General features: G+C 44.7%; 1 protein-coding gene across 5 annotated transcripts; it reads left to right on the top strand.

Moving 5' to 3' along the window:
* Window positions 1-39,838: 39,838 nt before the first annotated feature.
* Window positions 39,839-106,808, top strand: LY86 (lymphocyte antigen 86). Of its 5 annotated transcripts, none has more exons than XM_084796984.1 (5): window positions 39,846-40,149; window positions 65,940-66,026; window positions 67,209-67,337; window positions 94,752-94,804; window positions 106,690-106,808. In XM_084796984.1, the coding sequence occupies exons 1-5, from the start codon at window positions 40,014-40,016 to the stop codon at window positions 106,771-106,773; spliced, it is 489 nt and encodes a 162-aa protein (XP_084653110.1). In that variant the 5' UTR covers window positions 39,846-40,013; the 3' UTR covers window positions 106,774-106,808. The 5 variants fall into 5 exon arrangements, with proteins under 5 accessions (XP_084653111.1, XP_084653110.1, XP_084653112.1 ...); XM_084796987.1 differs by lacking the exon at window positions 106,690-106,808 and adding an exon at window positions 100,941-101,236 and having other exon boundaries at window positions 39,852-40,149; XM_084796983.1 differs by lacking the exon at window positions 106,690-106,808 and adding an exon at window positions 100,937-101,236 and having other exon boundaries at window positions 39,874-40,149.
* The last annotated feature ends 37,371 nt before the right edge of the window (window positions 106,809-144,179 follow it).

The raw sequence follows: 144,179 nt of genomic DNA, 5'->3' as shown, positions 1-144,179 counted from the left end.
GGGTTATGTGTAATTGGAATGATGTCATGGGAATTTAGAGAGGCTTGCAGAGTGATGCTCTGACCTGAATGGTTTATGTCTGTTTTGGGGAGGTGACTGGGAGCCCTTTGGCAAACACTGGTCATAATAGCTCACTGCTAGGTCATACTGTTATGTTTGCTTACAAACATGATCACAATTTAGAAACCTTTGGGCTTCTTTTCACCACAGCTTGCCAACTACTTCCTTTGGCCCCTCCCAGATCTAGGCGGAGAAGAGACGATTGGGGGGGCGGGGTCTATTACCCAGGCACCAAGGCTATCTCTATGCCAGAAATACAGTTGGACCCTTCCTCTTCTTGTGAGCATTTCTCAAGTACTTCAGAGATCTGGGAAATCTCTGGTTGGGTTTTTCCAACTGATGAGCCATGGACAAAAATTAAAAAAAAAAAAAAAGCACTTCAGATTCATAGGAAATTTGAAAGGAAGTCATAGATACAACATTCAATTCAAGAAGCCAAGGAGGTGGTTCCTCTATGTCTATCCCCTTGCACCTTAATGTCCCCACCACAGTGGGATATCAATGCACCTATAGACGTCAGCTCAGTGCTGTGTATTCTATGCACTTGGACATGACTTGGCCCCAGCAGCACATCACAGGCTAAGTGCAATGCCCTGAAAAATTCTCTGGGCTTCACAAATTTACCCCTCACTCTCTTTTAACCCCAGGTAACCTCTGTTTTTTACTCTGTACCCACATTTTTGCCTTGGCCAGAATCATGTGGTATGTGTGGAGGCCTCCTGGAGGGGCTTCTTTCTCTCATTTAAGTTTTCATTATGTCTTCGCCTGACTTCTTAGCTCATTTCCTCTCACCGCTGAGTGATGCCATTGCCTTTATTTAACCACATTTTATCCAGTCGCTTCTTGGTGGACAGCTTAGCTGCTTCCAATTTTGAGCAAATAAGAATAAAGATGTTGATAATACCCACAGCCTGATGTTTGTTTATTATATGAACTTAAGGTTTTACCTTCTTTGGGTCCAAACCTAGTAAAGACCTTGACTGTTGGATTGGTAAGAACATGCTCAGTTTTGTGAGAAATTGCCAAATCATCTTCCAAAATTTCCAAAAGCAGTATTTGCTTTTGACTGAACTGCCCTCAGCCTCTATTAGGGGCAAGTTCCCTTGCAGAGTCTGTCATCAATGGACTCTGTCATCCCCTCCACTTAGATCTTTCTTGCCACGTCTTCCAATGGCTTGGGACAGCTCTCCCTCTCACTTGGATGACATTGGTTTCAAGAGGTGGATCTTAATGATTCTCCATGAAAGCATCACTCCTTTCCTGACAAGGCAACAACTACCCCCTGTTTGACCTCACCTGCCAGCAGCACCTCGGACCGTCTGGATTACATGTCTGATATTAAATACTATGAATTAAATACAATACCGTCTGTGGCATTGGGATATGTCATCTTCCTCCAGGGAAGCTGGGGATGGTTTCAGAGGGATATGTGACACTAGCATATAGTTATATGTGTGTGTCCAGCCAGACTAGAGGCTCTTGCAGCCCAGGTTGCATATGGTAAGAGGGGCTGTTGTCCTGTGTTGCTTGTTCCTATGGATTAGTTTTCAGGACCCAGCTGACAATGAGGGCTTCTTCAGGCTCCTCCTCCTTGGCAGATAGAACTGCAAGCTATGTCTACCCAGAACTATAAGCATGCCAGCATCTTGGCTTAGCTTTTAAGCCTCTTGACAGCTGCTTTTATTTGGTTTCTTGGCATCTCACTCTTCACGTGCACAGCTTAAAGACTGAGAAATGGCTTGGAGAGAAATTGCATCCAGACTCCATTTTCTTTGGTTCCCTTCTCTATGTGTTTATGGTCCATCAAGTCCTGGCAACCTTGTGTCCTGAGCTCCATTTTCTTTTCTTTTCTTTTCTTTTCTTTTTTTTTTTTTTTTTTTTTTTTTTTTTTTTTTTTTTTTTTTTTTTGACAAAGGCAAGCAAGGAGTTGTCACTCTCTGTTTTGATTCCATACCCAATGACAGTATATGACTCACCAAATGCTCCCAGGGCACAAGAGGAGCTATAAAGGACTCATTTGAATGTGCTGCCCTACTAGTCCCTCTAGTCCTGCACCTTTGATGGCTCTTTGGTGCTCTCAGGCTACTAGTTCACACTTTTTCTATTCAGCCTTTGGCTGTTTAGTACAAGGCTTATTCTGCACCCCTCCTTCAGAGCCAGAAATGGAAGCCCTCCCTCTCTCTTTCCCCTCCAGAAATAAAACAGGTGGCACATTCTCTTATTTGATAAAAATGTCTTTCTGGTGGCTTTAAACGTGAAAGCTAATTTAACAAACAGCAAACATCCACGGTTCACAAATAACACCTCTTCTTCAACAATTCTGCAGCTGTTGCTCCATCTTTAATTTGCATTTGTCCACTTAATGTTTCAGCGGGAAAACTCTAGCATAGGCTCAGTTTGCGTTCTTCGTAGCAGGTATAGCAGGTGTTAGAACTAATTCAATTAAACCTCCAAGGAAGACAACAAGTAAAGCCTGCGATGGGCTACCAGGCTCTGCACAGGTTTTCAGAGGGGAAGGTGGAGAGGAATTTCACAGTCCTGGAACCCGCCCCCCACCCTCACTCCACCACAGCCACCAAGGAAAAGAGGATAGTGAGGGCATAAAGTGTGAGAGAACACTGGTGGGGGGGGGAGGGGTGCTAGGAATGCTGGGTCCCTTCCCATGGGCTCCCCCACCCCCACCTCCACCCCCCCCCAAGCATTGGGAGGTGAGATGAGGCACCTTCAGGTGTTTCCTCCTCTTTCTTTTCTTCAAGCAGTGTCACATGTAGCTGAGGAAGACCTGGAACACCACCTTTCACTGCACATAGCTCAGTCCTGCCTAAAACGCTGCCCTTAGCTCTTCCTTCTCCACCCTCCACCCTCCAGGTGCAGGGATTTCAGTCACGTGCCACCATGCCCAGCTCCACTTTGAGATTAAGAAAATGTTCCTGTTATGATCTCTATTGTTCAGTGCTTATCCGATGACTATGTTTACAAAAAGAGTGCATAGTCTCAATGAAATGAAGTATGCACAGAAAAAAATTAAGGAGATATACCAAGATTGTAACTCTGGGTGGATTTGTTTTTAATCGCCTTTATTTCACTCAAATTTACAAACAAGTCCATTACCTCTTTAAATGAAAAAAAGAAAGAACTGTATTTCTAAATTATCTCCATACTCAACAGTTTGCATGCTATGTTAGTATGTATTTTTAACTTACAGCTATGCAAAAAACAATCCATGTGACAAAAGACCTGGCAACCACACAACCCTCCCCCACCCACTCCCACGCAGGAAAAGAAAAAAAAAAAAAGCTCCTCAGTGCTCTTATCTGATAGAGATTTTCCCTGATATGTCTGTACCAAGTTTTTCCAAAAGGGCTTAAGCAAAGGCCAGCTTTGGCCCATGATAGGCCTACCTGTGTGTCGGGTTAATTCCAGGTATACACTTTGCCCCTGTGTGCCTGTGTGCCCCTGTAGAAGCAGGGCTTAGACTCCGTCCTCTCTCTCTGCCTCTTCCTGTACCCAGGTGCTTCAGCTCGTCCCTCTCACAGACAGCCCCACTAACCCAGCCCCTGACCCACACCCACTGCTTCATCTCTATTTTGTGAGCCAATCCCCCTGAGAGGCCCACAAGCTCTGGGAAGTCAGAGCACAAGCATCCTTGTGCTCCTTTTCCAGGCAGAACCCAGGCAGGCTGGCTACACATGCTATTAAACTAGACAGGCGCTTTTTCCTCATCTTGTCCAATGTTTGGAAATCAAACAAAGCCAAAGGGACCCCCGAGACACGCCCTGCAGGAGGAGGGGACCTGGGATCTGAGTCTCCTGTCCATCAGTCATTAGAGCGGTGGGGGAGGGGCTGTCCTTGGCACAGACTGGTCCTTAATGGCTGCTGCCCCCCAGAAACTGCCTTCAGATCGACAGCCAAGGGAATCGCGATGAAAAATTCATCAGCTTTTCCCCCCGTGGCCCAGCTGCGCCTAGCAGATGACCAAGGCGGGGAGCAAGCCTGCTGTGAGGCAGCACCGTCTGGCTGCTTCAAGGGGGCCCAGCACTGGCCGCTAGGGAGCACCACCAGCTGAGCAGTATGCACCATGAACACACACCTGCCGGCATAGAGGAGACCACCGAGCCTGGCCGCTGGGGACAAAAGACAGTCCCTCTCCGACATTTTGGTGCAAGCTACTGGGAGCGGGACCATCCCTCTCTGACAGGCGCCTGTGGTCCACCTTGCCCATAGTGCTGAAGTATGCACACAAGTGGCCAAGACAAGGCAGGAGATGCTATTTGAAGCAAAACCAAGTGGGTGGACACCTGGGATCCTGCGCTCTTGGGACCCTTATAATCTGTAAAAATTCTAACCCTGGTGACTTGTCCTCCTAACTAGGCCTTTACTTTCATGCCACCACCTCCTACCTTCCCTGGCCTTTGAAGTTCTGGAAGGGTAGAGCCTGCAGGAGCCCCAGCTACAGAACTGGGGTGGCCAGGGAGGATGACAGAGACCAGAGTTGGGGAAATGCCACTGAGTTGCAGGTTTCTGGAGGCCTCTCCAGCCCCTACCATCTGGGCACTGCACAGACAGACGCTGCGTGGGTCCCTGGAGCTTGCCACCTCCGCGCCACGCTGCCAGCCATGCCGCTGCGGCTAGAGGAAAGCTCCGCGTCTGAGATTGCTGGACCTAGGATGGAGGTGGGGGAGAGGAAGGCGGGACAGGGGTGGGGTGGGGGGGCGGGGGTGATGGGGGTGGGGGAGAGCGCGAGGAGCTTTTGGACTCTATTTTGAAGTTCTCCTGCAATCAAACTTTAATAAGCACTGATATCTGGCCTGCGGGCCACGCGGTGTGGTGAGATGCCATGTTGGCCTCTTTGGGCTCTGCAGCGTTTTTTTTTTTGCTGTTCTGCTGGGGAATCAAACGGGGGGGGGGGGGATTAGGGAAGTTTTATATTCAGGTCAGGCTTTCCCAGGACTGTAGAATGCACTGTATCTTAGGCCAACACCGCCATCTTGTGGTACGAACGACAAGCGCAAGCAGGTGCGGGGAGACCAGAAGGAATGATGTCATCGTCTGCAATTTTTCTTGGGGGGTGGGGGTGGGGGTGGCTGCGGAACTGGTATTGCCTGCTGCATTATTCCTCAGGTTCGGAGTTTTGCTGTATTCAGGTGAATAACCAACTAAGCGAGGGCCCTACCTAGAACTAAGAGTTTATGCTGCACTCCATTGCAGAATTGAGTTTAAAACTAAGAGTCAATGGCTTTGACAGCCTCGAAGCAGGACACCTCAGATGATCTTTCCTGGGTCCATCTAAGTTGGCCTTTGGCAACCCCTCCCCCAGGTATTTCTCCCTCCCAAATTCAACTGCAGAAATGTTTGTGGGCTCAAAACGCCTTTGCTTTCTTATAAGTTTCCATTGCCTCAAGACTGAAGAACAGACTTCATAAGCATAGGGACCCAGCCTCAGTAGCATCTCCCTGGCTCCCTCACACACTCTTCTGCTCCTTTCTTTACCAGATCTGAATTTAAAGGGCCAGCTCCCCAGCTTCCTTGCGCTTCTATCCGCGGTGTCCCTCGGCCCTTTGCCCCTCACCTTACCTCTAGCCAACATCTGGGAGCAAGCACCATTCCGCCTTGCCTCTCATCCCAACCAACATTAGGTAGAAAAGGCGGCCTAAGGTCACTGAGCCGGCTGGCCACACATCTAAGCCTCAGGTGAGACTGCAGTGCAGCTGGGTTGTGAGCCGGTGTTGCTCCTGCACTGCAGATCTTCTCTGGTTCCTTCTCCTCTTTGGCTTTCGCCTGCACAATACTTGGCTATTTCAGAAGCGAATCCTCCCACCTTCCAGACACTCTTGCTTCCTCAGTGTTGCCTCTTCTACCTTAAAGTATTTGTGTCACTGCCTAGCTTCCTATTCCCTTTTACTTCAGAGGAGGGAAAAAGAAAAAGAAACAAGAAAAACTTTTGTCTTTTCCAAACCCAGTGCATCTGTTTTTCCCTGCAACATAAACTACTGACTCCAAGCAAAACAGAGGTTGGGGGCGGGAGAGACAATACAAAAGAAAATGTAAGGGAATTGCCACTAACATTCTCTGGAGAATGGATAAAAACTACCAAATGGGAAGGCAGGTGTGGTGGCTCACACCTGTAATCCCAGCACTGGGGAGGAGGGGAAGGGGAGCAGAGGCAGGCAGATGTCTGCGAGTTCGAGACCAGCCTGGTCTGCAAAGCAAGTCCAGGACAGCCAAGGCTATACACACACACACACACACACACACACACACACACACACACACACACAAAACCCTGTCTCAGAAAAACTAAAAAACAAAACAACAACAACGAAAATACTGAATGGATATAGATATATAGAGATATACATATCACAAGAAAGGGAATATTCAAAAAGATGGGAAAGACATAGGAAAATGTTTAAATGCTAGCAAAAATTAAAGATTGAAAAAATAACATTTTATGTAAGAGTCCCAGAAAAGGTAATAAAAAGGCAAAAGGATGGGCCAATTTTTAAGAAAGATAAAAGGAAACAGTATCAGCCCACAAAGCAAACTCAACTACACAACTTGAGGGGATCAAGGCAAAATGATAGCGATCAAATGGGGTCCTCATTCAAGGTCAGCCTGGGCTGTGTAACAAGACTCTCTCAAAAACAAGTCTTTAATCATTCCAAAGGGACAACATCAGAGCTTGAGCTGAGGGTGGAGCTGGTGGGTTGAGCAGGGGTCCTTCACAGCCGCTGGATTTCATTGTCCCACACAGGGGGAAATCTCCTCATTTGAACTGAGAAACTGTCCATTGGATTAGCAACCAAGAAAACAGAAATCACTGTAGCTCTTTTGAAGTGAAGGAGATTTAGCAGGGGTCCTTGAGTTCTTACAGGAAGAGAAAACAAAAAAGGAAGGTATGTTTCTAGAAATCTTAATCTGAAGAAAGCCCCTCCATACCCCCAGGTTCAGGAGCCAATACTTGTGGAAGGCCATTCCATGGGACTCTCCACTACTGCTGAGGAGCTCCAAGAGCTCATAGCTGAGGCTGGCTACAGCACACAAGTGTTCACTTCTGCTGGTGGCACTGTGGTCACAGCTAGCAGGGCCCGTTATACCACTGAGCAGGAATCACTGACACTTCCTTGATGAGGCCCCACCAGAAACACAATGGTCTATGTTTCCAAATTTTAAAATATTACTAAGGCTGAGGAGATGGCTTAGTGGTTAAGAGGACTTGCTTTTCTTGCAGAGAACCTGGGTTCCGTTCTCAGCACCCACAAACATCTGGAACTCTGTCTAGTGCCTTCCTATGACCTCTGCTGACACCAGGCATGCGTGTGATGAACACGGACACGTACAGACAGAACACTCATGCACATAAAATAAAATAATTTTTTAAAATTTAAACATAGGTGTGATCTCTAAAAAACAAACAACCAACAACAACAACAGAAAAAAACCTATGACTGCCTTCAACTGGAATACCTAAAGACAATGAGGTGGACAAAGTGCTCTGCAGAATGTAGTAGTCAGGCTTTCAGGCCTGACAGTGAAAGAGGAATATGGAGAGCCAGGGCCTTCTATAGACTCTCCTAGAAGTTACAAGTGAAATGAGTAGATGTACTGGGAGAGCAGTTTCCATAGGAAACATAGGAATGAGTTGCTAATGGTTGTAAAGAAAGAAAGCTAGAGGAACAATGCAAATTCTAAGGCTAACTCAGTAATAAACTCCAGGAAAAACAAACAGCTACACCGTTTGGCTTTGCTGTGAAAACTGTTCCTATGGTCATAATTATATAAGTGTTGATATTAACTTTTAAAAACGGTGAGAAATGTTATTACGTTGGTGGAGCAGTTAGGAGAGTGGGCGTAAGAAGGATTGGCAGATTTGAGGTCCAACTTTTCGTTTCCCGCTATAGAAATTGGGTACATAAGGCCGAACACTAGAGAGAAAGGAATTTAGAAATGGGGAAGAGCAATGAGAATGCGTATTCATATGTTGAGGGTGTACCCTCAAAGAAACAGCTGGATCATAATTAAAGTATGGAGTGGAATCTGGAAATAGAGCAGAGAACACCGTAATTTGGAGTTATAACCCACAGAGAGTTACACAACTTGTCTTAACGATGTATGTATACATCTATGCCTGTTACCTTATATATGAAATTCAATGTTGTCAGTCACGTACACAAATTTTATGTTGTTGCACATAAGCTCAATAAGAAACTTTAACACCACAAGCATGGAAAGACCTGCCCCACTGTCTTCATTCTCATCCAGCATTCATTATGAACACAAACTTATGGTAATGACGAAATGACAGCATTTTTGCTGTCAGGGTAGAAATGGCTGACAGTACCGAGAGGCATGATTTATTCATGGAGGAAGAAGTTGATTGAGCAACAATTAATTATGATTCTCTTTATCTAGCTTTTTTTTTAATAGACAGCGTCTTGCTACATAGCTCAAGCCAGCCTCAAACGTCTGGTCCTCCTGCCTTCGTGTCCGGAATCCTGGGGTTGCAGTCATACATGATCACACCTAGAATTACTTATTCTGTACCAGAAATTCATATCAGTCAGCTATTTGGGGGCTGGGCTATCGAGAGCGAAGACACCTTCCAGAAGGCTGTCTGCAGCACAGAGCGTCAGACCATCAACCTTGCTGAGATGGCTGGATAACCTTGAAATCCCCATCAACTCACTGGAGAGACACTGGATCTGGACTCAGACACTCTGCTAAACATCCACCTTCTTAGCAAGGCTACGAGAGTTGTCCAAAACAACAGAAGTGATGAATGTCCCTTCTGAGCCACATGAGACCTGTGTCCTTCCCTCCCAAATGTGAGGATAACAGCAGTGTCTTGGGTTGCTGAGTTATCTCACTGGCAGAGCTTTGCTCTGAGAAATACACGTCATTCAGTAGATATGGAGTGGTTGCCCTTAGACCTTTGAGATGTTGGTGTGTGTGTGTGTGTGTGTGTGTGTGTGTGTGCGCGCGCGCGCGCGTGCGTGCGTGCACACGCATTGGTAAAACATAAAGGAGTCTCCCTTAGCACAACATCCTTTTTTCTATTTTGCACCTTATAATTCTAATATGTGCTATAAATGGAAGTCATTTTACTAATCTGCCACCATAAGTTCATAACCAAGTGTCTCTAAGATGACAATGGATCTACGCTGAGTTCCACACATCCTGTTGCACTGGCTACTCGGACGCCTTACTACCAGAATGTTGATCTGAGAGTGCTCAGCTGCTTTAGGCTCAGTAACAAAGTACCACTGAGTCCCTACCTTATTTGAATCTGAAATGTCCCCCACAATTCATGTGTTTGAACACTTCATCCCCAAGAGGTGGTTCTGACTGGGAGGCTGTGGAAGTTTTAGGCCATGGGAGCTAGTGCAAAGGGGCAGTGTGGGTGGGGCCTTGAAGGTCCCAGCTGCCTCTGGCTCTGCTCTGTACTCTCTGCCTCCTGTTTGAGCCATGTGAAGAAGCCCATGCCTCACAGACGGAGCCACCAACACTGTTGTGCCTTCCCACTGTGACGCTGTGCCCTGCACAGTCACAAACCTTCCTGCCGCCTCTCTCCTTAAGTTGCTTCTGCTGGGTATTGCATTACAGATATGCAGACAGTAACCAATATAATGCTGTAAACAACAGAAATTTATTTCTCATGGTGCTGGCATGTATAAGCATGGCTAAGTTCAAATGAAGACCCCCTTCTGGGATACAGACTACTCTACAGAGTCTGTTTAGTAAGAATACTAGCAATAGTCATAGAGGAATCCATTCCCTGGACCTGGACCATTTCCTAAAGGACCTCTCTTTAAAGAGAGTAAACACTCAAACACGTAAATTTATGAGGGATGCAAACATTCAATACGTAACAGAGCAAGCAATAGGCAGCCATGGGAGGGATCTTTTCTCCATGTAAAGTAAATTGATCTTTCAGAGAAGTGAACCTACAACCAAATGCCACTGAGGTAACTCACAAAGGAAGCAGAACAAAATATGAGTGGGGAAGGCTAGACCAGCGGTTCTCAACCTGTGGCTTGCGACCCCTTTAGGAGTTGACCAGCCTTTTCATGGGAGCCGCCTAAGACCATCAGAAAACACAGCTATTTACATTCTGTTTCATAACAGTTGAAAAATTACAGCTATGAAGTAGCAACAAAAATATTTTTATGGTTGGGGGTTACCACAACATGAGAAATTGTGTTCAAAGGTTACAACATTAGAAAGGTTGAGAACTGCTGGGCTAGACAGCAGAGAGACTCAAAGCTTGCAAGCACTCATCCACAACATTCGTTCAAAGACTGAGTGCCCAGTATGTTGAGCCAAGTACAACATGAGACTGAAGGTAAGTGGAAAATGCTTTTAATTTCCACAGCATGACAATGGACAGCCATGGGGAAGCAAAGACCTGCATAATCACATAGCAATATATTGAAGACAAGCAATAAAAGAAACTGGATATATCTCCTGTTGGTAAATTCTCTGATGTAGTCTTTCCAGATGAACTGGATTGAAATAGAACACTGAGTAAAGAATGTGCCGGATGAAAAGCCTGGCAACACAGGGAAACAAAGGAAAGAGCAAGCAACATGCAGACAGAATGGGGCAAGAGCTTCTGAAGGGAGACACGGGAGACATTGGCTGGAGGTGATGTCAATGCAAGGGGATGAACTTGGTGGGTGCAAGTTCTGGTTTCAATCTCTAGCACCAAAATAAAATGATAAAATAAAACCAAATAAAGAAGCTTTGGACCAAACAAAATAAAGTAGCAAATAAACAAATAAAGCTGGGCTTGGGAGAATTTAGTGAAGGACTTTAAAGATCAGTGATGAAAATCAGTTTTAAAAATTGTTATCACTTCATTAAAATCATTATAAGAATCATTTAAAAACTGTGTTAGGCATGTTATAGAAAATAAATCTTTTTAAAAAAAGATTATAGGGGTAGGAAAAGAAGACTAACAAGGATTCAACGCAATAGTTCAGCTATGGAATTGGAATTGGAGTAATGGTTTAGGGCTTGGGACATAAGAAAGTCCAAAAGCTAAACTCAAAAGTATTTGAAGATGGAGCAGACGTGAGGGTGAAAGACATCAGGGCAGATCTGACTGGCACAAAATTTCCAAAGATGGTAGATATCAATGGATGTATGTTTTGTGGTGAATTAATAACATCCAGATCTAACATCAATTTGCTCTAGAATTCCAGAACAGATAGCAATTAGACTGAAGGGTGTGGCAGACCCAACAAAAAAAAGGTGGAGCCTTCATCTATTAGCTTTCTGAGCCCAGTAATAATATTTGCTCACTCAGCAACATCTTGGGCCCTAATACAGGACTTAGCACCTAGTACCCATCAAAGTAGACTTGTGGAGCCAGAGAATAGGTTAACTCAAAGCTATTCATCTTTCTTGTATTCCAGAGATGTCTATATGGTGAAAACCCTTTCACTACACAATGTAAGGACTGGAGTCCATACTCCAGAGACACTAAAGGGTCTCAGGGAGAATAAAGACCAACTGCCACGAAAAAGGAGGCACATTTACCAAAAATGAGTTGATAGTAACTTCTTTGGCCATTAAAGGGAAGTGACTACTCAGAATAGATAGTCCAAGTATTGCTGATACAGTTAGTTGATGTCCAGATGTAAGGCAGAAGTAGCTAATTACTACCATAATCAAGGCAAGTGGAATATAACACACTTGCCCCTCTGGAGGCTCAGGGATAGGGCTGGCCATTGTGCAGGCTGAAGCCACTGTCTCCAGCAAAGCAGGGTTGATAACAATGTGCTGACCAGGTGGAAGCACAGGAAAACTACAGCCCTGTCACAGCAGCTCAAGGACCCAGGAAATATGTTGTTTACAGGATCCTTTACAAGTCTCCAGCCCCATCAAAGCTCATGAAGAGATCTGAGCATCTCAGCTGCAGTCTCAGCTGCATCAGGTTCCATGAGATACAAAACAGACTTTGCCCACAGTTCCTGCAGCTGGGGAGGGTAGTGACTAGAGCTGGTGTAAAGCACACATCTTCCAAGCAGCCTTCCAGCCAGAAGTGGAAAGGCGTGGTGGTAGCCATTCATAGCTCCTGATCAGTTCATTGTATCCAGTCTCTCTCCTTGCCATAAGAATAAATACATCTGCAAAGATTTGATAAATAATTCTGGCAAGAATTCAGCCAATAACGACTGGAAAGCAAGATGCATCAGAAGTCAAAGGTGCCTGCTGCTAAGCTGATGCCTGAGTTCAGCTTCTGGGACCCACATGATGGAAGGAAAGAGCTAATTCTCACTTCTCTGACATCCGCAGGTACACTGCGGTGTGTATACATGCATGCACACATACATACACACACACATACACAAATGCACACGTGCACAAAAAATAAATAAAAATTGATTAAAATTTAAGGAATTAACAATTAACTGTAGTATTCTGAAACTGTAGTCGACTTCAGACTCATTCAGATGTCAGCCTCCCAACATGCTTTGCACATCCCTGCCTATCTTACATCCTTCCGGCCCCCTTGTCTTTGAGAGGAGAGCCTCTTGGTATCATTTCACATTTGGCTAGTGCAAGTGGAGTCAGCATGCTCATTTCTGGGAGAATGTAGCCATGTCTGGGCAGGACTTCTACAAAGCCTCCCTGTGAGGGGACAGGCCCCAGGACTGTCTTTGTCCTTCCCTCCACTGCTCCCATTTTACACTGGAGTGACTGGCCAAGTGGTGAACATCAGCTAAAATCCTTGGGACCAAAGCCATGAACTCAGAAGGGATGAGTATACCATGAGGACACGCTGTGTCTACTGCCCTGTCCACTGGCTGCAAGACGCGAGTGGGTTTTCTACCTCCCTGTTTCTTTAGTTAGCTCTGATTTTGTGTGTGATGCTTCTCAACTGCATGTAAAATTCTGGTGACGGGAATCACTAGATGACACATCTTGAAAAGACCTCCATAGATCCTTGAACTTGGGATGTGGTTCCAGCGCACTGCTTTCCTTTCAGAGTGCAGTTCTGGAGACTTTTGCACAAAAAGTCCACGGACTACTTGGCCTCAGCTCCCAGCATGCATTACACTAATTGCAATTCATGCAGCATCAGGACACCATGCTCTAGCCCACATTCACAGTGTCACACGCAGCCGGCTACTCCTCCGAGAACTGCTAAGAAAACACCAGTTCCAGGGCTGTCCTTCCTGGATCACTCCTAACGCTTCCTGGGGAAAGTCTGAGTCCAATTTAATCTCCATCCCTCTGGCCTTCACCAGGCCCACCTGGTTTCCTAGGACGAAACTACTATCTTGGGATGATTGTCACTGAATTAATCTAAACAAACAAAATACTGATGGTTTTGCTGATGGTTTTCCAGAAGAGGAAAATACTCTTTTCTGTATTAGAATCGTTTTATTTCCCCCTTTGGACTGAAGCAGGCTCCCCCATCACACCCGTCTGCTGGCTGTTAGATCTTTCCCAAAACAAGGTTGCCAGTAGCTGTGAACTCCACCCGGCCTCCACCGCTCCACAACTTCACTGTGTTTAGCGGCTGCCCCTATCCAAAGTCAAATGGATTCCAATCCTTGCCACCGCACTCTCCATGGGCTCTAAGGGCCATTTTATTCCTTCACAGTAGACATTATTTCAGGACCTCAGGGCGTCTCTGTGTGTCCAATCAATGGATGTCACAGCTCACATGAAGCTCAGAAGCTAAGGACAAACTCGGCCAATGAAACCCTACCGTTGACTAGCCTTGGTTGTCCCAATGTGTGTCATCATCGAAATCTGGACTGAAGCGGAGCCTCTGTCAAAGGGGTTTCTAAAGTTATTCCTTACCCGATTCTCCAACGGTGCCCTTCAATATCATTTTTCTCATTTTTTATTACTTCCTGGAGACTTTCACATAGTGCAATTTGATCATACTCGCTCTCCTCTCCCCGGCGCCTCCCAAATCCTCCCTTCCCTACCCACCCTGTAAAAGTAAGTTTGATTCTCCTGGATCTCCTGGCTCAGTTTTTGTTTGGGGGGGGGCTTTACTGTCTCCTTCTGATAACCTAGGCCTAGTCCTGGAAGCTTCTAGACTCTACAATCTAACCTACGCCTAGAATGTTTTAGCCTCTGAGACTAACTGCTTAATAAGCTCACCGTTACTTGTTCTTTCTGAGCTCTGGGCTGGCTGCTTCGTTTCAGCTGTTCTGGCTCAACTCCTCTTCCAGCTGACTTATTGAATCTGGCTTCTTTCTTGGCCCCCGAATTGCTCTGCTTGGCCTCAAACTAACTCAGCAATCTGTTCTATTCTTTTGGCTTCTTCTCATTTTCTGGCCTGTTGTCTTCACCTGAGTTCTCTCTCTCTCTCTCTCTCTCTCTCTCTCTCTCTCTCTCTCTCTCTCTCTCTCTCTCTCTCTCTTCTTCTTCTTCTTCTTCTTCTTCTTCTTCTTCTTCTTCTTTTTTTTCTTCTTCTTCTTCTTTTCTCTCTCTCTCTCTCTCTGCAACCCATCTCTCTATTACTTTCCTGGTAAAAAATGGCCTTCTCTCTCTGTAAAACTGCTCTTAAGTAACTTCCCTTTCCTCTCTCTTCTCATGAGAGTTGGGCATATCCTATTCCGTCAAATCTTCTCTGATTCATCACCTTTTCTGCCACTCAATTAGATATCATTTTCAAACAATGGTGCTTCCTTCTACAAAGTAACTTTACTTTCCTTTGGGATTAAAGGCATGTACCACCGCATCTGGATCTAAACTTTTCTTTATCTAATACTTGCTCTTTACCAGGCTGGACTTGAATTCAGATCTGTTTGCCTCTGTTTTGAGGATTAAAGGTGTGTTTGTATTCCAGCTGGTTCACACAGACCTAGAAGGTGATCTCTTGCCAGAACAGCCATGTTCTGAATTAGCATTCCTTTACACCACCCAACTTTATATTCTAAAACAAACAAACAAACAAACAAACAAAAAACTCTATCAAGTACAGAGCTGTCCTTATTCTTTGGGGTCTGTGGCCTCCCAGCAGAGCCTGGTTGGCCCACCAACACCCTTAATGAAGACTGACACTCCCTTGTGGGCGTCTACACAGCAGCCTGGTTGCCACAAGGAAGCTCGCTACTAACCTTGCCGAGCACCTTCAGAGGGGCTACCCTTCCTGGTGTTTTCTGCTGTATTCCACAGTTTACTAAAGTACCTGCTTTGTCCTTCCACAGACATTTGGAGATCAAACGGCAATGTGGCCAAGTGAAGAGGAACTTTTCTTCCCATTACTTTTGGAAAGAACTGAACTTAATGTTGGCCAGCAGGAGTCTGTGGCCGGGCAATCCCTAAGCCTTCCTAGGAAAACCAGCCCAAGAAAGCAGCTAGAACGGCTGTCAGAGGCAGGGCGTTCCATCCGTGAGGAAACTGGAATCTTATTGAAGCCCCCAAACACAGCACTGAGGGCAGGAAGGGTAAGGAGCTTTAATTTCAGACTTGAAATTATCTGAGATAATTGTAGATTCAGACGCACTGATAAGCAATGATCGATAGAGGTTATTGTTACTAACCAATAATTACTTTATCGATGATTAACTACTAGCTAAGAGCTTTTAAGTGTATTTTACCTAATTCCCCCAAGGCTACATTTTTCATAATTGTAGTATAATGTGATAACCCATCTACAATCCCTTTATCTTATTTAAATTTCTTCAGTTTGGATCTCTGTGCTCTGGGTGTGAGTGTGACATGGAAGGGATGGAGATGGAGCTTCCAAAGATTTTATTAACACATGTATCCCTGTCTCCACCTTACTGGTTAAAATCCTGAACACCCCCCACACATCCTGTAGGCTCCCTCCTGTTGCCCTTGCTGAGTACACCCTCTTCCTCTCATCCCCTCCCCAAACCAAGCCTGAAACTTCACTCCTGAAACTCTGCCACACCACATAATTGACTACGCATATGTTATATAAACCTGGTAGAAATATTCTGTTACTTCTCCTGATTAGATCTGCTATTTTCTCATTCAACTTCCTACAAGACTCTGCAAGCATCAGTGACACACATGTTTGGGTTTTCCAGTGCTGTACCACCTGTGTACCTCCTCAGACTGCTTAACTATCCACCAGCTGAAGTACATCCCGGCTGATTTTCTGACTATTAAACAACCCGCCATGAGCATTAGAGCTGCTGGTGCTTGTAGAGCCAAGGGTTGGTGGCGCTCAGCCTATGCTTCCTTGCTAGCTCTCAGTCCCCCCATGGTGGACTTTTTCTTCAGTTCTTGTACCCTGTTTCCAATAGTTTTTGGCTGTTGAGTTTTGAGAGTTCATTAGATAGTTTGGATATGAACTCATCTTTAGATACGTGGCTTGCAAATGTTTCTGATATTCCTTTCTTCTCCACATAGACTCTCTTGAGCCAAAGTTTTTGCTTTGGTGACTGGCAGCGTGCCAGTATTTCTTCGATGAACTGTGCTTGTGACAACAATTTTAACAATTGTTTGTCTAGCCCTAGACGCCAATAATTTCGTTAAACTGTATACAGAAATTTAACGTTTTTTAAAACATAATTTTAGGTTACATTTTACTATCTTGCTGATTGATGTCCGGTTTCCCCAACACCATTGCAAATCTTTCTTTCATTGAATTGTTTGTTGAAATACTCCGAGACATGTCTGCCTGGCTCTCTTTCTCTGGGCTCTTGACTCAGTTCCATTCGTCTGGAGGCATGCCCTTTTATCAAACCACCCGGGTGTGAGTACCATGCTACATGCTAAGACTGACCACCAGACAGGAAGCCCTCCTTATTCCCATGTGGTGAGGTCTTTTTACCTTCCTCATCACTGCTTCTCTATCTAATTTTATAATCATTTATTTCCATTAAAACACTGCCTTGCTGATTTTGACTGAGGTGCCACGGTAACTGAGGGCCCCATCGGGTAGGATAAGTATGTCTGTGGCTTTTGAGAATTTCCTATCTTTGTCTTTAGTTTTCAAAGTTTCAAGGGATGATAGTAACAGAGGGCTGAGTCAATCAAAATACATTATGTCGATGTATAAGCGTGTCGTGATGAGGCCCATTTTAGTATATTGTCAATATATGCTAATAAATATTAAGGTTCTAAAAATAGTGAAGCATAAACTTCTTTTGGGGTTTACTGTTTGAAGCACCCGCCTTATCTTGAATTCATGATTTAGTATGTTTGGGGAGGTTTTCAACCATTATTTTTCTCAAATTCTCTTTTTAACACCCCACCACCACCACCACCACCACCACTATTTCTCGTCTTGTTTGTACTCAATGATATTACTTGTTGACTCTTTTCTTCTTGTTCAACAGAACACAGAGACGCAGACACACACACACACACACACACACACACACACACACACACACACACACACACACACAGTGGGTGACACCTATTCCAGCCTCTGGTAACTGCTTCTATCCTCTGTTGACAAAGAGCTCCTCCTGGTGGTCCATCGTTGTTAGAACTCCTCCCTGCTTGCCCCTGTGATAAACCCTGAGCATCTGTGGTCCAACTTCAGAGAGCAGTGAGGTTCCCCCAGCTGCCTCCCCTTGCTGGGCAAGGGTTTGGGAAATGTCAAAACATCAGTTGTGAGGCAACCTGAAATTCCTTTGCCTGCGATGCCCCCACCCAGTCCTTCCAAATCCCTCTGCTCTCTCTTTCCTTGTATCCCTGCGTTGTTTCCAGAGTAGGTGGCTGTTTCAGTGACGAAGTAGAAAGAGAAAATGGTTCTACACCATCTCATCTGGATAAAGTGTCCTCCATGTTCTTTGGGAGCACACAAGTCCGCGGTGTGAGGAAAGAGATGGCCCTAGATGCTGGGAGTCACCCAGCTGTCACACGCTTCCCCGTCAGCCTTCAAAGGGAAGCCTACCAAGGACCTGAAGCCACCATGAAAGCCTGTGGGTCTGAAGCATCAGGTATTTGTGGCAGGAGGGGTTGTACTCATACTTGAACCAAAGATGGTTGGACAGGAAGATAATTGAAGGTGATCTAAAAGGTCATTGATCAATGTGTTACAATAATAGATTTTGAAGAAAACGGTGGGTGATTTTTAGGGAAATAGGACCAGAAGAATGCCATGTTTATAGAATTATTTATTTTAATAACTATATCTATACTATTTTCTGTTTCCAAACAAGGAATCGGGACCTCTGAGACCAGTTACAGCCTCTACGGGGCATAGGTTGGCTTTGAAGCTTGGTGTTTGTGACTCTGAAAATCCACTTCATCGGCATCTCCTCAGCTCTTGTGAACCGACCCATACTGCCTTTGAGATCCACTAGAGCTGAGCACATTTACTGAAAACACGGCTAAGTTGCCCTAGGTTCTCACTTTGGGGATCTTCTTCCTTGTTCGGCTTTGGGCAGCAGTGAGGAGAGTGACCAAGGAGAGAGGTGGAGGCTAGCCCTCCCCGTTCTGGACGAGAGGAGGAGTGAAGATGTGAGCTGTCTCCTGCCCACCTACCCACTACACTCCCAGCTCTGGACTTGCACCCCCAGCATGGCTTCTCTTTCCTGGCCCTGCTGACTCCCCACTCTCAGAGAGGATGCTCTCACCTTTTAGTGAAAGGGGAGGAAAATGCTCGAGCTTGGAATTGGGGCCTCGGGAGTGGATGAAGCATAGTAGGCTGGGCCTGGGGAAGAGAGAGGGGAACCCTGAGAGGGCTCCTTGTTGCTGAACACTAGGAAAAACTTGACACACGGAGACAAATTTTCTCCCATTCTCATCTCCACTAAGCCCAAAATTGAGACATTTATTAAAACTGAATTTAATTTTTTTTTCAAGTCCTTTCATCTTGGAAGAGAAAAAAATAAATCCCGTGCTGCTGGTGCACCCTAAGCTGATGGCTCTAATTTATGAAGCTCCGGGCAGGTTGATGTAGTAAAATGGCGCGGCCGCCTCTCATCTCTGCCACCTCGGCTTCAGAATAAAGAACGCAGGTCTGAGGAGTCGATGGAGCTCAAACCCAAAGCCACCCTTAGTCAGGTCCTCTCTTGAGTCTTTGCATAAAATGTTCTGTGGGTGTCAGCTTTTGGAAGAAATGTGACATTTTAAAACTCGGTTCTTCCAAGCTTAGCTATAAATCTTTTATGGAAATTAAAGATGAAAAATACATTTCTTTTTCGTTGGTCTCATTTGTCTAATAAATGCCTTAGGGACTCACGGCTCAATCAATGCTTCCAATCTCCTGAAATTAAATTATCCTCTTTCCATGAGCTGGATGAAAATGACTTAGGTAGGTGGAATAATTTGGTTCTTCTCTTGGTGGTATTGAGTGACTAACAGCAGCAGCAGTGTTTTCCCCTGCCTGTGATGTTTATTTCAAGCACACTCTAGTGTTTGTACTCAGAAAGACACAGGGGACAGAGAGACAGAGAGTATTTCCGTAAATATATGTGTCCAAAATAGTTGCTTCAGTAAATAGAGGGTCTCCCATTTACCCATAAGAAGCCACAGACCCACATAAAATGAAAATAGACTTACTGCCCCCCCATCAGGGATTTACAGTACATTTATAGTATTTTACATGAGATAAGATGAACACACAAATAAGAATTACAAAAGAAACAGCAAAATTTCTATATCCCTTCAAGAGAATAGTTTATCTTAAACTAGGCAGGGTGGTTCACACATGTAACCCCAGCACTTGGGAAGTAGAGACTGGAATGTGAGGAGTTCAAGGGCAGCCTCAACTACATATAAAATTGAAGGCCAGCCTAAGCTACATGAGATTCTATGTCAATAAATAAATTAATAAATAAATGCCAGTAGGAGTGGCTTATCTGTGTATAGTTCGCTTCTGTGAGTGGTGTCTACTTGTTTACCTAACAACTGATATGTGGTGGACTCCGTCTGACTCTGATAAAAGAGCCCCGAGTTCACACACTCACAAATGAAGAGGCGCACACACAAATATGTAATGTTGGCATGGCATGAGAGGCAAATAACTGGCTGCTAAATAAAAGGATGTGCAGACGGGGCTCCACTGAGGTTACATGGATTCCAAAGCAGTTTTCTCCAGTGATGGAAATGGCCAGCTCTTGCACTGCACAGAGTGAAGACCTCATGGTCACAGAGCACTACACATTGCTTGTACCAATTTCTTTTCATTCGTTTAAGTGTGGGTACCACCCTGCTTTGGGCTATACAGCTCTAAAGACCTTCTCAATTACGATTCAGTGGGAGGAGGAGGAGGAGGAGGATGTCTAAGGATTTGCATCGTCTTAAGCTCCAGGTGACCCTGATGGTATTGGTCCACAGATCTCCATCAGATAAGCATTGTCCTTGGTCAGTGTGGGGCTGATACATGCCTTTTACCATGGGTAGACTTCCTGTGAAATTCCCTCATAGCCCCAAGCCAGAGCCCCCACTCAGACCTGTGTGTGATATGACAAAGCCAAGGACACTTCAGGAAGTTGAGCAGAGAATTAGTTCTCTTGAACTCTCTTTATAGACTCTCTCGGTCCATAGTTCTGACATAAGAACTGGCCCCAAGGATGCTCCCGCTCACCCACTCTTGACCTTTTGACACTAAATAGAAAGTTTAGTGCAAGAATTGTCTCACAGATTCTCTAACTCACTAGACGTCAGTCCCTTGTGTGCGCAGAAGCAAAATGAGTTTTTGAAATGGGAGTTGTGAGGAGGAGTTGCAGAGGGCAGATGCTTAACACTGTAAGTGGGGGATAGTTCTTACAGGTACCTAGTCAGAATGGAAGTCTCTCAGAAATATACTTGATGATTTAACAAACACAGTTACAAACACACCCTCTTTTTGTCCCTTCTGTGTAAAGATAATGGAGGTTGGGTTGCTGTGGGGTTTTTTTTTTTAATAAACCTTGAAAAATGTCACTTTGGGAATGTATCAATAAAACAAGCAAAAAATTACCAAGCCTCAATTTGAGTACAGACAAAATAGCTATTCAGCCACCACTAGATTTATTTTTTAAGCTAAGGGGGAAAAATGGAGCTGAAAATTAACACAATATAATCAGAAGCCATAAGTGACCAGTTCAATCAGTAGAAAATATTTAAGGAGTGAGAAGCAAATTATAGCAAAAAAATCTTTTAAAAAGTTCTTTTAAACCAAAAGTAATAAAATGTGCTAGGCAACGTGAGACATTTGGAAGGTAGTAAGGAAGGCTTTGGGGGTCGTGAGATACTTCAATTAATGAAGGATGAATCCCATAAACAAACGGGGGTGGGGGTGAGGGAAGGGGGCATGAAGAATGATGGTTGAGCATCTGACACAGTGACAGCAGTGGGGATAACATAGGTAACGACAGAGAAGCCACTTAATGAGGGACTTGGTGACAGAACAGCTGCTCAGTGTTACCTGCTCAGAGACATTTCAGACATTAACAAGCATATGAGAAAGTTTACAAATACTTACTGTCCTTATGAAAAAAAAAACCCTGACAGATATAGATTTAAGTTTTACAAGAGTCGAAAAACTGAATAATTGGAAGACTAAAAGATCCCTTTTGCAAGCCATCAATAGTAATAATAATCAATTCGATCAATGATACTATCAGAAGGACTGAACTGGCTTCTCAATTCTTAGATGGGGAAATGCTACAAGCTTGATAACTAAAGAATAGAAAGCACACACACACACACACACACACACACACACACACACACACACACACACGAGACAAATATAAGCAAAGCCAGATAGCTGAGTAAATAAAATATGATTCTTATGTATTTTACAATATTGCTGGGACTTGTCTGTGTTTTAAATATAATTATTTTAAGGTTAATGATATATTCCCTTCAGTTTAAATATTTATTGTATTTACACTTTTGTATTTTATTTTACCCAGGAGAGCTCATAAGTTGTAATATTCTAGGCTCTGCAGAACATGGGTTTGCCTTGTCCATCCTCTAGTGATTGTGGAGTGAACTGAAATAAAGCTTCCACAAACAAAATGAACTTAGAAGATTCTTTATCCACTATGGTGTCTGATACACACATGCACATGGGTTCAATAAAAACTCATTACAGAATAAATGGCCGGCAAAGCCCATATTCAAATAGTATCAAGCAATTATCTGAGATGAGCTACAGGCATTGCAAGGGAGACTAGGGGTGGATCAGGGAAAGCACTTCTCTTACACTCCCATTTTATCTCTCCTAATTAATGCAAATGTGTTGATCCTGGGAGCACTCTGGTGTTTCTTAAGCCTCAAACCAAAAGTGACAGTCCTTCAGTGAGTTCCAACTCTGTGACACAGAGCACAAGTTTTATTAAGCACCGAGCCATGAAGCAGGTACCACAGAGGAGAGAGAGAGCACCATGCATGGCACTTGGGAAGAGTCCATGGAAACTGTAGCAGAGAAGAGAAAAGGAGGAAAAAGAACAGCAAGGATGAGGGACAGTAACTCATATTTCTGCTGTGAAAGGGGAACATGATGCAAGCCATGTGTTGTGGGCACATGACCTGGATGTAACACTACTTTGGGACAATCAACTCTAAGCTGTGAAAGCCAGACCACAGTAGAGCAGCACCTTGGGTAGAGCAAAACATTCAAAGGGAAGGCATGTGCACGAAGAGATGGTGAGGCTCAGATACAATATGCAGAGCACCTTGTCCTTCTCCCTCAGAAGATGACTTTGAAAGAGTGGGTCTAGGCAAAGAGGCCGTACTGGAAGCTAATTTGCTAGCTCAGATGCAAGGTCACACAGGCCAGGACTCAGAAGTGTAGAGGAATTTAATCCAGCAACATGGCAGCTCTTCCAACGGATCACATTCAAAATCCCAGATCTGTGTGACCCGACTGGAATTCAGACTTGCCCTTAGTACATACCTTTAATCCCACTGGCTAGAATAGAGAAGTGCCCTTATCCCAAACAATGACATCTAATTGAGGGGCAGACAAAGTGACAATTCAGAGAAAGATTTGACAGAATGAGTCAGAGATAGGATATACCCAGATATCATGAGAACAGACAGAAAGAGAAGCTACTTAAGTGTAGAATGGAGAGAGAGCAAGAGAGTTCGTGGAGACAAGCTCAGAAGTACATTACAGTTTGGTGAAATTCAGTTGAGTGCAATTGAGTTTATGCAGATCAGTTCCAGGAGTTCAAAGGCAGTTTTTCCAAGTAGAACAATTCAGTGAGAAGTGGAGAGAAGCTGGTGTGAGTCAGTTAGCCGGTGAGGAGTTTTGAACCAGAACAGCTAAATTGAACTAACTAGGCAGAGTTTAGAAAGAACTCAAAATGGTGAGCTTATTCAGCAGTAGGTCTTGGCAGCTGGAAACATTCTAGGCCTAGAATAGAAGATGGAGGCTGGTAGCTGAAGCCTTCAAGGTCTGGACTTGCAGAAGAATAGCTTGTATGGAGGCTGGAAGTTTCTAGACCTAGGCCTAGGCATAGTTAGATAGAAACATTCTGGGCTCAGCCCAAACCATGTATTTGTAAAGTTTGGGTACAGCTCTCATCTCATCCCCTCTTTTGAGGAAATAAAAATGACATTTACAGAGAAAAGAGACACTGAGAACACAAAAGGGATAGAGCCAAAGGACCAAGGCAGGGTGTGTGTGTGTGTGTGTGGGTGTGTGTGTGTGTGTGTGTGTTCTAACATGACTGACTTCTGAATCTGAAGTACATGCTTTCTCAAGGACTACTTCAGTTGCTTTCAGACAACATGGAGAAAAGAAAGGGATTGTGTTCATAAAGTGCATAGACACTAAGGCTTTAGGAAGGGAAGATGTTCACTCCACTTCCTTCAGGGGTTCTCCACAAGCTTTGTCTTCCTGGGACAATCTCCTTTGCACACAGCACACAGACTACATAAGCAGACAGACAGAAGTAGAGTCAAGAAAAGCTTCTAAGCACAGCATGGATTCTGAGGCAGAATGACAACAGAGACAGGTCCACCAGGGCCACTATGGAAGAAGACAAGAACCAAACTGTTCTGTTCCTGCTGTTCTCTTCCAACACTATCACAGAATTTGGCACTTCTCATGGCAAATGGGTGGGGCTTCCTCCACGTACCAATCAAGCAGGCTCCAGTGAACACCAGACTGTCTCATCTAAAGGGAGTCCACAGGTTGAGGTCTTTAGCCTCAAAGACCATCTCCTCTTCCCAATGTCCCCCACAAAGCCCTCACTGTAGACTTTCTGATCCTCTGGCTCTAAATCAGAGTGATCATGATCCCCTACCTTGAGTTCTATTAGTGTGCCCCTCAGGGAACTCAGGGAGACATACTTACCCATTTGTTCTGGAAGAAGTTGAAAAGTCTACAGATGAACAATCAGACACAAGAGATGCATAGGCAACAGTATGGATCAGGATCATAGAGCAATATCTTTTTGTGTGTCACCCTCCAGAAACTTCCACAAGATCAGCTATCAGAGGATAGCACCATCAAACTTGCCCTTGGCCTTTGGTGACATCGTGGTCCATTGGTAACCTTCCTTTGGCTTCTTTTCTTTCTCTGGAGCGAAAAGTTGGGGCTAAAGTGCCCATCTTATTCCAGTATTAGTCTTGCTGGTAAAATAAACTAAATGATTCACCAGCCATCCTGAAAATCCATACAGACTCCCAATCTTCAGTTATCTGCTCATACAGAAAACACTCACCAAGCCTATAATCTCATGCCTCATGCCTATAATCTCAGCACTCAGGGAGGCAGAGGCAGGTGGATCTCTGTGAGTTCAAGGCCAGCCTGGTCTACAAAATCGAGTGCAGGACAACCAAGGCTACACAGAGAAACCCTGTCTCAAAAACCAAAAGAAAAAAAAGGAAGAAAGAAAAAGGAAACACACTCCCCACCCTCAAGGTTCCTAGGGCATTAGGTACCATGTGTAAGGGAACAGGGACACGGACCAGCTATCTATTTTACAACATCGTAGGTAGAAAGAGGAATGGCCCCTTTTAAAGGCAATCTTTTGGAGGCAACAATTTTTTCCACCGCTGGAGTCCAGGTTCTTTCTCCTTGTTCTCCCAGGCTGACAGGAACTTGAGGCCTGCAACTTTGAAAGAATCACTCCCCAGCTGTCTGTGACATTTTGAAATCTGTTGCCAGTTTGAACAAAGTGATGTCTTCAGTTCTCACATGTGAAGGCTACTCCTTAAAGGTTATAGGAAACTGTTTGCTTCAGCTTTTCAGTCCTTGTTGCAACTGATCTTCTAGGCAAAACTACTCAATACAAACAGGCTTCCACCATCTCTTGGGAAGGCAAAGTCCAAGAGATACATACAATGCAGACCCATCAGCATGGTGACAGGCTTCTGTCTGAACTTCCATAAAGGGTTTGCTTCTGCCTTTGTCTCAAAAAAAAAAAAAAAAGCCTGTCATGGCCATCTCCAACACTGAACTACTACTGGCCAAGTAATTCCTTCTGGGTGGGTCTACTACTTCCTCCAAGTGTCTGGAACACCATCCTTGGAGAAGGTTCAAACACTAGAGATGCACAGGACAGAGGCACTTTTATTCTAAGGATAAAATATGTTTTAATTTCTTACATTTTAGCCTGTATCATAGTTTATTTCAATGTTTTCTAATGTGGTGGGTTTAGCATCTTACAGCTGTTGAAGGCAACTCATGGCAGTTGGGAGGCATCAGCATCCTTTGTGCAAAATCAAAGTACACTGGCCACTGCATCTTCCTCTTTCCATGGTAAGTGTTAAGAAAGAATCAGCAAGGATGCTATTGCCACAGGAAGTTGACTTTTGAAGCTCCCAGGAATGTTATTTAAGGTTTGAGGAAGGAACATTCAAAATGAAAGTGGCAATCTCTATTTGGCACCAAGTTGAGGACTATTTTTGGAGTTTCTTTTCCAATCCCACAAGTGCTAACTGAATTACCGTGAAGGATGCAGACACCGAGTACCCTGTGGTGGGTACTCGGCACTATGGCCTGGATTGTATTCAGACTCATCTAGAAGATGTGCCCTAGGGCTTGTCTGGGAGGGTATTTCTGGAATTGTTTAACTGAGGAGGGAAGACATGTCCTGAGTGTGGGCAGCACTGTCCCATGGGCTGGTGTCCTGGACTGAACAGGAAGAAGTGAGCTGATCTCTTCATTTGTCTCTCTCTCTCTGCTTCCTGCTTGAAGACACAATATGACCAACCATGCCATGTGCCTGCTGTTAAGCCTTCCCCACCAGGAGTCAATGGACCACTTCAAACCGTGAAGCAACAATAAACCTTTCCTTTCTTAAACTGCTTTGTCAGGTATTTAGTCACAGCGAAGAAAAAAAGCAACTAATATATGTGCTCTTTTCACTGTATGTCACAGGACATCAGATTATGGTGAACACAGATGATAGATAGATAGATAGGTAGATAGATAGATAGATAGATAGATAGATAGATAGATAGACGGACAGATAGATGATAGATAGAGAAAAGATAGATACATCAATAGATTCATAGATAGACAGATGATAAATATATAGTAAGGTTGCAACATAAAATATATGAATTATACATGTACTCCATGGAAAAGTGTAAAAATATTTTACCACACTGCCAGGTGTCACTTTTGGCTTTGTGCTCCTACGACCTGGCCCTAGTGTCATCTCTCCAGGCAATACCTTTTTGGGATGACTAGCAGTGACTCTGAAAATGGCCTGTAGACTTAAAGATGTGCAGGAAACACGGTTGTCAGACCTGAACAGATAAGGAAAATGAAAACAATGCAGATGCCAGGGTGAGCTTGCCAGCTGGGCTGAGTATCCTGAGAATGCATCTTTCTTCCCTTGGGATTTTAAGCTCTCTTTTCTGCCATCAGAATTACACCCACACTAGTTTGGACTTTCTTTTCTGTCGTCATTTTGTGAAAACCAAATTTGGCCTCTTTTTTCAACCCTTTTAGGTATGTAATTTAGTAACAAAGATTAAGACCCTTTCCAGAGAGTTTTTCTTATCCCAAATAGAAGCTCTGTGACCATTAAACAAGTCCCCATCCGCCATCACGTAAGCCTCTAGTAGCCCTGGCTCTAGTTTCTGTCTCTATAAAATGGTCTGTTCTGGGTGCTTGTACTGGCCAGTTTTATGTCATCTTGACAAATCTGGAGTCATTTTGGAAGAAGGAACATCAGTAGAGAAAAGGCTACATGAGATGGCTCCCACCAGATTGGCTTGTAGTGAATGTTCTTGATTGATGACTGATGTGGGAGGGCCCAGCTTACTGTGGGCGGTGCCGTAGCTGGGCTGATGGTCTTGGGTCCTATGATAAAGCAGGCTGGGCAAGCCACGGACAGCCAGTCAGTAAGCAGTGTTTCTGCATGGCCTCTGCTTCAATACCTTCAATACCTACCTCCAGGATCCTGCCCTGACATGCCTGGGTACCAGACTGTAACCTGTAATATGAAAACCTCTTTTTCTCCTCAAGTCACTTTTGTTCGTGGGGTTTTATCACGGCAATCAAAACCCGAAGTGAGATAGTGCTCCATCTCATGGGAATTGTATGGCATTTGTCCTTTTATGATTTTTAAAATGAATTTAATCACTTTACAGTCTAATCCCAGCCTCCTCTCTCCTCTCTTCCCAGCCCCACCCTCAAGCTCCCTCCTTCCACTTTCCCCTTCTTCTCAGAGAAGGAGATGCCCCTAAGGGGTCCCAACCCACCCTGGCACATCAAGTCACAACAGGACTAAGCCCGTGCCTCCCAGGGAGGCCAAACAAGGCAGCCCAGCTAGGGGGGATGGGCCCAAAGGTAGACAACAGAGTCAGAGACAACCCTTACTCTCATTGTTAGAGGACCCATATGTTGGTCAAGCTGCATATCTGCTACATATGTGTAGGAAGTCTACATCCAGCCCATGCATGCTCTTTGGTTGGTGGTTCAGTCTCTGTGATCCCTCATGGGCCCAGGTTAAGCATCTGTCCTTTTGTAACCAGATTATATCACTTAACATAATGGTTTCACGATTCAGTCATGTTATATAGTAGAATGCCATTCTTTCTGAGACTGAATAATATTTGATGGTGTGGCTGCTTGTATATACATATAATTATACCCAGAGAGGTATGTAACTGTGCTTATCCACTCACTCATTGGTGGACATTTGGCTGCTGTGGGTAATGCCATGAACAGCGGTGCGTGGGTACTGTTTCAGCCTCTGCTTTCAGTTCATTGGGTAGATTCCTAGAAGTGGAACTTCCAGGTCTCTTGTGATTTCCTGTCTAGCTTTTGAAGGAGCTGTCAAAATGCTTTTCATGGAGTCTGAATCATTTTACATTTCACACACAACACACACAAAAGCTCAAACATCCCCGCATCCTTACCAGAGCTTCCACTTTCCGCTCTTGCTATTTTTATTAGCCATCCTAACAAATGAGAATGGTGTCTGATTGGTTTTGACCTACATGCCTCTAATGAATAAAGATGTTGAGCCTCCTTCACATGCTGTGACCTTTGGAGAAAATGTATAGCAAGCGTTTGGCCCATGGTTGAGCCCTGTTGTTTTGTTGCCGAGTTGTGGCTCCTTATCCTGAACACTGATCCTTTGATGTGTGATTTGCAAGTCATTTCTCCATTGCAATTTGTCTGTTCACTCTGGAGATAACGTTCTTCGATATGCAGTGTTTTATTATTCTTCCAAGTCCAATTTGTTGACTCTTTTCTTTTATTGCCCACTGTGGTTTGAATATGCCTTGAGTGGCCCCCAAGGTTTATATTTTGAAAGTATGGTGATCAGGGAGGCAGTACTGATAGGAATAGAATATTTTGTTCCTTTATGAGAGTTTCTCACGTATATACACAGCAAGTAATTATATTCAGCCCCATTATCCTCTAGTATCCTCCTTTCTTCCCTCTAAACACCTTGTTCTTTCTACATAAATGTCTAGTGGCTACAATAGAGAAAATAATACCCCCTCCTCTAGCAAACACTGACAGTCATTATCTTTCAAAAAGGGAAGTCGCCTCATGCATCTCCTCTACCTAGGATGGAAGGCTGACAGGACCAATCTTGTACAGACATCCATAGCTGCTGTGTGTTCATGGCTGCAACTGCAATGTCACTGTCTGGATGGCAGTGTTCCATGGAGCTCTTCCCTGTCCTTACACACTTCTCACTGTCTTTTCTGTGATGTTCCCCGGCCCTTGGTATGTGTTTAGGGGGGGATACAGATGTCCTATTTCAGGCTGACCACTCCTTGGTCACATTTTGACCAGAAATAAGTCTCTGCATTGAGTACACTGTCTTCTAACAGGAGCCTCTGTGCCCCAGGCTGAAAGCTGCACTAGTCTATGGGTACAGCCTAAGTATTTAGAAGGCAGTTTGACAGTATATTCATTTAGAGAAGCCACTGCGGTATGCTCCTCCTTTGGGTCCATGCCTTCCACAGCTACAGGCTTTGGGCCATGTTTATATTATGAAGTACATAGTCTCTCTCCTGCACTAGTCCTTGGGTCCTTGAATCCATTCACAAAGCAATTAGTTCTGCCCCAAACAATGGTGTCACTAACACAGGGGTGGCCACACCTTGCCTGTTGAATTAGCATAGTAGCTGCAAAGCTGGGGAAGAGCGATGATGGATTTTCTCCTCCAGCAGCTTCCGCATGAGTTTTAGGCAGCCGCAAGGAAGCCCCTAGCCTAACTCAGCCTCATCTTCACTTCCCTGTGTCCTGTAATTCTTCACACTTCAGTGCCTGGGAGGTCCTTGAGTCACTGAGGACATGCCTTGGGAGGAGATTAAAGCAACGGTTATGCAGCCCTTCCAGAAACCACAGCAAGGCGGATATTCACCCCAGCACAGAGTCTGAGATGTATTTAACTGAAAACGGACTATTGTTGGATGAAGCAGGCCACCGTAGGCCACGGGCTTCAGGACAAGTTCTTGTGGCGTGGGCCAAATTTCAAAACTCACTGTCTTCTGAGGAAGCATGGGTTCTCTAGCTAATTACAAAGGCGACTAATTAGCAAGCCAAGGCTGGTGTGGTTGCTGGGGAACCACTCTGGTGGGAAGACCGACCTCTTTGCTCCTTTCTACAATGCTTCTTTCTTTAAAACATGCTGTAACCTCAGCTCTGGCTTTCTTCACTGAATCACAAACCTGTCAGTGTAGCATCGCTCTAGGCCCAACGCATTGCGCAGGTGGGACTTGTAGGCAAAGGAGTCAATTCAAAGGTGCTCATGTTCCTCACTGTGCAGTTGGTAACAAAAATCCTTTGCTTCTTCTCAAGGGGATTGAAGTCATTTGCCAGCATCATGAAACAAGCTAACTTGTTCCCTCGTAAGTAGAATACTGTCTCTGGATCTTCCTAGTTGTGAACAGCCAGATAAGCAAGAAATAATGACAATGTAATCTTGAACTTTGTGGCTTGCACAAGCTAAATGTGTGCAGTCGGGTAAAGAACAAAAGCATAAATGAAAATGCACTATTTCAAGTTTCTTATGGATGTACACTTTTAACTCCTAAGGAAGCAGTATCCAGTAAAAATGCAATGTTGACCATGAATGCATGTTATGTGGGACTTCCCATTTTCTGGCAGCCATATTAAAAGCATAATAGAAATAGCTGAAAATAATTTTAGTATCATATTTTACTTAACCTGGTATGTTCAAGACATTATCATTTCAACATATGAAAAAATCATTAGTGAAATATTTTATATTCTGAACCCTTCAAAAGTCATGGTGTGGTTAAGCCCAACTCGATTCCTTTCGGTCACATTTGAACTTCTAACATAATCAATCGCTCTCCCATTGACCATCACAACAACAGCTGGAGACATCAACTGGGAAGTATAGCTAAACAGACAACAATGGCAGGTGTGGTGGTTAATATTAACTGCCAACTTCACAACAGCTGGAGTCACCAGGGAGATGGGTTTTGCCTTTGGAGATTACCGTGATTATGTTCACTGACGTGGGAAGACTTACCCCCTGGGAGTGGCACCATCCCCTGACTGGGATTCTAGGCTTTCCAAATGAGAAAGGGAGCTGCCCACCAGCATGCTGGCACTCACTGTTCTCTCTTCTAATGTGGCTGTGACATGACCAGCTGTCCCAAGCTCCACTGCCTTGTCTGTCTTGCCAGGATTTAGACAGTAGTCTTGAACTGTGCGCCGAAATGAACCCCTTTCTTCTCACGTTGCTTTTATCAGGGTATTTTATCACAGCAACAGGAAAAGCAACCAAGACAGGGATCAAATGAAGTACTTCAGAAATCAAATGCCAACATAAAAGGCAGAGAAGTCAAATAAGCAAAGAGTAGGTAGGAGAAACGGCCTGTGCAGCTGTGGTCCTTTAGCCTCATCCTCTCTAGATGGAATGGGCATAGATAGAAGCTGGCCGGATTCAAAGGCTGGAGTAGCCAGCAAGAAACTGAATCTAATATGCGTCCCCTGCACTTACTCCTTTGCTGTGTAGCTCCTCTATCTGTTTGTATCCATTCACTTGGGGAAAGAGAGTCTTGTGCCTCAGGGCAGGGCTTGGAAACTAGGTGTGGTGACTCACATCTGTAACCCAGCACTCTGGAGGCCGAAGTAGGTGGATTGGTGCAAATTTGAAGCCAACCTGGGCTCCATAGTGAGTTCCAAGTCAGCCTGTGCTACAGAGGGAAAGCCTTTTTCAGGGAAAATAAAATGGTTTGCATATCATCCCTAGGTTTGACTCTTAGTTCTGCCATTAGGAGGCCTTGCTAAAATGACCTCGTTATCTAAACTTCCATGCCATAGCTTATTGCAAAGGTATTATACAGTAGCCACGTCAAACCCATGTGAAAACTGGCATTCGTGGTATAATCTTTTTTTCATTTTTCATCCCTCTTCTCCTCCCAGTCTCCCCCTCCCTCCCTCTCCCCCTCCCTATTCTTCAGAAGGGGGGAGCCCCTCCTTCCCATCACCTCAGCCCGTCAAGTCGCACCAGGGATGAGTGTGTCCTCTTCCCGTGTGCCCTGGCAAGGCAGTCCTGCCGGGAGGAAGCAGTCAAAAAGCTGGCCACAGAGTCCCTGTCAGAGAAAGCCCCCTCTCTCTTCTTGAGGATTTTCAAGGAAAAAGCAATTGTTGCACAATAGGGTTCCTATTTGTTCAAGAATAATAAGTGGGTCACAGGCCTCCAGCGGCTCTTACCAAACACCCAGAGGTTACAGAGAGACAAAGTACCTCACACGGCTAAGTAAGTGCTTCTAGTAATCAAAACTGCATTCTCTGAGGGGAGCGCCAGCTAGGGGAAATGTTTCTGAAGCAGTCAGCTTTCCCCACACAACCTCTCAGTTAATCATGTTCAGACAGAGAAGGCAACGGAAGGAAATGCAGCGTCTGATCTCTAGAATTCTCTATTTTTATGTATTATAAGCACTATGTGTTTTATTAACAGTTAGCACTGTCCTCTGATTAAACTTGAGTCTCAAGGAAATCTCATGGCAGATTTCCTGTGCTGGCCTAAGATCACAGCAGTTTATCCAGGGGTGAGGAGCACTGTGCAGCGAGGAGGAGAAAATAATGATTATTGATGGGATTTTCATGGTGGTCTAAATACCTAGATTTCACTTCTTTCATATGAATTTTACATAGATTAAAAAAAATAGCCAATGACCATGTACAAGAACTTACAAAGGCAGAAATACAAATGACAACTACTCTGAAAAAAATGATCACTTGTATTATTATGCTGAAAGAAATGTAAGTAGACATAAGGAGACACTAATGTTTGTCTACTAAAATGGCCAAAAACAAGCAATAATAATATGCAAGTGCTGAGAGGATTGTTAAGTTGCCCAGTGTCACTGGGTAGAATATTATTTTATGTGTCAGAAGCCTTAACATATCTGTTAATCCTTAACACCAAGAACTTCACTTTGAGGAAGTTACTCTGAAGAAATCATTGTGGCTAAATTCAAACAAAACAAAGAATTTCCCCTCAGCATTAGTTTCTATTATTTTGCTATTGACAACTAGCTGAGTGTCTAGGTATAAATAGATGCAGTCTATATAGCAGAAGGACATACAGTCATTAAGCTCATGCTGTGGAAGGAGGCAAACAGCCAACGCAAGTTGTGTAGAACAATGATGTGTGTGAACACATCCCAATGAAATCTCACCAAGTCTCAACAATGGGTACTCTTGGATGTTGAGATTATTAGTGTTTCCCTTCCCTGTTTTTAAAGCCTCCCTTCCTGAAAAGTTCTTCAGTTAAAATGCATGAGAAACAAAAAAAAAAAAAAAAAGAAAGAAAGAAACTGACCTACTTTTAGGAAAAGATGCTGCTGTATTTTGTTAATTTTGAGGGGGTGTCACAGGCTCTTTGATGAAAAGTGCCTTGTCTTTCTGGTGATGGCCAGTGAAAGATGGAAGTCCTACAGATTTGACAAAAAAGACACATTTGTTGGTCCACACTACCTTGGAATTCCATTTGTTCAATCTAAGATATTTTGTTGGCTGTTTATTATTCACTAGACAGTGGTCATACAATAATGAGGAGGAGAAACAGAAAACAGCAGAAAGTATGAACAAGGAAACATTCTGTGCTGGTTACTTTCTGTCAACTTGATATGAACTAAACTCATCTGGGAAGAGGGACCCTTAATCGAAAAAATGTCCTTATCAGATTGGCCTCTAGACAAATCTGTGTAACATTTCTTGATGAGTAATTGATGTGAGATTAATAATTGATGTGCCCAGTCCCCTGTGTGACGTGTTATATCTAAGCAGGTGGCCATGGGAGTCAAAAATACCTGAACATGAGTATGGAAAGCAAGCCAGTAAGCCGTGTTCCTCCATGGCCTCTGCTTCAGTTCCTGCCTCTAAATTTCTTACTTGGGTTCCTGCCCTGACTTCCTTCAGTGATGGACTTCCCTCATGTTCATCAGGGAGTCCAATTAGAGAGCTGTTGGTTACTGCTGGGTATTTGTGCCACTACAGTTTATTGTAACAGCGCTATGCTGTGTATTGCTGTGGTTCATAGGCACCACGTCTGTTGTTGCTTCTCTCCTTCAGAAGCTTTCATGGTACCAAAAGGTGCCATGGAAGCTAGTCCTCAGAGACAAGGCTCTTAGCTTTGGCCCTGTGTCTCAAGTGTGTAGTGTTTTCAGCAATAGGGTCTTACCTTCCACCATTGTAGGGCAATACCAATAGCTTAGAATGATTGGGGGCTTCTCTTGGATAACCCTGACCAGCAACTCATTTAAAAAAAAAAAAAAGACTTGTCATGCTTGCTCCTAGGATAAGAAGTTATTTTATTTGAGCAGAGAGTCGGCTTAAATGTGGCAAAACCACATCCCATGGTGATATCTGAAAGTTCTGAAACCACCCAGGGCTGGAGACATATATGGAAGACAAAGCCCATGTTCCAGCTGCGGCACCTGCCACATAACAGTCATCTCCTCATTCTTTACTCTGCTTTCATTTCCTCCAGGGTCCCTCCTTGAACTTAATGAAATTCTTTCAATCTTGAAAGCATTCTCAATTTGTGGGGCAGAGTTTTAGCTACAAGTTGCTAATTTATCCCCTGCTGTTGAGTACGAGTATCAGTCTTTGCAAATGAGTCCTCCACGCCCTGAATCTGAGTAATTTCTCCTGCTTTAATCAGTCGCTGCGATGTGTTGCCCTTTAAATCATTGGAAAATTGATCTAGCTGATCTATAGAGCCTGCCTCTTCCCTTGAATAGCAAATACATTCCTCAAACAAAATTCATTTCTGCTTAGAGTTTGTTATAGAATTTATAGATCCATTTAGAAACAAAATACTTTACATATTATGCTCCTGGAATAATTAGGCATTAATAATGATAACAAATGCAGCAGCAATAACAAAATGAGGAGAGACTGGCATTTCATAGAAGCCTGCTATGGTTAGTACATTAGAGAAAATGGTTAATGGAAGAAACTTAATGACCTACTGGTCTGGGGAAATTTTATAGTTTATTGTATATATGCAGCAGCCAATGAGATGTCTCAGAAAGTTCAGTCAGAGTCTTGTTTTTCATTCTTCAACTCGCTTTTTCAACTGGGAATGGCAGCTCATGCCTGTAAGCCCAGCACTTGAGAGGCTAAGGAAAGAAAATTGATCATGAGATCAAGGCCAGCCTGAGATCTATTTCGAACTATGGACCAGGATGGATACAGAGTGAGGGCATAACCTAAAATAAATAAACAAACAGGGCCAGTGAGATGGCGCAGCAGCATAAAGCTGGTTAGAACTAAGGCCAGCAACCTGAGAAGTAAGCCTGACAACCATTAGTTGTCTTCTGACCTCCACAGTGAGTGTAAGACGGCAGGCATACATGCGCATGCGTACACACACACACACACACACACTCTCTCTCTCTCTCTCTCTCTCTCTCTCTCTCTCTCTCTCTCTCAATCAATCCATGTAAGTAAAAATACTTGCCCCCTTTTCCTCTATTAAGTAAGTTTGTACTGAACAAATAAATGTATTTTTCCTTCCACCAAGAAGCAACTATAAAAATAAAGGCTCTGTTTTCCTGTTTTCTTAGTGCTTAGAGCTCTATTTGATATTGTGGAGATACTTGACAAACATTTGTGAAATACATTGTCAAGCAAATATGAAGCAAGTTGACAAATAGGAGCTTGTCCCTCCACTATACAGAAAGCAGATGGCTGGTTTCTGAACTTTCTGCCAGATGTATACACCTATGACATCAGGAGTCTAAAGGAGGCATTCTATACCTTCCTTGGGAACGTTATCAATTCTTCAAGAGAAGATGTGCAGATAACTGAAAAACACCCACTGTAACAGCACGCTATTAAATGGTGTTACTTGGGAAATAAGGTGTTCCATGACCTTCACATAAGAGCAGTTTATGCTTTACATTCAATCTAGAAGTCTAAAAGGCCTGTCTCCTCCCACAGTAGTGTGACAGAAAGCTAGAGACAGGGAGGTCACATGGGAAAAGACAAAGAAGCCAGGGCCAAAGAGAGAGAAACACTGAGCCTGAAATCCAGTCGAGGACACTTAACAATGGGACGTGCTCTGAGAAACACGTTATAGGGAGCACTGGGCCATTGTGTGAACATCACAGGCAGCATTACACTGGCACTGAGGAGCCAGTCCACCAGGCAAAATTTCCTCTACAAGTAAACAACCTACCATTGCCAAAACTCCTTCCCAAATGCTTTGACATTGGCCCTCCAGACTCTGCTCACTGAACAAAGCTCCTCCAATCTCTGAAGTCACTCAGACACAGGAGTAAATTCAGATCCACACTTGAGTCCAGGTTTTTATTGCAACGTTGAAAGCAAACTTGTTGTTTTGCCCATGATTGCCATAGTCTTAGGATAAATGCATTTCTGCATCAGGCCTTCCATCCCAATCTCTGGACGACTCTCCATATCTAATATAGGCTCTCTTAAATATCTGTGAATCTTGTTGTTTCAGTGAAACTGGTCTTTCAATGGCTCCCTCTAATTTTACTCTTCAAGCTCACAGCCATAGTGCAATGGCACCTGATGAAGTGGCAAGCAGTGGCCACTGATTTTTTTTCTACCTTTATAGTTCTTAGTCACTTTGAATTTGCTTTCTAGGTCAGTTACTTCATGTGGCTTCCTCCTTGCATCATGAGCAATGGATTCTCTCAGGCCCACAGTGAACAAGGCAGCTTGAGATTAAATTAGCACAAGAAAATGATGCAAGCAAGGGATGTGATAAACACAAGATGTTCAAGGCTGCCACGGCTGGCCGCCTCCGTAAGGTCAATTGTTGACAATGGCTGTGCAGTTCTGGACAGCAATAAGTATCCCATGGCAGTTAGAGGATGAGGGTACTATTGAATACAAATAGGGATGAAAACACTGTTACTGTTGAATCCAGCATTAGGGCTTAGAGCAGCATGTAAGAGAGAGATAAAACTGATCCAAACCGCCTTCCTTGTCCCAAGGAAATACAATATCCACACTGAAACTGAATCATTTTCCGAACAAGCTGGTTTCCATGACATTAGCCTCCTATTGCACAGTAAATTGATGCAAAGGTAAACCTCTTCCCTTTAAACACACACACAGAGAGAGAGAGAGAGAGAGAGAGAGAGAGAGAGAGAGAGAGAGAAGGGGATCTCCTCACTCTGCACACCAAACAAATTAGAACATGTTTTGTTATTGTTTGGTTAGGAGGAAATTACTGTTTGGAGAAAGTATCTCACTGTGTAGCACAGACTGCTCTCAGAGTCCTAATCCTCCTATGCCAGCCTCTTCAGTGCTCAGGCTCTCTTCTCAGATATCTTTGGCTCATCCTACCCATAGACAGGATGTGTCCGCCCACTCAGCAGCCCCTCCCAGCTCACCTTGCTCCCTTCCTCCTTCCACTCTTTGCTATTTCCTCTCCCTCTTTAGGCAGTCTGATTACCACCCTGCAGGAAAAGGAGGGCATCACTCCCGATATGTCCACTATGAAAGGAGCATAGAGGGAGACAGAGGAAGAGGACTGTCAGAAAGCAGAGGAGGAATACAGCCAAGAGCAGAGACAGAGCCTTTTTAGCCACAACTTGCTAAGTGGGGGGAAGACAATACCAGAGCCTGGCAGAATGTTCAGTTACCATTTACATATACATAACCATATCTTAAATAGCTATCATAAGATGATTTGAATCTTATTCTATAGTAAGGAACAGGACATTCTTAAATAATTTTTTGTTGTCATTATAAGTTTCTAGTTAAAAATGTGTCTTAGTCACTGTTCTATTGCTGTGACAAGATGCCATGAACAAGGCAACTCTTATGTTTAAAAAAGCACGTAATTGGGGGCTCGTTTAGAGTTTCAGGGGCTTAGTCCATTATCATCACGGCAGGGAGCGTGGTGGCAAGCAGGCAGGGTGCTGTTGAAAGTATCTGAGAGCTACATCTTGATCCACAGGCAGAATGGGAGGGAGAGAGAGAGAGAGACACTAGGCCTGGGATGGGCTTTTGAAATCTCAAAGCCGCACCTCCCCTAGTGACACACTTCCTCCAACAAGGCCACACCTCCTAACCCTTCTAATCTTTTCAAACAGGTCCACGCCCTGGTGACTAAGCATTCATATATATGATCCTATGGGACCATTCTGATTCAAACCACCACACTTGTGTCAGCCTTCTGTGACAGAGTGCCTATGATAAACAAAGGAAGGAAGGAGAAGTTTACTGTGCCTCATGGCTTTAGAGGCTTCAAAGCATGGGTCCTTGGCCCCACTGTTTTGCGAGTTACAGTGAACCATGTTACGGAAGGGCTGCCTGTGGAGGAAACCTGACCACCTCATGGTGACTTGGAAACAAAACAGTAAGAGGGATGGAAAGGGTAAGAGTCCCGGTATCCTTTTTAAGGGCCTATCCTTGAATGATCTGACTTAAAGGTCTCAACAGTGCCCCTGGCTGGTGACTTAGCACGTGGGATTCTGGGACAGTTAATATCCAAACCATAACAGCATCTGTGGATTGCTGTTGTGAAGACAGCATCACTGTGGATTGACCAGTAGTCAGAATCAAATCCTGGTTGTCAGTGGGCAAAACATGTACATATATCTCCTTGAAGATGTAACTTACTCCTTTTTCCTATAAGGATGTGTTATGTGTGATATGAAAATGTCATCTGTCCTGCAAGAAGATGATATTTTATTGAGAAATATTTTAAACATATACTATACATTCTTAACAAAATATAATCCATCTCTTTTTGCCTCGGGAAATAGTGTTCCCTGTTGCTCCAAGCACTACTGGCCTTGGCTGTGAGTTTCATGAACTGAGTAGAGAGAGGGTGGGATGAGATTAAGAAAGGTTACTCATCCGGGCATTTAGCACACGCCTGTAATCTCAGTACTCAGGGAGGCAGAGGCAGGCAGATCACTGTGAGTTCGAGGCCAGCCTGGTCTACAAAGCGAGTCCAGGACAGCCAAAGCTACACAGAAAAACCCTGTCTCAAAAAAAAAAAAAAACCCAGAAAGAAAATACAGGTTTCCCTTCTGAAGCAGAACAGCAGGAACCCGTAGAAGAGAGACTCTTGGCTGTGAGAAGTGATGTCAATGACCTCACTTTAAACTAGCCTTGAGGAAGACCATGGGCCAATGAAATGCCTCAGTGGGTGGAAGCACTTGCCTCCCAAGCCTGGTGACCTGAGTTCCATCCCCAAAACCCACAGTGAAAAGAGTTGTCTTTCCAAAAATTGTCTTCTGGCCTCCTTGTGCACGAGCGCGCACACACACACACACACACAGAGAGAGAGAGAGAGAGAGAGAGAGAGAGAGAGAGAGAGAGAGAGAGAGAGAGAGAGAGAGAATGCACATATACACTAAAAATAAACATTAAAAGGGAGATCCAGCCTCCTGGTGCTGTTGCCTCAGAAATGGAAGATAGCCTGCTCAGACCGATCACCTCACCCAGCTCCAGAGCTCCTCTGTGAGGCTCCAATGGCGAGGTCCTATTCTGCTGGACAGTGTACTGCTCACTCCTACCCCAACTCCAGAGCCAAAGCCAAAGGAGAGCCAATACAGGTGTGGCAGAAGCCTCATTCCAGGGCCCAGATTCTAGTATACCACCCTCAAAATTCCAAAGGCTTTAGCCAGCTCTGATTCTTACATCAGGACCCTTCGGTGGTGATGTGCTTGCTGACAGAAAACACATGGTGGCCCCCGAGGCTCGTCTTTCCTGTTTATGGCTTCTCTAGGGGATGGAAAATCTAAGGAAGGCTGTTCTGAGGAGTCATGCTGAATCTCTTCCTGTTAATGCAGGAAGTCGGCTTTCAACCTAGGCCGGACCTGTGCATTCTCTCTCTCTCTCTCTCTCTCTCTCTCTCTCTCTCTCTCTCTCTCTCTCTCTCTCTCTCTCTCGCACGCACACGCACACACACACACACACACACACACACACATACACCTACTATTTCAAGTGTGTGAAGACCCTCTGGAACAGTATTCAAATGTTCCTCCCCCCTCCTCTCGGCCTTTGGCCTCTCACCGTGGACTCCCCAGAGCCTGTATTTGGGAAGTGAAAGTGAACATGCCTCCACTTTCATGAGGGGGGAAGAACCTTGGAGGCCTTTTTATTGAGCTTGTTTCTCATTGGTCACACACAACCTCTCACCATGAACAGTGTGACAGCTGCCCTCCTTCTGTGGATTTTGTCTTCTCCCAGCAGCAGTGGCCGTGATAAAGAAAAAGGTTGGCCCGCACACATGGCCTGCAGCGGTGGGGGCTTGGAGGTCTTCTACCAGAGTTGTGGTAAGATCTTGTGCAATGTTCACTTGTGTGTATGGGGAAATTAAAGTCTACAGGTGTGGGTATCATGTGCTCTAAACTGGTATGGGTGAGGGATGAGGTTATCGGAAGCCCGGTGCTTTTTCTGGCTGTAGTGAGTTGTTGGGGGCCATGGAGAGCCCTTGGAAGCTATAAGGAGGAAAGGGAAAGGGAGAGAGGGTGAGAAGGAGGGAGGGAGAGAGAGAGAGAGAGAGAGAGAGAGAGAGAGAGAGAGAGAGAGAGAAAGAGTAACAGTCTGGATATGGAGCCAAGTATAAGGGCTCAGCCCCCCTCCCCCCTCAAGAACAACTGATCAGTGATTTTTTTCCAATAAGCTTTTCTTCCCAAATCCTGCACCTGGGCTGGCTCTCCAGGGCGCCCCTTTTGCAACCTGAGTGAGCATAAAGTCACTTTGGTCAAAAGCTCTTCAATCTTCAGCACCCCCCCCTCCTCCAGAGTTCTTGTCACGCTATGCTGTGCCACCCACTAAAGCGCCAAGCACTTTGGAAGTAACATCCAATGCCAGGGTTTCCCTAGGGCCAAATACTGCGGAGGTTTGACTGTGTCCTGATGCCTGCATTAGTTCCCCATTGTAACTGCTTGGGAAGTGGTGTGTGTTCACCTGGGAGAGCTCTACTGTTGGCACCACCAGCCAGAACTTAGGAGCAGGTTAGTGATAAAGTCTAAATTTGGTGCCTTTCCTCGCCTTTTTCTTTCTGTGCTGTTATGACTCAGTGAGGAGAAATGAGCCTTAGCATCCATTTTCCAATGGCAAGTTGAAGAACAGGCTCACGGAAAGGCAGGGTTATAAAGTCTGGACATCTGTAGGGAGACAGGGCTAGTGTGGCTTGAGCCAAAGAATGTGGAAAGAAGACACTGAACCCCCATGTTGGTCCCACCATAAGCGGGGAATAATGAAAGCAACTCTTGAGCAAATAGCTGACCCTAACTTCTGCCACCCAAGGACCTGACCTGACAGACACACATTGTCAGTTTGGTTTCTGGGGTGATATGATAGGTTTGTTTATTCCTCTAAAGAGGAACATTGACGTGCATTTTTGAAAAGCGAGTGATTGGTTAGATGGTGTGAGTGCTTTCATCATGCTTCCTGTTCTTGGGGAGAATGGAAACCTAGACTGCTGGTGACACATTCACTTAAGGTGTGGGATGACAGCAAGATCTGAGTCGTGTGGACTAGTTGGCATGTGATTCTTCAGGTCATCCAGGCCTATGGAATTGGCTAGTCTGGGCCCAAGAATCCCCCTGAGACTGCAGCCAAGTCTCCTGTGTCCTTTTACTTGCCTGGAGAAGAGGCAAAAAGATTGAGTATCTTGGGGAAGGAGCAGGACATAAGGGCTGCCTCACTGCTGCATCCATCTAAAGGTGGGACTTCTCCTCGGAGTAATTAAATCTCGGAGATAATCCCTGGGTGCCTGGAATAAAGGAACAGAGGAGATAAAGTTCTCATTTGGGAAGAGTGGCAGAATCAGCCACTGAAAGCAAAGAATGATTGCTTAGCAGAAGGGCTGTCTCAAGGGCAGGTATCAGTAACCAGGGGACATGCTGATTGGAAGAGAGCAAGGATTAGATCACCAAATGTAACTTAGAGAATGGTTTAAAAGTATCTGAACAACACCTCCTACTAGAAGGGTCTGCCTGTGTGTGTCAAGGACCATGCTTTGTGCTTCATTAGCGTGATCCTTGCTTTATAGGTGTGTGAACATGGGGGCCAGAGATGCTAGCTAGCTGGCTTTGTAAAGGCTATCCAGCTAATGCTGTAGAAATATGCTCCAGGGACCTGGAGAAGACAAAACGCTGAGTAAATATTTGTGGAACTAAAACACACTGCTCGCTGGCCTCTCTAAGTCCAAAAGGCATGCTCTTAAGAACCCTGGTGTGCAGAGTTTTGTTGTTGGGCAGTGCCATAGAGGAGGGTAGAGAGGGAGAGGTCAACAGAGAGCATAGCATGGATAAAGGCCAAGAGGGGTTACATGACCAGGCCAAGTTCAGGAGGCTGAGAAATGATGGGTGAGATGACGTCAGAGCCCTAGACAAGGGGGCGCTGCCTGCCTTCAGCTTTGAGAAGACCCTGCTTTGGAAAGACCCCTTGGGTAGTTACTAGAGCTGTGAGTATTGCAATGGAGCCTATTTGTGATTGGAAATAGGATTTTTAATCCAGACGTCATAACAGTTCATGATCATCACGAAAACCGTCTTTAGACTGAGGGGATTATGGGTACACTCTAGGGTCAGCAGAAAGGCAAGCTGAACCCTAGGCCCTCCTGTAGGGGTTACGCCCACTCTGTCTCCTGACTGGCCCTGAGCTTTTGAAGGCTAAATGTCTGTACACACCTCCAGACACACACAGCCTCCCATTCTGCTGCCAGGTTGGCAGAGCAGCAGCCTCAGTCACAGGCTGCCTGGAGTGACACTCTGGCCAGCATGGTGTTAAGGCAGTATCAGTGCACGTCAGGGGGTTCTGGGGTCCCACTAAGTGCCCATGATAAGAGTTGCTGTGGTGTTCCAGGGTTGTGCTTTGTTTGTCTCTTTTCCAATTTCATTTGTGAGTTTTGTCTCAAGAGAAGGAGACCTTAAGCTAGCAATTACTTTCTGAATCATTATTTTTTTTTAAACCCTTCAAGAGGAAGAAGGAACATCAGATGTGGCTTCTGAGTGTTTGGTACCAACCAGAAGCCAGGTGCGGTTGCTCATGCCTCAAATCCTTACACTTGGGAGATGGAGGCTGGAGAATCTGGAAGTTCAAGGTCATCCTTGACTTCTTAGTGACTTTGAAGTCAGCATGGCCATAAGAGGCCTGGTCTCAAAAATACAAAAAAAAAAAAAAAAAGAAAGAAAAGAAAAGAAAATAGAAAGTGAGCAAAATGTTCTGAAAAGCAGAAGTTCTCATTTGTTCAAGGAAGAGAATTGGGGAGGTGGAGACAAAGAAGCCAGTGTTGTCAAAGCAAAGTGCAAGAACATGTAAAGAATGTGCCTGTGTTAATTTGTAAGAGTGTGTGTGTGTGTGTGTGTGTGTGTGTGTGTGTGTGTACGCACATGCACGCACACACCTAGGGATATGGCACCAATGCCCACTGGTGCATTTACTTACATTCAGCCTCTAGTACACAAAGATACAATGTAGATTATAAAAACACTTAAGACAAGGAGAGAAAGCAATAGCAGTGGTAGAAACAAGGTGAGGGAGAAAGTAGGAGACCATGTTACAGAAGGAATGTTTGTACGTCCTACCAAAAGCAAACTCACACATTAAGAGCCAGTGAGATGTCTGTAAGCCTGATAACCTGCAACTGATACCTGGAACCCATGTTATCGTGGAAGGAAAAACAGATTCCACATACTTGTCCTCGCATTCCACATACACACATATGTCATGGGCATGCCCACACTCATGCCCACATATCATTCGCTCACATACACACACTCACACGATAATAACAAAAGTTTATATATTAGGCCCTGCTTATTAGATAGTGGTATTAGAGGTAATGCTTTCAAAAGGCAACTAGATCATGAAAGCCAAACCCACAGAAATGGGGTTTTCTTTTACAAAAGAGACCACTAGTGTCAGAAGACCACTCCAAGAACCCAACTCTACTGGGCACTCTGATCTCAAAATTTTAACCTCGAGAACTCTGAGAAATGCAAGTTTGCCGTGCAAGCCACTCTGTCTGTGGTACCTTGTCATAGCAACCAGAGACAAGAGAAACACGCAAGTAAGGTCAAGCCACCCATAACAGATGAGTCGGGTGAGAGGCAAGGGCTGCAACTGCAGTGGCAAAGTCCCTGACCACATACAGTGACATTCATGGGTTCCAAAGGCCATGGGTGATTTTGGTGATCATTTCAGCCTACTATGAGAGATAACATTTTACCTTACAGGGCTATATAAGGATTGGGTGAAAAGGACAATGGGAAAAGTTCTCCTCATATACTAAACACTTAATGTATCTTTGTGTTGATAATTTTATATATGATATAATACAATCAATAGGACAGTGCTTCTCAACCTTCCTAATGCTGAGACCCTTTAATACAGGTTTTCATGTTGTGGTGACCCCCCAACCATAACGTTGCTGCTTCATAACTGTAATTTTGCTGCTATTATGAATCACAATGTAAATACCTGATATGCAAGATATCTGACATGAGGTCACAGGGGTGGTTCTGAGTGGCAGTGAGTGTTTGGGGGTTACTTACAGGAGTGTGGGCCAAGGGTTTCTTACAGGAACAGAGATGACTCAAAGGGAGTTACGTCATCAAAAGCTCACTCCCACACAAGTGAGACTCAACAAAGCTGGAAGCCTGGCTCTGTAGGCAGCATCACTTGTAGGCATCTTGGAAGGTCAGAGGCGTCTCTCCTCAGGAATCCTTGTCATCTCTACTGTCCTAGGGGGTGGAGGGAATCTTGTACATCTTATAAGTTTCAGAAACTTTCTGAGATTTTTTTAGTTGTCTTCTTCCTGAGTCTTTATGAGCCACGTGTAGGAAATTGCTATACAAATTCCTACTAGGCCCCATCTCTTAAATGTTCTATCACTTACCAATAACTCCACATTAGTGGACAAACCTTTGGCACATAGGCCATTGAGAGACATTTAAATCCAAACTAAAACACTGTAGTACATGAGGACTGCATGACATCCAAATATGTGTGTCCATAAGCTTTATTAGCGCATAGCTGCATCCATTCTTTTATGTATGGTTGATGGCTACTCATGTGCCATTACAGCAATGTTGAGAAGTGTGACCTTGACCACATGCCACACACAGCCTTAGATACATATTTATACACATAGATGGCCAAAGGTAAGAAAGAATCTGTCAAAATTGTCACTAGATCAGATCCTCAAGTTCTGGATCTTCCGGGTGACTCTAGCAATAGAGTGGCTATAGGAACAAATGAACCCTAAAAATACCATGCTAATAAAATTTGTAGGCTTTCTTTCAGAGAATTATGTGTGTTCTTATAATCTCCCTCTTAAGTATCTAGAGTTCCAGCTTCTGTGAGTCTCATCCATGTTGGTGTGGGCTTTTTCTGATGCAGCCATTTTAAAATCAATAGTTACTCTGAATGCCTTGTGTGACCCTTACCAAAAAATCCTAGAGAGAGGTTGGATGGAGAGCTTCATTTCTATATGTGGAAACTGAGGCCCATACATAGTAAGTAAACAAGATCTATGTTGAGTTTAATACAAACTTAAGTTTTCTAATTTCTCCTCTCCTGGCATTCAAACAGATAAACATCTGGGAGAAAGAAGAAGAAGATGGAATTGTATTTTGATTAAATAACAGTTTTCCCTCTCCCCCACCCCCATCCCCACCCTCTGCATCTCTTTACATATTCAGAATTGGCTCAATTTGGCTCTTTTTAATCAGGGACATTCAGTAGCTATAGAAGAGGACACACACACACTAACATTTGTAATGATGTGTCTCCCCCAAATTAAAAAAAAAAAGAGAGCCAATGGGGAATTCTTTTGTCAGTAAGAATGGTGCACTGCCAGTCAGGGCCCTCCTGTGCAATTGGCATGCTTACTTCATAAGGAAGCCTATTTCCCACACACAGCAACCAGTTCCCCTGTGGAGTAGTTAGTGAAGAAAAGAAGGATGCTCTATCTTGGGCAGTATGCTGCGGGTGATCCCACAGGACCCAGCCAGTTCCTGAGAGTTCCCAGGGTCAGGTTAGTGCTGCATCTGGTCCTCAAGCTTTAGACTTACTTACTGCCCTCCTTCCTCGAATGCAACCAGCCCCATTCACATCTGTCTAAATAGGATTTACAAGCTGTTGACGTTTGCTTCAGGCTGGGCAATTCAACTGACCTCCAAAATGTCCCTTAATTATGAAAGTCTAAATCTGGTCACACACATGCACCTGCATAATCCATCAAGGTGCTCAAACAGGACAATTAATCAGGCTTTAAGAATGCAAAACAATGCTGGCAAGATCTCCTGTAGAATAAAGGGCAAGCTAAGAATGACCTACCCCCATAGATCAATGATCAAGGCATATGGATAAAGTGTTCATCAAAAAGTTTTAAGGTGCCCTGGGAGGTGAGGAATGAAGTGGGGAAAAGATTTCTTTCTCCAGAACCTGACAGCTCTGAAGTAAATGGAGCATAAAACCAATACCAAAGAAACAACATAGAAAAAAGAAAAATCACAGGCCACATAGCCATTTAGCCATGCTTTCTAGTCCTGCACAGAAAGCAATCTCTCTTAGCTTATGCTGTTGTGCAATTAAGGAAAATATTAATAGATGGAGAGGGAGGGAGGAAGGGAGGGAGGGGGAGGGAGGGAAGGAGAGAGAGAGAGAGAGAGAGAGAGAGAGAGAGAGAGAGAGAGAGAGAGAGAGAGAGAGAGACTGAAGAGCGCACTACCAGAAACAGGGCTGGCTTTTTGGTCAAATTTTAAAAGAGGAAGTTGACTTAAAAAATACAAAAGATGCAGTTTTTTGTTTTTTGTTTTTGCCCTTTAAGCTAGTAAGAACACGTGCTGGAAGGGAAGCAATCCTTAAAGAGAGGTTCCTAAGAACCCATCACCGGGACTCTCTAGTGCTTTTATTTAATGGAAAACACTTAGAAGCCAAACCTGCGGGGTGCTGTGAATGCTCCTGAGCACATTAAAAAGGAGACACTAAGTAGCTCTGAACAGAGGGAAGTAAGCCAAGTTTGTGGTTCTAAAGAGGCCTCTGTAATTAGACAGGAAATAGGTGTTCTGAAAGGTTATCCACTGCCCTTTCCAGCCATGTGACATCCCCATGGGCTCCTGACTCTGTCGGTGTTTTGAGAGGAGAGTCTCGAGAAAGGCTGTCTGGCAGCTCACCAGCTGGTTTTCACAGCCAGCACATCTGCCACACCACAAGCAGCACGGGGTCCTGAACATGGCCTCCATGCAGGCCTAGGTGGTGGGATGTGAGCAGGACATGGGACGCCAGAGTCTGAGAAGGTGGCCGTCAACGAAAAGCCACTGCGAGCTCCATCTGTATAGTGGCGAAGGGACACGCAGCTCGCAGAGGTTCTGTAGACTTTTGACAGCAGCATCTGGGACATACAGAGCAGCAGGTGCCTCCTTCCAAGACCCAAGCAGCAGGGCAGGGCTCTCTATGGGAAGAGAAGGGTGACCCTCCTCAGTAATCCCATGCGCTCCAGGTTTGTGTTACGCCTTTTCCTATATACCTCCTAAGACCGGATTCTACATCTGTGACTAAGGAGCTCTGTGCTAGGGAACTGGAAATACTAAGCAGGTGCCGGAAGTATGCTGCCGTCGCCGGAAGTATGCTGCCGTCAACCAGGAAGCGAGAGCCTGCACGTGTGTATGAGGCTGACGAGCAGACAATGCACAGAGGACAATGTGCAGATTAGGATGTAGCAGGAGTCCCTTCTGCTCTCAGGCAGAGGATAGAGTGCCCAGAACCTCCTTGTATGGCTGCCACAAGTGCTGCCCCCAGTCCCAATAGCTGAGGCCTTTCTTACCCAAAGGGTTTCTCTGTATGTCAATGACAATTCAGTCCTTCTTTTACTGTTTTTAAATGCCCCTTTAAACATGTGAGCGCTGCTTACACAAAATTCGTTCATTTAACCAGTTTTTTGCCAGTGTACACCTTATCCACAGAATTATCAACAGAATCCCCTTACGTGTTTAGCAGACCACAACTCGCTTTTCCTGATCGCTTTAAAACATCGAATGGCAGAAAAAGTGTGAACCATCACAGAATAGTTTTGCTCCAACTTTTCTTGAACTTGTTTCAAAACCTTGGCTCTATGGGCCTAATCCTTTCGTCTTTGTGCTGACACTTAGTCATTCGCTCCTCTTCCTTTTCTTTCTCAAGTTTGAGGTGCAGTCTCACTATTGCTGCCTAGGGTAAGCTCAGTCTCTTGATCCTCCTGCCTCAGCTTCCTGAGCAACTGGTATTGTGGGTGTAGTCATGGCACTGACATGATCACTCCCATCTGTAAGACTTATGCTTTCTTAAAGCTGCAGAAGTATGCACTTAAGTATTTCTTTGTATAGCTAGCATGGTTCAGCTCAAAGAATACACATCTTTGATTTACCAACCAATTGATTCTGGACCTGGTTGCCAGTCATAGGGTTGAGTTCTCTTGGCAATGATGCTTCCTGCCACAGCCTCTGAAGACCCTTCTTCCCACAAGGCTCCTTCCACTTTGCCACGTTTTCTTTTAAAAGTACACTGAGGTCTGCTGGGTCACTGTTTTACCATTCAGCCACCCTGCCATTGTCCTATGCTTAGAAGCTTATGTCTATTGTGGAAGCCTCAAAAAAAAAAAAAAAGTCAATTGGTCACTTAGAGGAGAGGAGACAGAGTTTGCCTGCATGATTAAGGCTCGTCTTTATAAAAACTGAGCTGACTCATGATTAGCATTCAGTTGTCTTTCTGCCTGCATAGTCTGTGATTGATGGTGCCAGCCCAACATTCTGTTGACTTTGAGGAAAGTGCATACTGGGGAAGGAACCCAGAGTCTTGTGTGTGCCAGACAAGCACTCTGCCGCAAGCTCTACCCTTAGCCTATCTACTAGAGTTTGGATGAGACCAGTTGAACTGATCCATCCTTTTATATTTTTTTCCAAGGCAGTCTGGCTCATTCACAACTCTTTGTCCTCACTCCTACTCATGTACAAAGATAGAGAAAACTTCGTAGCTCTCCCTGGTCTGTCCATATGGATAAAAACATTCTGAATTCCAAATAACTGAGAATGAGGCTTCGTGCACACAAAGTGCTTAGGAGGTGACCTAGTTTCCTTCCCATCTTTGTTGTCACTCAGACACGACTGCTAAGTAATTCCTCGAGACGGAACCATGAGACATGAGATCTCAGAGACATCAGAACAGCAGTGACGCATTTCATCCAGCACTAGCAACTTCTTGGTACCATTAACCCCACTGGCCAAAGTCAGCAAAGGAGAAGACACTGCCGAGTCCTTTCTAACTGGTATTCTCCATCTTTAACAGACATTTCAGGTCATGCTAGGCCACCTTAAATGCAGACATGGAGGACATTGGTCTATTTCATCATAATTGCGGTGGATAAGACAAGAAGGAAACATGCCTCTGCATGGAACAAGGGGCCTAAGCAGCTCTTGTAGATCAGCTCAATGTCTCCAGAGGCAGAACTGTTGGTTTTGGCAATCTGTCTGTGGCTCCTGGTGAAACACTGGGGTGTAGGAAAGTTTCCATTTGCTGACTAATTTCCCTCCTAGGTCTGGGCATTTTTTCAGACAGGGTTAGCCCCCTTCCAGGCCTCTGATAGGCAAACCAGGGGCTCTTTCACATACTGGACTAAGGCCAGGCCCTGTAGAGCCATAGGGTTTCGATGTAACTCCCCTTGTTTAAAAGGGGAACCTGTGAGCCAGAGAGGAAGTATGTCCTAACTGTGGTCACCAAGCCAATCAGTGGAAGAACACAACAGGACCCTCCTGGGTAGACTCAACTTCCTCTTCAAGCATAAAACCACCCAGAGAACTCACCCAGTTTCAGATCAGAGCTACCACATAAACAAAAACCAGACCAAGGTCTCCAAAGAGTAAAATTTCATCTTTTTGGGCAGCCCATCTCGTAAAACCATGTGTCCAGGTCCTTTGCTGCCCAAGTCCCTATAAAATAAGAAGCTTTACACCTGAAAATTGTCCATGGGACTCAACTCTAATTAAGAGGAACAACAATTTTTATAAAAGTACCATATTATAATTGTGGACCTTACTTGGGAATGGCATGTATTATTTCTCCCTTTATATGTGAAGGGCACTTTCTAATACCCTAAGCATTCAAAGTCATAGAGTGGTAACCTTTTGTATACATGGCTTTTTCTACACACATCCCTATGACAAAGTTGAAATTATAAATAGGCCTAGTAATAGTGACAACTAGCAACTAATAATGAAATAATTTTGACAACAAGCCCTAATTAAATTGCCAGTAGCACTACTCTTGCACTTTAGGGCCATTACAAAGTAGGATGACAGTCATTTGAATGCAAAGGAACCTAATTCTAAGACAACCAACCTGATAACTAAGGTGGCTGGTGTGCAAGTCCCCTCTACAGGGTGGACGTGCAGGACACAGGTGGGCTGGGTGGGATGACATCGGAGTTCATCGTGTTGCTCAGGATAGGTTACCATTTACAGTGGAGAAATAGTTCATTTGTGGAATTTTCCATTTTAACAGTATTGGTTCATGATGGTAACAAATTACAAAACATAAAATTGCAGTTGGAGAGCCGCTACTGTATCTTTCATTGATGATCAGAAGAAAAAGTACTTGTGCAGGGTAAGGGCTGCATCTTCTGCAACAAGAGCCTCCTCTGGAGACCTAACAACTTAAAGTAAACACACGCGGTGTCAGAGGAGATCTGTGAAAGTTATTACAGTGGCTTGGACCCTTGAGCCTGAAAGTGTGACACCAGAGCCTGTTGCTTCTGTTCTTTTCTCCATTTGTGGAAAAGCTAGCGATAGACAGCCAAATTCAGCCATAGGCCAAATACCCAAATGCTGCCCCCGCTATTGCCTCTGCCTCCACTGGAGCATCACCCTTGGGTCTGAATCACTGCGAGGAAGGTGTTCTAAGAGGGAAACTAAGTTTCAGCCAGAGCCATGCTGAGCTTGTTTGAAAACCAAGCAGAGTAGAGTGAGCAGTGAGGTCATTTTCCAGAGGAAGCAATGGCTTTTCCACTTCATGTGTAGATTAAATTTTGACTAAAGAGTGTTCATGGATAGATAACTGTTGTTGTTTTTGGAACATACCTGAGGAGAAAATGTTCAGTCACTCTTCATTTAATTGATTCAGGGGTTTAACAGAGCACAGCTGGCAGGCAAGGATCCTCCTCAGATTGCATTGAGGACCTCATCTTTTACACCCACAGCGTGGACCGGTGCCCCTTTCTCTTTTATTTTTAAAATTAATTTATTTGATAATTTCATACATGTATATAATGCATTTTGCTCACGCTCCACCACCCTTTCTTTATATATATACTCATATTACATCTCAATGGTTATCCCATCCCTTGTATCCTCCCATTCCTCCCTCCCTCCCATTTTCCCCTTAGTCCCCTCCACTATGACTGTGACTGAGGGAGACTTCCTCCCCCTGTATATGCTCATAGGGTATCAAGTCTCTTCTTAGTAGCCTGATATCCTTCCTCTGAGTGCCACCAGGCCTCCCCATTCAGGGGACGCACTACCCTTTCTTACATCTGTCAATTCCCACCAACTCTCTCCCCTCCCACTAAGTCCCCATGCCATTGTCATATCTTTTTGGTTTTGCTTCCTAACCCACCAGGTTTAACCAAGCCACTCTCATGGGCACAGCTGCAAAGGTAAAGCATGATTAACTCACCAGTATCTAGCATTTCTGAAGACAACTGCTAACTGCCCCCTTGGGTGGAACTGTGCCCATGAGCTCATCCCCCAACTATGGCTGTTATTGTGCTGGGTATTGTGAAGACCTTATGGAGACAACTCCAGCTGTGAGCTCATAAATGTCAGAACCTTAGCATTCTCATAAGACAGCATTTCCATTTTTCAAAACAGAGGTGATAGGTTCACCCATGATGCCTAAGACCAGACAAACCATAGGCTTTTAGGTAGGTCCCCAGTACCAGGCAGGAATTCGCACCTGTGGAGTGGGTCTCTGAGTCAAGCAGAAATCAGTTGGTTCACTCCATAATTATATCACTATTGCACCAATAGGCACATCTTGACTGGAAAGTTGAAATATATACATATACTTCTTTTAAAGAATGAAAAAAAAGAAAGCAACCATAAATTATGCTAGATATGAAACCACATCTGACTTATTTTAGAACAGAAAGCACAGCCTGTACTCAATATAAGCTAGAAGGATTGGCTTGAATATTGCTGACGTTAAAGGTTTCTCTGGAAATGACTGCTAACATAAGGCACTGAGTGTAAACTTGCTGAAGAAATGGTCCTCATCCTAGGAAGCCCCAAGATGAGAATGAAGGAGTGAGGCATGAAAGAAAAGAAAACCAATCCAAGTGACTACCATGAGAAATTAATCTCAGTCCTATGGAGGACCTCAGGAAGACCCTGTGGATGACACCTCAAAATGTCACCCCCAAACTGGAAGAGCTGGGGTCCTGAGCTGTTCCCAGAGGCATTAGTTCTCAGCACTTCCGCTTAACTGTGGTAATGAGACAGCCTTACTCCTACAGCAAGAGGTGTATACGCAGAAAGTCCCAAGAGCCTGCAGGAAAAAAAAAAACTTTGGTGGCATTAAATGCTATGTGCTTTAATTCATTCAAGCTACTAAAGCAATGTCAAATTGGGTAGCTTATGTGCAATAGAATTTTAATGTTCACTTCTAATTTATTTATTAAATGGGTCATGGACTTTTTTTCTATGGAGTGGACATCAAATCTGATCAGAAATCAATTGGTTGCCCGCATCATAGTCGTGCCACTATTGTACTAATAGGCATATATTTATTTTATTCAGTTATATTGGTTAAATGGCTAAGCATCCAAGGTAATGGTAAATTTAACATGTGATGAGAGTTTGGTCTCAACTTCTTAGATTTCTGTCATCATGGCGGAAGGGGCGTGCAAGTTTCCTTGGGCATCTTTCATAAGGTACTAACCAATCCCCATAATGAGGGACTAAGTTTCTAACCAACTCCTAGAGTCCTTACTCTCCAGGACCACCGCCTTGAAGGTCAGCTACAGCACTCTGCTGCAATGCCCTTGAACATTTGACCTGCACACTGAATTACTGAATACACACAAATATTTTGGTGAACAAGACACTGTTAAAAGAGATTGACATCTTTCAACAACAACAAAAAAGATCATCTATATGTGGAAGCTGCATGGAATGGGCAACTTCCTGAAAGCTGTCATAGAAACCTGTCTTGCTGAGTGATACCTGGATATAATGGGTGCCGTGGGGCACAAAACATTTTCAATGTGTAGCTGGGCTTGCTTGTATTGAAAGGGCCAGGGGAGGGGGTGTTCCACGAGCAAGAGCAAATACAAAGCCCAAACAAAACATGCTCCCCCAAAAGCAAAGAGAGGATAGTGGAGCTTTGAGTACCCTCAGAGAGCAGTTTACCTTCCATGACTAGCAAGGAGGTGTTACTGACTGTGTGGTAGTTTTCAACAGTGCCACGTAAGACAGAAAGTTGACCCACCGTGAAGACACAGCCTTCTACGTGCAGTAGCCACAAATCTATGTTTAAATGAGCAAAAGCAAAGTGCTACTAGACAAGGAGATCTGTCTAAGCCTGCCAGGTCACTGAGGAAAACGTCTGCGAGAGTTGAGCAGCTCCAGATATGATAACGCACAGGCTCAAGCCCAAATGTATATGCACCGTCTTTCTGATTCAGGAAATCGTAGTCCCAGAAATTAAAGTGGCTTTTGATTGGGAACATCTGGAGTGTATTGGCAGAGAAACAAACACCCTTAGTTTATGTTTCACTGGCATGCTGAAGATTCCATGAGCTCAGAGTCCAAAATCTAAAAACAGAAGGAAGTAAATCAGAGTTGGCAGAGAACTCAAATGCAGGAGACATATTCTGAGAGATATTATAATTTGGAAATACAGACATATAATATAAATAAAATTTAACTGTTTAAAGAATTAGATGTGGGAATTTAAAAATATGAAAGAAAAATGCAATACCAATAAATATCAAGGATATTTGGCAAAATAAAGCCACTTAATACAGAATATTTAATTGTTGAAATAAATAATAATAGCTAAGTTTAAATGAAGCTTTAAAAATTTCTGGAAACTAGGGGAGGGGAATAGAGTGAAAAGGGGAGGGAGGGAGGAATGAGAGGAGACAAGAAAGAGGATAACAATTGAGATGTGATCTGAATAAATTAATAAAAAATTACTGGAAAGATGTTATTGGACTAGGTGAGAGGTGTATTACTCAATATACACCATGGTAGAATAAGTGATAGAAAATATAAACTACTATGGAAGAAACTAAGGAAAAGGAATTTTTTTATTTTATTAATTTATTCAGTTTATAACTCAATTGTTATCCCATCACTTGTATCCTCCCATTCCTCCCTCCCTGCACTTTCACCCTATTCCCCTCCCCTAGGTCTATGACTAAGGGGGACCTCCTCCTCCACTATATGGTCATAGGCTATCAAGTCTCATCTTGGTGGGAAAGTCTTATCTTGGTGGGAAAAGATCTTCACCAACCCTACATCTGACAAAGATCTAATATCCAAAATATATAAAGAACTCAAGAAATCAAACACCACCAAACCAAATAACCCAATTGAGAAATGGGGCTCAGAACTAAACAGAGAATTCTCAACAGAGGAATATCGAATGGCTGAGAAACACCTGAAGAAATGCTCAACATCTTTAGTCATCAGAGAAATGCAAATCAAAAACGACTCTCAGATTCCATCTTACACCCATTAGAGTGGCTAAGATCAAAAATTCAAGTTATACCACATGCTGGTGAGGATGTGGAGAGAGAGGAACACTCCTTCATTGCTGGTGGGAATGCAAACTAGTACAACCACTTTGGAAATCTATCTGGTGCTATCTATCTGGCTCCTTTTCTAGAACTCTGAGAGGTATGCATTTTCAGGTTCAGCACACACGGCAATCCCCTCATAGATTCACAAGAGGAATTCCATAGCCTGCCAAAGGGAAACAAGTTACCTAGAAATCAATTACAATTTGGCTGAGAACAGGCTTATAAATAGGATTATCATCACCCCAGAGAAGACAGGAAAAAACCACCAGTCTAGAATTTTATATATAGTTCAATGCCCATCAGTAATGAGAGAGAAGTAAAGACCTTTTTGCCAAACAAAATCTAGAGCCCTTCCTGGCAGCGATCCTCAAAGTTAGCTCTGAGGGAATAGGGGGTAATGATAAATAAAAATTGACCAAATTAATCAGATTTTAAAAATACCGAAGAATGCCAGATTGCCTTTTAAAAACGAGCTATCTATCTTCTAGAGAAATCTATCTAAGCTGCAATTCTGTAGCGGGCATGATATTTAATGGCAGAACACAAAAAGTGTTTTGTTTAAAGTAAAAAAAAAAAAAAACCAGAGCAAAAATGTCCACCAACATCCATCCAAGATCCCACTGAAGGGTCCTATGAGAGGAGTGAGATAAAATATACTTAAGGATTTGAGAGGTAAACATAATAGATAAAAATTCCATAATGTGCATCTAATATGACCATCCACATGGAAAAGCCTAGTCAACAAGTTACTGCAGTGCCTGAGAGATGAGTTCACAGTTTCTCTGGAGACTAACTCACTGCATTCTTTCAGGGGGCAGCTAGTGTGAGCCACTCAGCTGTAGAGTGTTGTTACGCGTGCGGACTACAGGTGCATATGTAGACTGCTCAAGCTGCTGTCCTTATAAACTGCTGAACATCAGTTCTTTGCTTCACTTTTGTTATTGTTGTTTTATTTTGAGACAGAATATTATACAGCCCAAGTCTACCTGAAACTTTGCGTGTAGCCCAGGCTTTCTTCACACTTGCTCTCCTATGTCCTGTCTCTGTTTCCCGTGTTCTGTGTGAGCATGCCTGTTTACGTCTGTTCCATCAGAAAATGCTTCCTGGCCCAGGTATTTTTCTTTCTCCACTTCTCCGCAGCAGAAGCTGGGACAAAGGTATTTAGCTATAGTGGCACCAAGACTTGTCTGGCGATGTTTCTACGCACACCAACAGTTTCTAAATTATGCCTTGAGAACACATGAACAGATGGCAAGAGACGCTGAAGAACATCCAAATGGTTACAGAGATGATGTTAAGGAGACAGCCGAATGCTGCCCAGCTTCTTGCAGCTTAGGAGCGGAGCCAAGTTCAACCCCTACTGTGTGATTAACTCGGTAGGGAGTCCAAAGAAGGCTTAGTCTGGAGACTGCAGTCACTCAACTGCTCATCATGATTCTCCTTGGTTAATCTGAGGCTTGGTTTACTGGCTTCTTTTCTATGGTAGCTTTATATACTGCCACAGTTTGTGTATATATATATATATATATATATATATATATATATATATATATATATATATATATATAACAGAACCTTTTTTTTTAATCCTCTAAAGAGGAAGAGAGCAAATAATGATAGGGCTTGTTGATTGGAGACAGAAAAACGAGCCTTCTACTAGAGGAAGAATTAGTTTTGCTGGCACAGAAGCACAGCCTCCAGCAACAGTTCTTTTCCTCCTCCAGCCTGAACTTGCAGGAGCTTGTAATCCTGTATCTCTCCCACCCCCTGGACCCTGTTCTCCATGCACTTTGCTCCACCAGTGGTAAAATGCAATCAGCAAAGATAGTTTTCCAAGGAGGCATCTATTCTTCCTGGAAGGAAGAGAGCCCTGGCTGAGCCCGGCATCTGGTGGATTCAGTCTGACTTGTTCTCACTGAGGTAAGAGATGCAGGAAGAGTCATTTACCCCAGTTTCAGTTCACAATATCCTGAGAGGCATTCCCAGTGGACATCTTTAATTCCTCTGGAAAGCTGCAGGAAGCCTGGGAGTCCACACTTGGGAGATAATGGGCTCTTATATGCTTTGGATATATGCTGCTATGATCTTCCTTAAATCCAGAGCTTCTTGGTAGAGACAATCTTCTCTTACATCAGAGGCAGCCATGTTCACAAGCATTGTCCTCACTGGTCCTCTGAGATGAGTGAACACAGCCTCTCACTATGAGTCATCTCCATCAGCAGGGCTGCTTCCTGGGGGGAGGTGTAAATTGATCTTTTTCCTCATATGAGTTGGCTGGGGGATTGGAGACAGCAGTGGGCAATTCATTACCGGACATACAGAAGGAACAGAAAACACATCAGGCTGGTCCCATGACCGAAAGCATTTGGGAAACACATCTTAACAATTAACACTCAGGCTTTAGACCTCGGAGTGTGGCCAGAATTGTGTCAGGGCCCTGAATAAAGGCTCAGGAAGAAAGGAGGTGGCAAGCACAGATGCCAGCTGTCACGGGCATCCTTGTTCTACACCCTGCAGTGTAAACAGCTCCATTCCTGTGACACCAGTGGCTTCCCAGAGGCAGTCTTACACCTGGCTACTCAAGAGCTCAGTGGACATGCAAGTCCACAAGTCTCTTGTAATTTCTCCCTAGGCAGCCTACTTCTCTAGCAAGAGTTTCTTCCCAGTGGACACTGCCTGCTGGATCCCTCATGGAAGGACAGCTTCAGACACACTGCCACTGTGGAAAGAGGCTGGGCAGTTTCTAAGGGAACTGAACACATTCTTGCAAGATGAGCCAGAACACCCCCCCCATGGGTGTTTATTCCAAAGAAATTAAAACCACAAAACTGTAATCGGTATGTGAGTTGATGATAGATTTATCAGTACTAGACACATTAAGTCACAGTGGCTGAATGGGACTCAGACACATTCACAGTGATGCTCCTCACACGGAGGCCATCTTTGAGGGAGGCATTCTGAACAAGCATCATGCCCAATGTACTCCTTTTTAGTTTCCTACCTGCAGTGAGTATGTTCTAGAACCTAAAACAATGGAGAATGCTGAACTCTGCGAATATGTATTTCATGCTTACATAGCTCTCAGTCACCTCTGCATGTGATTTGTTTTCTGTACTAAGAATGGTCTACCTTAAAGCTTCTCTTTAGCATGCCTGAATTTTTAGCATTATTGCTCTTGGACTTTGAAGTCATTATTAAATCAAATAAGGATTGCTTAAACATACTACAATCCTGAGACAGGAGTTCTTATAACTAAGATAGCTGCTAAGTGGTGGGTTGTGTACACAGTGTAGATATGCCAGACAAGGAACCAGTTCACCTCCCAAAGGGAGGTGCATTCAATAATTTTGGACAATAATTATCAAAGTAATGGCAACCACTGAAAACAAAACTGCAGGAGAGGGACCACTGAATTATTTTACAAACCATTTCCTCCCCTGTTGGGAGAAGGCAAAGTAGTTATTCTGAGAGAGTTAGTTCTGAGGCCATATGTATTCCTTTTCTTTTCTGTCATTAGAAGGCTATTGTTAATGAGTTTCATTTATTTTACAATTGAAAGGAAACTAGTGAAGGTTCCAGAACTTTCCACCAGCAACCCAAATGTACCTTTACACTCAAAAGCACACTGACCATCATTACCAAACAGAATTGAAATTTCTAAGCCCTAAACTCAGTAGCAGTACTCTCTGATGGTGTTGGTGCTGTTTTTATTATATTTAGTGCAACATCTGAAGACACAAGCAACTCCACTGGATGTACAGCTTTGAATGAGTAAATTCCCTATGAGACCCTAGGAGAAGGGACTTGAATGGGAATAGAACTACTATTGTCTGAAAGAGGGCCACTGGGACCTTGTTATGCTAGTCTCTAATAATGAGATTTGACAGGTGGAAAAAAAGAAGAAATCAAGAAAACACAGCTAGAATACATCCATCCACACTAGACTTACTTCTTATCTTTTAGTGCATTGAAAGGAGGAGAAAGGGGGCAGTGCAAACAAGACAGTAGCTTCAAAAACAGAAAAGATGGAAGTTGGCTTTGAGTTTCTGTGGATGAATGTTAGCAACGATATCTCACCCAAGACTTATGCCCTCATAATCACTGATGGACCTGCAGTGACCCTCGGATGATACCATATGAATCGATAGAAGAGCATTAAGACCCCGGTCAAAACTACCACACAAGAAAGGGAACTTTCAACACACACTAGATTTCAATCATAAACAGAAACACAGGCTCACAGAATTGGTAAGCAGCCAGCCTACAGGACAATGTCTAAATAAGGTCTGTTTGTTATTATCTGGGGAAAGAGTGCTCAGAGATGCTGTGGAAGGTCTGCTGCATCTGACCTTGAGCTACTGGCTGTTCAAGCACCCCCAGAAACTCTATCTCCAGGACAAAAGGAAATCTTTCCATTGTTGTCGAGAAAAGTTAATACACTCGAGGTTTCTTGAAGCACAGATTGCTATCATAGGCCTCCCAACCAGACCTCGCGTGTAATTACCAGTACCTATCGAAGTCAATGCTGGGAAGGAAAAGCTCCATTGTTTAAAGCCTTCTGCTCTTGTCAAATTACCTGGTTTCTTGTCCTTCCATGTACATATCTAACCAACTTGGGCATGTCCACAAACACAGACTCCAGTTAGCTGAACATAAATAAAATAAAACACGGTTCCTAACTTGACACAGCTTATGTCCTGGGAGTGGGTGTGTCCAACTTCATGTTGGAGAATGGCACAATTGAACTACAAAAAAAAATTTTTTTTACCAAAAAAAAAAATCTGCAATACTTAAATAAATGTATGAGTATTTACTGAGCCACTCCCAGAGCTATCTCTCCTGGGCCACAAGAAAGAGCAATAGAGCCTTAACTTCTACGGTGATTAAGGATGATAAAGGTGTGATGAAGGCATATACAGCAGGCTGTGGGATGTCAAAGGAAGGGCAAACTAGCAATCCTGAGGGCATCCTGGAGAGGATGTGCTTGATCCAGGTATGATGGTATGGACCACAGGAGAGAGATAATAGAACTTTTACTGTGTGGGATATAAACCTTTCAAAAAATTTTAATTGGAAAGTAGACAAGCCCATTAGCATCCTTAGCCTTCATGTTAGCATTCTCCTGGGTCAGTCTGAGCATGCATGAAGCAAAACCAGATACTGAGGTAAGATGAAAATGAACATAAAAGTTAAATCCATTGGGGGGAAAGTTGGTGTTCGGGCCCTCAGAGTGCAGTCAGATAAAAGCACTGGAGAGAGTCAAGGGTGGGGTGGAGAAAGAGGTACGGAGAGGGAGATCTAAGGAGGACAAGGAGGACAGTAGGAAAAAGAAATGAAGGGAGAAGAAGAGAAAGAAGGGACAGAGAGAAAGAGGTCACCTTCTTAAAGCCAGAAGTACAGAAGCTTGAAGCTGGCTTTAGACACAGCTTGAGAAAAATTTGATGGGGGTGAGGTAGGTGGGGTATTTCTCTTCTCATGGTGCCTTTTGACTGAAGGAGAAAAGTGGCCAATTTCCAACAGGTTTTAAGTTCAAGCAAATAAAACTAGAGGTAAGTGCATATCACACTTATATATATATACACACACACACATACATGATTGTAAAACTTGTTAGTTTTGATGTCAACTTGCCACAACTCAGAATCACCCACAGGCAAAGTCTCTACTGAGGAATAACAACTGCTTGCCCTGGTAACTCCTAAGTGTAGGACGGAGCCTGATGATCATCTACCTCATCGATGCTGGGATTTGAGCAAGCTTGATCCTGGGTAGATCCTGTGCTGGGAGCTACAGCTGCTGTAAGCTCGTAAATGCTATCACCATGTCATGTCTCGAAGACAGCAGTTCACAGCACTTCTCTTGACGCTCTAAATCTTTACATTCTTTATGCTTCCTCTCCCTTGATGCTCCCTGAGCCTAATGGTGGTGGGATTAATACAGATGTCCCATTTAGAGATGTGCACTCCATCTTTAATTCTCAGCACGTTGGCTGGCTATACACCTCTTTATTGACTGCTGTTCACTGCAAAACAAAGCTCTCTGGCTTGCGAGAAGCCCAGGTCTGTGGGAGTAAGCATAACTATTTAGAAGACAGCCTGACAGCATCACCATTTTGTACAATACTAAGAACCAGCTCTACATCAAGGCCTTTGAGCTCCCCAGCCACAGGCTTTTGACAAGGAATATAGGACAAAACATGCTGTGGAGCACCTTTCAAATCCAATCAGAAAGTGGTTAGTTGCCCTATAACAGTCATGGCACTATTACACCAATAAGCACAACTTACCTGGCAGGTCAGTGTTGCCGTCTACAGATACTAATGTCTTTTCTCCCTATTAGACTTTCCAATACCTTCCAAGACTAGGAAAGCTAGCCAGTAGGATGCTTCCTGGTCTGTTTGGGAAGAATTTCCCTGTCTTAACAGCTAGAATGTGTGATATCTCTAGCAATCGAGTTCTACCACATAGTTATGATGGATCACAAGGGCTCTGGCAACAGCCTGTGCTGTTTGGGAGGCCGTTAGCGTTTCCCCGATCACTCATTCCTAAGGAGGTTTTCCTTACCTTATATTGAAATGTACGGAAAACCTCCTTAGGAATGAGTGATCTAATCCCAGCACTCGGGAGGCAGAGGCAGGTGGATCGCTGTGAGTTCGAGGCCAGCGTGGTCTACAAAGTGAGTCCAGGATGGCCAAGGCTACACAGAGAAACCCTGTCTCAAAACACCAAAAAAAAAAAAAAAGAAAGAAAAAGAAAGAAAGAAAGAAATGTACACTTTTCTGGAGGAGCAATTTCCACCAAGGCAGAATGTTCTGCAGGAACACTTATTGTAGAGTTGTATTTTGAAATTATCTTACTAATGGTTTCTCCATACATTCTTATTTTTTTGGTTAACTGATCCACTATCCCTCCTCTCTCTCACCAGCCCTTCATCTCTGCTTAATGCTTTAACCCTCAGTATTTCCCGCTCTTCTTCCTTTTAGTATGTGTTATGTTACCCTTCCACTTTTTTTTTTTAAGTTGGGCTTTGAGATAGTAGAGTAGCTTGCACATGGCTCTTCATGTCTCCTTGCTTTGGGTTAATCCAACTTTCACCCCTGTTTTCCCCCATACTACCCACATCTTTCTCTGCATAAGTCTTTTTGCCCCCAGGACTCCACCTCACTATTTTTGCTTTAGCTACAATCCTCTGTCCACACTCTCTTAGTTTGCCCTGCAAAAGTCTCTGCCTACAAGAAAGTAATTCCTTAAGCCAAAGCCTCTTTACCAGGGGTAAGTTAGTACCCAGGGGTGGGTGACCTTCAGCAGTTCTGTGACATTATGGATTATCACAGGGATCTTTCCATCACATGGATAGATAGATGTTGATTGACATCCTATGATACACAGCATGAGGTAAATGGCAATAGTCATGAGTTTGGGCTATTTCTGCTTTAAGGTTCTCAATGACATTCTTCTAAATAGCCTTTAGTATTTTTATTCGAACAGTTACTGAGGAGCTAGTATAATATTAAGACATGACACCTCTGGTCCTTGGGAGTTCATGTCCAGGAGAGAATGGCAGGCTGTACAATACACAAAATACAGAGCATGCTAAGGGCCCAAATGGAAACATAACAGGATACAGGGTATTAGTAATATGGATGGACTCTGAAGGAAGTGATGTCACCTTTTCCTAGAGACTGCATAGTTTTCCTATAGAATGCATAGTTAAATTCAAAGACATCACACTTGCATAAAAACTTGAGAAAATTGCCAGAGGAGCTCAGAAAAAGCTCAGAAAATCCCTAAGTACTTTTAAAATAATCTTTCTGTTTCCATATACATTTCCTTAGAGAGAGGGGACAAACAACCTACTGATTCCTTTGTGACTTTGTTTCTTATTAAAATTATTTTTCTAATAACAAGAAAAGGCTTTATTTCTTTCTCCTCCTTTTAGTTTATCCTATGTATAGCTTTAAAATATTGATAAACACACCCTGGAATCCTGTAACTGCTATCTGAGCAATGCATACCTTTTTTCATTTTGCCTCAGACAGCAATTTAAATTAATGCACAATTTTGAAGGTGCACTTTCCTAAACATCTATTGTTAGGTGCCCTCTATTTTCTTCAAATAGAAGAAATTGTGTGGCAGGACTAATTGCCTCCTTCATCCCGCCACTGTTTAGCAATCTGAAAGAAGTCCTGAGACAACATGGAAGTGTTTAGGAAGGAGCCAAATGAGCAGCAGAAAAGAGGGACATTTTCCCTAAGAAAATAATGGAGCAAAGCAATCAGAGGGACACTTTCATTAGATTTGCCAGGCTGGAGATGTCACCTCCGTCACAGGCATCAGAAGCAATGGTGCATCACCCAGGTCAGTATTTGGATGGTAATAACACTGTCTGCATCATTGCCTAGAAGCGCATAGAGGAAAGCAGGTATGACACTGAAGCATGCAGGGCCATACACCTGCACAGAAAATGTTCCAGGCAATCTTAAAAATGAAGTTAGCACGCATATTTTGGGATTTACTTATTGGTTTCAATGTGCAGTACTTACTAAGATGATGTCGCTTTGTTTGTGCGTGTGTATGTAAACGCTGAGTTTACATCTTGACTCAGACACTTTCCATGCTGGGATGTAGGTAGGTTAATATCACACCTGTGAAAGGAGGAAAGGTACACCTGCTTCTCAAATTGTTCCCTATTCTACTGATCTGGATCCTATAGAGCAGCGGGTCTCAACCTGTGGGATGTGACCATTGGAGAACACATATTCCCAATGGTCTTAGGAGCATAAAATTATTTTCATTTCTACTTCATAACTGTAACTTTGCCACTGAGTGGTACCTCAGTTTCTAAGACTGTCGGAAATATGTGTTTTCTGGTAGTCACAATCCACAGGTTGAAAAATGTTCCTAACAGAGGAAGAAATAACCAAGCAATTGACTTCAATATAAATAATTTAATATAGGGAATATGTTAATTAACCACATTGAGAAATAATACAGATAAAAAGAGTAAAATGGCAGTGAATAAGAGTTGCCTCCTTGAGGGCTGGAGCAGCTAAGGGTAAAAGCTGGCAAGATGAAAACCTGGATGCTTGAATGACAGACCTTGTGGTCTGAGGCAGGAGAAGGGTAACCACTTCTGAGATGCTATTTGGCAGAAGTCTGGGTACCCACACAGCCAAGCCTGGCTGGGTCCAAGAAGGTGCAAGAAAAGCATGTATGGGAACCAAGCACCACTGAAAAGTGATGGAAAGCAAGGCCAGCCCCAGATGGAGAGCAAGCCCAGCCCCTGGCTCCACTTCCATTTCACACTGGCCCCCTGTCTGCATACACCAGAGGAATGACAGCAGATAGGCAGCCTCGCAAAGCAAAGCCCAAAGGCCAGAGTCAGAGCCGAGATGTGGATACCTTAACTCATGTTCATCATGTGCATTTGTAGGGTGCCTAGCTGTTGGATGGGCTGAGTAATGGGCATTCTGAAAACGAGGGCTCAGCTCAAGGTGGCTTTCCTCAGCCGGGCATGGCAGCACATGGCTGTATTCCCAGCACCTGGGAAGCAGGTCTCTGTGAGTTCAAGGCCAGCCTGGTCTACAAAGGGAATCCAAGCCAGCAAAGGCTACACCGAGAAACCCTATCTCAAAAAGCAAAAACAGAAACAAACAAAAAAGATGACTTTCCTCCCATAGGCCCAGTTGTGTTCAAACTGTAAATATATCTGGTAATCCTTCAATATTCGTGAGAAATCTATTTCAGGACCCCACACACACAGATATATATAAAAGCCATGCATGCTCAAATTCTTGATATAAAATCAAACAGAATGAGAAAGCAGAATTGAAGTTGAATGGAACAGGAAGTGAAAAATAAATGACCCAGAAATACTTCTTGCCTCAAGTCTAAGTTTACATTAGGTGCTAGGAGGTTAAGGTGCAAAGCAAATTACGAAGCGATACAGTTGAGTTTCTATATCCACAGGTGCCACATCCTCAGATTCAACCAAAAACAGATCTAAAGTATTTGAATATGAGTACAAGAAGCATGTGCAGACTGCTTCCTGTGTTTCTTGACCAAAGCAGTATAGCAATGGTTCACCCCGCATTTGTCTTGTATCGCATAATTGCATCACGCTTAACAACTATTGTAAGCCTCCTAGAAATGATTTGAAATATCTGTGTGGAGAAGGGACTGGAAACATGACTTTTCAGTTAAAAGGGTTTGCACAGAACCCACTTTTGGTTCCCAACACCCACATGGCAGCTCACAGCTGTCTGTAAACTCCAGTTTTGAAGGACCCAGCTCCCTTTTCTGGCCTCCATAGGTACCCATGTGATACACATACATACACATAAGCATTCACAAATACACTTAAAAATGAATATATATACATATATATAGGAGCATTACATAGGTTCTATGAAAATAAGATATTTTGTACCAAGAACTTAAGCATTATAGCTTTTGGTATATATAGGGGGAGGGGTCCTGGAATGGTTTCCTCATGGATTTGAAGGATGACTAAACATATTTACACAGTCTGAAGAGTACCTCAGCTGTAGCTATACCTATGAATTCAGAGAACAAAAGACTATTTTCAAGACTATGCAGGAACCTTCACAAAAGGAAAGAATTAACAAGAAACATTTGAATGAAAGAAAGCATACAAGCAAATCAGAGGGCTGGAGAGAGAGAGAGAGAGAGAGAGTGCATATGCGCACGTGCATGTGTGTGTGCATGTGTGCACTGTTGCCTTGTGGACTCACATTGTGAGGTGTGGCTCAGGGTTGGGGGCAGTTGGTTCTTTCTGCTCTTTATTCTGGTTCATAAGGTGGCTATTTGAATAGGCAAAAATTACCTGTGAAGCACACTATCTTTAGCCCCAGACTGTTTAGTATAATGCCTTGCAAAGAGCATAACATTGGAGGTGGGGGAAGCCCGTTGAATGGGATGGGGTGCCATGAGACACATCAGAATTGTAAAGGCGCATTTTAACTGAGTATCTATATACAGCTCCTCCTGTTAACAAGATTAGTCCAGGTCCTAAAAGAACTTAAGCAATGATGTAAAACATGTAAGTACTAAATGTGTCCTCTGTTGCCGAGGCCCTGTTGTCAGAGTGAAGATGACAGTGACTGTGGACAGACAGACTGAGAGGAGCTGCTGAAATGTTACAGGCATTTTAAGTGTTGGGCACTTAGTGAGTCCTGGAAAAACCATTAGTGTAGATCTTGCAGGTGAGTGTGCAGTGTCCTCATGACTAATCGCCCCATGTCCTCTCTGGCAGATCCCTTACAGGACTTTGGCCTTTCCATTGACCAGTGTTCCAAACACATCCAACAGAATCTCAACATTAGATTTGGCATCATTCTGAGTAAGTATAGACGCAATTACCTTGACATGAAGCATACAGAGGAGCCTCCTCCTCCTCTTCCTCCTCTTCCTCCTCCTCCCTCTCCTCTCCCTCCTCTTCCCCCTCCTCCTCCCCCTCCTCTTCCTCCTCCTCCTCCTCCTCTGCACACACAATAACTCACATTGACTAGCACAGCAGGCTGCAGCACTATTCCACCTTCATCTCTCACATCCACTCACCAGTTAATCCCTTGTGGAATGTTATGCTTTTGTATTAAAGAGACTCCAGACGCTCACTTCAACACTGTCAGCCCCTGGTCACCATAGACAGCAAAAAAGAAATGGTTTTCTTGTTGGTACACAGACAATAGGCTTGCCTATTCCCTCTGCCACAAACAAATCGGTTGTACCCACCATCACAGCATGGGCTGTTACTCATATTAATCTGCTTCCCAAACAACTAGTGGAAGTGCTTACAAGTTGGCAAAGGGGCGGGGGGGGGGGGACAAATTTTTCTTTCCACCCAGGGCTCTGAGGCTATGCACTTCCTGGCAGTTTCCTTGCTGGCCATGACGTTACAGTAAACCAGTATGTTTGTCATATCCCCTTTTCTAGAAGACCAGAGCTCTCAAACCAGAGCAGAAGCGTTCAGTAAAGCCAGTATCTAGAATCAATCCAGAGAAATGGAAGGAATATTCTCAAAGACCAAGAACTCTTTACACGATCTAAACTCACAAGGTCTGGGAAAATGCTATGGGCAAGGAAACCAGGAGTGAAAAGAGAAATGGGTGAAAGACAAAGTGGGAGTCAGAAAGGAGCAAGCAAAAAAAAATTCTAGAGCTCGCTGGAAATTCCCTAGGGAGCTGTGTGCGGTATCTACGCAGTGGTGAGAATAGGCAGAGCCAGCCATGCCCTGCAACTATCATGGGAGTTAAGTAACACCAACTGAGGAACTCTAAAAGCCAGACTTATAGGTATTCTATTAAACAGGCAGAGCACCGAGCATCAAGAGGGAAGGGTAGCCAATGAACTGCCCTACCCCGAACAGGTAAGGCTTAAGCTAGAAATACTGCTCTGTCAACAAAGCTCCCCCCCCCCCCCCCCGTGCCCTGAAGGCTGTGACGGTCCCTTGGACTGTGCTGTTAAGCCTTGAGTGGCCTCTCTTCAGGGAGACACACAGTGCTGACCTCAAGCTTCTCTTTAGGAGAGGACATCAGAAAGCTGTTTCTGGACATAGCGCTTGTCGCAAAAGGCTCTTCTGTTGTGAACTTCTCCTATCCCATCTGTGAGGAGGACCAGCCCAAGTTCTCTTTCTGTGGAAGAAGAAAAGGAGGTAAGCCACCTGCCTCACTGACTGCTTGCACCTGGCACCAGGCTCCTGGTGGACAAAGCCCTGGCTCTCCCCTCTTACCTTTGGGCAACACACACCCAACCATCCGCACCCATTGCATAAAAATACTAGGCAGTTCTGTGGGGAGGGCCTCCCTTAGACAAACGTTGTGAGCACGAGATGGTTCTAATAGAGGCTTTGTTTTCCTGAACATAACGGCATCTTACTCAAAAGACTGGCAGCAGAAAGAACCAATGGTTTCCAAAGACCTGAGGAGTCAGTATGTGTTTCCGGGGTTTTCTCTGATGATCTCTGCCATGATAAGGGGTCACCTGTGTAACAGCAACTCAGAAAAAGAAATAGAACAAGGCTTGCCAAAAAGTCGCTGCTATAGCCAGGGGGCAGCTGACTGGTGGGGCTATCACATAACGGTGCTCCAAGTGGAGAAGCAGAACCCCCATTGTGTGAGCTCTCTTGTTCACTGAGGGTTGACCCTCTTGTCACACAGCAGCAGTGACTGTGGACAGCCAGGGAGGAGGTGATGAAATGTTGCTGCATGCATTTTTTAAGTGTTGGGCACTTAGTGACTCCTGGAAAAACCATTAGTGCAGATCTTGCAGGTGAGTGTGCACTGTCCTCATGACTAACAGCCCCATGTCCTCTCTGGCAGATCCCTTACAGGACTTTGGACTTTCCATTGATCAGTGTTGCTAACACATCCAACCATATCTCAACATTAGAGTTGGCATCACTCTTCTGTCTCTGCTTCCTATCTCATCCCAGGAGCACTGGAATTGCAGGCACATGCGACTCTGCCTGGTTTTACGTGGGTTCTAGGGAGTTGAACTAGGCTTCTGCCTTAGTTAGGGTTTTATTACTGTGAAAAGGCAACATGACCCTAGTAGCCCTTATGAAGGAAAACATTTCACTGGGGCTGGTTTACAATTTCATAAGTTTAGCCCATTATCATCATGGTGGGAAGTGTGGCAGTGTGCAGGCAGACATGGTGCTGGAGAAGGAGCTGAAAGTTCTACATCCAGATCAAAAGGCAGCAAGAAGAGACTGAGACACACGCCATCCAACCAGGCCACATCTCCTAATTTAAATGCCACTCCCTATGGACCTATGGGGTGATTTTTATTCAAACCGCCACATTGCCCTCCCTGGCTCCCATAAGCTTATAGCTGTATCATAATGCAAAATGCACTTAGTCCAACATCAAAAGTCCCCGTAGTCTATAACAATCTCCACCCTGTGAAAGTTCAAAGTCCAAAGTCTCTTCTGAGACTCATGGCAGTCTCCTAACTGTAATTCCCCTCTAAAATCAAAATCAAAAGGCAGATCACATAGTTCTGACATATAATGGAACGTGATAGACATTACTGTTCTGAGATGGAGGACGGAGAGCATAGTAAAGATATACTGGACCAAAGCATCACCAAAAACCAGCTGGGCAATTGAAATTCTGCATCTCCATGCCTGTTTGTGAAAGCACTCTTCAGCTCTCCAACTCCTTTCAGCTGTGTTGACTGCAGCACACTTCTCTCACTTGGGCTGTTTCCACTCCCTGTTAGCAGCTCTCCTTGGCAGGTACCCCACAGCTCTGGCATCTCCAACATCTTGGGGGGTCTCCAAGGCAATCCCCAGGCTTCACCTTCACAGCTTCACGCAATGGCCTGTCTAGGCCTCCATGTAGGGACACCCCAACACATTGCTTGCCTTACATTGCACAGCAAGTGTTAGAACCACTTAGCCATCTCTGTAGCCCTAGAGGTTTGTAAAATATATTTTTAGTTGAAATAGAATGACATCACTCCATCTCCCTTTCCTCCCTCCAGCTCTTCCCAGCTACACTCTCTCTCTCTCTCTCTCTCTCTCTCTCTCTCTCTCTCTCTCTCTCTCTCTCTCTCTCTCTCTCTCTCCAACACCTCTCATGTCCTCCTGGCTCTCAAGTTAATAGCCTTTTTTTCTTTGATTATTATTGCTATAAACATGAATTGCATGCATGTGTGTATACTTGAATAAATATAAATACAACCTGCGGAGTCCATTATTTGGGGTGGTGTGTATATGGTTTATTAAGGTTGCCCACTCTTCAGTAAGAGCTCATCCCTGGGAAAGGCTAGTTCTTCTCCCGGCAGTCATTAGTGGCCTATAATTCTTTGCCTGGGGATGGGACCCCATGAAAATTTCCCCTTCCGTGTTAGTGTGCTTATTAACACTGCCCTTGTTCCAGCCTTGTTTGCGCAGCTGTATCTAGGGCGGGCTGTTTCCTAGCAAACTTCCTGATATTATAGCTCGTACAGTCTTTCTGCCCCTCTTCCTTGTTCCCTGGGCTATATAGATGCAGGGGCTGCAATAGGGGTGAATCCACTGGTGCTGGGATCCCCAGCCCAATGAACTATTGTTCACTGAATTGTGCCCAGCTGTGGTTTTCTGTGATTGTCTCCATCTGCTGTAAAGAGAAACTTCTTTGATGAAAGATGGTAGCCACTCTTAGGGTATAAGGAGATTTGGAATGTAGTAAGGAGTTCTGCTGGTCTAGCAAAGTGGTAAAAATAGGTCCTCCTCTAGGATCTATGACCTCACAAGCTCCAAGAAAACTGGCCAGGCTTCCAGTGCCAGGTGCAATTTGTCTCCTGTTTGATGGACCTTAGTCCAATTAGACAGCTCTTGGTTGCCACTGACATAGGAATGCTGCTATTGCACCTCTATGCCCTGGAGATTTTCGATGAGCTGAGTACATCAATGAGTTCCCTCAGCATGATGAACACTGTATATTAATCTCTTGTCTGCATTTTTTTTTAATGTGGAAAAGGGTACAAAACCAGGATGCCACAATCTGAAGTAACATCAGCAGCCAGAAGAGGAACTACATCAGGAAGTGAATCTGAACAGCAATTCCTAGAACATAATTAGGAATTAAAATTTCTCACAGATGGCAGATGCTAATCCAACCAATCAGGACTTTGGGGCTTTTAAGTATAACATAGAAAGCTTAGAGGATTTGTTACCCTGACATGAGCCCCTATCTAGTCTCATGGTATCTATTTTCCATCAAGCCCACAGAAATACACAAATATCAAATATTAGAAGCTGAGAGACACAGAAAAGAGAGAATGTATGATGTTTGTCTTTCTGAGTCTGAGCTACCCACTTAATATAATGCTTTCTAGGTCTTTCCATTTTTTTTTTCTGAAAATGGCATAATCCCATTTTTTTGTGTGGTTAAATAAAATCCCACTATATATATATGTACTCCATTTTTGTTATCCATTCGTTGGTTGAAGGGCATCTAGGCTGACTCCAGTCCCTTGCTATTATGAATTGAGCAGCCAGAAACATGGATGAGCAAGTGTCTCTGCAGTAGGATGCAGAGTCTTCTGAACAGATGCCCAGGAGTGGAATAGCTGGGTCATATGGAAGTTCTATTTTTAGCTTGTTAGAGAAATATCCCTACTAAGCTCCACGATGGCCGCATCTGGCTACACTCCTACCACAGGGCATAATGCTCTTCTTTCCCACATCCTCACCAGAATTAGTTGTCATTCATTGTCCTAGTGACAACCATTCTGAAAAGGACGAGGTAGAATCTCAGAATAGATCTGTACTTCCCTGATGTTGAACATTTAAAAAATATTTATTGACCATCTGTACTTCTTCTCTTGAAAACATAGTTTAGCTCCTCAGGCCATATTTTAGATTGGGTTTTTGTTGTTGTTCCCTCGTTGCTTAGTATTTTAATCTCCTTGTGCATTTTTAGATGTTAATTTTCTGTCATATGTATGGATAGAAAAGGCATCCCATTCTTTTTTCTCTTTTTATTAAAAATAATGTTTCTATATAACATTTTCTAATCACAATTTCTTCTCCCTCATCTTCACACAGATTCTCCCACCTTGTACCCATCCAGTTCCATCCTCTCTCTCTCTCTCTCTCTCTCTCTCTCTCTCTCTCTCTCTCTCTCTCTCTCTCTCTCTCTCTCTCTCACACACACACACACACACACACACACACACACACACACACACACACAAATGAGCAAGAAAAAAAACAGAATTAAAAAAACAAAGAAAAGCACAAGAAACACACACAAAAACAAAACCCATAAAAATACAAAAGCAGAAACTATAATATACAAGCAAAAGACCAGTAAAGATAAACAAAACAAAAACAAAAACTACCCAAAACAAAGAAATATGAGGCATACATACATACCAAATAATAATAATAATAATGTTCAAAAATACCCTGGAGTTTGTCTTGTGTTGGCCATCTACTGCTTGGCACAGGGCCCCCCCCTTCAGTGAGACTGCACTGGAGAGAACTAATTCTTTGCAAGCAGACGTCAATTAGAGAAAGCATCTTGCTTAGGGATGTGAGCTCATGTCCACTTCCCCCTCAGCACAGGGACCTCATCTGGCTTGAAGCTGTACAGGCCCTGTGACTGCTGCCGCAGTGTCTGGGAGTTCATATTTGTATCAGTCCTGTTGTGTCTGAAAGACACTGTTTCCTTGGTGTCCTTCATCTTCTCTGGCTCTTACAACTTTTCCACTTCCTCTTCTGTACAGTCAGTTCCCTGAGCCTGAAGGAAGTGGTTTGATGAAGACACCCCATCTAGGACTGAGTATTCTTCCAAAGTCTCTCACTCTCTACACATTGGTCAGTTGTGGGTATTAGTTCCCTTCTACTCTGAGTAGACACTTCTCTGGTGCTGTCTGAGTAAGACATTTATGGATATAATGACTGTTGATAGGAGTCATTTTTATTGTTCTGTTCTTTAATAGAAACAATAGTATTTTATTTCCCCTCTGGGCCCATGGTCTATTTAGTCTCAAGTTCTTGGCCATCTGAGCAGTGTTAGAGCTCCATCCAGATGGGCTCCGTCTCATGGGATGGCCCTTAAATCTAATGAAATAGTGCTTGGTTACTCCTACAGTTGTGCCACTATTACACCCGCATATGGGGCAGGCAGATGAATGTTGTAGATTGCAGAGTTTGTAGCTGGGTTGGTGCTTACCTTTCTCCTTTGGTTGCATGCAGAGTGTCTCTCAGTACCATGACTACTAGTCAGTGGGGATGAAGGCACTAGTTAGGCACAAGCTTGACTTCTCCCTGTTCAGTGAGATATGTAAGTGTTGTCTTCAGCAACAGGACCTTACCATCAGTTGATGACAAGCAACCAATAGCCTTGGCAATAGCTTGAGTTATTTGGGGGTATCCATGGACCCCCCCTTTGGCCAAAAATTCAATTAGATATAACCCGTTCTTGGCACTGGAAGTTTCACTTGGTTGCAAAAGATTTGTAATTGGAGCTTTGTCTCTGCCATTATTCAGTGACTTCACTTAGATTTCTTTGCTGTATGTATATATTTTAAGAAACTCCTACAGTAGTAGATTTCCAAATGGCCCTTAGGGTTGGTTGTTTCTCCCATTTGCCCTCTCTGACTCCCTCCTTCCTTCCCCCATCCCCATTTAATCCTCCTATTCCAGTCTCCCCATTTATCCATAATGATATATTCTATTTCCCCTTTCTAGGGAGATCTTCCCTTCCCCCCAGTCTCTTACTCTATAACTCACCTCTGTGATTTTACAAATTGTACACTGCTTATCAAAGACTTAACAGCTAACATTCACATGTGAAAGAATGTATACAATATGCATCCTTTGGGGTCTGGGTCACCTCACACAGGACTTTTTTTTTTTTAGCTCCATTCATTTTCCTATGAATTTCATTATTTCCTTTCTAACAGATAAATATATAATATTCTGCAGTGTGGATGTACCACATCTCCATTAGCCATCCACCTGTTGATGGCATCGAGGCTGTTTCCAGTCTCTGGCTATTATGAGTAGAGCAGCAATGAACATGGATGAGCAAGTGTCTCTGTGGTCAGATGTCTGAAAGTGGTCCAGCTGGATGTTGAGGTACATCTATTCCTGGCTTCTTAGGGAACAGTCGCGCTGATTTCCATAGTGGCTGTCCAGATTTGCACTCCTGCCAGCAATGGATAAGTTTTCTCTTTTCCCACATTCTCACCAGCATGAACTATTATTTGTTTTATTGACTCTGGCTATTCTGATTGGTATAAGACCAAATCTCAGAGTAGCTTTGGTTTGTATTTCCTTTATGTCTAAGGATATTGAACATTTCTTTGTTTCTGAGCCATTTGTGTTTTGTCTTTTGAGAATTCTGTTTAGTTCTGTGTTCCATTTTTTCATTGGGTTATTTGGTTTACTGGTGTCCAGTTTTTAAGTTCTTTATATATTTTACATATTAATTCTTCATCAGATGTGTAATTGGTAAAGATCTTTCCCCTTCTATCCTAAAACTTGGTGCTTTCTTCAAATGATTGTGTCCTTTGCCATGCAGAAAATATTTTAATTTCATGAGGTCCCATTTGTTAGTATTTGGCCTAGTTTCTTCAGCTTATGAGGTCTTATTCAGATTGTCATTAGCTATGCCTATATCTTGAAGTGGTTTTTTTCTTTTTTTTTTTTTTTCTTGAAGAACTCTGACAGTTTCGGGTCTTATGTTAAGATCTCTGATGCACATGAAGTTAATTGTGGAGGATGAGAAAGGTTAGCTTTATTCTACTACATGTGGCTTTCCAGTTTTCCCAGCACTATTAGTTTAAAAAGGCTTTTTTCCCCCTCTGAGCACAGAAAGTATTTTTGGTGTGAAGGAGAGATAACCATGTTTTTTAGGATCCCACTTGTGGGATCGGAACAGTCTTGTGAGAGAACAGGTGAGGTTAATCCACCAGAAGACCAACCACCTCCTGGGGGAGCTTGATTCTTGTCAGCTGAAAGGATCCTGTGAACAAACTCTGGGAGGAGATATATAAGTGAGCCGAAAACTGGAGGCGGAGCTTGTTGGAGACTTGGGATAGTTTTGGCTGTTCATCGCTGCACTTCAAGATGCTCCTAGAGAGAACTGCTTGAGGGAAGGCTTGGGGCTCTGGCTCCTGCTGAGGTTCTGGGTTCTGGTTACTCCAGGTTCCAGCAGAAGAAATCCTGCTGATTACGCCAGGAGAATCGTTCCTCGGAACTGATATCCTTATGGTTCTGTGTTCTTCAATCCTCCTTTATTATTCATTTGGTTAGTCAGATTATAAGTGACGTATGCTTAGTTAATAAGTTGTAATAAAATATATTGGTTAAAAAAATATATTGGTTAAGAAAATTGAGCCTACACTGGTGTCTATAGGTATGTAAATTTATGGCTAGGTCTTCTGTTAATCTGCATGTGTATTCTTGTGCCAGCACTACACTGCTTTTATTAGTATAGCTCTGTTGCATAACTTGAAATCTCGTATTCCCAGTATTGTTCTTTGCTCAGGATTCCTTTGACTGTCTAAGAATTTTATGTTTCTAAATGAATTTTTTAAAAAATTTTCAGTATCTGGGAAAAAAATGATATTGGCATTTTGATGGGGACTTAGCTGAGTCTTTGGAGTGCCTCTGAGAAAATGACCATTTTTACAGTATTGATTCCTCCAGTCCATGCACATAAGAGATTTTTTTCCATCTTTCAGCATCTTCTTCAATTTCTCTCTTGAGAAATGGGCCCCTCCTGGGTGTTTTGAAATCCTCATTATAGAGGTCATCACTTCCTTAGTTGGGTTTATTCCAATAGTTTACCTTTGTGATGGCTACTGTAAGCTGGATTTTCCCCCTCATACTTTCTTCAGCATGTTTGCCATTTGTAAACAGGAGAGCAACAGATTTTTGTATGATAATTTTATATTCTGCCACTTTACTGTGTTAATCAGTTCTAAGAGTTTTCTGGTGGAGTCTTTGAGGCCTCATGTATATAACAACTGCAAACAGATAGTTTGACTTCTGTCCTTTCTAGTTGTCTCTCTTTTACTAATACTTCTTGTCTTGTTGCTCTGGCTAAGACTCCTAACACTATATTTAAAGAATGGAAAAAAGTGGATACCTGTATCTTATTCCTGGTTTTAATAGAAATGCTTTGAGGTTTTTTTCCATTTAATATAATGTTGGCTGTGGGTTTGTCATATATAGCCTTTATTGTGTTGAAATGTATCTTTTCTGTTGCAAATTTCTCTAGGATTTTTATCATGAAAGGATGCTGGATTTTGTCAAAACCCTTTTTCTGGGTCTATTGAAATACCCATGTGATTTCTGTCCATGAGCCCACTATATGATGTGTTTTGGTTTACACATATTGAGCCATCCTTGCATGCTTAGGATAAAGCTGACTTGATTGTGATGAATGAATTTTCTTATGTTTTCTTAAATTTGATTTGCATGCATTTTATTGGGGAAAAAAGTTAGTCTGGTCTTTTCTACATGTCCTTGTCTCAGCTAACTCCAACCCTCCTGGCCACACTTAGTAGAACACACACACACACACACACACACACACACACACACACACACACACACACACCTCTATTCCTTCAATCCTCAAATCCTTCCTCTCTTTCCTGTCTTCTTTTATCTTCTGGCTGCATCCCTCCCTGTCCCCCTCCCCCTATTTCAATGACTAAGTCCCTTACTTGGTGCCAAGTGCTCTGAGGAACCCAAGGTAAACCAAGGATGTTTTCTGCCATTCAGGACATTATTGGCCTGAGATAAGAGACCTATAAAGCTATGATTCAAAGTCACCACATGTTGTGTTTACATTGAACAGGAATAAACAAAGTGGGAGGTGAGCTGGTGAGGTAGCTCATACCCCTGATATCCCACTTCTGAGAACATGAACAAACTAGGGAACTGAATAAACACTTGCGCTCCCACCTTCCTTAAAGTTATCTGAATCCTGTTACAAAGTGTTCAGCTATATGTATGCATGTCTGAATAATATTCTTTTGTGTATGAATCATATTTTGTATCCATTCATCTATTGCTGGAAACCTAGGTTATTCCAAAGTCTATGTTCTGTAATGAGCAAAGTGTATTATAACCTTGAGTATGGTGTTTCTTTAGTCACATCCGGCCCACACCCCACTTGTGCCTTTAGCATCTCAGCAAAAGGTTACTTTCTGACCACAGCCTGCGTGGGTGGTCCCATTGGATGTAATGCCTTCTTCCATTTGTCTTCTATGCAGACTTAACCCAATACCCCGTCCTCCAAACTCAACCAGATTAATTGCTTCAGTCATTTCTAGAGCCAGGGAATGGTATGGAGGAGCACAGGGCAGAGATGCTGATTAATCATTACGGGGAGTTGGGGGGATAATTGGTGGGGGGTGAGGGGGTGCAGTTGGACAGGAAAAATAACCGAATGCAACAATTCATGGTTCCTCCCTCTGCTATATCCCTGATTTCAACTTCAGCTGTGTGTGCATGCATGCGTGCGTGTGTGAGTACAAGTATGCATGCGTGCATGTGTGCGTGTTCGCATGCCTGTCTCTGTGGGCATGGCAAATAGAGCTATTACAGAGTAAAGAGACAGTGAAGACTTGTTTTGTTGAATTCGGTGTGGACAGATGATAGACGGGATATAAGGATACCAGTTCACATCAGATGAGCGTGTGTAAGGACACTTCTGCACAGGAAGCTCATCGAACCCTCACATGGAGGAAATTGTCTCAATCCTCCAAGCTCAAGAAAACCTTACTATATGTCCTGCGCATGGCTTTAACAGAATTAATAAAACAGGAGAAATAGTGTTCCCTCAAACACTTTGGGGAGTCTCAATCTGTTTAGCAGATCAGAAAGCTTGCCTTGGACTTAGCTGAATGCTGGGCAGGCAGCCCACAGTCAATTTACTTTCCTTATTGCCATGGGGACAATGACTGCAGAGGCAGGCAGAGGGGCTGGCATTTGGGGAATTGCCAGGAAGTTTTACTCAGTATAAAACAACCAAATAAGGGATACACAAATGCTGAACAAATAATTATGTAAATTAAATAAGCCAGAAAAGTGAAATCTTACAATTCAGAGGCCTCTTGGGTCGTTGTGATTTTGAACCTACTGCAGGAAGGGCAGCTACAGTGGTCAACACAATGATCAGAAGCAATAAAAGACACTGGGGAGAACGGGAGGCATCCAACGCAAGTGCAAGCATGGGACAGCGTCCCTGGGGCCTTACAGTTCTTCTTAGCAGAAGGAGGAAAACTGGCTGCCCATTGTGGGTGGGACAGTCTGCCGCCATCTGCAAGTCGAGTGCTACGTGTTGCTTACCACACACTCTTGTGCAAACTGGATCCAGTAGCTGTTCTCCAAGCCAGAAAAAAAAAAGCTACTAAATGGCTCGGGTTAAACAAAGATTAATGGATAAGATGTAGTTTTCTTCACTTCTGCCCTACCTCAGCTAGCTCTAAGGCGGGGGGGGGGGGGCACAAATTCTTCCCCCCCACAGAACTCTAAGAGAATTCAAAGAGAAACAGCGTAGTTTAGATTCACTGGTGTGTAGAACTGAGTACAGACACGCCTCATTTTATCCTATTTCATTTCATGACACTTGGCAGAAACTGTTTAACACATTGAAGACTTGACAGCCCCGTGACCAGCAAGTCTCTTGGCACCATTTGCCCCTCAGCGTGTGTTCACTTTTATCTGTGTTTCACACTCTTTTGGGCAATAGGTATTTTCTAAACTAAGGCACATGCATCTTTTTGTAGCTGCAGGCTGTTGCACACAGAACAAACCCCAGTAAAGTATAAGGGTAATGTTTATGTGTACCCAGATGCTGTGGTCTCCAGTTAAACCAGCTGTTTCCAGAAACATCTGTAGGAAGCTCTGAATCAGAGTCCAATAGACCACCAGGGAACCATCTAATGCCAGCTCTACGCTCTTCCCCTGAGTCACGCCTGAGCCTCTTCATCCAGGCTCTGTGCTTAGGAGGACAGAGACTGGACAGAAGTGTCTTCTGTACCACTTACTCTCTAGCTCAGGTCACATAGACTCATTTGCTTTCAGTGCTTTGAGACGAGCTGCATATGTGCAATATCAATATTGAAGACTAAATTGGGGTTGACAGCATGCTCTAACGACCACACCTATTTACTGAAGAGACAAGTTGGGGCAGTCCCAGCCACACTCAAAGATGGTCACACCTATAGAATACCGTGCCATTGCATAGTTTAGGCCATCCCAAAACCATTCACCATGGTTCCCTTTGCAGATATTAACGCTGGTAACATTTTAGTTAGACCCCTGCTGTCCTATGCAGAGATCACGAGCCACATATAGTTATGATGCCAGTCTGAGCTGCAGAACGCTGTAAGTCTAAAGTGCAGGCCCAACTTTTAAAGACAATATGAAGGAAGAGCATATTATGTCACCATCATTGATACGTTTGTCTTCATTTTCAGTTGCTATAGCACAATATCTGAGGCCTAATGACTTTTGAAGAAGTAAACTTTATTTGTTTGTTTGTTTGTTTGTTTGTTTGTCTTTGTACTGCTGGGAATGGACCAAGATCCTCGCTAAGCTACAGCTTAGTGATGCCAGAACCAGCACGTTGATTTGGCTCAGGGTTCTAGAGGCTGAAAGCTCAGTTCACACACATCCATTCAGCACCTTCTTGCTGCATCAGGACATGGCAGAGAGGATCAAAAAGGACAGCGGAGCAAGCTGCTAGCCTAGGTTTCTCCTTTTCTTCTAAAACCACTAAGTGTGCTGTGAAAGCTCCACTTCTGTGACCTCACCCAGTCAGAATTACTTCCCAAAGACTCCCATGCCCAAATGCCATTCATACACAACTTCAGAGATTTAATTTCCAACCCATAAGACCTGAGGGACATGTTCAAACTATGGCAATGTTGAAATGGCATCTGGGACATGGTCGATGTGTTAGTCATTTTTTATTATTATTGCATCACAATGCCTGAGATAATCAACTTGAGAAGAGAAAAGGATTATTTAGGCTCATGGTTTCCCAGGCTTCAGTCCATGGTCGTTGCTCCCATTGTTTGGGGCCTATGAAAGGTGGACAGTGTGGCAAACTGTGCGATGGAGCAAAGCTGCTTACCCCAGAGTGACCAAGAAACAAAGAGACAGGAATGGGCTGCAGTCCCAGTATCCCCTTGAAAGACACACCCCTAACAGCCTAAATTCTTTCCATAGGCTCTGCCTTCTAAACATTGGCTCCCAACAGCAGCATCACAGGCTGGGACCTTCAATGCATGGGCCTCTGGGAAATATCTAAGATTTTAATCATAACCCTGAGCTAAGTAAAATATAACAATGTATTATGTATTTGTTAATAAGAGTACATTAGTTTATTGTGAAAGCCACTTGTATTATTTTTTTCGAATGTGACTTCTCAAAAACAAAATTAAGGGGCTAGGGAGGTGACTCAGTGGGGAAAGGTACTTGCTGCCAAGCCAGACGTCTTGAGTTCAGTTCCTGGAACCCACACAGAAGGCAAAAACTGGCTCCTCAAGGTTGTCCTCTGACCTCCATAGGTGTACAGACACATATGCACACCTGTACACATCCTCTGCACCCCCACATATGTACAGACACGCATACATTCAATCAATACAATATATATTGATATATATCACAGACATTATAATATATATTATATAGCATTACCATCTTAGTAATATAGTGTGACATTGTCTTGCAGATGCAACTACAATGAAAGTAATATAGTATTACATATATCATATAATATGATGCAATATATTCATAAAAATATGTATTTATATCATATAATAGCACTGTATGTAATGAAAATGTTATATTGTAGGTAACATTATGCTATGTATAGACTAGTATAACATTTACATTATATATATTATATTATATTATATTATATTATATTACCTCCCTTTAAAGTGTTGAGGATCCCAAAACCTAGATTGTTCCCCAAGATAATTGAATAAAAGTCCATGGAAGTCAGAACCAAGCCAGTTACTCCAGTCCCCACCATAGCTAAAGAATACTCCATTCACTTCAGGAAGTCAAGTCGGTAGAAGTAGCAGTCAACGTTAGCATAGCACTTGACAACACTAGGCACCCACACCATGTGTGGCGTGTATTAACCAAAGCTTCTGTAGACCTTATGAAGTGCAAAAGCCTTGTTATTGGCTTCTATAGTGCTGTGGTTTACAGTCTGTGTTCTCTCTCACTGGTTCCCAGCAGCTTCTAAACGCTTTGTAACTTCCTGAGCCTCAGAGGGACTGGGAAAAGCTTTTGTTTTCATGTTAGTCATTGACAGAGCTACTAAGCCCCTCAATTTTCCAAGGTGATGAGCATCTCTGTCCTCCTGGTATCATTCTTGGTTGGCTCTGCAGTTGGTCATCAAAAATGCAAAGTTGTGACAAGCCAGAAATCTTCCATCCCGCCCACTTCTATCCTCTGATAAGGTTTAGGGGATTGAGTTAATACCAGTCGTGTCTATGCGGGGGGGCAGCTCCTGAGTGACCCCTAAAGTGTGAGTACACGTCCCTGGAGGGTAGTGTACCTAAAATGGACATGGAAGCTCTGCACAGCTTTCCACATAAGCTGCCTTTTGTGTTCACATGTGGCCTCTGTAATACCTTTCAGAACGAACTGAGAAATGTTAGCGGCTTCTTGGGTTCTGCAAGCTGCTTTAGCAAATTATCAAGCAAAAGAAAGGGCCCCGTGTGAATCTCCTCTTTGCAGCCACAATTTCAAAGAGAAAGTGCGAATATTCTGAGAGTCTACTAATCGTGGGTAGTGTCTGAAATGAAGGGGAAAGACAGCTTTGTGGAATTAAGCCCTTAACCTGGGGGTTCAGTGTCACTAGGTCAGAACTGAAGTGATACCGAAGAAGTGGATGGTGTGGGAGTAAATCTCGCACAGTTAGCAGCCAGAAGTACAATATTTTGAGAACATAAGAAGAAAAAAATGCTTTCCCCCCCCTATATGTATTTTAACAGATCATGTAGGGTCCCAGGGAGCTCCCAACAAGGTGACCCCTTAGCCATCTGACATAGAAAATGTCCTCAAAGTCTGCTCTTTCCATTTTGAATTCACACCACAGGGTAGACCCCACAGCCTAGCTTGTAGCCAAGTCACCCGACTCTTTTTAAAGATCTCACTTACCAAGAGTTCAGCATGAGTGTGTGGCTTCTCTGTGTCTCTTTTCAGTGTGGTTAATACCATACAATGAGTTTCCTAGAATATCCCGCCTCAGGAAGGTGAACATGACATAAGTTAAATAAAGCGGAATACTAATTATAGGACATACTGACCATGAAACTAAATTAGCTGGGAAGTAGGAAGAGGCCTTCTCAACCCAAATAAAAAATTAGGAGAAACTACTCAAAGGAGTATGGTAATTTGTGTTCGTTATGTGAGACCATATTAGCAATGAGTTTCTCTGCTGGAAATTAACATAGAAATGTGAGTAAAGACCCAGACCAAGGCTGTGAAGTAAACAGTGAGCATGTGGTTTTCCCATACCTAATGACAACTTACACGTCAACTGTCAAACTTGCTTCTGGATAAACCTCTGTGAATTCTACCCAGTGCGGTCAAGATTGGCATTGATTTCACAGCACCAAGTAAATGATCAACTTGACAAATAACTGACTATTTAGTTACTTTAAATGCCCCTGAAGGCATCTGAAGGGTGGTGCTGTGAGAGAAACAACAGGTAGGATGTGTGGCCTGATGGTAGGACCTTAGGTGTGGACCGCAAGGTCTCTTTTCTTTCTCTTGTTTCCTAACCATGAATCAAATGGTTTGCTCTGAACATGCTCCTCCTGTGTTCTCACAAGCTCAGAGTAATGGGGCCACCTGACTGTACACATGAGCCTCTAAAACCCCATCCCAAAATAAATATTTTCTATTTCTTAGAGGATTAGCTCGGGTATTTGTTACAGTGAATGGAAAGGTAAAGCCCCAACATATTCCCTGAACCAACTAAAGGAAAAATGTAAAACTTGGGAAAGACAAGCATGGGAGTCATGTGTAAAGGCACTGGGTACATCTGTGTGGGCACACGACTCCTTTGAGACATCTTTAACAGACACAGCACAACTCAACAGACATGGAAAGGACCTGGTGTTGTCGCTTTCATGCTAGACTCCTAGAGAGGTGCAGGAGACTGGGCTCACCCACAAGAGCTGCTGTTTCATGGTACCTCTGCCCCTGTCCAAGACACTTTTCATCAAAAATGTAAGACTTAAATTGACTCTAAAATACAGCAGATGTGAACATATGTCATTTGGTGTGTTATGTAAGCTACAGGAAAAAATCGAGTTTGTATTCTAAACTCATTCACTTTAAACTCTTTGGATTGAAAGAAATACCATAGTGACACTTTTTGCAGGGTGAAGAATTGTTAGGCTTTTGTGTGTTTTCTAGAGTGTTTGTTTAGCTGATTGTTGCTTGTTTGTATTTGAGAAGAGGTCTTGAGTATTCCAACATGGCCTGATACTCACTACATAGCTGAGCATGGCTTTGAACGTCTCATCCTTCTGTGTCTGTCCCCCTGAATACTGGGACTACAGGCATGTGGTCCCGTGCCCAGTCTGTGCAGTGCTAAGGATCAAACCCAGGGCTTCATGCATGCAACACAAATACTCCTCCAACGGAGCCACACCCCAAGTCCCTGACTAATTCTTCAGTCTAGAAATCAATTGCTTTCTGGCATATCTTCTGCATAAATCAAGTTTACTATTATAATTGTTTGTCCAATATGGTAAATATATCATAATTACTAGAACTTCAATAGCCAGTGGACCCACTGAGAGCTATATATAAGCATGACATTGCCCTTAGGGCAGATATTAGCCCTGACAGTAGCTAAGGGCTTTGGACTATGGTGTTTACTGATCTTACAGATGCAAGTAAGTCAAAAGTGTAAGTATACTAGGTACTCTCTTAAGCCCTGCATTCCTTCCCATCCTGGGGGTGTTTCCTGCTGTCCAGGTTCTCCTCAAGCATCTGATGTTCCTCAGGGCACCATTCACCTCTGAGATACCTCAGCCTTGTTGTCTACACCCACCCAAAATTCATTTTAACACTTCTACCTAAATCCTCAGGTCAGAATCCATTCGTTTCCCTGGTGCCTTTGCTCCTTCTGTTTCAGTGTGCTCCTTTCTAGGGGTCTATGAAAGGGTCGGGGGGCGGTGGGTGAACAATGAAAATGCAATCTCTTTATTGCCTAGATTTGGAAAACATCCCATTAAGTGCTTTCTGTACAATGCCTTTTACCTGCACTGCTATTGTGAAGACAAGACCAAAAGCTACCTTCGAGGCAGCACATTGAAGAGCATTAATCTCGGCTGACAACCTGACAACCTCTATAAAGCATGCTGGAGACACAGCGCATCCGCAAGCCTTGCTATTCACTTGTTTAACAAATGCAAGCCCAGGGAATCTGGTCACTGATTTTTGCCATAGCAGAAGGAGATTAAGCAGCTCCATTTGAAGCCTCAATTATGAAATATGTCACCCCTTTTCTACCTGACCGCTCACCTGGCTTCTGGGGCCATTTGAGACCGCCTGCTTCTGTAAGCCCTGTTGCTGCAGGCTTTATGCTCCGATGGTTCCCCCACCCCACACTTTGTTCTCAACCTCTCATGATGCCAGCTTCTCGCCCTGACCTTCATCAAGCCTCTCAATAGCCTGAGTGACAAGATGTCTTCACTCTTCTTCCCATGGATGAACCTACCTGGAAAACTGTACAGTCTCTCCTGCCATCCTCACTCCCAGTGTCATTTCGTAACTGCGGACAGCATGTCACCAAAAGCAATATTATTCTGGGACAATGTCCTGCTCCGGTGCCTCAGCCCTCCGCCTGGCTACTGGAAGATAGAATGGGGCTCAGCTCAGCCCAGCAGCTCTCACAACTCATCAGCTTTGCTTGGAGGCTGTGCTTAGCCGCAGATGGATGGACCATCCTGGCATTTCAGACTCACGAAGAGAGTTCTGAAAATGTGCACGCCTCTTGCGTCACGCAGTTCCTAGAGAGGTGCATGCTTGTCTTAGATAAGGAACCCAACGCTGACCAAAGAGAGGGTACCACTGAAGTCTAACTTGGTGAAACAATGACTATGGATGGGAGACTAATCACGGGAGCAGAAATGACTCTGCAGATCACGCCAGTGAAAGTGATGAGGCTAGTCTAGGGACCACTCCTGAAAACCACTACCCTCTGGTGGACAGTCATGGCGTTTGGAGCCGGACGTACAACTGCTTATTACATGACCCTGAGCGAGCCAAGTACAATCCTTACAATAAGGAAAATGTGACTGAACACAGTAGATAATTAAAGGGAAGTGTGGGCTAATGTGTGCAAAGCCTTGCCTCTATGGCATGCATTTGAAACATCAGCCACAACAACTCCTTAAAGCAGCTAATGATAGAGACTCAAGGCAGGCCTCAAAGTCCCTCAGGAATCATCAGTCTCAGAGAGGAAGTCTGCATCATCATAACGAGGCACCTGGAGAGGCACTGGAGGCCTTGGAGCTCAGAAGCTGCGGCTCTTTTTCCTCACAGGTAGCAAGATAATAAATGCCTTTGGTGCAAGCCTACATATTCCCCAGAGGTCAGCAAAGCCATCTCCCTGGCCTTCCCGTGCCCAGGGGAGAGCCTGATTTGCATTTCTGTCACCTCGCTTTCAACCCTTTCTTATCTTCATGTTTTATTCCTTGTCTATAACCTTTAAGTAGCTCTGGGTTTCCTGGGCAGCCACTACTGCTGCAAATTCATGGAGAATCAACCAAAGCAACAGCCTCTGTATTGAAGGAGTAGGACTACTCTATCCTTGAACTGCAGAACACAGAGCTAAGAATAATGGCCACAAAAGAGAGGAGGTGAGCAAAGATTAAGCCAAGGGGACTCTTCACCGTTAAACAAAATGAAGGTAGAGAGCTTGCTTGCTAAGGAATTGGTATGGTTCAGGCATTTGTCTCCATCCTCAAATTCAAGCACAGCTGTAAATGATCCAGTTGTGGGTTAAAATTGTCTTTTAACACCAGTCAGTTTGTTTGGTTTGAGCCCAGTATAGTAAAGCTAATGATGGCCTAGGACCAGAAACAATTTTAACTTTCCAAGACAATGCTTAGCTTCTTTCCAAGTCCTCAGCCCGTTATGAAATTCCATAAATCTAACTCGGTGACTCACTTGCTTTCATGCAATAATCATTTAGAAAGCTAATTTAAGAGGGCAACTCTCAGTTCCTCCATTCTACCCCAATCTGACCCTAAGGTTGCTGCTATTTGCATTTTAACTAAGTAAGCATCCCTGGGGCTCTGCTGTGCAGGGCCACAGAGTTTCCCAAAGCACGCTGGCCTTGTGTTGCATTCTTAGTCACCATGTTCTTGCCAGACCAGACCAGGTTTCTGCAGATCACTCCCCCTTTCTTTTCTTCCCCCATGTTCTTCCCTCTCTGGCCAGGAACCCAGTCCCTGCATCAACTGATAAGGTAAAATTTGAGTGTAGTATTTAGATTCTGCAGAAATCTAGGAATAGCTTGTCAGGAGGGGAGAAAAACAGTGAACACGTTGAACTCTCTTTTTCTGTGCTTCCCTGAAGTTATGTGTTTCTCACACAGAACGTGGGCAGCAAAGGAAGAGAGACCTGGCAAGAGGAAGGAATTTGCAAATAAGTCTTACTACTCCCAGGATGCTGCTCCTCATCTATGACTGTCCAGTGCAGTTGCCCTCAGCCACCAGTGTCTGTGAGGCCCTGGAACCACGACCAGTCCAAAGTGGACATGCTCTAAGTCTAAAGCATATACTATATTTTTAAAACTTTGTGTGAAATAGTAATAATAATAATAATAATAATAATAATAATAATAATAATAATAATAATAATAGTAACAATAATACCTCATTTCTATATTGGTTACATGCTAAAATGGTAAAATTTTAAATAACTGGGTTAAACAACATATTTCATTAATCTTACTTGTTTCCTTTTTCTTTTTTAAAGACGGCCCCTAGAAAATCTTAAATAGCCCATGCAACTCTCATTATATTTCTGCTAATGTTGACCCAGAATTTCATTGTCTAGCAAAATAACCCAAGTCATATGTGGTTACTAAAAATGTTCCCAAAGTAAGTTAAGAAAGCCAACTCATCTGTTGCACTGGCCACAGTGCAAAGTCTTGTGGCCACAAGGGGCTAAGGGCAGTCATAATCGATAGGATCTTTGCAGAATGTTCTGTCAGGTACTTTTGGCTTACCACATCATAGCACTCCATGTTGCTTGTAATCATCTGTCCTGAACTCAGCGGTATAACTTGAATTAGAAATATCACTCCCGGGGCCCCGAAACAGTGGTGTTTGCCTGTAATCCCAGACTCAGGAGGCAGAGGCAAGTGGATCTTCATGAGTCTGAGGCCAACCTGGTCTATGAAATGAGTCCAGGCCAGCCAAGGCTACCCAGAGAAATCCTGTCTCAGAAAAAAAAAGAAAGAAAAGAACAAAAGAAAGAGAGAAAGAGAAAAAGAGAATTCAATGTGTTGACTATTTTTCTCTCCTCCTGCCAAGCTATTCCTGGATTTCTGCAGAATCTAAATACTACACTCTAATTTTACCTTATCACTTGATGGAGCAATTGGATTCCCAGGCAAAGAGAGAAGAACATGGGAAAGAAAAGAAATCTCACCCCTAGGCCCAGTTCAAACCCTAATATTTTCTCTTGTGCTCAAATCCTAAAACACGTGTTTGTGTCACAGCACGTACGGTGCCCTTTTGGGGAAGCCACCACTCACGGACCATCTCAGGATGACCTTCTGCATCTTCCTCGCTTAATCCAAGAGGTCTGTAACAAGTTGTCACACAATATGCAATTCACAACACTGGTTTGTTCTCTCGAAGTCCGGATGCCACAGATCTAAATCCCAAGTGTGGGAAGAGCAGGTTGTAAATCCCAAGTGTGGGAAGAGTAGGTTGTGTGCCCTTGGAGTTTAGGGAAGGAGCCTTCTTACCCACTTTCCTTCTCTGCTGCGCTCCTTGGCTCACAGCCACATCTCTCCACTCTCTGCTTCCATCTCCACATGGCCTCTCCTCTTTCTTCTCCCATTGTTCCTCCCTCTCACCTTCTAGTTACACTGAGTCCATCCAGGTAACCTCGGGTCATCTCTCCATCTCAGAATCCTAATTTAATTACATCTGCAAAATCCCCATTTGGTATATTCACAGCTCTGCGGACCAGGATGTGGACATCTGTGATTGACCACTGCTGCCTATGCAACCCTTAATAAGGAAAAACAGACTTTTTTTTTCCTGCTTGCCATGTCAAGAGCCCACGTGGCTATGTATAATCCAAGGAAGGCTTGAACTCTTGTGTTTTTACCAAATTATTCTCGTGAAAACCAAACAACTGAGAACTCCCCAGACCATATTCCCAGACGACTTGCCCATATGAATTTTTTTTTTCTGTTAGGAGGCCAGATCATCACTTCATATCAAAGCCGTGCCTCACTGGGACATTACTGTCACCCGTTCTCAACCTCATAGCCACCCCTACTTGACATATCACTTACCCAGAAGAGAAACAATTTGGCCTAAAGTCAATGACATAATTCATGTGCTGAAACTGCTCCTAGTTCAAAACTAGCTTGCTATTTAAATTAAGAAGATTGATGATGACACATCGCTGAATCACTGGAGAGGTGTGATGAAAAAAAGGCCATGATTGATTTAACTCTGGAGAATTCTTATCTGATAATTTTGTAATGATCCATTGTAAGTCCTCAGTGACTATTTTTGAGTTGATCACATTAGAGTTCTCTAGGTAGTGCAGTTCCATAAGCGGGGGTGTGGGGGGTGTGGGGGGGGTCAGACCATAAGCGGGCAGAGGCGGGGGAAGAGGGGGGGCTCAGAATTCTGGCTGCATGTGCAAGGGAAGCTATGGAAGCAGAACTCATTGTGCCAAAATGAAAAATAATTCATATGAAGGAAAAGCAACCACTGTTGCTGAACAGCTGTGGGCTCTAAAGTAGGACTGTGGTTTCACAAAGGAAGACAGTAAGTGATTCCCAGGGCGCTGACCTTACATACAGCCAGTGTGATCAGACAAAATACTGAATATTAGTGGGGATGTAACTCGGCTGATAGCATACACAAGGACCTTCTTTTTCAGCCTGAGATTCCAGACCATAAAATAGAGCCACCCACATTTAGACCAGCCACCTCAGTTAACTCGGGCTAGAAACTTCCTCACAGATGTGCCCGGAGGCCACTCTCTGAGCCAATTCTACACCCTGTCAAGCTGGCAGCACTGACCTTCGCAGGCACAGACTTCCCACTGTAAGATCAAGCAGTTCTTGAGATCGGATGTGCAGTGTGGAAACTAGCCCTCACATTCCTGTGTTATTTAGTAGAAATTTGCTGACAAGGTGGATCTTGGGTGTTCTTATTGGGGGGGACAACACTAGGAGTGCATGGCTGCATTGGTCAGCTTTAAATGTCCTTGGTATACACTTTGTTGACGATTTTCTATAGCTTGGGAGAACCAGTTTGCCCTACTGGCCCAGCAGGAAGGAACAGGCCTCAAAATACCAGCAGTTGCTGGGACAACAGACCAGCATCAAGACCCATAGCCCGATTCTTATGACCCTACACTCATTCTCACATCCTTAAGGACCTCCACTCGGGTAAATCTAGGTCCCTGAATATATCACGAAAGAAATTTCAGAAAGAGTCCAAGTGAAGAAAAGTTAGCATTTTAAGCAGAGGTAGTACGCAGTGTAGACTCAAGAACAGGTGTTAAACAAGAGGCACCAGGAGGGGCAGAGTTCACATCCACAACATAAATATGGGCTTCTCAAGGGAAAAGAAAGTAATACCTATGTGTTGTCTTAGTTGGCTTCATATTGATGTTATAAACACCAGAACCAAAAGCAACTTGGGGAGGAAAGGGGTTATTCATCTTACAGCTTACAGGCTGCCATGGAGGGAAGTCAGAGCAGGAACCTGAGGCAGGAACTGTAGCAGAGACCATGGAGGAAGACCTCAAGGCTAATAATGCTCAGTTGCCTTTCTTATACAACCCAGTACCATACACCAAGGGGTGGAAACACCAACAGAGGACTAGGCCCTCCCACGTCAATCATTAATAAGGAACATGCCCCCACAGACTTGCCTACAGCCCAATCTGATGAAGGTATTGTCTCAAGTGTGGTTCCCTCTTCGCAGATGAGCAAACACTACCCGGAACAGGTGTCTTTACACTGATACACACCCACAGGTGATTTTATAGCTCTCTAAAGCTCACTGTTACAGCTTCAGATCTACCTGTGGCAGACAGATGCCCTGCCAAGGCAAGAGAAATCGTAACTGGAGAGGCAAGGAAACACTACCTGGATGGGGTGAGCTGTCTACTGCAGATTCAGCCATGGATTCCATGCAGGACCAACAGCTGTACCCAAGATGGCAGCTATTGCATAGTCACCTCATCTTGAGGATTTCAATGGTCTGCCATAAAGTAAGTGCTCTGGTTTCAACACCCAAGAAAAAGGCTGAGTAAACAAATAAAGGAAGGCTGAGGATTGTAGTTCAGTGATCAAGCGCTTGCCTAACATAGGTAAAGCCCTAGGTTCAATCCCCAGCATAGCACATAGAAAAATAATAACCTTTTAAAATATAGCCCTCGTTCTACATACACTAATAGACTTGGCATCATACTTGTTAGTCTACATACTTTTACATTGTAAAAACACTGTACCAATGCTTAAATGTTATGAAAGTGAAAGAAATTCTAAGGATGTCCTAGAAAGGCCTGAGGAAGGGTACAGATGCTGCCAGTGGAATTCACCACTCTGGGAGCACCTCCACTACAGGAGGACCTACACTGTGGGAGCATGTCCACTCGAGAACATCTCCACTCTGGGAGCAGCTCCACTATGGGAGGACCTACACTCTAGGAGGATCTACACTCTGGGAGGACCTCCACTCCAAGAGCACCTCCACTCCAAGAGCACCTCCACTCAGGAACACCTCCACTCCAAGAGCACCTCCACACTGGGAGCACCTTCACTTGCTCCAGCCTCTGCCTGGTTTCAGAGAACAAAAAGATGGAGCAATTGACTGAGCTCAGTGGAACCTGTGCAGAAGCAGCTCCCACTCAGACCGATTAACTGAACCTACCAAGGACAGACCAGTGCAGGCAGAACTAAAGAGCTTGAAACAGAGTCAGCCCCAGTGCATGAAGTTCTCACTGAGGTCAGTGGGACTCATCCAACAATCACTTACACCCACCCATGTTGTCACTGGAGAGAGAACTATGGAAACAGGACCCAGGCTGGATACAACATGAGCAGAGAGGCTGGGATCCATGATGGCTGTGGAGCCCAGCGGTGGGGAAAGAGGAAGCAAGGCACAGACCTTCACCCCAAGTCTGTGTCCTTGGACCGTGTGGGGCCTGTGTGTCCGTGCTGTAGAAATCGGTGTCTGGGGTAGGAGTGGGGCTCAGTGGTCCATCACCCCCATAGTGAGCATGGCATTAATCCCCAGCACAACAAAAAGATGATCAAATTAAGCTTGCTTGAACTAAAGCCAATTTACTCTCTTTAATGAGGAAAAAAAAGAAAAGGCCAATTCTTAGAAAGGTTTTCTGAATCAAAAAAGTGAATTTCTTCAATCTTCGGCACACTAGAATTGAATAAGTATTCCAATGAGGGACAGGAAGAAATGGGTGTGAGTACCCTGGGGACCTTTTTATAGCACAGAGTGTGAGAATGTTAATTAAAGGAATCTCAGAAACGAAGAGGGCCTGAGAGGGGAAGGAACGAGCGTTTAATTTTAGGTGTTGTTTTGTCGAGTTAACAACAAAAAGTCACTTCCCCGAGCTACTCACAGCTATTCTCAGGAACATCATGGGCCCCAAAAATGCTCCAGTTGAAAGTGTGAAGCATAGAAAACCAATTTAATGAAAGCCTCTCCCAGTGGAAGGACCTGTTAAGGGTGAAGAGCGCAAATTAGCAAACCCTGGGGCACTAAGTGAGCATCGGAGAAGAGCAGCGATCATCCAAATGATGTTCTTCAAGCAGCTATACGTGTCCATTTCTGAAACTGAAAAAGCGGAAAAGAAACACACATGCTTCCACACAAGACTTACCAAAACTGAGTGTCATCATAGCCGTCAGAATCCGTCAAGTGACATTCCTCTGCGCTGACTCATAATCAGCTAGTGACAATTGCCATTACTCTTCCTGGGTTCCACACTCTGCCTAATGAGGCGAAAGACAAGCTCTCTAGTCCTCTCCTTGGGCCCTGCAGGAAGTCTCTTCTGTGAGTCTAGAAGTTGAGGGGCAAGATTGGCCACTGTCATTTTGCTAGTGACTGAGAGAGCTGGGCCTTACACCCATCTCTGCTTCTCAGCTCAAGCCATTTGCTCCAGGCCACCCAAAAGCAATAAAGTAGGTATACAACATGCCCAAATGAACGCACCCACACAGACAGAAACCATAAGTTTGAGGTAGGAAGGAGACCAGTAGGATGGTAGGTGAGAAAGAAGGAAATTTGAAGGTAAATATAAGTAAAGTACCATATATGTATATTGTAGGGATAGCCTGGAATCCAAAGGCACTTTCTGAGATTTCCAGGTTTGCTTATCCAGGAACAAAGAACTGGACTGGGGATGCTAGCTAGTTTTAGAAATAGAGATAGGTTATCATCAAGAAAGGCAAGGCTGGAGAAATGGCTCAGTGGTTAAGCACAGAGTTTGGATCCCAGGTCCCACATCAAGCAGCTTACAAATGTCAATAACTCCAGCTCCAAAGATCTGGTATCTCCTTCTAGCCTTGTTGGTGTCACCCTGGAAAACACACACACACACACACACAGAGAGAGAGAGAGAGAGAGAGAGAGAGAGAGAGAGAGAGAGAGAGAGAGATTGCTTTAATGTGAGAAAGAGGAGAGAGACAGAGACGTAGACAGACATACTGGACTTAGCCCCAGGCCCCTAGATTCACATAGCATCTACCTTTCCCAGCTTTTGGAAGTATGTTCTCACACATGCTCTACGCAGCCCTGCAGAGGCATGTTCTCCAGTCCTTCTGCCAACAGCTGGTTTTGTTGCTGTTTCCCATGTTTATCCTGACAGCTATGGAGCCCCCTCTCCACCTTACTCTCCTACTGCAATATGCATGTGTGAAAATGAGATGTCATCTGGGGATGGTGCACCTGCAGTCACAGGTCTTAGAGGGCTGAGGCAGGAGGATCAGAAATTCAAGATCCTCCTCAGCTTCTTAGTTAAGCCAAGGCCAGCCTGGATTACATGAGACCTTGACTCAAAACAAACGAAATGTCATGGTGGATCCCACTGTCTTTTAAGCTAACTAAAAACAAGCAGTTGGTCTATTTTAAAATAGTTGTTTTGTTTTGGTTTGGTTGCTATTGTTGTTGTTGTTGTTGTTTTAAGACAGGATTTCTCTGTGTATCCCTGGCTGACCTGGAACTTGTTTGTAGAACAGGCTGGCATCAAACTCAGAGATCTGCCTGCCTCTGCCTCCTGAGTTCTGGGATTAAAAGTACATGCCACCAACACCAGTTACCCTGGCTCTTTTTGTTTTGTTTTGCCTTTTCAAGACAGGGTTTCTCTGTATAGCCGTGGCTGTCCTGGTCTTGCTTTGTAGATGAGGCTGTCCTTGAACTCACAGATATCCACCTGCCTCTGCCTCCCAACTGCTGTGATTACAGGCTCAGGCCACTGTGCCCAGCTTACCCCCAGCCCATCTTACCCTGGCTTTTAAAGTGACTGAGACAGGAGGCCTCTGAAGTAGGCCAGAAGAAAGATGAGTCTTATGGCCCAGTGAAAAGTCTTCACCATTCTTAACTCAGTGTGATGATCGGGAAACAACCTCCACTATGTGAGGGACCTGAATTCTTTGCTGTTCTTTTCTTGAAAAGAGGACAGGTGATAATTCGTCTGTCTTGAACGCAGCTGGACTTGATGCTAATAAATGACAACACCACTTGGCTCCTCCAGCTGTAAACAGCAACAGATGGTGTTTAGAGAAGAGAGAAAAGAAAACTAAACAAACAAACAGAAAACCCAAAGGTGACTACAACGCAACCCTAGCCTGCATCCAAGCCACTGAATGTTTCTTCTGGAACTAAGGCAGTCTTGTCTTTGCATGCTAGCCACAGACTGAGAACTGAGCCCTCAGCACATCCTAGGAATCCTGCGGCTTCTCAAGGAATTTACTTCCCCATTGTTCATAAAGGTCCACTGTAATAATTCCCTTTGCTCCCCAACACCCAAGGCCTCACCCTCCGCGTTCTGCCTGTGACCTTCAATGAGAACACCAGTGCAGTCAGGCACCCTGCATTAATGTACTGACCACCTTGCAAGTCAGTCTACCCCAAGCCCAGCCTGTGTCTGTTGTCCTGCATCAGAGTTGTGTTGGTGCTCCTTTTCTCAATGGCAAGTCTCTTCCTTCTGTCTTTTTAACCTCTTCTCTCTGTTTATTCCTTGTCTTCTGCAATTTGATCGTTTTCCTTCTTTCAGGCATTCACTGGCTTTCCTTCTTTCAACGCTGTAGGCTTCCAGGGTGCTTGCATCCTGGACTTTTTCTCTGTCTACTCCTGCTAGCTCCTTAGAGAAGGTTCCATCCTGACTCATGACTTTATAGCTAATGACTCAAATATCTTTAGCCCTCTAATTCTTGTCCCCAATTCCAGATCTGTATCCATTTCCTTTCAAAGACCCTTTATTGGTCATTTTAGGAGTCAAGCCCTTTAATTTTCCCTGACACACTTTTTCCTCCACGACTCCCTATCTTAATGAGTAGCACCCCAATCCTCGCAGATATTCAAGCCATCCCCTTCTCTGTTCTTATGCTTTCTCAAGTTGGGTTTTTTTTTTTTTTACATCAAAGCCTTTGTCTTTATGCTGTTGCTTTAAAATCCTTCATGTTCCTCAGGACTTAGCTGACTGTCACTACCACAGTGACAGTGATACCTCCTCTGTAAAACTCAACCTCCCCTCTGTTCCTGGGGAGAGCAAACACTTGACAGGGGCTGCTTTTCAGTCTCTGCGTTCATCAACTCTTCAATTTTCCCCAAGCCTAGGAAGTGGGTGTTGTTTTTAAATTAAAACACCCATCTTAGGAACAAGGTGACCAAGTAGGAAGAGAGAAGGGCTGGCCCGGCAGTTACAGGCGGTGGCTTCAGGGTTCCCCTGTGTTTCTCCTGCTTCCCAGCTCCAGTCTGGACTTTTGACCACTGAGTCAGGCGGCCACAGTCTCTCCACGGCCTCCGAGAAGCCCCTTTGTTTCGGGGCTTCTCACTATATAGGCAGCGCTCTGCCCAGGTGTCTCTGTGCTGTTGACCTCGTCACTGGAGAGCAAGCAACACATGGACAGAGGCTACTGCTCTTAAGTAGCTGAGATCCATCTGAAGTCAGGAAAGTAAAGCTTTTATATTGATGGCTACTCTTATTTTATTACCCAGACTTCATCGGCGTCTCTACTGGCCACGAGTGATACAAAGACATTATTTTGGGGCTTGTTTAAAATGAATAAGCAATATTGTCTATGATTTATATGTTTTTCAGAGCAGATATACTACGCTGGCCCTGTCAATAACCTTGGACTTGAGGTTCCACAGGTAAAGTTTTGGTTTTCTGTTTTGTGTTGTTATGTAATTATTATGTCAAAGAGCTGATCTTTGACCCATGGGGGAGAGGAAAGAGGTAGAAAAGAATAAGAGAACAGACATGAATAGTTGAGAGTGTTAGCACATGCCATGATTAGGAGGCACGCTTGACATGCGGGCTTGGTCCTTTTGATGCTTCATACTGGTATTCTGTAGAACCTTTGGGTTGACCCAGAGCAAACCCTAATGAGACCTGAAATGCTGGCATCTTGTCCACAGGATGCAGGGGGTGGGGATGGGGGATGCTCCATGTGGCTAGACTTGCTTGGGATGTGTAGGCGGCAACTGGCTCCTGGCAGTCCAGAGAAAGGCGAGTTTACAAACCACAAAGGCTTCAATATCCCACTAGTTTCCATCCTTCTCCTATGACTGCCAAGCTGGGATGTTAGTCTGCTTCTATTTACTTCTCAGTGGGTAAAGAATGGGAAGAACAGGCCGGGGGAGAGAGCTCAGCCAGGAAAGTGCTGCCTTGCAAACATAAGGGTCTGAGTTTGACCTCCAGAGCCCAAATTTGAAAAGCTACATGAAGGCCAGGTGCTGTGGCACATGCCTGTAATCCCAGCACTTGGGGAGTCAGAGACAGGCAAATGTCTATGAGTTCGAGGCCAGCCTGGTCTACAAAGAAAGTCCAGGAGAGCCAAGGCTACACGGAGAAACCCTGTCTCAAAAAAACCAAAAAACAAACAAAAACAAACAAACAAACAAAACCTCAAAATAAAAGGGCTAGATGAGGTGATACATGCTCATAATCCAAGTGCTGGAAAAGCAGAAATGGGCCAGCCAGCCTGGGGAGTTTCAGACCAGTGATATAGCCTGACTCGAAAAAGGAAAAAGGTAGATGCCACATGAGGAGTGACTCCCAAGTTTGCCCTTGGTGTCCACAGGCATGTGCACACACAATTACACATGTTCCACACACGCATGCATCTGCACATACAAATATGACCATATAACACATGTACACAGAAGAATAAAGGTGTACCCAGCCCACCACTCCAGAGTCTGGTACATCCAGAGTAAAGGGGTCACATCTGGCGAGGGTCTCCTTGCTGGTGAGGACTTTGCAACATCCTAAGTCAGCATTGGACATTAGGGGACAAAAGGAGTCACGGTTTTTATAACACACCCACTCCCAGGAAAACCCATTGACACTCTAACCTATTAGTCTATAAATGAATGAATCCACTTATGATGTTAGACCCCTTTTAAAGGTCTCAGGTCCCACATCTTCTGACCTCATACTGGGGATTATGTTTCAGCGGACTTTATAGTGGGGACAGTCATACAGCAAGTGACACACAGATAAATAAATTGGCCTGTCCTGAGCATTCAACGGCAAGACGCAAAGCTAGGGCACGTGTGAATTGAAGCTACTCTCTCATCGCCACACATTTGCCTGCTGCTCCTTGAAAGAAGGATACAAAACATCACGAAAATGCCATCGTTTTCACATCTTGCTTTCAGCTTCATCTTTGCAGCCATCCAGGACCTGAAGGAGGCGCTGCCTCTCGCAGAAGGAATCTCTCGAGCTTGGTTTCAGCTCTGAGATCGTTTCCCTCCCGTCCCACCCAGTGAGCTCCTAAGTCACAGAGGCTGGAACAGGCCCTCTCCAGTTTCCACAGGAATCCTTCTCACAGCAGGAGCCTTTGGCCCTCCCTCTCTGGGATTCACCAGCGATCTTCCCAGGCCTTTCAGTGAGATGCACAACTTCTTCCAGGAAGGAAAACTCTCCTCACTCCCAGCACGCAGGGCCTGAACTCTCCCAGGGAGCATTTCTTCACATTGTTGCTACTTGAATGCTTTTCCTTTCCACATTTTTCTTCTGATACCCCGCTAGAGACTGGTGTAACAATAGCTAACAACTGCATTTCATTTTGCTTTGCTAGCTTTATAAAATCCATTACCCTTAGCAATTCCTATGCAATGAAGGCAGGGTAGGAGAGTGGGGGGACTCTTAAAGTCATAGAAGCTCTTTGAAAGGAAATCTACCCTCAGAGATGTAACGAGGTTTATAAAAGATGCTCCTCATCTTAACACAGGATTATATCCCGTAAACTCTCCATGAATTGAAAATAGCTTAAATTGAAAATGCATTGAGTCCACCCAGCCTGCAGAACATCTTAGCTTAGTGGCACATTATACAGGAGAGTTTTGGTCATTTGATCATGTATTCTCATGCCTGGGCACTGTGACTCACTGTCCCTGCTCAGTGTGGAAGGAGCTTTGAACTGCATGCCACAGGCCTGGAAAAACATGAAAATTCAAAATGAAAAGTACAGATCCGACTGCGCCCATTTTTGTCTCTCACCATTGTAAGTAGAGGCGTTGTCAGCGGGCAGTAACCGTAGTCGTCTACAGTGCTTGCAGCATACTCCTCTCCTGCCTTCTTCAACCAGTGACAATGCTCCAAGAGATACAGCCAGACGCGTAGCCAGGTGTCCTGATGCCGGCTGGTTCTCTTCCTCTTCTGGGCCCTGTACGTGGGAAACAGACACCTGTTAAGCTCCTGGCTCACACCCAGCCTGCAGAACCAACAAAAGGCATGGCTTCAGGGGACACATTCCACACAAGCCTATAGGACACTACAGCTGGAGGTTTCTCTTTAACCAAAGTTTTTCCCACTCAGCATTTACTCTTCAATACCCTGGCTAGTTGCCCTCTTTTTTGAAATGTATTTATTTTCTTATTCATGTACGTAGTATATACTGATTAGTGTGGTTGTGTACACATGTGCATGTACATGTGCACAAGGATGTGTATGTGTGTAAGGAGCCCTGAGGTCTCCATTGGATGTCTTCCTTTGGTCTCACTCCATCTTTATTTTTTACATTTTTGTGTTTGTGAGTGTGTGTGTGTGTGTGTGTGTGTGTGTGTGTGTGTGTGTGTGTGTGTGTGTGTTATGCACATGTCACAGTGCTTGTGTGGGAATCAAAGAACAACTTGCAGGAGTCAGTTCTCTCCTTGCACCTTGTGGGTTCTGAAGATCAAACTCAGATGGTCAGGCTTGGCAGCAAGCGCCTTTCCCGTTGAGCCATCTTGCCATGCCTGCACCTTTAATTTTTTTTTTGTTTTGTTTTGTTTTGTTTTTGGACTAGGTCTCATAATGAACCTGAAGCTCATCATCAATTCAGCTGGACTGGTTGGTCAATGAGCTTCAAGGATCCACTTATCTCCACCCTCAATGTCCCCGCCATGCCACACGCACACACAAGGGTTATGTTTATAGGCACTGCCATCCCTGCTGGGTTTTTTTTTTTCATAGATTCTGGAGACACAAATTCAGGTCTTTGTGCTTGCACACGAAACTACCAACTATGCCACCTCCCTAGCTTAAAATTTATCTTTTAATTGATGGACAACATCTGTGTGTGTTTAAAGAGTGAAGTGTGGCATCTCAGGATACATGCAGAGTCTATCTTGATCAGATCAGGGCAGTTGGCATAGCAATTACTATCATTTCTTTATGCTGAGAAACGATAGCACCAGCGTATCTATTTAAGCCCTCACTCCCAGCTCATTTTTCTTTTAACACTTCCAATCCCTTGACCCAAATTAAGGTTCTGCATATGATCCTATATCTGTCTGTGTCTGCTCTTCCCTGAATTAAAAGTTGGAGATCCTTTGGGCTTCCAAAACATATGGATACCCTCTTGGTAAAACCTGACCCATAAGCTGCACTTCCCGTGCCCTCCTCAGCAGCAGAAACAGGGTGCTATCTGTCCAGTACCCCTACACTGGCCTCCTGTCATGTAACCCTGCCTCCATCTGCCTCCAGAAAGGCTCGGCTCCCTGAGTCATCTCATCCTTCATATAGAAGCATGTGTATCTTGCCATTCACGATCCAGAGCCCCTTCCTTCAAATGCTGTATCTTCTGTTAGGCTAATGCCACTTACAGCCTCTTTTAAACACAACAGTCAAAGACATCTATCATACCTGAGAAAACTGCCACACCTGGGTCCCTTTCATACTCGAAGCAAATACCCCACCATGTCTGCTGAGCTCTGAGACTCTGGTCCCCTATGAGCCTCCCAATATCCCTAACTCTCCCTCCTCCCTGAAACCCTATTGGCCTCTTGTCTATCTCTCCAATATATGGAGACTTCAGCCACACAGTAGCATGGCATCCTCTTGTATCTCTTTCCGGCCTTTCTCTCCGAGGCCTCCCTTTGAGCACCCTACTTAGAGATGCAAGCCAGCATCAGCCCCAACCTTACCCAGCTGTGCTTTCCACTCCACTTCCTGCCTGAAACCCTCCGTAGTGGCTACATCTGCAGAGTTCCACACCCTGGGAACTTTGCATCTTTCTCAGTGAGATGCAAGCTATTCAGGGCAAGGAGTTGGTTTGAATTGTTCTAATGATTCCCCCAGAGACCTGAACAATGCCTCGCACACAAAAGGCGCTCAACAAATGTGAGGGACCAGCCCTAGCACTTCCAGATGCCATGAGGGTCTCTGAAGCAGGGATGAACGGGAGCCGTGCAAAATCAACTATTTGTTTTTTAAGGAAGTAGAGTCAGAAAGGTTTTAAGGAAGTGAAGTCAGTTATTTCACATGGCAGCTGCATAAAAATTCTACAGAATTTCAACCTCAGCTAAATTTCAGGAATCAGAAAGCAAGTCCCATGTCTATGCCCCACTAACCCCCAAAGCAAGCACTTCATTTTATTTCTTATTAACTTCATGTTTGAACTCTTCAGCCAGTTTTGGTTTTGGCCAAAGGACACAGCTTTTACGATTTCCTTTCAACTAGACATTAGCACTCTTAGGCTATTTTTTTGCTTAGAAATACTAAACATTGCCTCAACTTGCGGTTAATTTTTCCAGCTCAGCTTGATGCCTAGCTAGGCATCTTTTGTAGAATCCTTGAACATAGTAAAATGTAGCTGCATCCTTATGTGCCTCAGCTCTAATATCTAATATCCTAATCTTCTCTTCTTTAGTATGACAATGCCAAAGTCCGCTCTCTGTGGCAGCCAATCTTTCCATAAAAGTCAAATCATTAACCCAAGCTGCTTCGCTCACCATTCCACCCATGGCTTATGCCTCCCTCGGAATCCAACCAAGCCTTTTCTTTAAAGTTCTAAGTCATAGACATTTTTTTTCCATTTGCTTGATCAAAGATTCAGCCCTGGGAATTTCTTTCCTCAATGCCTCATATTTTTCACATGCCATTTGTAGATCACAAACCAATTTTTTCCTTTTTCCCAAATTAATGTTGCTCCTACATCAGAGACGTTCTTATCCTTAAGCGCGCATTGCTGGCCAGGTGTTATTACTTGAATTTGGCAGAACATCCAGCTTTCTGTGCTCAGTGATTTTTGGAGAACCAAGAACAGGTGAGGGGGAGCACATCGAGATGAGAGAAGAGAGCAGAGTTAAAGCAATCATCATGAAAGTTATAAGTGGTGTTGCAACAACTGATGAGCTCGGGGGTCAGGAGGGATCAGATCTTTGTCAGGCGGCTCAACTCCCGTCCGTTCAGGGTCATCTGGAGGAGACCTCCAGCTCGGATCCTTGTCAAGCCATTTGCGTGGTCTCTACTCCTGGGTCCCTGCACATGCCCCTGCCAGCAAACAAATAGAAGTATCATGACGACCCCCTCAAACACCGAGACCCACAGATTTCCCAGAAAGATGGCTTAGAAGGTAAAGGTGCTTGGTGATCTGAGTTCTAGCCAGGGCTCCCATATGATAAAAGAAAAGAATTAGTGCCCATCACACTAAAATAAATAAATATAATTTTTAAAAATTTAATGTGCAGATGCTGAAATCCTTTCTTAAAATAGTCTTTGCAGTATACCCTATACTCATCCTTGGGCTCACTTTAATCATGTTCAGATTACATAAAACATTTAACGCTATACAAGCTTTAGATTGATTGTTATGCTGCATTGTCCGGAGACCTGTAACAAAACAAAGGAATCCTTGCATGTTTAGCACAGGAACATTGCTTTGACAAACCTTTTCACTCTGCAGTTGGTGGAGTGTGCACAGTCCTAGAACAGGTGGGGGAATGGCTGTCTTTATCAAGTGGCTGACTACACTGCGGGTCATCTGCTTTATGCCTTGCCTGTGTCCCTTGCAGGGAGAGTACCAGGTCTTACTGGAACTGTACAACGAAAACCGTGCTACTGTGGCTTGTGCCAATGCTACTGTCGTCTGCTCCTGACCACGGCCTGCTGAACACTGCCCAGCAAACTCAGCCTCAGGGAGCCCAAAGGTTTCCAGGCCCACCTGCCTGTAAGAAGAACCACTTGTGACCAAGAAAAGCTCTGCAAAGAAATCCCTCTGCCAATCTTAGCCCCAGGGGCAGCTGTTCCCAGGCCCAGCAGATGAAATAAAGCCTCTGGAATGATCTATTTCTGAGGACCCTAAGTGCTCTTGAGGCCCCATTTGTAATGGCTCTTTTTATGTAATTACCTCTCATGGAACTTACCTCCTTGTCTGCTCCTTAGGAACACTTCCTCACAGTTGCCTGAGACATTTAAAAAAAAAAAAAACACCCACACCTATTCATTGTGGCTTACTCAATGACTCTAAGTACTGTGTGTGATTAACAAGTTATTTTCTTTAGATACAAGTGTTGGCCACTGGTGCAGCACAAGTAACTCTCAGAAAGCCAAGAGGATGGTGGCCTGCCTAAAAATCAGAGGCAATGTGTCATTTCTGCTCCTGGGCCCTAAGACCAGGAGAAGCTGGTAAAACCCCACCAAGAGTGACAGCATCCTCCCACTTGTCCACGTACTCTTTCCCTTCATACTCTGTGCCTGTGAGTCCTCCATCTCTGCAGCAAATCCCTACAGTAACTAACTTCCAAAGGGAAAAATGGATGCTAGGCTCACAGCTTTGGAAGTTTCTGTTGGTGGCCTGTGGTGGAGTGTCACCTTACCGCAGGAGCAGGTGACAGACTAAAGGGAGACAGGATCCCACAATCCCCTTCAAGACAGTAACACCAATTACTAGAAGACCTCCTACTAGGCCCCTTCTCTTCAGGGTTGCACCAGCTCTAAATAACACCTCCCTGGGGACCAAGCTTTTAACTCATTGGCCTTCCAGGTCAGTCAAGATTCAAACTGTAGTACCCTCAAAGCCTGACTTTACCTTCCTCATGCACATTGGTGCTTATTATTGAATTCCTTCCTTCCTTCATTCATTCATTGATTCATTATTCAGACAATTACTGCTAAACACTTTATTATCAGGTGCCATGGTCTTAGGATACACTTATAAACAAAAAGGCACTACCTCCTCAGAATTATCAGTCCTCTGAACAGCTTAGAAGCCATGAGTCCAGCTGTGGGTACATTCACTCAAAGCAGTCACGCCCCTCCTTTGTTGGTGCCTCAGGAAGTTCCTCAGGAAGTTCCCGTCTGGCTTCTGAAACCATCCTATCTTGCATGAGTAGATGGCACTTGGGCTCTGCAGCCATTCCTCTCTCATTTCCTCTCAGTCTCTCCCAGCAGCACGCCTGAGCCTCCTGCTACAGTGCTGTAGTCAAGGTTGAAGGGCTGACTTTGTCATCTGCCCTTTTTTAGCACCTACTAAAGTGTCTTTGTGTCAGATTAGAAGAGGAAAAAATTTTTCCGAGCCAAAAGCCTGTTAGTTGTTTTGAATTCCTGTAATTAAATCTCTGAGAACGGATGACTGGACACACCCACATGCACAGAGAGAGAAAGCGAGAGACCAAAATGTCTGGATTACATAGGGAAGAGCCTCTCAGGGAGGGGAAGCCCGGCCACTGGGCTGGAATGTTCAGGGTAGAGGGCGTGGTGTGCCAGCTATAACCTGTAGCAGGTATGGACTGAGGGATGCTGAGAGAACCTGGAGGCCAGGTCTCCTTTGATGTAGGAGCTTGTCCTGTGTGTGAAACCCAATAATATTTAGGTTTTCTGAGTTAAGGACAGACAAAAATGATAGCAACGCGCCCATAATGCTTGCAAGAAAAGACAAATGCAGCCACGCCAGGCTTAGGAGAAGGCCTCTAATTACACAACCACCCTGACCCTTCCATGCTCTTTCACTCTAGGCACATGCCCCTGTCACTCGCCTATCTTCTGCCCACCGACGCTTCGAACACTCCCAACCCCAAGGACCTATACCCGAATAAGACGGTCCGCGGCAGCTGGCACCCCCCATTCATTTCTCAGTACATTCCTGTGACTGATAAAAGCCCTCAGGAGACTGTGTGCTCTCACACACACACACACACACACACACACACACACACACACACACACACACATACACCACACACATCCCACCAGCTCAGGGCAGCTGTCACAGGCTCCCAAAGGTGTGAGCCAATCCCAGACATTCCTTTCCCTTTGGTCTTCTTAAATTTGACACCTCTGTGTTGGGTGTGTGTGTGTGTGTGTGTGTGTGTGTGTGTGTGTGTGTGTGTGTATGTGTCTATGTCTGTGTGTGTGCATGTGCACACTTATGCATGCATACACACATACATAATGTCATAGACACAGATATTTAGTCAGTTTCTATTGTTTGGGTTAAATAGGGACTGTCATCTGCAGAGCTGGTCACTGGTGTGGCTGCAAGAACCCACTCAACACAATTTCACTAAGAACATGATTTGCAAGGAAAAGAAAATATTTCTCTGTTTTTACATATATATTTTCCTAATGTCTTACCCTAAGCTTTGGTTCTCATTATGAGTTTCATTTTTGCAAGTTGAGAAAGGAAAATCCGGTAATTTAGGAGTCTCTTGTAAAATACACTTACACCCGGTAGAAGAAATGGCCAGAATCACTCTGGTGGAAAACAGTAACTGAGGCTCCGTGTGGCGTGGCGGAAGACTGGAGGTCTTAAGAATAAATGTAGCTCCCACTCCTCATCAAACGAGCTTCTTTCTGTAGCGCACAGAGACTGCTATGGAGAGCCACAGCTGCTTGGAACACAGAGGACTAACTGTGGTGCTGTCCCCAACAGATGATGTTAGGTCCCAAAGCCCAGTGGGGAGTTTGGGGGATGGAGGGACAGGGACGGGCAAGGTGCTCATTAACATAGCAGAGTGGACCTAGCTGCCGGGTCCTCCCACCCCCCCCCCTCGGTCCCTACCTGTTACAGGGCATGGCTGTCATATCCCACCCCTCCCCCAACCTTCCCCACCCCAGGGACTGGCTGGTCTGCCCTTGCCTTGCTGCCCTCCCCTATATAATCCAGTCGTTTTGGTTGTTGCCTTTTTCAGCCCCTTGGTCTACCCTCTACCTTCCTAGCCTCTTAGTCTGGCTCTCACCTCCCACTCTCTTCACATGGCAAGTTCAGTCTGGTCATGCTCACTCCAGACTCTCCCAGATGTCTCTGCTGGTGGCTATGCTCTCCTTTTATCTGCAATAAACTTTCTCCTTCACCAAACCTAGGTAGGACCAGTCATGTGCTTTCCTTTTTTTTTTTTTTTTTTTTTCATTCAAATACATTTATTATACAACCCTGCACCTAAGGCACAGGGAACATTGCAGAGCACAAGCCAGAAAGATCATAAGAGCCAGAGGAAGTCTGTTGTAAGATTGTCTTCTGAATATGACAGGAAAGGTACACCCATCAAATCTCAGCACCACAGTTGCTTAAACAAGCCCTAAACAATGACAGCACAGATGACATGCTAAAGCTGATGGGAGATTCTCCTGGGACACTAAAGAGCCACAAGCAACTGAAGAGTGCTGAGAGAAAGAGAATTAACCTTCCCCAGGGATGATCTCCTGAAATGGTTATCCAATCCCAAGTGGGCAGTCCTAAAAAATGTAAACAAACAAGCAACACTAAGCAGAATCCACATTTGGAATTTACATATTATTTGCATATGTATGTAACAATAGTAGTTAGAGTAAGAGGCCATGAATTTGAGGAGGAGAAGAGAAGGCATGGGAGAAGTTGGAGTCAAAGGAAAAATAATGAAATTATATTTTAATTGAATAAAAATGTTTTTTAAGTAGATATCAAGAGCCAGAAATCTAGGCAGTGTCATAAGGAAGTCAGCAGTAAAGGGACCCAGATTGTCTATCAAATAATTTATGTTTACTTCTCTTCTCCTAAAAAAGACTTTCTAACTATTTGCAAATCACCCTGGAAAACTCCAGGAGCTTTTCCAAGCCTCTGAAGTGAAAGGAAAACCAGTCTGGGGAGGTTGTACTCTTTGCCAGAATTAAAGGCCTCTTTGGGAAGCTCCTGCCTTCATCGTAGTTCCTACCAGCCTTCCTTCATATTTTGAGGGAAATTTTAACCTCTCTGCATAGAATATTATCGAAGTGTCTTTTTGAGGGAGTTCTAATGTCCTGCGGAAGCTGTGAGTCCCAGTGGCCTGCCTCCCTCACACTAGGGTCCACTTCTTGATGTGACAGTGCCATTGAACACAGTATTCTTGAGCCCGAGACTTTAGCCCATAGGCGTTTGGGGGATTCAAAGGACGACGCATGCGCAGCTTAAAGCAGTGCCTGAGATGCCGTCAGCATCATTACTGTGTCAGGATTGGCACTCACCAGGAGAGGCAATGTCTCCTGCCCTCCCTACACCTCCTACCACCTCGCGCCTACCCTTGATGATGGCACCGTATGATGGAAGAAGGTCATCCCTCTTCTGTTGTGTTAGCTATATTACAGGGACTGTGCCTGGCCTAATGGCCTTCTGTAGCTATGGCAAAACACTCTTTGACACAAACCAACTTGGAAAGAAAAGGTTTTATTGGCTTACACTTCTAGATCCCAGTCCATCGTTGAGGGAAGTCAGCAGAGACCACAGAGGAAAACTGTTTATTCAGTTGCTTTTTCATGCAACCCAGGCCCGCCTGCTAAGGAGTAGCACTGCCCACAGTGAGCTCGGTGCTCCTTCATCAATCAGTAATCAAGAAATGTCCCCACAGATTCATTTACAAGCCAATCCTCTATGGTAGAGGCATTTTCCCAATTGAGGCTCTCTCTTCCCAGATGACTCTAGCTTATGTCAAGCTGACAAAAAACAAACAAACAAAAATAAAATAAAATAAAACAGTTGACCAACACAACTGACCCTTTGTCAGCTTGACACACAAATGGACCACTATTTTATCTAAGCATGCTGTGGCTAGTTTCCCTAAACCAACTGTGGTGGCATTTTCATGAGTTATAGAATGGACCAATGAACTCTCCAAAATATTTAAGAAACATACATTTCCCCAAAAGATAAATTGAAGTTTCCTCCAAAATGGAAATATCATAACCAGGCCAAAAGGATCTTTGGAAGAAAGTGTGTGTGTATTTTAATTCAACTTGTTCCCTGCAAATAAAGAAACACCTCGAAGATGCAAAGAACCAAATATAGCAACTGCCAGTTTAACAATGACTTAACAGCCAGAAATAGCTGCTGAGAGGTGGGAATGGTCCTTAGCCTCATTATGACATGGACTGCCTGTCTTCTGGGACACTGTGGCTCAGATGTAAACTAACTGGATGTTTCCCAGTCAGCAAGGCCAGTGCCTCTGTCTACTCTCCCCATCGCTGCACCAGGTAGGCAGAGCACTATGGGAATTGAAAAGGAGTTATTTTTCCCTCTAGTCTACATGTAGCCGCAATTGTTCAGTTTGGAACTGAAAAGGACCTGCCACCACTTTCAAATGTATCTATGTAATTTTTCCCATCACTAATGTAAGTTTTCCCCTAATATGTGCTGTGGTTTGGTTCATGTGTATCCCCCAAGGGCCCATGCATTAAAAGCCTGGACCCCAGGTCCTTCTATGTTGTTGATGCTATTGAGAAGTATAGTGGAGCCTTTAAAAGAGGCAGAGCCTAGCAAGGGGTCCTAGGTCATTGGGGGCCGTGGGCTCTAAGCCTCTTTCTCCCTTTTGCTTTGCAGCTGATGAAATCAGTGGACTTACTCTATCACCAAAGGCCCAAAGCAACTCAACCCATCCATCATGGACTAAAACTCCAAAACTGAGCAAAAAACAGTCCTTTTCTCTTCATAATCTGATTGTCTCTGAGGGACACGGAAGTGAATAAATTCTTTACTTCAAATATCTTGGTCTCTTTGCCCTTAAGTGAAAGGACTTATATATCAATCCAGACTCATGTGTTTGAACATGTGGTCTCCAGCTGGTAAAAATGTTTTTGGGAGGCCATGAAACTTTTTAAAAAAGTGAGGTATCCCTTAGAGGAATTAGGTCACTGGTGGGTGTGCCTTGAAGCTATAGCCTGCCCCTATTTCTTGCCCTATTTTTGCTTCCTGGTCTATGAAGATGTAAGCAAGCAGCTTCTTGCTTCAGCAGCCATCATGGCCCACCTACTGTATCTTTCCTGTTGTTGTAGACTCAGCATCAAACCTTGGATTTTCCCAACTGACTTGAAGAGGTGCTAAGGTACCTGCAGCATACTGTGGTGGGCCCACTGAGAGTCGAGTAAGGTTTGTTCTAGGAAACTGAGGGTGAGGGACACACAAAGAAAAGGTAGGGGTAAGGCAAGCCTGGGCCTCGGATTTGTCCTGTGGCTCTCAATGGAGACAATGCAATGAACCTTGACCTTCAAAGAGCTTCAGGACCTTCAACAGCCTGGAGAAGAAGATGCTAAAAGGTAGAGTAGCAAAGAATCACTGTCACCATGGCATGAGGCTCCTAGGAACAGCAAAGGTAGTAAGCGAAGAGTGCCTAAAGACAGTCCATGACACACAGGTGGGTCGGCGACAGTTAAAAGGTCACTGTTGTTCAAGAATCTTCCCAGAAACCACAGACAACAAGCACATCAGAAATCCCAGCATCCCTGGTGAATACGATTGCCTCTGCTCTTGGCTCCCCAGCAGAACGGGATTCCCACTTCTCCCCATATGCCCACCCCAGTTCCTCCTACTCTCCACTACTGTCATCTGGAAGTCCGCTTGAAACGCCCCCACTGTCCCCGTGGTGCTGTGCTTCCCTCTGCTCTAAGACAGACAAACTCCTGTAACAGAGTCCCTTCCTCCCACTCCTGACATTCAGCCTCAGACCCTATGACTGGTGCTGCCCTGAGCCAAAGCACACCCCAGGTCCTAGAGCCTGTCCAGTAACCACACACTAAGCCCAATCTGTGCAGTGGAAAAAGAAGCTGCTAATTTGGAATAATTTGATGAGGTATTTGGCTTTAAGGCTATGGCTAAAGTGGAATTTGCAGAGAACTTTGTAGACAATATTCATAATGAACATGTGTTAACTGTTACTCAGAGAATCATTGTGCCCCAGACTTCCTATGTTGAGAAGGAAGGAAAGAAGGAAGGTAGGAGAAAAAAATAAAGTAAAATAGATAGCCTTGACTTTGTATGCATGAGCCAAAATGTACATGAAAGCTCAAGGCATAGATGATCAGTGACAACAATGACAAGGCCTGGAGGAGGAAGAGCAGTGGGAGAGTTCCAGGCTTGTTGCCATGGGCAACCATGGTGAGGCCTGGAGGCAGAAGAGCAGTAGGAGAGCTCCAGGCTTGTTGTCATGGGCAGCCATGGTGAGGCCTGGAGGAGGAAGAGCATTATCAGACTTTGAGCATTGCCCTCTAGACAACACAATGGGGTCCTGAAGGGACAAAGGAGAGTTCTGGCTCTTAGAGGTTTTCTTGGGGATAGGGGTGGGGGACACAGTGGACAAGTTCCATATTATGTGACCTCTAACCTATGTGCCATAAGTCACAAGAGATTGATAAGAATAAAGTCATAATTTAAGGTTGTTTTATGCTTGCCCACAGCTGTAGGGCCTGATTTCTGGGGAGATGAAGCTAGCAAGTCTGTGATCTAACATCTATTCATGTAGGTGGCATGTCAGAGAAAGGTGTCCCTTCTGTGTAGACTAGGCATCAGTGGCATCCAAATTGGTGAGCAGACGGTACCTCTGGACAAGGAGAAGATGTTTGCCAAGATACACAGCTTGAACAGGTAGACTTGGGCCCTCTGCTTCCCTTGGCCAGAGGTCCTAAGCAGTCCACAGCCTATACACCTTTTCCAGCAGCCCAGGTCAAGCTTTGAAATCTGCTATCACATGGCACATGTTAATGAGTGGGACCAAATAAAGAAAATGTTCTGACTTCAAGAAGTCACTCTGTCCACTCATTCACTCTCCTTGACCACATCACTATACCACTCCGCCCCAGCCCCAACTCACCACCCAAGTCTCTATAAGGAAACATCCTAGTTAAGAGTTTCTCTCCAAGAAACACTTGAGTAAAACCAACACATCAGCTTCCAGTCTAGCCTCCTCTTATCTTCCTTGCTATTGTTCTTTAGATTTACTTGGACTTGAAATTGGTCCATTATAGCCAAAAAGAAAAAAAAAGAAATCCTTCATGACCTTGAGTTCATAATAGACTTGCCATTTTTCACTCCTGGTAAACACCTACTCCATCTTGTGTAGATATTCACTCCTTCTAGGAATATGTCCTTCCCTAGTTTCCAGGTTGGTCAAATGCCATTCTTCATGATTCCCAAAGCCTTTTGCCTTTGCTTTGCCTGCGCGATGAGTGGCCACATCTACTGTAATCAGCTGTTGCCTTTTCCCCCTTGGTAGCTGTAGCGGCTTACACTTTAATCTACAACATGTGTCTAACATCTGGCCAGCTGTTCCAGGCATGTCATTGACTTATTCTCCATAGCAACTCATGAGATGGCCTTTTGGTTTCCATCTTTCACAGCACTCATAGACTGAGACTCAGTGAAAGGCCATAGAGTCATGCCTTGAAAAACCACGTTTATGCCTCATGAAACCACGTTCAGTGTATGGCTTCAACACTAAGCAACTAGACACTAAGATGAAGACTGTGGCTGTAGCATATACATGGACCTCAGTCCAAGTCCCAGCTCTGCCACCACTGGGACCCAGGAGCTCTGCTTCCTCACCTGTTAAATAAGGACAGTGACAGAACGTCTACCTTTGTGTCACTTGGGATGGAATGCAAGCAAAATCATTATCAGATAGCATGTACCACACAGAGGGACAAAACAAGCTAACTTTATATTGTGACGTCACTCTGGCTTCCTCAAGTAGCAGCCCTAGAGATAGTACCACAGTTCGACAGAAATGAGCCACAGATCTCTGCTTGTCTTCCGTGGAGAGCTAGGTAGCCAAACCCAGCCACCCTGTTATATCTGACAACACCTTTGTGTCCTCTCCATCCTTGCCCTCAGCTGCTCAGACAGTATACTGTAAACATGGTAGGAGTGTCTGGGTAAGGGGACAACCCAGGTCCCCACCCTACAATGTGGTGGTCTATTGACATGGCTCTCTACAGCTGTCCCTTCCTGACCTGCGGCCCTATACTCACTGTGTCACAGATGTAGGTAACAACAAGGCTACTTCAGAATGACCAAAAATCTCAGAATCCTTTAGAAACCCTATTAGACAAAGAATGTCTGAAGTCCAGTGATAGACAACTGAGATCTTAAAATCCCCAAGAAAGCAAAACTCACACTTTTTTGCAAGTATTTTTAAGTAACTAAAAAAATAATCCCCAGTTTTAAGTTCACAGAAACCAAAGTCCCTGTTCCTTTGTTTTTCCCTTAAGGTGGCCTAAACCTTAGGATCATGGAATAAAGGGTCTGGGCCTGCTGGCACTCACCTGTAATCCCAGAGATCTGGAGGCTGAGGCAGGAAGATCACACATTCAAAGCCAGACCAGGCTACTCTGTGAGATACTGCCTCACAATTTAAAAGATAATGACAATAAATAGGGCTGGAGATTTAGCTTGGGAAAGAGTTTGTTTGTCACACATGGCTCCTCATCCTTAAAAGCCTAGAAAGATGAGGTCCTCAATGCAGCCTGAGGAGGAAGACTGTGTTCCAGAGCTACACAGAAATGTTCACCTCTGAGAGTGGCCTGATTGGGAGGAAACACTTAGCACAATGTATTAGAAATACCCAAGCCGAGATCATCCAAGATGGCGTCGATAACACACTGTATCTGAGCCACAGAACAGCAGTGACTGCACAGCCACCAAAGGACCATACTGAGAACTCCCAAACACAGTGTTGGTGTTTCCCAGAAAGAAAGAAATCCTGTCATGTGAATTGTCCATGCCCTCCCACTGCAGGACCATGGGACCCTTCAGGGATCCTGGCCGCTGCCGCTGCCACTGTCCCTGCCCCTGCCCCTGCCATTGCCCCCACCACTGCCCCCACAGGCTAAGGAGAGGGTGCTGTTCGAGTCAAGCCCAAGCTAGGACTGCACCGCCCACACCACAGGCCTCACAGACGGACCTCCTCTTACAAGTCAGGACCATGCTCAGTGCCAAAAGCTGGATCATGCAGAGTTGGATACTAGGGGCAGCACTGAGGCAAGGGCCCATGGCAGATGGAGCACATGCACACGGTGGAACCAGAGCGAGACTCAGGAGGTGTGAATCAACAGAGCCACAAGTTCCCCCGGGACAAGAAGCTGAGCTGGGTCAACATCAATGGTTTCTAAGAGCTACTCAACAAAGACTTTGAGGGGCCTCCACTTGCCACCTGCTTGATGGCCCACAAGATCCAGTACCCACAGGAGTAGGAGGCCATCCAGGCCTTGATGACCAACAACAATCTGGTGAATTGAATGGGAGCTGGAGAGCTGGCCCTGCCTCGAGGACACAGGAGCTGGAGAGCCAGCCCTGCCCTGAGGACACAGGAGCAAGAGAGTGGGCCCTGCCCTGAGGACAAGGGAGTAGGCCCTGATCCAGGGCTCTGAGTGAACCTCACCCCAACATGTGGTAATGATAGTGTAGGCCTCAAACCAGACCCATGTGGACAAAAGGCTATACTACGTGATACACTACAGCTTCTGTGACAAGATTTTTTGTTTGTCTGTTTTATTTTACTGGAGCGGGGGAGGAGAGGGATTTTGGTGCATGACATACAAATCATAGACATTCAATAAAAGTAAAAAAGGAGAGAAAGAAAGAAAGAAAGAAAGAAAGAAAGAAAGAAAGAAAGATGCCTAGAAAGGCAAATATGCAAAGTTCTGGGGAAGGGCAGCAGTGACCATCACATACCATGTGACCAGAGAATACTTAGAAACAGTGAAAACAAAAAATTCTATGCCCTACATATTGTATCTTCATGCTAAAATGTTTGAGCTAATTTTTTTTAAGTTAAAGCAAGTTTGATCTGCATTTATTTTCCTTGGAGGGCAAGAAAAGAAAATGGGTCCCTGTTTCACGTGGTGTGACTTTCCCAATCCTCACTCAGCTCTTCCTTACCAAGTGTCCACTGTTGTATTATTCTCAACTGTCTTTGATCCTGAAATGTTGGCAGAAGTTGATACTATTTTCAAGTTATTCAAAACAGATTCTCTAAGTTTTTCTCAGAATGCCTTTTTTTTTTTTTTTGACAGGGTTTCTATGTGTAGCCCTGGCTGTCCTGGATCTCCATTCACAGACCAAGCTGGCCTCCAATGCACAGATATTTGCCTGCCTCTGCCTCCCAAGTGCTGGAATTAGAGGCATGTGCCACCATGCCTGACTTAATTTTTTTGTTTGTTTGTTTGTATTTGGGATGTGATGCACTAAATAAAGCCTAGCACTAAAATTAATATTCTCTTTTGCCATGTACATTTTTTACAAAGCAACGAGATAATTTTGTTCCATGTGAGGCTTGCACATGCTCTAACGTTATAGTCCCATGATCCAGTATTAATTTAGATAGGCAGCTAGGACTTGTGTGGATTCAAACTGTGAAGATGTTGTGTCTTCCCTACCTCTAAAAGCAACACATTTTCCTGTTACTCCGCCTCTGGGTGGCAGGGCCTGGAGTTCGCTTTCCTTGATGGTGCTGCAGGCCAGCTCCCCTCATTCAGGGCTGAGGCAGACCTAGAAGATATCTCGGACTCTACCTACAAGGATTCCCTTTGAATAAAGGAGGGGGGGCGGAGAGAGAGAGATGGAGAGAGAGAGAAGGTGAGGGAGGGAGGAAGGGAGGGAGGGAGGGAGGGAGGGAGAAGACATGACTGCTCCTATGCATGGTTTATTGGTAGATATAAGGGTGAGCATAGACAGAGCCAGAAACGTCTGGGAGACTCCAGAGTGAACATGACCCTGAGTCAGGCCGTGAGAGGAGACCCAGAGGCCAGGAGGGTAACAGGTTTAAAAAAAAAAAAAAGATAAAAGGACCAATTTATTCAAGGCAGGGTCTCTCTGTGTAGCCTTGGCTATCCTGGACTTGCTTTGTAGACCAGGCTGGCCTCGAACTCACAGAGATGCGTCTGCCTCTGCATCCCTGAATGCTGGGATTACAGACTCGTACCACCACGCTGGGCTGAGTAACAGCCCCTTTAACTGAGGTCAGGCACAGACTCAAGCCTCTCCATGAACAGGCAGGCCGGTGGGCAGCCTTTACTGGAGACAGTGAGCTTTGGAATAGTGAAAAGGCCCTGCCTGCTTCTCTGGGTCTCTGATACAATTTAACTGGTTCAAATAAAATACCCCAGGGTGGGTGAACACCGGAAAGGGTAACACAGTAGTATTTCCTCTGCCCAGAGTTCACATGCAGCACTTTACTTCTTTTATTCCATCCTAAAATGCTTGTCACTGGCTTGTTTCTAAGAGCAATAGGCTGGTACGCTCTCTTAAGTTACAACATAGACGTCACCATCACCCTGTGAAAAGAGGCTATCTCTATTTAAGAGCCTCTTCTAGAGGTAAGGTTGAGGGAGGTTAAGTAAATTACCCATTAACAACCACCGAAGTTAGCATCTGGTGGCTGCAGGAGCTATGACCTCACAGAAACCTGCTCTTGTTAAAGCACAGAACAGCGGTGTGCCTGTGTTGAGGGAGGTATCTGTACTCTGGAGCTATTGGTCTAGCCCTGAAGGTAGACCCTAACTGACTTCTCTGTGTTCCTCTGCGGGAGGCAGTGTGTCGCTGAATGGCTAGACTGTTTACCCATCAGCCCCTCTGCTGACATACAGTATAACCAAGCACCCAGGTGCTCGGTGCTGATTTCACCATCTGTTCACAGCAGCCTTATAGCCAAAGGCAGAGGCCACCACTAATGATGAAAATACGTGGTGTGACATTTGTATTCAGCAGGCTGCTAGTCAGACTTAAAAAGGAAGGAAATCTTGAGGTATCCTCACTATAGATTAATCTCGAAGACAATGTGTCCAGGGAAATTAGTCAAACAGAAAAGACACACATGTTTGTTTCCTCTTTTCTGAGGTAACTAGAGAATGGCATTGAGACCTAGCATTTAACTAAAAAGTAATATTCCTTACGTCAACTTTTTTTTTAAACTCTTAAGATTTTAGTGTGTGTGTGTGTGTGTGACACACACATACCCATGAGTACACAATGCCTACAGAGGCCAGAAGGGCATTAGATCCCCTAGGATTGGAACTATACACTGTTTTGAGCAGCCACATGAGTACTAGAAACTAACTCTGGGTCTTCCACAAAGAGCAGCAAAGGCTTTTAGCCACTGAGCCAACTCTCCGGCACCAAGTCAGCATTTATATAACCCAAGCACAGATCCAGCAGACTCATTTTTCCCAGTAGAGCTTCATAAAGAAGAATCAAGAGCCAGGCGTGGTGGAGCACACCTTTAATCCCAGCACTCAGCAGGCAGATTGCTGTGAGTTCGAGGCCAGCCTGGTCTATAAAGTGCTACCAATTCAGTCTAGTTTTCTACCTCAGTTAGATACAGTGACTGCAGCGCTCCCTCTGGAGTTAGTTCATTTAGAGGGAACTTCTATCTCAGTTTCCATTAGCCCACGGGCACCCCTGACAAGATGGCATCTAAGACACATCTCACGCGGCTTCCTGGGGGAGTGAGCTTAGCTTGGCCCATCTGGCCCTAAGATAGAGTTGACTTGGCTTTGCCTATTGGATCTGTCAGTCGGGAGATGAAGCTCCCAAACCTGTGACAGTGTTTTCACAGTGTCTTGTCCTATTGAGTGTGGGAGTGCGGATGGATTACACCACTGTGTAAAGGAGAGAGTACACAGCCTCTCTGAGTTCTTGCTGGTCTGTAGAGCTCTGGGTGCCTATTTTTTTTGGCACAGGCATCGTAGTAGGACCCTTCATCTTACCATATATTTGGCTACATGGCAGATATTCTCTGCTTTTCCACTCGGCATTTGTGCCATGTGAGAAACAAGAACAACCTGAGAGTGCAAAGAAGACTCTTACACACTACTAATAAGGAAAGCTTAAAACTTAAAGAAAAAGACTCAGTCTCAGGCTGGTGAGGTGGCTCAAAAGGTTAAGGAGCTTGTGGCCAAGCCTGGGGTCCTGAGTTCAATCCTCGGGACACACACTGTTGAAGGAGAGACATGACTCCTACAAGTTATGCTCTGACCTCCACTGTGGCACACATGCACTGTGGCACCTAAACACACACACACACACATACACACACATGCACACACACACATACACACGAACAAAAAAACAAATAAATGAAGCACTTTATTAAAACGAAGGCTTATTCTCTATCCAACTATAGCTTGCCACTATGCTGGCTCACCCCGCGTTGGCATAAATCCTCGCACACCACAGTGTCACATGTTATAAGCCCTGAACTTGGGCAGCATGGCCCATGCTTTACATGGCCTTGCATCCTTCTCGGCTGACTCCATCGCTGTGCTGGCAATCTAACAATAGTCTCTCCAGGGATTTGAACTCTTTGCCAATTGCCATAGCACAAATGCTTTCCCAGTGCTCAGTCCTGAGCCACCGTGTCCCTCAAGTTTCAACACTCAGAAGCCAAGAGCTGAGGGAAGCCAGAGGGAACCCTCCAGTCTCTGCCAGGACAGAGACAGAAAACCTCCCAATAAGCTTGCCCGACTCCGTCTTCCCAGTGACTTGCCCTTTGTCACCCAGTGTGAACAGGCTGCATTACTCGTCTTCTGCCCAGAACAGCAAGTTGCATGGCTTAGATGAATATCTTTTTTGCATTAAGGCACAAGCTGCAAGATATACACTTGACAGATGTTGGGTGTTTGGACTGGGATTTTGGTTTTGTGTGTGTATGTTCTTTTAAGTTGGGGTGTTCTTAAGTAGCCTAGGCTTGCCATGCAGTTTCTTCTGTTGTTTCTACAGAGTCTGTTCAGCTTTTTAAAATTTTCTTTTCACTCCTAAAATGCCCAGTTGGTTCTTTTTTCCCCTTTAGTATCACCTTTGTTCACTGAGACTATCTTTCCTTCATTTCAGGCAAGTTTGCCCTTCCTGCTTACAGCCTTTTTCTTGTCACAACTCTAAAATCTTTATTAGATAATTCTGACTTTACAACCTCTCTACTTTAGCATTTCTTGCAGGTTCCCCCTGCTTCCCCCCCTCCCCCCAGGAAAGTTGTGTGTTAACAGATGTTGGGCGGCAGCTACTCTGGATGCTATGCCACAAGCCCTCAGAGATTATTTAACCCCTTTGGAATATGTTGATGCTTTCACTCAGGCAGGCCAACTGTTCTGTTGAGCGACCATGTAAGATCTAGGCTTCAGGTTCTGGCCAGCCTTCCACAGACGTGATCTCAGTGGCAAAACCATTTACAAGCCGCGTCGATGAGAGCTCAGTTGCCAAGGTGTTTGCACACGCCCCAGGCACCCAGCAGCCAGTGTGGGTCGTGGGCTATGGTCCAGCACATGGTTTGCTTCTCAGTGTCCACAGCAGTCTGCGTAGAGTCAGCTCTATGCATGAAGAACTGAAGAGCTCACACCCAGCTTTTGGAGGCTGCTTCCCAGAGCCCCACCCTCTTCCCAGCTGCAGTGGGAGTACCCTGGGGTTCACCTTTTTCAGGCTCCAGATGGGAACGTAGGAGGGCGATGATCTCATTTCAGCACATGTTTGCTGCATGCGAGCACATACCTGGGGCCAAGTAAAGTAAGAACTTTTTAAAGAAATGAGGGTTCCTCCCCGTGCACTCAAGACCATAGCTTTCCCAATCCCAGATGTTTCTCCTTCCTCAGGACTTGAGGCTTCTGTAAACCGGTCTTGTCAACAGTATCCCTACTGCCGCCTCAGCGTTGCTTCAGGACAGGATTGCAGAACGGAGGCATGAAGTAGAAATGGAAATTTCTTGGACTCTTCTTTTTAGTATTAAAACACCTTCCCCAACTCGTCACACTTCTCGATCTTTCTCTGTCCTGATGCTCCTCTTGGGTTGAGGCTATGATTAAACCCAGGAAAAAGTCCAAGAGGAGAAAGAAGTGGAGGCACGCTGGAGGGTCTCCAGTGCTTTAAATCCTCTCTTCCCAACTCACAAGCTGCTATCCACTTTCCAGAGTCCTCAGGTGGCTGGCTGCATCAGTTCTGCCCAGATCCTCTAACCACTTCAGGAGCAGACACAAAACTGAATTTACCAGAACCATACAAACTAAGCAGAGAGGTCTTCCAAACCACAAACGTAGACATGTCACTCCTCTACTTAAGGACTGTAAAGTGTCCCCTCCCTGTATCCCTCTTTCTCTCCAGCATCCGGCCACCACTCTTGTCCTTGGCAGTATCACTGAGCCATGTGCAGCTCCCAGCACACAATACTTTTGGGAACCCCAAAACCAATGGCTCCCTTGCCTAATGTGCTTTTTCCTTTCTGTTCCTGGCCACTGTCCCAGAAGTCTCAGAAGGAATCTTACTTTCTCTATGAAACTATTCCTTATGCCTATCAACAGATTCCTTTGCCCAGCCAAGGACTTATCTCATGTTCTCTCCTAGTCCATGGTCATTGTGTGCAGCAGACTGTTTATGTTTAGTCCACTGCTTTCAACACCAGCCGGTGAGCACCACAAAAGCATCCTCCACATTCTAGTAGAGACTCTACCACATGCTCGGCTGGCAAGTGGTACCGATGGGGTTGAATCTAAGTACCAGCAGCTCCTTGTCGAAGCAAATGCCCTGCCCATCCTCTGCCCAGGTGGCTGATCACAGCCTACCATTGCTCTTCGTTAACAGTGCCCCACTCCACATCTGAGACTCCACCTTGGATCCTGCACCATCAGTTCTTCAGTCTGTGTTCAAATACCTGGGATAGAGTGTCACCCCCTGAGCACACAGTGACCTCAGGCAATGCTGATGGGGTTGCATTGTATCAGTGCCCACACATCCTTGGGAAGATGCAGCTGACTCTTTTGTCTGGTTCCAGGATAAGCACAGGATACTGGTAAAGTGGACTGTGATTTTCCACTCACTTTAACTGCCCCCCATGCCTCCCATCCCCTCTCCATCTGAGCCAGTGTTTGTCCAACAATAATCTGGTACACAAGGCATGGAAGTTGTAATTTTTTGGTAGCTACTATTAAAAACAGAAACAGATAAAATTAATGTTAATGTATATTAGGAATAGCACAGTAGGTTAACCATGGATGAGAAGACAGTGAATATTACAAACAAGCCAGTAAAGAGAATTTGGAATAGTCTCAACCCAAAGAAATAATAACTATCTGAGGTGATGGACATGATGTCATACTCTGAGCATATGTATGACATGCTCCATGAACATGAAGAATTCATATGTCAATCAAAACATTCAAAGGCATGCCAAATGTCAAATACATTTTATTTAACCCAGTTACCCAGAACATTATCATTTCAGTATGCAATCAATATTTTTGTAAAGCATTGGCAAGCTAGTTCACATTTTTATTTTTGTACTAAGACTTCAAATTGAAGCCAGGAACCTGGAGAGAGGACTCAGCACTTTAAGACCACTGGCTGGCTGTGCTCACAAAGGACCCAGGTTCAGTTCCCAGCACCCACATGGCAGCTCACAGTTGTCTGCAACTTCAGTTGCTGGGGATTTGACACTCTCTTCTTGCCTGCTGGCAACACACACACACACACACACACACACACACACACACACACACACACACACACTGCATACTGCACACTGTACATACATACACCAGTAAATAATTATACACATAAAATAAAAATAAATTGTTTATAAAATGTCAAAATCAAAATCTGGTGTGCATATGTGCGTGCGTACATGTATACATATATATGTATATTGGTTTTTTGACACAGGATATCTCCATGTACCTCTGGCTATCCTAGAACTTGCTCTGTAGCCCAGGCTGGCCTCCAGTTCAGAGCTGGGCCTGCCTCTGCCTCACAAATACTGGGGCTACAGGTGTGCCCAACCACGGCCAGCTTATAGTTTGTTTTTGTCTTTTGACACTTGAGTTTTGTTTTTTTGTTTCAGGACCTCCGCCTCACTTCATAGGCAAGGATGGCCTTGAACCCCTGGCCCTCCTGATGGCTCTCCCACTTCCACTTCCTGAGTGCTGAGATTCCAGGCGTGCACCACCTACCTAGCCTTTTATATTCATAGCACATTTCACTTTGGACTCATTTCAAGGTCTCGGGGGCCACAGGAAGCTGGTAGTTGACTCCACTTTGGATAGCACATGGATGGAGGTTGAACGTTCCTATAAAGGACAACAGTAACCGCTAATCATTATTATAGGCTTATACTGCTGCTGTGTGCTTACAGTCTGCCTCCAACTCTACTGACTGCTCTAGGCTTTTTGGTGCTCACAGACCTAATCTTCGGAGCAATCCCTTGACCCAGGGACTATTCTAAAATCCATACTCCAGACAAGGAAACTGTCTCACAGACAAGATACTGAGCAGCAGAGAAAAGACATGGTTCACGCATTTCCTCACTTCTCAGCATCACTAACCAATTGGTAGACTTAGAGAACTTGGTAGCTCTAGGTTGACACACTGAAAACACATACATTGGTTGAAAGCATCACGGACAACACAATCACACAGACTTTCATCTTGACTTTGTTTTTGCTTTCCTGGGGCTTCGGTGAATTCTGGGCAAGCACTCTGTCACCGACCTGCGCTGCCAAGGCCAACCCAAAAGCTTTGATGGGTAGATTCATGTTTGCAAAGTCGTCATCACAAAGGCTAAGCATAGCCTTTCAGAAAACCTCCTTCCCTGTACCCAGGAAAACAGCACAAGGCTGGGTTACTGAGGAGCCACACAGAACGCTGTGTTTATTGTGTTCCCAAACTCTGAAGGCTTCATGAATTATGAGTTTAGGGAGAACTCCAGTGTCCTCTGGAGTTGACAGACAGTGCGCATCCAAGCTGCTCTCCTTCTTTCCTTTCATCCCTCTCTCTTAAATCTACTGGACCAACGTTCTCAGCCTGGCAGAGGCGGGGACCGTAGGGCTGTTCTCTCCTCAGCTGCCTCTGAAGGCTGACTGGAAGGGCTGCTCCTCTGGCAGAGAGGAGGGAGTAGGTCAGCACCTTCATGGTGCTTACAGAGCAAATACCATCTCTTCACGGTTGTTCTGTGTAACTGAGCTTTCTTCTTTCTTTCAAGGCTAAGCTAGGCTAAGCGCACAGTCAGAGGGCTAAGCTGGGCTAAGCACATAGTCAGAGGGCTAAGCACACAGACAGAGGGCTAAGCTAGGCAAAGCACACAGTCGGGGAGCCACACCACTTGCCTGTAGCTTTTCATCCAATGTGATTCACTTTCAGCCTCTCCAAATAAAACCTTGAATTTTTTTTTTCCCAATCAGGAGAGACTGCTATTGTGACAAAATATTGTAACAAAAGTCAGACATTTGTGTCTCTCTTTCATGAACATGGTCAGTCCATTGTGGCCCCGTGAGAGGAAGCTGAAGCAGAGGAAGAGGCAGAGCAAGGAGCCGTGTCTGTATCCCTAACACGTTTCAGAAATTCTTCTCTTCATTGTAGAACTTTCATCACTAAATACAAAACACAATTTCTTCCCCAAAACAAAACCAGAGAAGTCTGTTTTATGTCTGCCCCTGTATGTGTATGAAATGTCTGTTCTAAGAAACCATTACATAACAGAATTTACCTTTCTGAAGGGTGAAGGCCAGTGTAGAAAACTAGTATCAAATAGTAAAGGAGACAGGTCCTCGTAAACTAGCCTACCTCCATCTTGGGCTTGAAAGCCATTCCTATTTATGATTAAATCTGTTTCTCAGGAATTGGGTTATGCCCCACCTGTAACCTTAACTACAAAAGGTTCTGTACTACCTGTTCCAGTAAACGGCAACCATGCTTTTGTTTTTAAAAGTTGTTATGACAACCTTGCAACTATGTCTTTGTTTCAGGAGGTTGTTATGACTATGTTGTTATGACCACCTTGTAACCATATTTTTGTTTCAGGAGGTTATTATGACCAACATGTTATGCTTATGTTCTGCTTCTGTGGCCCCTGCTTATTTGCCTGCCAAATCCCCCATTTGAAAATCCCTGCTCCTCAGCTATGAAACCCTCTCATGTCCAATGTTTTTGTAGAAATTATTATTAATTAACATTGATGCATATTGTTATTAAAGCAGCAGCTATTCCTTAACTTGGTATTATATAAATAAAACTACACAGACACCTGTTAGATTTTTTGTTGGGGACGGTAGGCCATATGGCCAATGCTCAGCCATCTTGTCAGAGCCTAGGTTCCTATTTCTCCAGCAGTCTGCCATTTACCAGAAACCAGCTGACCCTGTCGTGGTTCGGCAGTTAGACACCTGTTGTGGTTTATTGTGGGGGACGGTCATTCTAAGACCCTTGAGCTCATAATAAGAGCTACTCCTTTCTGGCTATAAACTAGCTTTTCCAGTAAGACTACTGGTAAAATCAGATTAAAGGCCAGCTGCCTGCAAGCAGCAGTTCCAGAAACTTTTTCCTGACTAACCAGATCTTTTACAACTTCCCTTTCTCTCTGAAATTTCTCCCTCTTCTGTGATTATAGCAGCTATAAAGGTAGACACCTGCTGGAGCATTCCAGAGTTAGGTATCCATAGCAACCCTAGCTTATGCAAATAACCACCCCCCACCCCCTACCCCCACCCCGCCCCCCGGTGTTTATAAAACTCTGTGAAATTTTTCAATAAAAGGGGCTTAATCAGAATCCAGACTTGCCCTCATTTCTTTGTGTCTTCTGTCCCCCCACTTGTCTGCCCCCTCCACAGGTACCCATTGAAGACCCCGCAGGCCGGGTCAATTTTTGATAGCCTAAACCCACTAGGGATAGGCAGATATAACCCCCTAAACTTTCTTTTTCTAATCCCAGCCAAAATTCCATCAATACTTGCACATGTTTTCCTTCTGGCGTTGCTTCTCTCCAATCATTAGTCTCACAGCAAGCTCCTCCCACTGCATGCTTCTTCTTTACACCAACGCATGGCTACCTCTCCATCTTCCTTCCTCCTCTCCTGCATCTTTCTCCTTCTCCTCTCTCTCCCATGATCCTCCTGTCCTCCAAGCCCTAGGATCCTTAGCTCTGCCTATCTTCGGCTCCTCTGCCCAACCCAAGTGTAGGCATTTTATTGGCCAATCATGGATAAGTTTGGAGGCAAGGTTACACAGCAGCACAATTATATGTGAGATTGTAGACCAGTAAAGGTCCCGAGGGACAAAACACCAGACTGTGCCGCACTTACTTTGAATAAAGAAGAATAGCAGGTGTGACGGTCACTCTTCCTGGATTTGAAAGCACCTAGGAGACACACCTGCAGAAGTATGGTTGAGATGTTTAAATGAAGAGGGGAGAACCGCTCTTACGTGAGAAGCACCAGCTCATGGGCTGGAGTCCTGTAGTGACTAAAAATGGGGAGAGGGAAGGCCAGCTGAGCGCTCCTCTCCTCTCCTGGCTCTGGACGTGAGGCCACCAGTTACCTGCAGCTGGTCTGGCCACTAAGCCTTCCCTGCCTTGTGGTACTATTCCCTCAGGATGAACAAAAATAAACCCTTCCTTCCCTATTTTGTTTTGGTCGGTTTGTTGTCATGAAAGCATATAACGCAGAGGTATAATAAGCTGCCCTGGAGAAATAGTTTTCCTCTAACGTGGTGGTTCTCAACTGCAACCCCTTAATACAGTTCTTCGTGTAGTGTTTGATGACCCACCACCACCACCACCACCATAAAATTATTCTCTTTGCTACTTCCTAACTGTAATGTTGCTAATGTTATCAACCATAATGTAAATTTCTGATATGCAGGACATCTGATACGCAGTCCACAGGTTAGGAACTCCTCCCCTAATGCTTCAGGTAAGAAAAGCCCACTGTAGTTTAAGTCTTCACTCTCATGTTTGATTCATCATCCAAGGATAATGAAGGATAAGTGAAAGATGCCAATAAATATTCTATCTGAAAAACAATTCTTCGTATTTCCCTTTCATGTTACTAAGAATGGATGCAAGAGAACATCCATGGTTTACCCGCAAAGCCCATGTCCTGTAATTCTCCAAATCTGCCAGGAGATGGCAGTAGTGATCAACGACAAACTCCTGTTGCTCTGCCTCCGTCAGCCTCTCATTGTCCTGTGGACATTTCCTGCGTCTAATCAGATGCTTATGAAAACTATTTCCTCCTTTCAAAAGCACAAGCCCAAACAAAAACTAACCTCACCCTGCAGATAGAGGATGTTTGTGCCTTTTCAGTTGTCGAACCCTCCCAGCTACGGCTTGACTGTCAAGTATTTTCCCAGCAGCTACAAGTTCATTCCAGGAAGCGAAGTGAGAAAAGATCCTGGACTTCCTCTGGGCTGGTGGGAAGGTGTGTCTAGGGGCAGCACCCATCCAGCCACTACAAAGATCCCAACTCCGGGAAGCGGAGTGGGTGGAAGGATGCCGACTGAATAATCCGACTTTCTCAAAACCAGATTCTTGCCCACAAGCAGCCAGCACTCAGCTGCCTTGCGCAAACAAACAGCCTTCATGGCTTTCCTCCTGAGCGATGGAGTTTAAATGGCTCTCGCGAGCTGACACACAGCAGAATCGCTGCGGGGAAGCTCAGACAGGGACGGTTTGGAGAAGCCACAATGAGGTGTCCAGGGTTAATTAAATGTTAAGCACTGCGGGATGGGGGAAATGAAGGTTGTCACATGATCCAATTAACTTAGAAGTGACCATGAAAAAAAAAAAGATAGCGGGAAAGTCTCGCATCCAGTAAGTTTTTCTCCTTTAATCTCAGCACTTAGTCGGTTTTACAGAGTCTCACAGCGCATCCTGAAGACTGCAGAGGAAAGTCTAGAACACGCTCTGTCCTTTCTCTACTGCAGGAAGGAAGCCCCTGGAGCTGTTTGGGGATTTGGGAACGCGGCGAAAGCTCTGGAAACTCCATTTGCTCGTTTCCTTGCATGTTAATTAGAGATGGCGGATCGTCAGGAAGCAAACTGGCCAACAGATGATGTTCAAGCCAGAGCAATTCAGAGATAGATAATTCACTTTTAATTTTGAAAACCAGACTTACAAAAAAAAAAAAAAGCTTTCAGTACTTATACAAAGAATTCCCATATATCTGTTCTAGGTTCTCCAAGCATTAAGCATGGGGCAACGATCAAAATCAGAAATGTTAATATAGGATGATTACCTACCCTTCAGACCTCATTTTAATTTGTCATAGTGTCCTCTTCCGGCTCAGGGGTCAAAGAGTATATCTATGGTCTGTGTCTCTCAAGTTCTCTTGAGCTTGAAAGTTGCTGGGAACCTTTTGCTCATGACCTTGACACTTGCAAAGAGTGCCACCAGTCTTTTTGTGAACTGTCTTCCTCTTGATTCAGTTTAAGTCAGGCTGTTGTGGCAGGAGTCTGACAGGAAGGAGGCGCCAGGACATTGTATCTGAAGGCTCTTACTGTGGGTTTATCCGTCTCTGGTAATTGTTACAAACTGTATGAGCATCCCGGTCCTCAGCAAACCTTTGCCCTCTAATTCTAGCATGGTCTTAACCCCCACCTAAAATAGTTACTACCATGGTATTTACCAAGTGGCATTGTTTTTCTATTGCCATACAGATTTGTACTTGAAAAATGCATTTTATTGATTCTGGGATGTGTTTTGGAGAGGGGAGGAGTAGTGTGTGTGTGTGTGTGTGTGTGTGTGTGTGTGTGTGTGTGTGTGTGACTAGAAATTGGGCCCTAAACTTTGTATAGGCTATACAGGTGGGCTATCACCAAGTACATCCCAGACTTGTGATTTCTTTATAAAACAGGTGGGGAATATTGTACCTTCCAACATGTCTAACTCCCATTTCCATTTTGTGCTCTCCCCACCCCCACCCCACCCCTACGTTCACCCACACCCACCTCCACCCCCACCCCCACCCACCTCGAGAGAGAGTTTCTCTGTGTAACAGTCTGGCTGCCCTGGAATTCACTTTGTAGGCCAGGCTGGCCTCAAACTTACAGAGATCCACCTGCCTCTGACTCCTGAGTTCTGAGATTAAAGGCCTGTGCCACCACACCCAGCTCCATTTTGTGCTTTTATTGTTTTACAAAGTGTCTTATTTCATGCCTTAATAGGTCTTGTAGGAAATTGAGATTATCCAAGTTACCGTGCTGGGTTGAAAACTCACTGAGTACTCATTTAAGCCCTAAATCTTATCCCATCACCATTAGTACTAGCACCTACACACACACACACACACACACACACACGCACGCACGCACGCACGCACGCACGCACACACACACACGTGAACGCAGGGGCAGACTCCCTCCACTTAGCAAGAATAGTGTACCACCCCATACCAGAATCTCTCCCCATCATACACAAATTTGCTAAGACTTCTTTGTTTCAGCCAAGAATTTCTGAGACCCTCTTCTCTCTGCATGAAAATACATCAGAGCACCTCTGCCATTCAGCTCCTCAAATTCTGCTCCTGGGGAAGGCTGATTCCAGTCTCTCCTGTTTTGTTTTGGTTTTGTTTGTTTTGTTTTGCTTTGGTTTGGTTTTTCAAGACAGGGTTTCTCTGTGTAGTCCTGGCTGTCTTGGACTCGTTTCGTAGACCAGGTTGGCCTCGAACTCACAGTGATCTACCTACCTCTGCCTCCCGAGTGCTGGGATTAAAGGCGTGCGCTGCTGCCGCCGCCACCACCTCGTCTCTCCTGAGTAAGCCTTTCCTTTCATTGTAATCAGAGAAAAGTCACCTGCTGACTCAGATGAGCATCAAGGAGTGTTGGCTTTGAAGCACCAGAAGCCTCAAGCTTAAGGGTAAGATTGAAACATTTCAACAAATGCCAGGCAGGAAGAGAGCCCCGCCCAGGGCAGAAGGAAGGTGGGAACACACCGAAGCCACAGAATGAAAAGCACCAGCTTCACACCTATGACCCAAGGGAGTGATCTCGAACCAGCCCTGGGTGTCATTTAGTGAACTGGGTACACCACGCAGCAACCTGCAGCAACATGACATGGCTCTCACGCTGAAGTCTCACAACTCATACTGTTTTCCAAAGCCAAATCAGGCCTGTTTCTAATGGCTTCACAGCTCCATGAGGCAGGAGCAGGCCAGGTGCCCCATCTATGCAGGACCTCCGAAGTTCTGAAAGGCCCAGCTGTCCATGGACAAACCGGATTCCTTTAGTACCACTGGTGCGGATCTAGCCTTATGCACCTTGCACTCCGAAGGTCGGGCGGAATGTGTGTTTTTATAACTGTGACACTCAGGGTGATTATGAAATGGTTAAAAAAAATAAGATGCCAGGCAACAGATACAATATGGAGAAGTTAATTTGTAGAAGTGTGGGAGACCAGGAAAGGGGGAGGGGCACGCCAAGGGGAGAGAGACAGAGAGAAGAGTGAGACAAACAGACAGACAGACAGACAGACAGACAGACAGAACAAGAGAGAGGAAGAGAAAGGAAGAGAGTGGAAGAGGAAGAGAGGGAGACAAGGTGAGCTTGCCCTTTTTATATCCTGGGCCGAGGCATGCCTAGTGGCGGGCAGGCAATGACGTCATGGGTTGCTAGGCAGACTGGGGGCAGGTATGCTAACAGAGTGTGATCCCAGGGTGCCCTCAAAAGCAAGGGGAAAGAGTCCCTGTGCAGGCAGGAAAGCTTGTGCCTTTGGGAAAACAGAGCCACAGGCAGAGCACCTAGAGAACTGATGGAGATGGAGAGGGAAGAGATGGGAAATGCAGAGAAGCCCAATCTAATGCTGAAGATAATGGGGTGCTGTGTAAAAAGGGGTTTGGGGTGTATTTATGGTACACAGCCTTGAGCTTCACAGCAGCATCTCCACAAAAGCAAGGAATGTACTTTGACCCCGTTGCCCACGTACCACTTTGTCTTCTTCTTCCTCTCCTCCCTGCCCTCTCCTTGGTCCCCTTCACAGCCCTCGTCTGTTTTCCTTCTACTTCATGAAATACATGAACTCATGATTGTGTGTATTAGTATAGAAGATCTAGGATCCACAAATGACAAAAACTGTAATACTTTTCTTTCTGAATGTGAAGTGTGTACCACACATTGATCTCCACTTAAATCCAGCTTCTTGAAAACAAAGCAAATGTATTCTTCTTCATGGCTGAATAATATTACAAAGAGTAGAGCCACTAGGCCAGGAAAAAAGGAAGACTGACGCTTTTTCCCTCCAAGGCGTGCAGCAGACAGTAAGACCCAGACCTGGAGCTCTAGAGGCTTCAGGAAAGCAGAGAGAACTGGTGGGAGCAATGTTGTGGGGCCCAAGGGTGTGGAGGGTGACCCTGAAACTCACAACTTCATGAAGGAGAACCAGAAAGTCACAGGGAGCAGGAGGTGGGGGGGGAGGGGATGCTTGAACAAGACACAGGTGCCAAGTCCGGGGTCGGGAAGCACCTTCCAGGGAAGGCTCTGCTTTTATGCCATTTCCCAGCAACTGAGGGGGTTCTGTGTCCTATGTTCCCGAACTTGGCTTTCCTCAAAGCCCAGACAGTGCCTCTCACCCAGAGATGACAGTGACAAGGCAGCGGCCGTACTTAAAACAATGGTGCAGACCAAAGGACAGGATCCTTTCTGAGATCCTCCGGAACGTGGCAAAACCCAACCGGGACTGATGTTTCTTTAGCCTCAGACTTAAGCTGCATGGGACCTAAGGCTTGTGGGGAAAGGTCCCAGGTGGAAACACTGTTATGATCTAATAGTGTTTTTCTAAAAGCACATGTACTGTGCATACATACACCCGGAGAACCAGTGATAAAGTTAACATGTTGTATGCAAAGATACTCAGGGGACAAAACGAACGCACTAAAGGAAGCATGGATCCCACATCACAAGTCACTGGACACGTGAGCGAATGGGCCACCCTCTGGAACAAAAATGTTCTTACGAAAGTCATACCAAGCTGAGAGGCATAGCAAGCCCTGTGCAGGGATACAAGCCTCTCTCATCCCCAGCAACAGTGGCACACGCCTTTAATCCCAGCACTTGGGAGGCAGAGGCAGGTGATCTGGGAGACCAGGACTTGAATTGGCCAGCCTGATCTACAGAACAAGTTCCAGGACTGTCAGGGTTACACAGAGAAACCTGTTCTTGAAAAAAAAAAAAATAATAATAGAGCACATTGCAAAAAATACTACACCAATATCATTTCTCAAATTTCTTATTTTGCAAAAGAAACATTCTAATAGTTCCTATTCGCATCCTTATTTATTTACTTGCTTGTGTACTCATTTTGGCTCTAGAATATGCTAGTTTAACAAAGACTTTCCCAAAGAGATACCCAGAGATGTATTCCGAAAATTCCCTCTCATACGCAAGAGTCTTTCTTAGCTAGCTCACAAAAGCATTGGCAGTTTTCCACAAGATCTCAAAAATAGCTTAATGGCAAGATGGCTCCCATATTTTCCCATGAATACATTAGAAACAGATTGATAACTATTGAAACATAAGGCATAAATCCTACCATATTCTGTGGAACCTAAAGCTCCATCTGTATCAGAAATCTTATTTCATGAAGGTCCAAGGAAGGGGGAAACGCTGATACGGAGCCAGGTGCGTCAGTCACATAGCTTCCTTAGGGCTTAGAATTCATCTTCATGACAAAGATTGGAGACTACAGTGAGGTGGCTCAGCAGATAAAGTTGCTTAGCCCCCAAGCCTGGCACGCAAGCAACTAACCTTGGTTTGATTCCCAGCCTCATGTGGTAGAAGGATGGGAGCAGTTCCTGCAAGTTGCCCTCTGACCTCTGCACAGGTGCTCTGTGGTGTGCCGGTACACACTCGTGCATGCACACGCACAAAATAAACAATCATGTTGGACGTTAATTATAATACTTTTAAATTATGCACCACTCTCTGCATACACAAAGGGGAAATACAGGTTAAACAAGTGAGGCACGGCATACCCAATCCCCTTTTACAGTCACAATCGAACTCTGTTGAATCGATTTGAGATCTTTTACTCATGTCTTCCCGGATACGATTGCCCTGTCTAGAGGCCATCAGGAGCTTCCTGGAGATTTTAAAGGTGGGTGTTGTCTTGGTTAAAGTATCCGCAGCAGTGATCCCAGAACTCTGGAGCTGAGCCACGGCCAGGATTGCAAGCTCAAAGATGGTCCCCAGGCTCTCCTTACAAACCTGTGACACCAGTTCCTGCAGCTTTACTGTTCCCAGGGGACCAATAGCATCTACAGCTACATCACCCAGAACACCAGGCTGACAGCAGAGTCTTCAGACCGCGAAACCATCAGTTGACTGAGAACACAAATTCAGCCATCACTTCTCTCCTGCCTTCTACCTCTCCTTCCCTGCTCTCCTCCAGCCAAGCGCATCGATAGTTACGCAAAGGTAAGTTCTAGGAAGGGAGGATAACCTGTCATCCACTTTTTAAAAAGTGGGCGTGGGGGGATGAAGAAAACCAGAGACAAAGCCACGAGTTGAGCTTATCATGCCTAGGCCTCTCCAGGATATCTCTGGCTCACAGGAGGCGGGGTGAGTCAGCCATACCGGAAGCTAAACAGCGATGGTTAAGAAGCCAGGGAGGCTCCTCCGTGGGGGTGGAAATAGCCCAGGCTAGGGTGGGGCTGCCTAGTGACAGCTCAGCTTACCTCACCTTGCTACATTCCCGCAGGGCAGATGACTCTACCCTGCACCTCACAGGACTGTCAGGAGGGGTAAGCAGTACGTGTAAATGCCACTGTGGTCCCTCCACTTTTCCTACACTCAGAATGCAGTGCAAGGCATCACCCTGAAGGCTGAAAGTAAAACAGATTCTAAGGAGAAGCCGCAGCCGCAGCCGCAGCCGCAGCCGCAGCCGCATCCACCACAGAAGCTTCCCTTTGCCTGGTCCCCTGAGCTTCACGGGTGGGCACAAGTTGTCCTGATCTGTTTTCTTTTCCCCCAATATGTATAGAAAACAGCGGCTTACTACTGGGAACAGTTTTGCTATTGTTAGTCTCACTGTCTTTTGCATTTGGCTGCAAACAGTGCTGTTTCAAAGAACAGCATTTGACACGATTCAGCCCTGCCCTATGCCGCTGCCCTGCTGAAGTTGCAGGCTCCTCCGTGCGTGGCAGAGGCAAGTCCAGTCATGGGAAGACAGAGGGCAGGGACTGCACCCACCCCACCCCTGTGCAGCTTGCTCTCCTCGCTCTTCTCCCCTCCCTTTCTCAGCCTTGCCAGCTGCAGCTTTCTCCTCCTGTCTTATGAAATGCCCCCCCCCACCCCCCCCACCCCCCCCACCCCCACCCCCCCCCACCCCCACTCCCACCCCAGTCCACTGCAAGGCGTGCAAATGCAAACCTCTGCCTTCCAGGAAACCTAGCAACCTTTTCTGCCCTGGAGTCACATCCAGTAAAGGGTGGGGCCAGGCCAAAGCCACAGCCACAGAGGGTGGGAAGCCCAAAGTGTAATCCCAAACTCAGCGAGACTTTCTCTTATGGCTTTGGCACATCAACCAGTCATTTCACCTTGGTTTCCCATCTCCGTAATGGGAGCTGCAGGCTTACCTTCTTTACAAGTGTGTTGTAGAACTAAGCATGTGAGGAGGGCAGCTGTTTTGCATGCAGTGATGGGTGGAATGCAGGGTGGGGGGTACTAAGTACCACGAGGGCATGATTATGGGCAAACCCCCAGCCCCTCCCTGTAGCAAACCATATTCCTAGGAGAATGGTTTCTACCATTGCTCTTGGCTGTTTCAGAGTGGGTCATTCTCCCTTCCTCCTTCCCCAGGGCTATTTTTAGTCCACATTGGTTTATTTCTCCACTGTGGCAGCAGCCTTTCCCTTGGAGCATCTGCATCTTTTCTGATGATCCCACCATATCCCATTACATCTTTCTCCTATTTAGGGAGCCCAAAGACTCAGGCCTCAAGCCTGCCTGATCTGCCCGAGAAAGGGTTTACCTCAAAGCAGACAGATATTTAATTCAGGGAGGCAGGACAGAAGAAAGAAGAAAGAAGCAGTAGTCATGTGGCCACCGAGGAAAGCTTGGCGTTCCACAGCAACCTACGGCACTCCACTTAGCATCACTGGCCTGAGGGGCGAGGTAGGGGCCCCTCAGCCCTTGGTTGCTGTTCCCAGACCCTTGGTCCAGGATGAGCATAAGCCAGTTGGGGTCTCTTGGGCTTTCTTTCTTTGTGGGACAAGAAGGCCAGCAGTGTGGTGGTAGAGGCAGCTCAGTGAGGGCTCTCAGATGAACCTGTGGCTAAGACATGAATCTAAGACCCTGAGAGACAGACATTAGAGTTTGGATCTTATAAGTCCTATATGTTAAAGCTTTCCTTTGTAACTTGAGTCATTTTTGCAATGTTGTAGAAACTTCTAAAACTTTTCAAAAGTAGGTAGAGTGGAAGCTAGATTTGGGGACTGTGCCCTTGATGGTGGTAGGGTTACTGGGACCACTAGCTGACGCCTCTCTCCCTCCACCTCAGCTCCCTTCTCTCCCCCCCCCACCTCCCCCCACCACTTCCTTTTTCCCTTCTCAGCTGTCAGGATTTGAGCGACCTCTTTATCATGACCTCCCACAGGCTTAAAACAATGAAGCCTAATGAATACAGAGCCCAAACAAACCTTTCTCCTTAAAGGATGGCCATCTCAGCCAAGGCAGATGCCTCAGACCTGCAATCTCAGTTTGTTTCAGTTTAAGCCAGAAAACTCAAACTTCAACGCCTGCTACAAAGTGAGTTCAAGGCCAACTTGGACAACTAGATGAGACTTTGTCTCAAAATTTAAAAAAAAAAAACAGCTAGGAGTCTGGTACATGGCACATAAAGCCCAGAGTTCAACTGTTACTACTGACAAAAACAAACAAACAAATAAACAAAAACAAAAAACAACAACAAACCCAAAACAACAAACAATCAAACGACAAAACAGAAAAGCAGCTTCTGCGGGTATTTTGTCACGGTGATAGAAATCTGATTAAGAATACAATCCCCAGGTCATGTTTCTGGTAATTTCCTTTTGTCCCCATACTATTCCCAGTCAATATTTGTTCTATGTGCAACCCAGGAGAATCCTGACAGTAGAGTGTCGCACTGCTCCCCCAAACAGCCCACAGGGTCAGAGCATCACGAAAGGAAAGCCAGTTCCCCGCTGGGAGGGCTATTTTGTAAGCAGCAATTAAGGAGCCCTTTTTAAACACTCTTTCGAAAGAAACCAAGAGTTTCAACTTCTGGCTGTTGTGGTTGGGCCTCAGCACACATGTTTAGAAACCCCAAAGAAAATCTTATTTTACTGCTTATATTTATCTACACTTTACAAAAATGGCAGAGCTATTTCTTACTCTACATTTACCAGGCACTTCGACACTTCATATTAAGTATGATCCGTAAAGACCACCTTTCGGGAGGGGGAGGGGACAGAATCTCATTAGAGAAGCCCTGGGCGGCCTAGAACTCATAAAGTAAACTAGAGTGGCATCAGCCTCCCAAGTGCTGGATTGTGGGCCTGAGGTGATTGGTGAAAAGTACCAGATTCAAGTAACTTTAACCGATCCTAAAAGTACTGCATTTCTTGATTCTACCATCTGCGTTTCCCGCTTACGTCTGAAAATCATAATTCCTTTTGAAATATGTGCATTCTTAGGATTCAGCTTCAGTCTGCCTACTTGTGATGTCATTGCCTACCTGCCATGGGGGCGTGGCCCTGCCCCGTGTATAAAAGGGCAGACCCTCCTCGTGGCCCCCTCTTAGCCATCTCTTACTCTTATGTCTACTCTCTCCCTTCCTCTGCCCCCCTCTCTCTCTGGGGTACCCCTTCCCCTTTTCTTCTCCCCCCCCCATGCTCACTTAATAAACTCCTCTATAATATAACATATGCTACTTGGTACCTTATTATCTTATACCTTATATCTTATTTTAATCATAAAATGCACCATGTCCCCTTTCAGTGAGTTATGACCTAACCTGGGCCACCCTCAAAACTCATATGGAGATTTCTTCTCCCAGAACCTCAGATTGGGATTGTATTTGTGCCTTTGAAGTGGTTATTATGTTAAAATGTCACAAAGGTGACCTGTGAGCCTGATGTAAGAGGCAATCTGCTAAAAAGAGGAAGCTTGGACCGAGACACCAGAGATGCTCAGGTACAAAGAAGAGGCCATGTTGAGACACAGCAGAAGACTGAGCACCTGGGCACCCATGAGAGAACGTATGGGAAGTCACACTGACCCACAGCAGTCACAAATTCTGCTGCACAAAGAAGCCTACGAATCAGTCCATAAACACTACGTGTGAAACATGTCCAGCCACATTGCTTCCTTCAGAGTCTGTTGATGATCAGTGGCCCCTAATAGCAAACCCATGTGAGGTTTGTTTTTTTTTTTAAGGGGGGTAGAGGACAATCTAAAGAAGGAATTGTGGCCAAAGAGAAAAGTGACCATACTGGAAGTGAACAACAGAAATGTTAGCAGAATTCCAGAAGGAGTTTCTGCCCCCAGGAGCAAACTTGCTGCCGACTTTTGAGACATTCTGAGGTGAAGCCAGACAATGCAGAGTAAAGATGTGATGGCTGTTCACATTAAAGGAGCTTTGGGGCTTCTTTACTACATTGAAAACACAAAGTTTAAAATGCTATGGGCTTACCATTCTAAGTATGAAATATGAAATATGTGCCACAACAGGTATGATATGGAGAAGTTTATTATAGTGGCAGGGAAGAGCAGAGAAGTGGGAGGGGCACCCCAGGGAGGGAGGGAGGGAGGGAGGGAGGGAGAGAGAGAGAGAGAGAGAGAGAGAGACAGAGAGAGACAGAGAGAGACAGAGAGAGACAGAGAGAGACAGAGAGAGAGAGTTTCTAGAAAATGAGCCATCGCAATAGGCCTTGCAATAAAAAATAAATAAATGAGCCATGAATATTATCTTCAGATTCCAACAACCGTCACTGCGAGGATGACACCACCTTTGCTGGATCCCTGCACACCAAAGCACAGCTAAGGTGGGATGAAATGTGAAGGATCAGACAGTGAGGCTGTCTCCAAAGGAAGAAGAAGGAGGGGAGGAGGGAGGAGCGGAAGGGAAAGAAGGAAGGAAGGGGGGGGAGGAAGAAAGGAGAAAAAAGGGGAAAGAAGATCTTAAATAAGACAATGAGATGGTGTCTTTGTCAGACCTTGAGTATCTCAGCACACTTACTTTAATTCATGTACCAACCTGGAGCTTTAATGATTCTAGAACTTTCTATCCTCTTCACAACCCCGCTTGTATGAATACCACTGCAGACACTGATGCGTGCATGTGTATGTTCATGTGTGTGGGTGTAAATGTATCTCAGTAGGCCCCAGGCTGCTTTGGAAAGAATGGATTTCCACTCTACCCAGAGATGCCCCAGTCAATTCTGATTAGTTGGGAATTGAGGTGGGGCAGAAAAATAATTTCGCTTCATCCTTCCATCTTTGCTTTGCTTTTAAAGCTAGAAGGGTTTGAATGCCATGCCTTGATATTTGTGGCCTTTACTGCCTCAACCAGATCCATGACCCCATGGGACCCTTAGGGGGGCCACATGCCACTTCCCGTGTCCCATAGATCCTTCACCCCCACGGACCTCCCTACCCACTCTATTTCTACAGATGCACATTCAACTTTTTGCTATCTTCACCATGGTTACCACAGCCTCCACCCTTTACTGGCAAAGAACCCAAGGAAATTAATGCCTTCCCAGTGGACCCAAGCTTTGCCATGCACTGTTTGGATAATAAAGTCTTAATGGAATACTTGGAAGTCATGGAATATGCTCATGTAACATAGCTCCCAGTTGAGGCCTGGAAAGGCTGTAGGATTCCCAACAAGAGGTTTTCTTTGGAGAAGGGGCCAGACAGAAGACCTAGCTTCTCCTTGAAAGTAACACTTCATGTGGACACTGCCAGCTTTGTAGTACGCTAACAATGTTTCAAGATCCAAAAGCTGCAGGTAAAAAGTCCATGGTACATTTGTGCCTTGGCCCTAGAAAGAAAGCAGACCCATGTTTTCCACTCTCAGAAGAATGCACACTCAGGGCTTGCCTCGTGCAGCCCACATGGCTTCCTGCATGCTAGCAGCCCATATTTCACCATTTTGCAAGGACACAAGTCAAACTGAAACAGGATCCACCCTCATGACCTTCACTTAGTTATAGCTGCAAAGACTGTTTTCAGGAGAAGTCCTAGTCACAGGTCCTGGGGAGTAGGGCTTCAGAGGATCATCTTTTGGAGAACAAGGGTCAACTTACAATAACTGTCACACCAAATGTTGGCCATTTCTCAGGTCACCAGGAAAGGGGATGCCTCAGTCAGTCCCCAAACTAATGGCCGGTCTTAGTTACCATTGACATGTAAAGACCTTATGTGTCATTATGACGCCTCCTCCACATTAGAGTGAATACCCAGAGCCAAGCACTAGAGGGAATCATGGGTAATGTCCTGCTCATGATGCTCCCAACTAGACCCAGCAGCATGTATTAGATAAACCCTGGGTCCTAAGTGCACAGTTGTAACTAGCATACTCAGTGGTTTGGTTGGCTTCAGCATCAATTCCATGGGCCATGATGAAAGAACTATCATAGTAGAAGATACCAGATAGAAACCTCTGGAAATACCCCAACATGTCAAGAAAGCACATTAACAGCCACAGCACATTCTGGGAAAGATGGGCAGTATTTGTATGACCATGAAAAACCTCAGATTCCCTACCATGAGTTAGGAAACCTAGTGCCTTGTGTACTTTACTTGCTCCTGGCAGCAGCAGATTCCCACACCTGGAAATGCTGACCCCTCCTATACACAAGATGATGCTGAAAGGTGTTTAAGTGATGCCTTAAAGTTCAGAGCAAAACAAGCACATCTGCTACTGGAGTCATGTGACTCAGTGGACTTCTTGGGCCTGGAGGCATCAGTCGTGGGCTAAGACACATTCTAGGATAGAAATTAGATTTTCAAGACCTCAGCCATGCCAGGTATGGTCCCACATGCCTATAATTCCAGCAAGAGGCTACTGAGCACAAAGCAAGCCTGGGCAACTTAATGATAAAACTGGAAAGGGCTGGGGACATAGCACGTTGGCAGAGCACTTACCCAACATACAGAAAGTCCTGGGTTTGATCCCTAGTGCTCATCTTTAATTGTTTTTTCATCTAAGTAGGGGAAGAGAGCACAACTAAGCTATCTGAGCTAGTAGCACATATTTAGGGCACCATTAAGTAATATAAACTAGTAGGCTAGCCTGCTGTATCCTCACCTTCCACCACCTCCTGCCCCAGGACTTCTCCCCAACACTGTAGCCCCTGCCCTGCCTTCAGTAGGATTGCTGACCCTCTTCTGGGTTTTCTCTCTGCTAACTTCAGTCCGAAAGGAGACCAATCATCATGCCCTCTGCAGGCTTTGTGAGTGAGTCAGGGAGTCCCCTGAGAGCTTATTAGCTCTCTTTCCAAGAGGCCAAGGAGTGCTGCCAATCCAGATCTTTTATTTTATTTTGAGACAGGGTCTTTTTTATGTAGCCTTGGCTGTTTTGGAACTCTTGGCTTCAAACTCACAGAGATCCACCTGTCTCTGTCTCCCCAGTATTGGAATTAAAGGCGTGCGCCACCACACCCAGATCCACTATTGATTACAACACAGGCAATAACATTGTGTTCTCCCAAAGTTAAACTCTGTGCAGGATAAGGGATGGTGTTTCTTTCCGAGTGGGGTCTTCCTGATTGCTCCTCCCAGCTCCCTTTGAGGCTAGGACATGGAAGGCAGACATTGGGTAAATGTGGAAAGAAAGTGCACTCCTGGGATGCAAGCGGCAGTCCAAAGTGAAAAGACATGGTTGGAAGCCACGTTCTCTTTACATCACAGCATGCAGAACGGCTCATTGATAGTGGGAGGATGAGTCCCACCATCTACTTTTCTGATGTTCTGGATAACAACACTTGGGAATGTGGAGTCAGTACTCAGGAAACTATACTGCAAGGGAACAGCCATCTTCTGGTCTTCTACTTCCTGTGTCTCCTGCTTCCAGGAAAGACAGAGCCTAGGGTTCTTCTTCTCCAAAATGGGGTCTAGCAAACTAAGGCCTTCTCCTCCAAAAAGCTTAAAAGTATGATCATGCCTTTCAGCATAAGAGCTGAAGTAGAGAAAATTTGACCTACCTTGTCCAATTGTAAGGATGAAACTCAGAGCCTAAGTTCTGCCACTGAGTGTCACTACCAGCCTAGAGCCCTGTCCAAGAAAGAGCCTTGTTCCATACCCAAGTGAAAAAACTGTTACATAGAGTAACGAGCAGGGTGTGGGTGGGGGGAGGGTGTTAACAGACAAGCCTTGCTGGGTTTACTATTGTACACATAGTACTAGTTAAGCATACCTGTGGGGAATCCAATCATTCCTGTTTCATCAGACCTAGGAATGGAATAAGGATGCTTAATTCAGTCTGGGCCTCCATGTCACCCACATGAGGGCTCTCATGTCACATAAAAGTATGATCAGATAGATAAGATTTTTCTTGTTAATCCATCTTATAAAAGGGTGTTGACTATGACGGACACTTCCTTTTCTTTTCTTTCTTTCTTTTTTTTCTTTTTTCTTTTCTTTCTTTCCTTTTTTTTTCTTTTCTTTCTTTCCTTTTTTTTTTTTTTTTTTGAGACAGGGTTTCTCTGTGTAGCCTTGGCTGTCCTAGACTCACTTTGTAGACCAGGCTGGCCTCGAACTCACAGCAATCTGTCTACCTCTGCCTCCCGAGTGCTGGGATTAAAGGTGTGAGCCACCACTGCCCAGCCTCACTTCCTTTTCTACTCCTACAATGGCAACTAGCAATGACACATAGGATGCAGTGCTGGGTTAAAAGAAGTCATCATGCTCAGACATGGCTGTGTATGTCAGAGTCCTAAGCACATGGTTTTGGGGAACTCTGTGTTGTTCCAGTACAAATAAGTCCATAAGTGCTATGGTAACAGTTGTGCCACATGAAGGAACTACATTAAAGACTATTGACCTTAAAGAATTGTCAGTCCGACCATCGAACTGATGCTTCCTGGACCAGGACAAGAGATCTGGTGCTTGGCCATATAGGAAGAATGTTTACATTAAAAGTACATTAAGCACATATATAAGTACATCTTGTCTATCCGGAATTCCCAATCACTAGATTTGCTCATCTTATCTATCCTATAGCAATTTTCTCTAAATTTAAATATTCCATCCTGGAGGGAAAAATCCTTGCAGGACACAGTGGATGGTGGTAAAGGTGTCATAAACAACTCACAAGTTTCAAGAAGTTCCTGAAAGTTACTAGTTAACAAGATATGCAAGACTCTTCCCAGCATTATGGAAACAATAATCAACTGCTAGGGGAGGAGATGCTCCAAGCCGGAGAGCTGCATGGAGATTTTCTGGCCTGTCAATCTGCCTGCACATCATGGAAAGAGCTGGGTAGGGAATGTAGCTCTTGAGTCTGCACCTAGGCTGGAGACCTTGGCTTTTTGATGACGAAGCTGCTTTTGAAGCTGTTCCTGCTCCTGTGTGTCACCTCTCACCTACACTACTCTAAGCAAGCTTAATGAACTAATTGGTTCAGCAAGTTGATCTCTGGCGTAACTACTTCTTTGGTCTGTTATTTGTTCTTTATTAGGGTAAAGTAGACTTTCGTTTGAGTCTCCCCAGGGAACCTGTTACCCAGAACTTGTCCACTCATAATTCTAAGTCAGTTATTCACTACACATTCCAAACAGGCTTTGGATTTTTCCATAAGTTTTCAAAAATAAAATCCTTTTAGTTAGACAGAGGATCCACAGAAATAAATAGCTTCCCTAAATTGATCAATAACATTTACCATGCTTTAATATGAGTAAGCATTATGCTAGACGCCACAGACACGAAAAGAGAATAAGCCATAAAGTACACTGAATGCAGCTTAGTGTCTAAACTCGTAGAGATGCCCGCAGAGATGTGGGATGAGCTGGCAAGAACACAGTCAATGGTCTTGTCCTGCCTTTCCTAGGTGAGGTCACGTAACCAGGAGTGCCATAACTCTTTTGAGGTTCTGTTTATTGAGATTTTCCAGCCACCCTCCAAAGCCAAGCTTCTTCTTCTCTTAGGCCTCTCTTTCATCAGTTCTTCATTAACCAGAGGTTACATACGGTGCCTGTGGAATGACATAAGAGGCTCCTCGGTTTGCCTGTCCCAACAGTCTACCCTGTACCCACCAAATTACAATTGAATTATCAATCAGACAGTCTCCTTCCTTTCTGCTTGTTCTCTTTCTGGAATCTGGCTTCAATTAAAGGGTCTTTATCATGAAAAATTCTCCTCTCCGCACCCTGTACATCATCATGAGAGAACCACAAAAAGAAGGTCATTTGGAAGAAAGCGTGAGGCTTCACGGGCACAATCAAGGCACTGGGTCACCCTGGCTTTATTTGCAATTCTCATCTGGCATAAACAAGGAATCTTTGTTCACATGGATTCCCCAGTTCGTTTCTCATTCTGTGTCCTACAAAAGGTGCTCACCGTCAGGCAGGATGGGGGAGGAGAGGCTGCAGGGCTGGTAAGCAGCACAGAGAGCCCACTGTCCCTTCAAGAGCTGCTTGATCATTAAGCTAGGTGTGATGGCGCACACCTCTAATCCCAGCTCTTAGGAGGCTGAGGCAGGTGGATCTCTGTGAGTTCAAGGCCAGCCTGGTTCAAGCTCCAGGCCAGCCAAAAAGACATAAGTAAGACTCAATGGGGCAGGGGTAGGGGGTGGGGGGTGGGCACTGATGAGGTTGATGGGCACTGATGAGGCTGGTGGGCACTGGTGGGAGCACCAGGTTTGGGCCAGGTCTGAAAGTGGAATTGGTCTGGATGCCCTTGGCAGTCCTTCTTACCCCAAAGTTTGTGCAAAGAAGCTCACTTGTAGAGCTCAGCAGCGTCCATGCTCACTTGGAACAGTTGGTTTGTTTGTTTGTTTTGTGTTGTTTTCCATTCTTTTTTTTTTGGCTTTCTTTAGTTCTTCAAGTCGCAGTGCTTTAGATATGTACCACCCAAAAGGCTGCTGTGCTGATGGCTTGGTTGCCATGTTGTGTAGTATTTCGAAATGGTGAAGACTTTAAGAGGTGGAACCTGGTGGGAAGAAGTCAACTCTCAGATGTAGGCAAGGTGTCTTTGAAGGGGATATAAAGATCTGTTCTTCCCCCCCAACCCCCCCACCTCTTTCTCTCTCTGGTCACTAGGAGCAGCTTGGTCAGCCACATGTTCCAGCCACATTGTGCCCCTCTAGCTCCAAGTTCAACAAGACCAAGTGACCACAGACTGAAATTATAAACCAAAGCAAACATTTACTGCTGATAAATTTATTAGCTCGGGTGTTTTGTGATAGTAACAGAAAGCTGACAGACACACAGATGGCGATAGGTGCCATGTGCTTGTAAGGAGACTCTAAGGATGTAGCCTTATATTTGAGCAGCAATGTCAAACCCATGTGATCCCAGCCTGAGGGAGAGCCGGGGATCCAGTCTTGAGCTGTGAAAGCTCGACCTCTAGCCTGATGGCTGGGAGCACTGTACCAGGCTCACAGCAAACGCTTTGCACAGCCTTGTACAGGGTTCCCCCTGTGAGGTTAGAAAGGGAAAGTGCTAGGCTGAGACTCACACAGCAATGAGACAGACTCCAGAAGGAAGTGAGTGGGAGGTGAGCTGGCAGCTTGAGGGAGGAGCCAAGTTACTGAGAGATGTTTTGCGATTTAGGAAAGAAAAGACATTAAGGTCCAATCCAAAAAAAGTTTAAATTCAAACAAAGAAGAAGAAGAAATCCACTGGTGAGAAAAAGACCAAAATATACAGAGAGGGGATGAAGGGAGGTCACAGTTCCAGAGGAGACGGTTAAGGATTTAGAAATCCAGCCATGGGAAGATGTTTATTTTCTAAGAAAAGAGAGAGAGAGAGAGAGAGAGAGAGAGAGAGAGAGAGAGAGAGAGAGAGAGAGAGAGAGAGAGAGAGAGAGGCAAACTGGGAAATGTGAAGGATGTCAAGAGTGGGGGCAGGAAATGCTGGAAGCTCACAACAGATGGCCTCAATCTTCTAAGTGAGAAAGGAGGCAGCAGTTAGTCTGGGTGATGATGGAAGACAGTGATAGAGAAGTCCCCAATGGCCACCAGGGTCTGGGCTGGGTCCTAGGACAGCCACAGCTGTGCTTCTCAAGCTTGAGTGTAAACGGGATGGTTACTAGTGTGGCAGTGCAGATTCCCAGAGTTCTCCTGGGAGGCATGCATTCTGCAGAGCTGGGGCGGACCGAAATCTGTGTTGTCAGAATGGATTCAGCGTACACTTGTAGCTGTCGGGCTCTTTAGAGAACTCATGTGTGAGAACAATTGTGCTCAAGGAGACCCCAAACCGGAAAACATGACCCTGAGGCAGTATTTTGAATCCTTTTCTTGGGCAAAATCCTCCACCAGGAAGCTGTAGGGAAGAAAACCGGAAGTAAGGGGTTAGGTTTGTGCCTGTGTGTTAGGCCAGGAGGGAGGAGTGTAACCAGAGAGAGGAGCCTAGCAAATAAGGGTGTGGTCTGGCCAGAAGGATGGCACTGAGCCAGAAGGCACAGCACTCTCTCTTCAGAAGGGGCAGGGTCTTGAAGGGATAGAGTCTAATCAGGAAGGGGAGTCTAATCAGGGGGTGGAGTCTAGCAGGAAGATGGAACTAAACCAAATGATGGATGGAATGGGATCTCTATCTCCAGGAAAGCAAGGTCTGTGAAAGAGACAGTCTCTCCAGAGTGGTATGGTGCCTCACCGTGGACCACCCTTAGCAAAGATCAAAGTGAAAGCGAGAGAGGTCTAAGAGGCTACGAGGAAAGTCAAGACAGAGAAGCCAAGGAAGACAAGAAGCAAGGAGGAGGTGGAATCTCAGAGTTGGGGGCCAGGACGGGAAGAGAGTTCCCATCTAGCTAGGAAGGATGTATTCCCAGGAACACACTGTTTAGACTAATTACATCTTGCTGGAGCAGAAGTTTAGGGGGGGAATCAGATTTATGTGGCAATAAACACACACATTCTACTGATTTTCAAGAATGGACACACACACACACACACACACACACAAAACAAAAACAAAAACAAAAAAACTCGCAAAGATTTTTCTGAGGCCGTTTCCTAAGATTCATGGTCTTCTATGGTGAAGGAAACTTGAGAGAACCAGTTGAGGAAGCCTGTGACTTAAGCAAATGGCTACCTGGCTTGATTCAGCCAACCGTAGATGCACCTCCACCCCAGCACCTCCGCCCTGTGGCCTCAAGAGGGCGCTGCTCCACTTCCTAAACTCCCCAAAGGCAAAGGATGCCTTCCGGAGGCCTCTGGTGTTCCCTTGTGTGAAAGACATTTTAAGGGGAGCACTCAGAAAGAGAAACAAGAATACAAACAGTTTAACTCCTTGGGCCCTTACATGTAGTCCCCACAGGAACAACGAAAGACCCAAAGTTTGCAGGAAAATGCTCTTACCACCGCCCCCACAGCATCCTGTTTGAAATTAATCAGCATCATATAAATGTTTTCCTGGGACTTCTATATTGTTGGAGAAGCAATGGCCTAGCCAACGAGGTGCTGTTTATTGATTGCCTGCCCTTTCCTTCCCCCCAACAAGTTGGACACTGCCTCTATTGCAGACACCCCCAAAGAACATTCTCTTAGACTTACCATAGCTCAAACTCAACATTTAGTCTGTCCCTTCCAAGAGGAAGGCAGGTCCTTTTAGGAAGCTTTGTTTGTTTGTTTTTGTTTTGTTTTGTTTTCCTGAAGTATATTTGTTATTTTTGCTGTAACGTTAGTTACTTTTCTTGTGGTTGTGACAAAGTATCTGACGGAGGCACCTTAAAGGAGGAGAGGCTTGTTTTGCCTCATTTTCAGAGCATGGTCCATCTCGATGAGGAAGGCGTTGCAACAGGAACTCAAGGTAGGTGATGATCTTGGATGAGACACAGTGATGGGCAGGCCTAAGACAGGACTGCGCTACAAATGTCCAGGCGTGCCCCCTCCTGGCTCACCCACCAGCTGGGACTTATTTTTCAAAAGTTCTACAGCTTCCCTCCAACAGCTGGGGACCACGTGTTCAAACATATGAGCCTGGGGCAGGGGGTGGGGGACATTACAGACTCGAGCTATAACAACCCCTCCAAACCGAATGCTTCAAAAATAAGAAACATGTATCATCTCTGGCTTCTGTGAGTCAGGAATCTAGGTGTGGTTTAGCTGGGGAACTCTGACAGAGGCTGCAAACCGCACGGGCTGGAGCTGTAGTCACGGCAGGGCTGTACCAGAAGGCAGCTTCTCCTGTGAATTCCAGCTCACTCACCCGGAAGTCAGTAGGCTCCAGGACACTCACTTCCCTGTCACAGAGCTGCTCATAACTGTTAGCCATCGTCCCTCAGAGCAAGAACTCTGCAAGGGCTAGGGAAGGGACCTGGAAGCCATGCAAGAGAGACAAGACATAAAATCTTGGAAGTTACCTCCCATCAACTCTGACACACGCTCCTGGTTAGATATGAGTCATTAGGTACAGCCCAGGCTTAAGGGGAGGGGGACTAATACAGAACCCTAAATACCAGGACTGGGGGCTCACAGGACGGTCTTCAAGGCCTCTTCCTTACTTCAGGGAGTGGTCTCATAGCTAGAGCCACGCCTCAGCAGGGCAGCTGCCTCAGTATCCAACAACATAGCCTCGGCCGTCACAGGTGAGGATGGCCTACAGCCTGTCACAGGACGTGGATTCTCCTTGAACAGTGGTTTCCCAAGATGCCCAGGTCCCGCCTGCGACCCTTGAACCAGGTGTGGATCAGTTTCTTGATTTTTTTTTTCTGTTTCTTTTAAAAAAAAATTCCTGCCTGATTCTTTTGCATAGTCAAGGTTGAGATGAAAATTTTTTAAATGATTTATTTATTTATTATATATACAGTGTTCTGTCTGCATGTACAGAGGGTACCAGATCTCATTACAGATGGTTATGAACTACCATGTGGTTGCTGGGAATTGAACTCAGGACCTTTGGAAGGGCAGCCAGTGCTCTTAACCTCTGAGCCATCTCTCCAGCCCGAGATGAAAAAAATAAGTGTTAATGAACTGGGCCTGTGGTGATAGTCACTAAGGGAGAAGATGTGGAGCCTGGCTGCTTAGACTTCTGGGAGAGACTAGTTGTGAAAAGGAAAACCGAGAGAGAGAGAGAGAGAGAGAGAGAGAGAGAGAGAGAGAGAGAGAGAGAGGGAGAGAGAGAGAGAGACTAGCCTTAAGGAGTCCTGGGACATTTGGAGTATATCAGATAAGAATACAGGAG

This window comes from Acomys minous, assembly GCF_964271855.1.
Source record: "Acomys minous genome assembly, chromosome: 9".
Lineage (NCBI taxonomy): Eukaryota > Metazoa > Chordata > Mammalia > Rodentia > Muridae > Acomys > Acomys minous.
This window is presented reverse-complemented; position numbering and strand designations above follow the sequence as displayed.

Coding starts and splice junctions, on each gene's coding strand:
- LY86 (XM_084796987.1), top strand. CDS start 40,014: ATGAACAGTGTGACAGCTGCCCTCCTTCTGTGGATTTTGTCTTCTCCC. Junction 67,338..94,751: donor CTGTGGAAGAAGAAAAGGAG/GTAAGCCACCTG, acceptor TATGTTTTTCAG/AGCAGATATACTACGCTGGC. Junction 94,805..100,940: donor TTGGACTTGAGGTTCCACAG/GTAAAGTTTTGG, acceptor CCTTGCAGGGAG/AGTACCAGGTCTTACTGGAA.